This window comes from Larus michahellis, chromosome 23, assembly GCF_964199755.1.
Source record: "Larus michahellis chromosome 23, bLarMic1.1, whole genome shotgun sequence".
NCBI classification, from domain to species: domain Eukaryota; kingdom Metazoa; phylum Chordata; class Aves; order Charadriiformes; family Laridae; genus Larus; species Larus michahellis.
The window spans coordinates 3,575,458-3,679,324 of NC_133918.1; the positions used below are offsets into that span (position 1 = coordinate 3,575,458).

The 103,867-nt window shown below is 61.2% G+C and overlaps 8 protein-coding genes across 9 annotated transcripts; 6 read left to right on the plus strand and 2 right to left on the minus strand.

Annotated features, from left to right (window-relative positions):
* Positions 1–8,039: 8,039 nt before the first annotated feature.
* MADCAM1 (mucosal vascular addressin cell adhesion molecule 1) lies at positions 8,040–10,747 on the plus strand. The gene is made up of 5 exons (XM_074566020.1): positions 8,040–8,091; positions 8,758–9,024; positions 9,153–9,467; positions 9,799–10,464; positions 10,623–10,747. Exons 1-5 carry the CDS (start codon positions 8,040–8,042, stop codon positions 10,745–10,747), a joined length of 1,425 nt encoding a protein of 474 aa, XP_074422121.1.
* Positions 10,748–11,980: 1,233 nt separating this feature from the next.
* On the plus strand, positions 11,981–13,991 carry TPGS1 (tubulin polyglutamylase complex subunit 1). The gene is made up of 2 exons (XM_074565971.1): positions 11,981–12,318; positions 12,480–13,991. The coding sequence occupies exons 1-2, from the start codon at positions 11,987–11,989 to the stop codon at positions 13,009–13,011; spliced, it is 864 nt and encodes a 287-aa protein (XP_074422072.1). The 5' UTR covers positions 11,981–11,986; the 3' UTR covers positions 13,012–13,991.
* Positions 13,992–15,114: 1,123 nt separating this feature from the next.
* On the plus strand, positions 15,115–22,159 carry CDC34 (cell division cycle 34, ubiquitin conjugating enzyme). The gene is made up of 5 exons (XM_074565850.1): positions 15,115–15,426; positions 18,967–19,053; positions 19,639–19,736; positions 20,477–20,611; positions 21,183–22,159. Exons 1-5 carry the CDS (start codon positions 15,250–15,252, stop codon positions 21,391–21,393), a joined length of 708 nt encoding a protein of 235 aa, XP_074421951.1. The 5' UTR covers positions 15,115–15,249; the 3' UTR covers positions 21,394–22,159.
* Positions 22,160–24,780: 2,621 nt separating this feature from the next.
* Positions 24,781–38,000, plus strand: BSG (basigin (Ok blood group)). The gene is made up of 9 exons (XM_074566021.1): positions 24,781–24,874; positions 29,531–29,878; positions 31,483–31,639; positions 33,438–33,526; positions 34,033–34,160; positions 34,374–34,647; positions 37,080–37,104; positions 37,424–37,494; positions 37,824–38,000. The coding sequence occupies exons 1-8, from the start codon at positions 24,796–24,798 to the stop codon at positions 37,479–37,481; spliced, it is 1,158 nt and encodes a 385-aa protein (XP_074422122.1). The 5' UTR covers positions 24,781–24,795; the 3' UTR covers positions 37,482–37,494; positions 37,824–38,000.
* A 3,312-nt stretch (positions 38,001–41,312) lies between these two features.
* Positions 41,313–57,406, plus strand: HCN2 (hyperpolarization activated cyclic nucleotide gated potassium and sodium channel 2). The gene is made up of 8 exons (XM_074565724.1): positions 41,313–41,829; positions 47,979–48,402; positions 51,943–52,104; positions 53,746–53,964; positions 54,219–54,365; positions 54,715–54,955; positions 55,154–55,318; positions 55,477–57,406. Exons 1-8 carry the CDS (start codon positions 41,375–41,377, stop codon positions 56,430–56,432), a joined length of 2,769 nt encoding a protein of 922 aa, XP_074421825.1. The 5' UTR covers positions 41,313–41,374; the 3' UTR covers positions 56,433–57,406.
* A 666-nt stretch (positions 57,407–58,072) lies between these two features.
* Positions 58,073–77,727, minus strand: POLRMT (RNA polymerase mitochondrial). Its single transcript, XM_074565571.1, has 21 exons — positions 77,625–77,727; positions 76,697–76,792; positions 75,370–76,040; positions 74,397–74,527; positions 71,359–71,545; positions 70,726–70,875; positions 70,393–70,560; positions 69,874–70,044; positions 68,906–69,145; positions 67,897–68,676; positions 67,254–67,376; positions 65,212–65,334; positions 64,064–64,243; positions 63,241–63,327; positions 62,819–62,932; positions 62,087–62,136; positions 61,704–61,802; positions 61,293–61,365; positions 60,738–60,820; positions 60,203–60,273; positions 58,073–58,835 (listed from the first exon to the last, which is right to left on the minus strand). The coding sequence occupies exons 1-21, from the start codon at positions 77,680–77,682 to the stop codon at positions 58,786–58,788; spliced, it is 3,705 nt and encodes a 1,234-aa protein (XP_074421672.1). The 5' UTR covers positions 77,683–77,727; the 3' UTR covers positions 58,073–58,785.
* Positions 77,728–78,354: 627 nt separating this feature from the next.
* FGF22 (fibroblast growth factor 22) lies at positions 78,355–82,690 on the plus strand. Its single transcript, XM_074565421.1, is given in 4 exon segments — positions 78,355–78,616; positions 82,046–82,167; positions 82,169–82,329; positions 82,365–82,690. Coding segments are annotated over 4 exon segments (789 nt in total). The 3' UTR covers positions 82,609–82,690.
* Positions 82,691–85,639: 2,949 nt separating this feature from the next.
* RNF126 (ring finger protein 126) lies at positions 85,640–94,716 on the minus strand. 2 transcript variants are annotated; one of them, XM_074565418.1, is made up of 9 exons: positions 94,599–94,716; positions 91,458–91,516; positions 89,913–89,976; positions 89,130–89,371; positions 87,824–87,892; positions 87,669–87,738; positions 87,329–87,422; positions 86,757–86,872; positions 85,640–86,514 (listed from the first exon to the last, which is right to left on the minus strand). In XM_074565418.1, exons 1-9 carry the CDS (start codon positions 94,671–94,673, stop codon positions 86,365–86,367), a joined length of 939 nt encoding a protein of 312 aa, XP_074421519.1. In that variant the 5' UTR covers positions 94,674–94,716; the 3' UTR covers positions 85,640–86,364. The 2 variants fall into 2 exon arrangements, with proteins under 2 accessions (XP_074421519.1, XP_074421520.1); XM_074565419.1 differs by lacking the exon at positions 94,599–94,716 and adding an exon at positions 92,335–92,540.
* Between the last annotated feature and the right edge of the window lie 9,151 nt (positions 94,717–103,867).

A 103,867-nucleotide genomic window follows, 5' to 3' on the forward strand; every position in this document is an offset into this window, starting at 1 on the left:
GAAGATAAGAAAAATTAAGAAGTAAAGTTGCAACTGACACAAGGGAGAATGGGCAGAGGAGAGAAGGGCAACTACAGGAATTACAAATGTTGACCATCTAAGCATTTGTATTTCTGTTTGTTTTTTCTTCTTGTGGTACGCTGATGTAACATTTGTCTGTCGCTACCTCCATAGGTAGTAGGTAGAAGGATTTTTCAGAATTCTTTTTCTGGAACTGTAAGGGTTGTTTAGAAAATACAGTTCCCTGAGAGGCTGCAGAAACAACTGAACTCTGCTAAGCACTTTGGTAAAGAGCGGTTTCCTGAGAGAAAGGTCAAAGAAATAGCTGTTTGTCTTGAGCACTTTTTATAAAGCATGCTGATTTTTTTCCCCGGGCTCTTGCCGTCTGATATTAAAACCAGATAATGACTGTAGCTTGTTTTTTCTCAGTCCAGTAGATCCTGATGGCGATGATTGCAATTGATTTGAACTTACAGGTTTGGGTTCCGTGTAGCGTTTCTGAGCTTGCTGTGAAGGCTTTCGTTTTGTTGAAAAATGGAATTGCAGGCTGTGCCGCAGGGTTCGGCTCTGGTTAGAAAGAGCAGCAGATACTTGAAGTTGAGTGTTGTGAAAGAGGCAAAGACGAAACGTATAGGGAACGCTTGGTTGTTTATAGATACGTAGAGATGTGGCAGAGGGCAGGAAACAATTGTTCTCATTTTGAGTAAGATCAAAATGAAGGCATTGAGCAATCACTGGGGAAGTAAAGACCAAACTGGGAACACTTAAGAAATTAGTTGTCCGGGGAATCGAGGGTTCAATGGCCAAAACTAGTCCTGTCTCAGAGCGGGGTTTCTGCGGCAGCTGTTGTTCTCTGGCTGGGATCCCGTCGCTGTGGGTTTGGGACGGTAACTTAGAGCAGAAGGGCCAAAGGGAGGGAGCGCTGTCACTTGGTGTCTCGGATCTTTGCAAACGGGTGATCGTGGCGGATGCCGTGCCTGCGCTGCAGGGGCTGCAAATGCCGTTTGCCTCTGGGTTTGATGGAAAACACCAACTGGATGATGCTGGAGAGCTTGGTCCCTGACCTGCTACCGGTCCCTGGCTCTGCCCTGGCAGCGCAGCTCGTCTCGCTCCGGGGACATGGGGGGACCTGAGCTCCGGGGTGTGCTCAGCGTCCGACCTCTGCGGTGCGCTCTCAGCGCGAGGGCTGGTTCCTGCTCACTTTGGGCAGATGGAGAGCTGCGGTTTCGTGTAGGTCTCCCTAACGCCCGTCAGGTATTAACAGCTTGGAACCACTGCCTGCCTGGACTGGTCTGAACTAATAACGCAATGTCTGTTTACCAGTTTTCTGGACCAGTTAGTTATTGGAGGTGGACATTTAAGTGAAATAATTCCTAGTTTGTTTTGTGTTAATCTGGCCTGGTGCCCAGATCCTGTAATCAGAACTGTAAGAGTAGATTAATTGGCCGTGCAGAGGGCGGCCGCCTCGGACTCTGAGGGTTTGCTGATGCGGATCTAATGCAGGACTGGAGCACAAAGTCTGTGACCTGCGGTGACTCCAGTTTTCCCCAGCTCATTGTGGTGATGCTCCAAATTCCCAAACGTTACCGGGATGGTCTGCACCGTGCGTGCACAGCAGACTTCTTTCCTGAAGGAAATCCAGTCACTTAAACTTCCAGGCAGCAGCCCCAACTCTGTATTGCTCACAAAAATGCCTTTTTTAGACTGGAACTTTACCAAGTACATCTGTGATTAATTTATTTTCACTGTATTGAAATTACCTGAAGTAGGTTTGTCCCTCACACACAAACGAAACGAAACTCCGAATCGTTACCTCCTTCACACTGAGGCACTTGGAGCTTCACGGGTAGAATATAGTGGAAGGTTACAAAAAAAGACGAGCATAATTTATATGATATAAAGTATATAGAGATATATTTTTTAAAGTCCTTTCCTTTATTGAATAGTTTATTGAAACCGACGTGTTTCTAGTCCCGTTGCCTCTCGCCGCCGCTGCTGCCTGCGGCGTCTCGCCCTCTCCTGCCCTTCAGACGGCGGAATTACCCAGGTCAGCTTTCCTCTTCGGTTCCCGTCCGTCACGATGCGACACCCGAAATTCCAGCGACGCAGACATCCCCCAGCTCATGCTGGCACAGGGAGCCGGCCCTGGGACCCGCTCTGGGAACGGGGCTCCCCGTGTCACTCGTCCCCGGCGCCGGGAGCAGGCAGGGCTCCTTTCCAAGGGTTTGGAATTGCTCTCACCCGGGTCATGGGGGGCTTCAGCCTCCGGTAACTCCCCTCCCCATTGGCGTAGGGATGCGACCCACCCACCGTTCTGCCTTTACGTGACAGGAGGGCTTGGGCCAAGCGGTGACGGAGGTGAAATTACCGGACCTGAATGACGAATGTCTCATTCTGAAGGGCCGGTAATTCTGCAGCATCCCACGTGGAGACTGGAAAATCTGTACGGAGCGTTCAGCTAGTTTTGCCAATTTTTGTTACTTTCTATGAAAACGGAACTTTTTTTTAAAAGAGCCTTTTCTTAAAATCCCCCTTGATCGGCTGTGGGTGTAGTGCCTGAACCTGGCGGTTTAACATCACTATTCCTAGAATTCGTCTGCGGGTCGGTAACAGCAACACCCCGAACATAAGGCAAAAATTGGCTTAATTGCCCTTCGGCAGCTCCAGTACAATGGCAGCAGCTCCAGCGAGTTTAAACTGATCTTGTCGCGTTAATAAAAACCCTGCGTTAAACCATTGCTTTCTCTTTTGCCATTACTTTTGCAAACTAGTAACTTTGGACTTCGCTGTTTTGGGTTTTTTTTTTTTTTATTCTTTTCTCTGCACTTGAACGGCTGCTCACATCTCGGGTTATCGTTAGGAAGGGGGGGCGGGTGGCAAGCCCATGTTCTCTGCAGAATGGCGGTACTTCTGCTCTCTCAAAGTTTACTATTGCGTGCATTTCTGTATCTCTTTTTGTTTTTATTTTTATTTTTTAAGCTAACGATGAAATGTATTTATTTCAGTTCCAGTTGTGTTCAGAACTGGCTAATCTCTCCCTCTGATAGATTATTTATTAAACTGCTGCTTTCCTGTTGTGTTGAAGTTCTCTGTCCTCGTCCTTCCCCCACCTGCGTTACGGCTTCCCCGTCGTGCCCCGAATCCACCCTTGGAAATGGTGCCGAAGAGGTTGTTACAAGAGACCACGCTGCAGGCCTTGTAAATCGGCCTCCTGTCTCGAACGGGCACAAGTTGGCGAGTTATTTCTACCAATTCCTTAAAACGAGAGTATTGTAGAGCACAAAGTGCTTGGCGCTTTCCCCCTCGATCCTGAAATAGCTATCCAGGTTTCCACCGGAGTACTAAAATAGCAGGACCTCAACAGCTTGAACTTCTTTAAGGGCTGCCAAGATGCTGAGGGCACTGGAACACCTCTCTGATGAGGAAAGGCTGAGGGATTTGGGGCTCTTCAGGCTGGAAAAAAGACGCCTGAGGGGGATCTTATCAACGCTGATAAATACTGAAAGGGGGGGTGTCAGGAGGATGGGGCCAGGCTCTTCTCAGTGGTGCCCGGGGACAGGACAAGGGGTAACGGGCACAAACTTGCCCATGGGAAGTTCCATCTCAAGACGAGGAGGAACTTCTTTGCTGGGAGGGTGGCAGAGCCCTGGCACAGGCTGCCCAGAGAGGTGGGGGAGTCTCCGTCTCTGGAGACATCCCAACCCCGCCTGGACGCGTTCCTGTGACCCTGCTGTGGCCGGGGGTTGGAGGAGATGGTCTCCAGAGGTCCCTGCCAACCCCGACATTCTGTGATTCTGTGATGAACTGGTGCTGGGGCATAAAAGGTTTTGAGCCCTGACCCCGCGGCTCCTGGCAGGGCCTAGTGCTTGGGGGTGAAGAGGCTGTTTTGGGGCAGTTTGTGCAGGGCAACAATTAACAGTATCAACGGCCAAGTAGGGAGCAGCGAAACGCTGTGGAGGAGCGAGTGGTCCCTCGCTGCTGCGTGTGGCGGGGCAGCGCACCGGGTTAGTGTGAACTGGGAGGGGGCTGTCACCCCCCAGCCCGGTCCCCACCTCCTGCCTGCCCCACGGCAGCCTCCTCCCGGGGCTGGTTTCAGCATCGCAGACTCTATTGTCTTCATTTCCAGCCAGGCTTAATTTAGATCTTATCTTACTCATTTAAGCACTTCGCTGGGTGTTTGAAGACGGTACTGAGTGAACAATATAATCACAAGACGTATAAACACATCCAAGTCAGCTCTTGGATGGGATCTGGTGTTTGATGGCCGATATCCTGTAAGGAGCTGGAAACACAACCCGTCTATTACACAGTATTTATTTCCCCTGGACTTGAGCTTAGGGGTGTTGGTTTTTGTGAGTTTTTTTCATTTTTTGAGAAAGAACCCTCAGCTCGTCTCACTTTGCCTCACTGGAGAAACAAGGGAGGGTATTTTGATGCAGTGTGGTGGTGTCCGTCCCCTCCGCGATGGGGTTGGTCTCTCGGGCACATGGGGACGCTGTGACCGCACTGGGACAGAGCCGGTCTGCGGGATGAGCCTCCCAGGAGTGGGATTCCCGTGTTTTGCACCGTGCAGGCGGCCTTCATCTTGTTCCAGCCATCCTCATTAACCTCTACTCCGGCCCTGTCATTTCAGATGTTGGGCGGTTGCAAGCGCAGGCGATGACAGCTGGGGGCTACACCCCGGCCCGAGGGGCTCCGGCGTCGCTGCCGGCGTGTGGGGGCATCCTGTGCTGGGGCCAGCGCTCGTCGCCCCACCGCGTGTCTCTGCTTTGTTTCCTGCCAGCATTGCCCGGCGAGAGCCCCCTGCTCCTGCCCCTCAGGAGGAAGCACGACCGGCTTCCAGGAAAGGTCTTCAGGCTTCTGTTTCTTGAAAACCATCGTTCCCCTCCCTCTGACCCGAAAGCTTTCCTGTCGGGTGGAAAACTGTCCCAGTGCCTAAGCTCGCCCTTTCCGCCCTGTGTCTGCGATCTGCTGATCTCTCTGCCGTGTTGGGGACAGAGGGAGCTGCCTGGGTGCAACTCTGGGATCACAGAATCACAGAATGGTCGGGGTTGGAAGGGACCTCTGGAGATCATCTCCTCCAACCCCCGGCCACAGCAGGGTCACCCACAGCAGGGTCACAGGAACGCGTCCAGGCGGGGTTGGAATGTCTCCAGAGACGGAGACTCCCCCACCTCTCTGGGCAGCCTGTGCCAGGGCTCTGCCACCCTCACAGCAAAGAAGTTCTTCCTCGTCTTGAGATGGAACTTCCCATGGGCAAGTTTGTGCCCGTTACCCCTTGTCCTGTCCCCGGGCACCACTGAGAAGAGCCTGGCCCCATCCTCCTGACACCCCCCCTTTCAGTATTTATCAGCGTTGATAAGGTCTAAAGATCTAAGACTAAAAAGCCCCAAATCCCTCAGCCTTTCCTCCTCAGAGAGGTGTTCCAGTGCCCTCAGCATCTTGGCAGCCCTTTGCTGTCCCCTCTCCAGCAGTTCCCTGTCCTTCTGGAACCGGGGAGCCCAGAACTGGACCCAGCGCTCCAGAGGGGGCCTCCCCAGGGCAGAGCAGAGGGGGAGGATGACCTCCCTCCACCTGCTGGCCACCCCCTTCTTGATGCCCCCCAGGATGCCATTGGCCTTCTTGGCCACAAGGGATGGGAGGGAAGATCCTCGAGTCTGTTAAAGGAGAGGCTTCGAGCAGGCTCTGGAGCTGCAGTGGGTCACTCCGGGGGGGCAGCTCAGGGACAAAGCTGCGGGAGGCTCAGACGGGTCCCCTGACCCCTCCCTGCCTCCGTAACCTCGCCGTTAGAGCTGACCCTCCTGGAGCGGGAGGTGTATCAGGATGTATCAGGTGTATCAGAAGGTGTATCAGAAAACTCCGATTTCCTCTGTGATCCGTGTTGCCCATCCGCCCGTGCAGCGGAGGCCGCGGCAGCTCCTGGGTGCTCGTGGCCTCAAGTGCGGTGCAAGCCCCGAACCGGAGAAAGTGCATCACAAGGCTCTGGACTTTCTGGTAGCTATTACTCTCCCGATGATGGGTCCGGGAAAGCTTCTTTTTAAAAGGACGGACTGCTTCGTAAGTGCTTAACTCTGGTTTGGATGCTAATTTATGGAGTTTTTCTTTTCTCATTTTGAGAAATTTCATCATTTTGAGGGGCAGCCGGGGGCTCGGGGTGCGATGCTGAGAGCTGGTGGGGAGATGCCTCTCGCAGGAACGCCAGAGTCTGGTCCCCGGTGGCCACGGCCACTTTGTCCCTGGCTCGTGGATAGAGACTGTGCGACTCCACAGCCCCCGGCACGGGGCACGGACCTGGCACCGAAAGGCCAGGGCTGATCCCCCCAGGACCTGCTGGTGTTTGTCCATCGTTGCAGGAGCCCCAGCTGAAAGCTGCACCAGGCCCCGGGCAAGGCTGGCTTCCAGGGCTTGGATAACCTATTTTTTTACTGTCTGTTTTGCCCCTCCTGCCCCAAAATCCTGTAGCAGCGAGAGTGGCCTGTGAGGACGTTATTTCCCTTCTTTAAACTCTCACTTGGTGACATTAGGAAGCAATCCTTCCCCCAGTGAAGTAACTCATTGCTTGGTGCTTTATCCGAGTGCTCTCTGCTGTGGGTCTGCAGCCCCCACCGGTCCCTCCCGGGCATTCGCTCGCCCGTCACCCACGGAGAGACCGGCGAGGCCTCGTGCGATGACCTACCACCGCAGATCTGGGCTGTGGGAGCAAGAGGTGAAACGCTGACACCGCGCATGTCCTCGGGTGTCCCGGGCTTGCTACTGGGAAGAGCCACGGCTTGTCCCCCGCCAGGGCTGGGCTGGGGGCTCCGGCGGCTGCTGGGAACTCCGGGAAGTGGCTCTGTTAACACAGGATGGAAGGAACAAAAACCCCAGAGCCATTAATCACCCGGCTTTGAGCGAATGTGCATATTCGATGGCGGCTGTTTACAGAGCACTTCCCTTGCGCGGAGGCCTCTTGGACCATCAGAGGATTAATCACTCGGTCTCCCGAAAGGATGCGCGACGCGCCCAGTCCTCGGAGCTGCATCTCCGGAGAGTTCCCGGATGGGAAACAGCCAGGTCCTGTGCCGTCTTTCCACCTTCTGCGACAGGAGGTGCAGGGGCTGGGCACATCCCATCCCTCGGCCCTTCGGTGCCTTCCCTGGCCTCGGCTGCAGCCCGGCGGGATGGGATGGGGCAGAACCAGGTCCATCTCCTCACAGAGAGCTGGGTAGGAGAGAGGAAGAGATGCCAGACATGCCATGAGACAGAGGACAGGCGCTGAGGCTGTGCCAGGGCCTTGGGGCTAGAAAACGTGGTGTAATCAACGTCTTCCACGTGGCAATGCTTTCTCCAGCTATACTATAAACCCAACCTTTACACCCCAAAAACTCCCTGTCCTGGGAATAAATGCTGTTTGCGGCCCTGCTGAGCAGCACCCAAGCCTGGCAGGGACACCTCCAGCCTGGGGGATGCACCTTTCCAAACCCCCCGTTTCGGGGCAGACAGGGCTCGGGGACAGGTTCCTCCCATGTGCCCTCATGCCGAGACCGTCCCTCCCAGAGAAACACGTCCCCAGCCAGCCCCACGGCGGTTCATTCCAGCGGTGGGTGCTTGAGGTATGAAAAGGGCTGGTTTTCCAGGGGGAACAGCAGAGCCCAGGGAGAACCGGGATCTCGGCCATGTCTCGGGGAGCAGGAGCCGGCGCAGGGCTGCCCGGTGGGGGTGACGGGGGACCCTGCAGCCACGCAAGGACCCTTGAGGCCAAGGGCCCTCCTGGGGCTCCCAGCACAGCCCTCAGGTGCGGAGATGGCTGTTGTGCAAAAGCTGAACTTGGAAGAAAATCAGAAACCTCCCTCTGGAAATACCCCTCGGGCTGGAAATTTGCAGAGGCCCCGGGGCCGGTGCTCACGGGGGCGGTTCCTGCAGAGCTTAAGAAGGGCTGAGGACGGGGCTGGCGGACAGAAGGAGACAGCCCCGGCCGGCGGCGTTCGCTCCCTGGAAGGAGGAAAGGAAGGAAAACCAGCCCTTGCTGCTGCCCTGCCCCGCTGCTGGCTCTGCGGGCGATGGAGCCGGCTCCTCTCATCCTCCTCCTCGGCTTGCTGTGGGGCTGCAGCGGTGAGTGCTGCGGCGGCCAAGAGCCGTCCCGATCCCTTACCCCAGCGCTGCCCGCTGCTCTCTCTGCTTCTCCGTATGGCACCACGGGCCAACGCAGCCCCAGGATCTCCCCGGCGGCTGTCACGTCCCACGTGTGCCACATTTACAGCGTTCCTCGTCCTGGTGCCGCAGCCCAGTGCTCAGAGCCGCGGAGCGCGTGCCTCTCCGGGATCGGCTCTCCCGCTGCCAGAAGAGCAGCGGTGCTGGTGAAGGATGAGAACTGGGGGGAAGGGGCATTTGGGCTCATTTCCCCATGAAATGGCTGGAAAATCTCAGTGATAAATGGAGATGGATCAAGCAGCAAAGCCTGCGATGGGGCAGACGCGGGCTGGCAGTCGCCACAGGCGCGTTGGCTCCGTGGTGCTCCCAACGCCTGGTTTCGACGAGCGGCTGTCCCAGTATAAGGGCATGGCGGGGGCCTTCCTCGGCCATCCCTAACGAGCAGTCGCTAACGAGCAGTGCCCCCCCTGCCATAGTGATGGGGATGGAGCTTCTGCGGTGCCTGAGCGTGACTGTGCGCTTCTCAGCAAAGCGGGGAACCAGCACCCTGTTTGCCTTGTAAACAACTGGGTTCTGGTGATTGTCCCCGTTCCTAAACCCCACGTTTTTCCTCCTTCCTCCACCCAGGGCGACCCACTAACAAGCTGGTGGTGATGCCGCAGCAGCCGGTGGTGCGGTACGGGGGCTCGACGCAGCTGAACTGCTCCCTGGACTGCGTGGGGGGCACAGTGCAGTGGAAGGGGCTGGACACCAACCTGGGGAGCATCACCTCCTTCCCCACCCACAGCATCCTGCACGTCAGCAGCGCCGTGGTCGCCATGGAGGGCACCAAGGTCTGCCAGGGAACCTGCCACGGGAAGCACTACCAGCAAACTGCCTACTTGAATGTCTACGGTAAGCATCCCCCAGCCCGTGCCTCACCACCTCCCCGGCAAAGTCCTGCCTCCCCTGGGGGCAGCCCACTCCCTCCTGGGCAGAGATGCCAAAAATCAGTGTTTGATGCTGCAATTCCCCCCCCTCAGCCCTCCCGGATACGCTGCAGCTGGACGCAGACCCCCCCGCCCTGGAGCCAGGGCAGCCCACCAGCCTGCGCTGCTCGGCCCAGCAGGTCTACCCGTGCAGAGGGCTGGTGCTCACCTGGTACCGGGGGGACCAGGCACTGGATGGGGTGGATTTCAACATCGTGGAGACCGACGAGGAGCTGTCTGACATCGTGTCCACGCTGCCAGTGGCTGGGAAGGATGTGGTAGAAGGGGTGGAGTTCAGGTGCGAGGTGACGCTGAGCATCGGGCAGGAGACCTTCACCCGGGTGGCATCTGTGGCGGCAAGCGCTAGGGGTGAGTGCCAGGGTGGGAGCTGGGGTCCCGGGACCACACACTGCCCCATCCGCCAGAACCGGCCCCCACTGCCCTGTGCTGCTTGAAATAGCTTTGCTGGAACAGGAGCAACCCCCATTTCTGCGCCGCTCTGCCAATCTCCCGTCCCCATCCCTGTCCCCGTCCCTGCCGCTGTGCTGCTCCTGCTCCCTGCCCGGGGCCGGCATGTTTCTGGGGTGGAGGAGGAGGAGGCCATTGGGGGCTGTCACCCCATGGGGATAACGCATGCCAGAGAGGCCCCATCCTGGATCCTAGCCGTGACGAGACCACCTGTGACCTGCTGTGTTTGCAGCTCTGACGGAGCAGCCGGTGGCCACGGCCACCTCCACAGGGAGCCCCTGGACAGCGGTGGCTACAACAGAGAGCCCCAGGACAGCCAGGCCTGTGACCACCACAGCACTGCCCCCAGAGCCAAGTGTTCCCACACATGACCCCAGCACAGCCCTGACCACCACGGCGCAGGAGCCCAGTGCTGAGACCATCCTAGAGCTGGCTGCTGCCACCGAACGCCCCTCCACAGAGCGCCCTGCTCCCCGGGACCTCGTCACAGGCAGTCCCACGGCACATCTGGCCACCACCATGCTCCCCAGCTCCGGCACTGTGAGCCCCACAACTGAGGCTCAGGGGACAGCTGCAGACAGCTCTGCCCCGGCGGAGAAGGGGACAGGGCTGTCCGTGGGGACAGTGCCCGTCTGCAGCCTGCAGATTTGGTCGCTGCCTCCCAACGGGACGCGGGGCAGGGCCCTGCGCATCGAGTGCCATGCCCGGTGCACAGGGAACGCCACCGTCCGCTGGCTGCAGACCCCCGTGGCCCTCTCGCAGTACCGGGAGGAGGTGGCGGGCAGCAGCTCCACGCTGCGGCTGGACCATGCCGAGGCGCAGCACCAGGGCCACTATCAGTGCATCCTCCTCGGCCACCGCTCCCAGGTGGTCAGTCTGCAGCTGACGGTCTCAGACGGTGAGTGGTGGTCTGCAGCCCCCTCTCCTGTACCCCCCATCGCTTGGGCTTGGGCTGCAGCGATTTATGTCAATGCCGCGTTTGGTGCTCACCCCTCGGTATTTGCTGGCGTGGGCAGAGTCTGTTTGCGATTACACATCCTTCTGGTGTCTCTGCAGATACGGTCAGCACGGGCCCTGCCATCGCTGCGGGGACGACGTTCTCACTGTTGGGGCTGATCCTGACCGGCGTCATGTCTCATCGCCTGTGGAAACGATTCAGATCTCAGTACGAGCTGTCCTAGGAGCAGGAGCTGCCAACAGATGCCCACAGCCCTCTGGACCCCGCTGCTGTCGCCCTTTCTGCTGCCGGCCTCGCCTGGCCCCAGGACGACGAGCAGCCGCTGAAGCCCGGCTGCCCTGATGGCAGCAGGGGCCGGTGGAGCTGGTGGGGTGTGGGACGCTGCTGTGACACCTGAGAGAAGAGCAGCCCCCGTCCCAGGACAAGCACTCCAGGACCCAGAGACCTGCAAGCTGACACTGCTTTTGAAAGCTTCATCCATGCCTGAGGCTGCTGCTGCCCGGGATGCCGGGGGGCTTGTGAGGGGCCGTGCTGCCCTGGGGACCTCCAAGCACCGGGAACTGCTTGGCTCCTGGGTGCGAGTGCCGCGGGAGAGGGGAGCCTGGGGCTGCCCTCGGGACACCCTGAGAAGGGGAGGCTGGAAGGGAGACGAGCAGAGATGTCCGCGGTGGCAGGGGGACAGGGACAGTCGCGGGGCCGGATCATGTTGGGCCGCTACTGAGGGGGGGACGGCTGTAGGGGCTTCTGGCACCGACGGGGGTGGGTGGGAGAGCGATGGCCGATTGTCTGTCACGACAGAGGAGGGTGTGCACATCCCCCGGGCATGGGCGGAGGGGAGCGGGGCCTCGGCCCGTGGCGTGGGGTGCTCCAATAAAGTGTTTTTGTTGGAACCATGTGTCAGTGGCTTTTTGCCAGGCTGGGGTGGCCCCATGGCTACTCACCAGGCCTTCAACCCTCATCGACACCGGCCCTGCAGCCCCTCACTGTCACCAGGCCTTCACAAGCACCGGGCCCTCACCGGCCCTGCAGCCCCTCACTGTCACCAGGCCCTCACAAGCACCGGGCCCTCACCGGCCCTGCAGCCCCTCACCGGGCCCTCAACCCACACCGGCACCGGGCTTTGCGGCCCCTCACCCCTCACCGGCTTCGGCCCCGGCCCCGCGGGAGGCCCCGGGCGCGGGGCGGGTCCCCGGGCAGCGTCCGAAGCGACGGCCGGTCGCCAAGGGCGGGGCACCTGCCCGGAGTAGGCATGGCGGCCGCCGCGTTCCAGCCGCCAGGGCGGCTCCCTTGCCCACACGCAAGATGGCGGCCCGCGGCCTCGCCCAATGGCGACGCCCCAGGGGGCGGTGCGCTACCCCGCCGATTGGCTGCCAGTCTGCAAGATGGCGGCTCGGGAAGTTCCGTCCCCGGCCGAAGGGCGGTACAAGATGGCCGGAAGCGGCCTTCGCCGCCCGCAGCCAAGATGGCGGCGTACGAGAAGCGGCGGGCGGCCCCCGCTCCGGCCCCGGCGGCGGGCAGCGGGCCGGCGGAGCCGGGCCAGGCGGCGGCCGGCGAGCTGGGGAGCGAGGCGGAGTTCCTGCTGCGGGCCGGCGTCACCGCCATGGTGCGGGAAGCGTTGCTGAAGGTGCTGGAGGCGCGGCCCGAGGAGCCCGTCTCCTTCCTGGCCGACTACTTCGAGCGGCTGGTGCCGGGCAGCCCCGGCGCGGCGGGGGAGGCCGCCGCCGAGCTACCGGGGCCGCCGCAGCGCCTGGCTCGGGCGCTGTGGTACGTGCGCCTGGCTCACCACTCTTACAGGTGCGGGCGGCGGCGGACTACAGCTCCCGGCGTGCCCCGCGGCGGCGGCGGCCTTCCCGGGGCGCGGGCAGCGCCCGGGGCACGCCGGGAGCTGTAGTGCGGGGCGGGGGGGGGCTGGCGGTGGGAGGCCGCGCCTCTGTCTGTGTGCCGTGTCGCGACAGGACGGCCTTCGACAGCAACGCCGGCGCGGCCTACGAGGTGCTGGGGGCCGGCGGGCGGCGGCGGAAGGCGGGCGTGGACGGGCGGCTGTACAGTGAGCTGCTGCGGCGCATCTGCCAGCACGGGGGAGCGCCGGCGGAGGCGGCGGCCGCGCTGCTGGGCCGCGTGCGCTGCCGCGACCACGAAGCCGTGCCCTTCGACGTCTTCCGCTACGGCGTCCTCACCTGCTTCGTGCTGCTGGAGTTTGCCGCCAAGGCGGACGCGCTCTTCGGCGTCCTAGATGGCGGCTCGGGCACCGCTGACGGGCGGGTGTGCCAGGCCGTGCTGCGGGCGCTGGAGGATGCCCTGGGCATCGGCCACGTTGCTCTGCCCGGCCGCTACCTGGAGGCCGGCTCCAGGCTGGGGCCGGACGGCCTGGCCCTGGCCATGGACCGGGCGCTGCAGGAGAGGAAGCTCGGCAGCTCCATGAGCCGGGAGGAGTTCCTGAAGAAAGCCACCGCCTTGTTCGTCGCAAAAGTGAAGCCCGTGGAGTAAGGCCTGGGCGGGAGCAACGCGGACTGCGCCTGCTCTGGCCTCCGCGGCAGCTCCGCACGGAGCCGCTCCCGTGAAGCGGCGCCGGGCCCAGCGCTGAGCTGGATGGCGGGCGCGGGGGCGGCCGGGCACTGCCTGATGAGATTCCCCATTGCCACGCTCCCGCCCTGGATCGAGCCGATGGGTGCCCGGCCCCTCCAGTGCTGGATCCCTCCCTCCCTGCTGTGCTGCTCCCAGCTGCGGCTCCTGCGATCCGGCTGCTGTTCGTTAGTAAATCTTTTTTAGGCATTAATGTGGGACTTGCAAGGAGGCCGGTAAGCTGTAGGGCAGCATTAGTCATTACAAATGAGCCAGAATGAAGTAAATGTGGGGCTGGACCTCCAGATATCCTGCAGTTGCGTCCTAGCCCCGGGGCAATGTCATGTCATGCAGTTTCAGCGGGGCACTTTGTTTCTGTTTTTGGGTTTGTTTCACACCTACCTGTGAAGTGGGGGGCGATGCTTACCTACCCCCGGCTGTCAGGATTCAGTAAAGCATCATTTTATTCAGCAAAATGTTTTAAACGCACAGCAGATGAGAAACGGCTGGCTGGAAAGGAAACCTCCCCGGGAAGGGCTGGGAGCCAGAGGGGTTCTGCCTCTGCCGGCAGCCGAGCTGTGGGGCGATGAGCTGTCCCTGCTGCCCCCTCGCTCGGCGCTTACCCAACCGCCTCTGCCCGCTGCCGGCCGGGCTCTGAACATCAAAGCTCGTTCCTGAGCGATGACTTCTCAGGCGAAGCTGCAGGGCACTACGGATTCGAGAGCGATTTGGGACGCGGAGCACTGGATCAAGACGAGACAAGCCCCCTTCCCTGAGGTCATCCTTGGCTTTTGAACAGAGCTGCATGTTGAACCGTGTGTTATTTATTTGAACTTGTCGGTTTTAATTATTTATACTGCGCAATTATTGGTTTACTGTGAGACATTAAAGCTTTTTATTATTTTTTAGTGTCCAATTTCTTTACTGCCTGGCAGCACTTTGTGCCGGGATGAACCGCAGCCGCACTTGGATCCTTGGGGCAGTTTCTCTCTCCGGGGGCCGACGTGGGCAGCCCACAGCAGCCTGTAGGAGCCTGCCCGGCCGGAGGCAGGGGAATGCGGAGCCCTTGGGAGTTACTAACAAACAAACAAAAAATAATAAGAGGAGCCGGGAGATGCCATTCGTGCTTGGGGATGTTTGTTGTGTTTTGCTGAGCGGATGTTTTGGTGCCTGGGGGTGGGAGGGCGAGGCCGCAGGCGGTGGCTGCTAAACAAAGTGCAGGTGACGGGATGTGACAGGTGGGGAGGTGGGAACCCGCGACGCCGGAGACCTGCCCCGCCGGGCCCTGCCCCGGCTTCCCCTTCAGGCCTGCGAACCCCCGTGCGGCCTTATACGGGCGCAGCGGCTGCTGGGCGCTCCCTCCCGGCTGACCTGGGCAGGCGTAAAACGCTTCACAGATGCCAAACGCTGCTTCGAAGCGGCGCGGCCGCATCCGAGCCCCGGAGCGGGATTCGGCGTCGGTCGCGGTGCTGAGGGTGTCCCGGGGCCTGGCAGGAGCCCGGGGGGCAGCGGCGGTCTCTGAGGCGGCCCCAGCCGGGCAGGAGAACCGGCCGCGAGGGGGCGGCAGCAGCGAGACGCGGCCGGACTGGGCCACCACCATTGCGGCCTGAGGCACCGGGCACCCGCCGCACCGCGGGGGCTGCCGGGAAGGAGCCCCGCCCCCCCGGTCCGGTGCTGCGCTCTGATAGGCTGACAGCGCCTGGGGGGAGGATCCCTCCCTTTGCACCGCCCCTCCGCGAGCCGCCGGTGCGCTCTGATAGGTCAACAGCGCCCGAGGAGGGGAGCCCTCATCTTGCCCCGCCCACTCACACCGGGATTGCGCTCTGATAGGCCGTTAGCACCCAGGGGGAGGAGCACTCTCCCTGCCCCCGCCCCCTCACGCCGTAAGTACGCTCTGATAGGCCGATCGCGCCCGGGAGGAGGAGCCCTCTCCCTGCCCCACCCCCCCGCAGGCCGGCGGTGCGCTCTGATAGGCCGACATCGACTGAGGGGAGGAGCCTGAGATGGCCCCGCCCCTCGCGGGCGGACTACACCTCCCGGCGTGCCGCGCGCGGCTGCGCTCGCAGCAGCTTCGTAGCAGCAGCGCCGGCTCCGCCGCCCCCGCCCCGCCGCTGCGACTACGCCAGTCCCCGGCTCCGCTCGCGGCCTACCCCGCTCCTCGGCATGGCGCGGCCCCTCGTGCCCAGCTCGCAGAAGGCACTGCTGCTGGAGCTGAAAGGGCTGCAGGAGGAGCCCGTGGAAGGGTTCCGGGTCAACCTGGTGGACGAGGGGGACCTCTACAACTGGGAGGTGGCCATCTTTGGCCCCCCGAACACCTACTATGAGGGCGGGTACTTCAAGGTGAGGGGTTGGGGGCGGCAGGGGGGCGTGCGGGGTCGAGAGGACCGAGGTCTGGAGGAGGCGGAGCTCTGGTGGCGGGGGGGGGGGAGGGGGGGGCAGTGGGTCGGGGGGTCTGGGTGGTGAGGTGTGGGGTGGGAGACGGGGCTTAACGGGGGTGAAGGCCTCGTGTGGGGTGTTGGGGGATGCGCTGGGGGGAGGGTGGCTTGGGAAGGGGTTTTGGAAGGGAGGGAGAGTAGGGGGACGCTGGGAGGGGGCTGTGGGGCGAGAGGGAGGGGGTCGCGAGTGTCCGGTTGAGGTGGGCGCCGGGGCAGCGTGACAGGGTGCTCCCGGGCTTGAGAGGTGCTGAGAGGCGGGTCTGTGGCTGGGCACCATGGGGCGTTGGGGTTCGGGAGTTGGGGGGCCCTGGGCTGCTGCCAGGGTGAGGGGGCGAGCCCGCCTGCTGCCAAACTGGGTAAGGATTCCCTGTGCTGGAAGGGGGATTTGGCCCCCCCAAGGGGCTCTGCCTCCTTCTCCCGGTCTGTGGGTGCCAGAGCTCGGGGCTGCTTCTCTTCCCCCTCTCCTGGATTGGGTCGGAGGCATCGCCACAGAACCAGAGGGAAGAGACAAAGGACTCTCCCGGCTCAGGCCGAGCTGGGTGGGGAGCGGGTGTCGCGGGTTTGTTTGGGGTTTGAGCTGGGGAGAAGACGTGCGCGGCCGGCCTGTGCAGTCCCTATCCGGAGGATGTGTATGCGCTCTTCCCAGGTGTTGTGCAACCTGCCTAGCTGTTTTCTTCCTCTTTTCTCTTCCTCCCTCCTCCACTGTGAGCTCTCTGGCTTCATCCTGTCGCTGGCAGGGTGGGGATGCGCCCCGGGGTGAGTCACCCCGAGGGTCAGCTGTGCCCGACAACCTGGGAGGCTTGTTTTTCCCGTGGTGGGGCGGCGGCAGCAAGCCTGATGCTTCCGAGGCAGGTTTTATCTCTTCACTGGAATTGCGTCTTTTTCTGTAGCCTCTTTCGGCCCTCGGCAGGAGGCTCTTTGAACTCTCACCCTCTCACCAGCTCATGCCACTGTTTTGTGCCTGAGAGCTCCCGGTGTCAGCGATGTTTGGTGGCAGTAGGTGAGACTTTCTGTGTAAGAGGAGAGCGAAGGGGCCGAGTCCTCTTCCAGCTCATGGTAACATCCCCCTGTTCCTGTGCGGCAAAGCAGGACTGCTTTCCGAGCCCCCTTTGGCATCGTTTCGCCTCTGGCTGGTTTTGTTCTGATTCCCTCGGGTACAACAAAGGGGATTATTCTGTGGAGTTCAGCTGTTTGGCCGGAGCCCAGCGCAGGGCTGCGTGTTGCTGTGTGCGTGTGCTCTACCCTGGGCTGCCCCGAAGCTCCACGCAGACACAAAACGCGTCCATCCCCAGCCGCCGCCATGCTTTTCCTTCTTTCCACCCCTTGTCCCGTGCCGCAGAGCGGTCAGACAAAGGGACAGCCTGGAAGGCAAGACGGTAACGTGTGTAGGGATGGCCCTGCTGCGATCGGGGGCTCCTTGGGCTCACCGTAAGATCAGCGTGTGCCGGGCACGGATCCTGGCGGGGTTCGGGGAGCAGAACCCAGGATGGAGCCGGGGTTGGGCGCTGGGGAGGAGGACAGATGTCTCTCTGCCTTCTACGCTAATCTTTTAACGGCTGTTCGCTGACGGCTGGGTTTGGCAGCGTTGCCTATTGTCGGGGCTGTAATTCCAGAAGCATCCGAAGCCACGCTTGCAGTTGCCCTCCTGAACGGGGCCCGTGCCGGGCTCGTTCCATGGGTGAAGAGTGATCCTGGGTCGAAGTCGGGGTCGTCGGTTGGGTCATTGGCTTCATGGATCCAATGCCTAAATTCTCGTGTACGTGAACTGAGGGAGCAAAAGTGTTCAGGGATTTGTTGTGTGTTTTAAATCCTCAGCGTTTTGTTCGTTTATTGCCTTCTGGCCCTTTGCTTTTTTTGGGAGCTGAATCTCCATCTGGAAGTTTCCTTCCAGAGCCTGGAAACACCCAAAAACTGGAACAGTCACCGTGGGTTGTGTGGAGGGGGGGGAGAATCTGCCCCCGTCCTCCTGGGGTGCCTGGCGCCGGTGGGCTGGGACAGCCGCTCTCTGGGAGGATGAGGGTGTTGCTGTGCGTCTCTGTGCCGCCCCAGCCTTCGCCCTCGGGGGCCGACAGCGGGCCCGGCTCTTTGGCCTGCCTCAATCCCTTGTTTTTTTGCGGCCCGTGCCCGCAGGAACGCCAGCGGTGGGACAGTCGTCTCCGCTGGCGCTGGAGACTGCGGCGTGATCTTCATGTGCTTTTATTTTTAGCCCCTGAGCTACGCGCTGCGGCCAGTTTTGACTTGGTCTCTTTTTTTTTTTTTTTTCCCCCCCTCAGTGTTGACGGGCTATTTTTAGAGATTCGGTGTGTTAATCGGAGCACCGAGCACCCGATGCTTCCTTCCCCCTGAGCTCTGAAGGGTAAACAGCCTTTCCTCTGGTGGCGCGGCCACGGCGTGTCCCCGGCAGCTGGACCAGGGATGATGCCAGACTCACAGTCTGGCTCCAAGTGCCCAAGTGCTGCTCGGTTTATTCGGGCGAGTGGCCCCCAGCCCTGCATGCCACCCTGCAGCCCCCAGGCCCCCATCCCAGAGCAGCCAGTCCTCGGTGTCACACAATCACAGAATGTTGGGGTTGGAAGGGACCTCTGGAGACCATCTCCTCCAGCCCCCGGCCACAGCAGGGTCACCCACAGCAGGTGGCACAGGAACGCGTCCAGGCGGGGTTGGGATGTCTCCAGAGACGGAGACTCCCCCACCTCTCTGGGCAGCCTGTGCCAGGGCTCTGCCACCCTCACAGCAAAGAAGTTCCTCCTCGTCTTGAGATGGAACTTCCCATGGGCAAGTTTGTGCCCGTTACCCCTTGTCCTGTCCCCGGGCACCACTGAGAAGAGCCTGGCCCCATCCTCCTGACACCCCCCCTTTCAGTATTTATCAGCGTTGATAAGATCTAAAGATCTAAGACTAAAAAGCCCCAAATCCCTCAGCCTTTCCTCCTCAGAGAGGTGTTCCAGTGCCCTCAGCATCTTGGCAGCCCTTTGCTGTCCCCTCTCCAGCAGTTCCCTGTCCTTCTGGAACCGGGGAGCCCAGATCTGGACCCAGCGCTCCAGCTGGGGCCTCCCCAGGGCAGAGCAGAGGGGGAGGATGACCTCCCTCCACCTGCTGGCCACGCTCTTCTTGATGTCATCACCCTGTGCCATGGGAGTGGGCAATGAGCGTGTGAGGCACGTGCTGGACCGACACCGCCAGCTCCTGCTGCCTCCCTCCGTGTCGGAGAGCACCGAGATGGCACGGGTGGGCCCCAGTTATGGGGCAGGATGGTGGTGAAGGAGCTGCCGCAGTGGCAGGGTGGCTGTGCTGCCAGCGTCCTGCTGGTGGGGGCTCTGCCTCGGCGGGAGCACAGCTGGACTTGGCAGAGGTTCCTTTTCCCTGCTGGTGTCGGGAGACCGGTGGTTTCCTTCCCTTCCTTCTCACGAGCTGATGCTGACTTCTCCTTATTGTTTCCTTGCAGGCTCGTCTCCGGTTTCCCATCGACTACCCCTATTCTCCTCCTGCCTTTAGGTTCTTAACCAAAATGTGGCACCCCAACATCTACGAGGTAGGTCGCCTGGGGCAGCGTGGGGTGTCTTGGTGAGGCAGGCGAGCACGTGTCCGTCTGTCGCGACGACACGGGATGAAAATGCCAGCCTTTGTCACAAGCATGGCATTGGCAACCGTGTGCCTTTGGTCTTTAGTGCCTGGCACTGGAAATGCAGCTAACGAGCTTACGGCAGCCTGTCTCCAGCCCTGGAGCTGGTTCCAGGTCAGCCAGGCTTGAAGGTTCCCACGCTGGGCGAGCGGGGACATCGTGCTGAAGCCAAGGGTGGACGCGGAGCGAGCGCCGCGTGTGGCCCCAGCGAGGGGGTGGGTGGGTGGCTGCCTGGGGGTGCGCGGGGTCGGGCTGTGTCGGGCGGGCAGCGGGAGGGCTGCGGTAGGTGGTTGGGGAGCCCCGTCTGTACCGTGCCGGCCATCGCAGGGTATTTATCCAAGGCTGCAGGCAGCGCAGCAGGGACCTTCCCAGGGGCTGATGGAACAGGCTGGGGTTGAGAAGTGAAGAGCAAACGCTGGGACACAGGACTGAGCTGCTTCTGGAGTGTGCACGGGGCAGCAACTCCTAAGGATCCCGTTTCGCTTGTGCTTTCAGACCGGCGACGTCTGCATCTCCATCCTCCACCCGCCGGTGGACGACCCGCAGAGCGGGGAGCTGCCGTCCGAGCGGTGGAACCCCACGCAGAATGTGCGGTAAGGGCTGTGCGGGAGCGAGCTGTGGGCAGGGATGGGAAAGCGGGGAGGTGGGGATTGCCTTCCGCTCCGGAAGCCTGCGGGAGATGTGGGGATGAACAACCTCAAGACTGAGAGAGCTGGGGTTGTTCAGCCTGGAGAAGAGAAGGCTCCGGGGAGACCTTATAGCAGCCTTCCAGTGCCTGAAGGGGGCCTACAAGAAAGCTGGGGAGGGGCTGTTTGCAAGGGCATGGAGCCACAGGATGAGGGACAATGGTTTAAACTAGAGCAGGGCAGGGTTAGATCAGCCATGAGGAAGAAGTTCTTTACACGGAGGGTGGTGAGACACTGGCCCAGGTTGCCCAGAGAGGGGGTGGAGGCCCCATCCCTGGAGACATTCAAGGCCAGGCTGGATGAGGCTCTGAGCGACCTGATCTAGTTCAAGCTGTCCCTGCTCAGTGCAGGGGGTTGGATGGGATGGCCTTGAGAGGTCCCTTCCGACCCAACACCTTCTATGATTCTATGCCTGGAGGCTGTTGAAAGCCACTCGGGCTGGGTGCTTTGCTGAGGAAGAGTTAGAGCTTGCGTGGGACGTGCGTGAGCCCGACAGCCCGTGCACTGCTGTCTCCTGCCCGGCCTGCTCAGCTTCGCCAAGATCCACCTCGCTGGTGGGGCAGCACCAGACTCTCCTGACCCACGGAACGTGGCAGCACTGCCAGACCCGCCTCGGCCCTTACCTGCTCGCTTTTATTGATTGCCAGGACCATTCTCCTGAGCGTGATCTCGCTGCTGAATGAACCCAACACGTTTTCTCCGGCCAACGTGGACGCCTCCGTGATGTACCGCAAGTGGAAGGAGAGCAAAGGGAAGGACCGGGAGTACACCGACATCATCAGGTGTGTGCCGAGCTGAGGCCGGGCCCGCAGCGCTGTGCGACTCTCGGGAGGACGTACTGGGAGATGCGACCCTGTAGGACACCGGGGATGGCAGGATCTCGAGGGCACATCCTGCCCTGCTGAGTCCCGTCTGCAGGCTGGTAGGAGGGAAGGATTCTGGCTCCCGGTGTGGCTTTTGGGAGAAGCTGGGCTGGGTTATGTGCCCAACTTTGCTCTCAGCCCTCGCCCTTTTTGGCTCCAGAGCTGAGGATCTGGGTTTGTAGCAGACACGGTGCCAGCACGGCCTTGCTGTCGGGGCTGTCTCAGGGGACCGGCACAGGAAGGTCCTGAGCTGCGGACTGGCCAGCCCCGGCGTGGCAAGGAGGCCCTTGGGGCGAGGGCACGTCAGGGTGCAGCCACATTTGCTCCGTGTTTGCTCCCTCCCCTGCCCTTTCACCGCTCTTGTGTGGGTGAGCGACCCGTGAGAGGGGAAGGGCCGTGTCACCGGGTGTCTCCCCGGGCTGAGCCGCATGCGGTGACGTTGGGGTGCTGTGCAAAGCTCCGTCCTCACCCCCCACTTCTCGCCCCCCAGGAAGCAAGTCTTGGGCACGAAGGTGGACGCTGAGCGGGATGGCGTGAAGGTCCCCACCACGCTGGCAGAGTACTGCGTGAAGACCAAGACTCCGGCCCCAGATGAGGGCTCGGACCTCTTCTATGATGACTATTACGAGGACGATGAGATGGAAGAGGAAGCAGAAAGCTGTTATGGTGATGAGGATGACTCCGGCAACGAGGAATCTTGATGGCCCTCTGGCATTGCAAAACTTCTACTTACTATAAACTATGGAATTTTACCTCAGCTAGGACAAACTGGTTTGAATTTAGGATCTGTCAGCCCCGAAATTAACTCTCTACCTCGCAGGGAGACTGTTCTGCTGTTGCGAAGGAAATCCCACCACTGTCTTTGTAGAAAAAGCAAAAAAAAAAACCAACCCTATTTTATAAACTCGCTGGGTGAGGGGCGGGTGGGGAGGGGGAAGTCACGTTGGGGCGTTCACGAATCCGCAGAAACCCGGGAGCTGGTGGCTCTGGCTGGGTGAGGAGTGGCGGCAAAACCTGGTGGGGGCTGCCCCACGTTGAGCCCCGTGTTGCCGGGGAGCGGCTGGGGGAGGCTGCGGAGCCGGTGAGTGGTGGCTTTCGGGGGGGTGGGGGGGTGGCGAAGTGTGTGAGCGTTGTGTAGCTTTCTACAGCCTTGGAGGTGTCGGAGCAGCGAGGGCTGCGGGGTGAGCGCTGCTGTCCCCGGTGGGACCCTCCTGCCATCCCTTCCCGTGATGCCGGCGCCGTGTTCATGGCCGGGATGTCGGGAAGAGCCGGGATGTCAGGCAGGAGGTGCCCGGAGCTGCCTGGCACTGTGGGGCCTGGGGATGGGCTGTTTGTAGTTTTTAACTTAGCTGTGAGGGACGGGGCAGTTCTGAGTCTTTCTGCTTCTGTTTTGTTTTTTTTGTTTTGTTTTGGGTTTTTTGTTTTTTTTTTTTTTTTGGAAACTATTTAATAAAGTACTTCAAGGGAGCGGCTGTGTGGTGCGTGGGTGAGGCTCTGCCCTGCGGAGCCCAGGCTGCAGGGGGGGGGTTCCCTGTCAGCCGTGGGCTGGCTGCTGTCCCGGGGCTGGGGGCTGCAGGGTGGCCTGGGGGCTCGCCGTGACCCTCTTCCCTCCCTCCCCGAACCGGCAGAGCTGCCTTTGGCATGGAAACCATCTCTGCCCTTCCCGGGGAGGGTGCAGCTCTCGCTGCCTCTGCCCGGAGCCGTGGCTGATGCGGTGGGTCTCTGTCTGGGCAGGGGGGTGGGCTCCGTCAAGCCCTCGCATCCCTCCGGCACTGGCGGGGAAGGTGTTTTTCCCCTCCTGCTCCGCCGGGACCAGCCGTGCGGCGCAGACCTGCCCGGGCAGGTGGCTGATGCGTGCCCGGGGCCCTCGTGGCTGCTCTGATCTGGGAGCGCCGCGAGCCCACGGGCCAGGACTAGCCGGGACACGCGAGCTGCCGGCCATCCCGCTCCAACCCAGCGGCATCACTGGCGCCTCGCCCCCCCGAGGCTGGGCAGCTCAGCTCCACCACCAGCCCCTGGGGGATGTGCCCCTGGAAAACCCTCTGCCTGGGGCTGTCTGCCACCCCCGGGGGGTTCCTGCCCCGGCTCCTGCCCCCCTGGGCAAAGCTTGGCAGGGGGTTAATGAGCAAACCTCCCCCTGCCTGGGGGTGTGCGAAGGGGATGGGGGTTTGAGCGGCACCTGCGATCGCACGTGGCAGAGGCGTAGAGCCATGTGCTTTGTTGCCTTAGGAAATGAGGCCAAAAGGTGAATAGGATTATTGTCACTTCGCTCAGGCCTGGAAAATGGCTTCCAAGGTCACCCAGCCGGAGCAGCGGTTGTCCAGGCTGATGGTTCTAAGCCAGCCCCTGCCCCCTTTCCTTTTTCCAGGGGGCTGCTCCATGTGCCCCCAGTGGCTTCCCCCACCCTGGCTGGTCCCAGGGCATGAATCTCCGTGTCTGTGTACCCCCTGCCTTCGCTGGCTCCTTGCAGCCGGTCGCCTCCCGCCGCACTCAGGATGCTGCTGTGGGTGATGGGGTCACACTCCCAGTGGCCCTGTGAGCTGTCCTGGGGTGCCCGGGAGCCCCCTAGCCTTGGCCCTGCAGATCTCAGGGGGGGTGGCTTCCCTGCTGCTCCCTGTCCCCTGTCAGGGGTGGCCCGGGCAGCCTCTCTGCCCCAGCCTGGGTGACCAAAAGCCCCCAGAAGTGCTGGCCACATGATGTGATATGCTGGCCCCGAGCAGGACCAGCTGTTTAGGCACAGGGTGCCGGGCTCTGCCCCATTTCTGCCCCGTGGGAGCAGCGTCAGCCAAACCCCTCCAGTGCAGAGGTGGGGTGCGGCGGATGGCAGGGGGTGCTCGGGCAGGATGTGCCGGGGGCAGAAACGCTCCAGGAGGATCCGGGAGCTCACAAGAGCCGGGGGATCCCCGCAGCGAGCACGCTGGGACCCCATTGTCTCGGTTCTTCCTGCTCCCCTGCCCCGCGTCCCCGCACCTCCGGTCCCTGGGTCAGCCGAGGGACGGCTCCGGTGATGGGGAAGAGCTGGGGACAGAACTGGTGCCTCATGGAGGCCCCTTCACCCAGTAACGGGGGCCGGAGCACCGGGTTATCGCCTGCCGCAGCCCTCGGCGTTATCAGGGGCCTCAGCTGGGCTGGCGCCCGGGGCTCGGTGTCCCCCCGGGAAGCTCCTCCCCGGTTGAGATCCCCTCCCCGTGCCTGGGGTACCCCACCGCGGCGCGGGGGCTGCGGCTGACGGTGGCTGCGGGAGCGGGCCCCGCGTAGCCGGCCGGGTCTCCGGTGTGCCTCGGCACGGACCCCGCCGCCGTCTGCAGGGGCCATTGTCCCTAGGGGCCGTTGTCCCCGCCGCGCTCCCCTGTTCCCTTCCCACGTGTCCCGCCGCGGGGAGGCGGCCCCGGCTCGCCCCGGGCACCTCCGGCACAGCCACGGTGGCGATGAGGGGGCTCATGCTCGTGGGGGGACGGACCCCGGTGTGCCGGTGAAACCCGACGTCCCCCGGCCCGGCCCAGCAGGGAAAGCGGGGGGTGTAGCCCCCCGGCCGGCCCCGCTGCCCCGCGCCTACCCCTCGTCCCGGCGCGGGGCTGGGACCTCTCGCCCGGGTGTTTTCACCCGCCGTCCCCGCTCCCGGCTTCCCGCGGCCGCCTCCCCGCAGGCCGGGGCCGTGCGGCGGCAGCGGAGCCGCCCTGGGACCGTGACCGAGATGGGGACCGGCATCTCCCGCCCGATGCCTCTTCGGTGCCATCGCGGCCGGGAACCCCCCGGTCGCCCCCCCGTTCCGTCGCGCGTGCAAGAACGGCCGCCCGCCGCTCCGGCCATTAGCCCCCGCCGCGCCCCGCCATTGGCTGCCCTGCCGCGTCGGTGGGCGTGGCCGCGGCGAGACCGGCCCGAACCGGCTCTTCCCCGCGGGGGGCAGGCGGGAGGAGGAGGAGGGGCGTTTCTGTCACCTCTTCCCTCTGATTGGTCGTGCGGGGCCAGATGGGCGGGACACCCCGGCGGAGCGCCGTGCGATTGGTCCAGAGGGGGAGCGTCCCTCCCCGGCCCCGCCCCCTGACCCTGCGCCGTGCTTTATAGAGGGAGTCGCAAGGCGCGGGCGCGGCGCGCGGGTGGCGATGGCGGCGGGTCAGCGCGGCCTCATGGTGCCGCTCCTCCTTCTTATCGGCGGGCTGGCCGCTGGCGTGGTGGCGACAAGTACGGGACGGCGGGCTTCGGGACGGGGGGGCAGGCCTCGGGGTGTTTGGGGGAGGCCTTGGGGCGGGCGGAGGCCTTGGGGCGGATTGGGGGTGGCTTTAGGCCCGGTGAGGCCTGAGGCCCCGTGAGGCCTGAGGGGGTGGGGGGGTCCTGAGGTGGGCCTCGTTGTGTGTGTGTGTGGGCTCTCGGTTAGGGGCTGTGGGCTCGGAGCGGGGGAGAGGGTGCCCTGCAGTGAGGCACGTCGCTCGGCGGGCGGGGCCGGGGTGGGGCGGGTGTTAACTGGGGGGAGAGAACCCCCAAACCCGCGGGGCTCAGGGCCGGGGGGGTGGGGGTAGCCGGGCTGGGCTCGGTATTGGCGCCGAGGGGCCGGCCAACCACCCGCTGGGACCGCTGGGTGGTCGGCTGGCCCCTCGGCGCGGCGAGCTCGTGTTAGGGGGAGTAACGGATCTCTAGGGCTTTAAAACCTTAAAGATATTCACATGATGCTTAAGTTGTTAATCCCCTAATGAGGAAACAGTGGCAGCTCTTGGGCTGCGGCCATTTGTGGTGTGGAAGCTGGATGTGGGGTTGGGAATCGCCGTAGCCTGTATTTAAAAGCACAAACCATCCGGGGTTTGCCGTGTGCTGTTGCTGTGACTGATAATTTTCTCACTTCTTGGCCTAGCGACAGAGGGGCCTGGCCCATTGGCGTGTTCTGAGCCGCAAGTGAGTGGGCTGCCCTGGCAAACACAGCGGGTTTTGGCCCAGAGGACTCTGCGGTCCCTGGTTCAGAGCTGGTGCAGGAGGTGCTGATAGTAAAGGCTTGGATTTATTGTGAGTAGTCGGCTGCTGTTTCTGGCTGTTCAGCATATCAGGCGCTGAAAAATTGGTAGCCTGTTTGTGGTGTCAGATTTACTTCAGTGTAGTAGAGGGAAACCCAAAGATTGAAGCAAAAGAGTAGAAGGATTCGGAAAAATCCAGAGCTGGTGACAGAAGCGCCTGCTCCAATGTTTCCTTGCACCAGAGCTGCATTTTTCTACTGGAGGGCAGGGGAGAGCCTTCTCCTAAACTTCACACTTAGGGCAGAAAGTCAGTTTTTAGCTAACGTGAAGCTGCCTGTGTCGGCTGCTGCCCGCTCCCTCTGCTGCGCTCTGCAGCCTCCTCTCGAAGGAGTTTCATTGACACGAATGAGATGTGGAGAAGGTTCTTTCTATCCTTGGTCTGAAAAGCCTTAAGAGGAGAAGCTGCTCCTCAGGCTCCTTGTTTGTGTACGTGTGTGTCCTGCCTGGCTGCAGGGCGCTTGGGCTCGGTGTGTAATGGTGCTGATTCCTCAAGCAGAGCGTGGGGGCTGGAGAGTGAGGGCTTTTACCTCTCAAAAGTATTTAAACTTGGCTTTATGGAGCAGGCTCCATAAAGAGAGATGGTCCTTTTAAACTGTGGTGTCCCTGCTTTAGTGGCTCACCAAACGGCTGAAGGGTAGGTAGGGGTGTTCTTGGGCTCTGTGCCCTCGCAAGGGAGGGTGTCCTGACCGAAAGCCTGTGAGCTGGTTGTGTAGAGACTGTATGTGAAACTTAAGGGGAGGGTAGGTTTTTATAGCTATTAGTGGAAATGGCAGAAAGTGTCAGAGCCTCATGTATCCCCTTCTGAGGCCAAGAAGCAAAGGTCGTGCCGGGGAGGAGAGTGTACCCTGCGGAACGGTGCAGGGTCCTGCCGGGCTTGGCTGCCCTGAACGCAGACACTGTTAACCCCCGGGGACTCCTCCTACCTCTGCTCGGGGGAGAGGTTGTTTTTAGTTTGAAGGTGACTCGGGAGAATGTTATCTGGTCTTGTCTGCCTTCACCACTGCCCAGCTTGATCAGATAGCACCCTGTGCTCAGTTCTGTGAAGAATTTGTTTTTGTGAGCTGGTTTCGACTTGCAGCCTGTCACCATTTGGAAAACGTTTGAGTAGCTCTGATCGATTCCAGTGGGTCGATGCTGGCTATGCTCATATCTCTGGACTCGCAGGCGCTTTCCCCAGCCCCAAGTGCCCAGGGTTTTGATTGCCTGAGTCTGCTTTATGTTGGGAGGAGAGGGGATATTAATCCCATGTGAATGCAAATGGTACTTGCTGTTGTTACTGCTTGCTGAAGCTTTTTAGCCTGTCTGAACTGCACGAAGTGCCCTCTAACTCACAGCAAATAACCTTGCAACAGCTTATTTTGTCAGCATACAATAATCACCTTGTATCTGTAAAAAAAAAAAAAAAAAACACAACAAAATAAAACAAAAAAAAAAAAACCCAAACCAAAACCAACCCTTGATCTTTACTAGCTCCCATTTTAAATTGGGCTGTAGTTAAATGGGACAGGCTTCTACAAGTGCTGTAGTCAGTTCCATGACTTCAAAATTAGGTGGTTGTGAGTGTTTAATCACAGGCCTGTGTTGTGAAAAAAAAACAATTTGGCACACAGGTCAGTAGTTCTAGAAGTGAAACTCAGGGTATGAGAAAGTTGCTTACAGTTGATAACCCCTGTAAGTCTTTTGGGACCCCCATAACCTCCCACTGGTTTAAAATCAGTTCAAGAAGAACATTCTGGTGTCTCTGATGCTATTTTGTCATCCACAGTCATTTGGAAACCTTGAAACCTTTGCAGAAGTGTTTTTGAATGGTGCATTTCTGAATGTATGCAGCAGTATGAAATGGCACAGAGGTGTTTTAGCCCACGAGTTACTCTCGGACCTCAGTTTCAAGGTGCCTCAGTTTTCAGTATCAGCCTTCTCCTAAAAGTGTCTTATCTCAGATGAGGGTCAGGTCTCTCCTTCCTTGTCTAGGCATGTTTATTCTTCCAGACTTTTAAAGCTTTAGTATCTAAACCTCATTTTTCCTTAGAGAAATGTGGGATTGATTTATTTAGGAGACTCAAACTTACCCTACAGCCTTACTTGTGTTTTTCTTGTGTTTGGGCAAATTTGGTTTTGTGAAACTGATTTGTTTCTACACTCACAAAGAATGGTCATAAGATTTTGTATTAAAACATCTTCAGGCATTCAAAAAAAAAAAACACCTGCTCTCCCAAGCCCACCTCCTTTGTGCCTCTGGTCATGGTACGTGTATGGAGGGTTGTATGTAATCGTGAACTTAAAGTGCTTAATAACCGAGTAAATGGCTTGCCTGGAAGCAGTGTTGGTGTGCGGGACGCCCTGCCAGCCCGCTGTTGGAACATGTGAAGTACAGTCAGTCTGCAGGAAGGATATGTTGCAAGCTCAACTAGTTCTTCTTAAATCTGACTGAGGTTGAGTCACGTAAGTAACCTTGAGCCACGGATGATGTCTTTTCCTGGAGCGCTGCTGCTCGAGCCTCCCTTCCTGTCCTTCCAGGAGCGGCTCCCCTGGGGCCTTGCGATGGCTTGGGCGGTTTGCTGGGGGACCACTGGTCGCAGTGGCTGTGCTGTGCCTGGCTGGTAGCCGAAAGATGTTTGGCAGCGCAGCTTTCCGCAGTCCGGTGGCTCATGGACCTACCTCTGGACTGTTTTGTAAAGCTGAACCCACTCACTACAAGAGCAGTTTGAAAAATATGGTAGTTTTAGCCTGCAGCTGCTTCTCATGCTTTCAATCTGTTTACTACTAATTTAGCTCTGCACAGTTATCTTGCCTGAGATGAAGAGTCTCATTTCACTGTTTGTGTGACAACAAATGTTACACATTTCCTCACCTGGGTTGTGACATCTTGCAGACTGCAAGACATTCCACCCCCCAAAAAGCTCTTATCTTAATATTGTGTTTAAAAGTATCTGACGGGCATCTGGGTGAGCAGAGTGATGAAACAAGTGTGTGAGCGTGGGGTGGAGAGCAGCCCTTGCAGCTCAGCGAGGGCTGGCAGATGAGGCCAGCGAGGGGCACGGTTTGTGTAGCAGCACACCATGGCCTCTGGTCCCTGCACAGTGACCGAGGGTGGCCGGGACCCAGCCAGCTCTGAATTGCAGTCAACTGACCGTGGGTGCGTGCAGCGAGGAGGAATGGACATGTTCCTCTCTTACCGAAGCTAAGCAGGGGCTCAGTCCATGCTCTGGGTGTTGCCAACCACAGCTGCTGGCAAAGGTGCTGCCCTCCTGGCAGAGGGATATGCCAACGGTGCCGTGCTGCCTTGCTGCTGCCATCGCAACCTGCCATGGGGCTTTGGCAGACCTGTGGAGCACCTCGCCAGAGCACAGGGGATGCTAAAATCTTGTGGGGACTGTGGAGGCTGCGTAAGCCCTTGCCACAAAAACCTGTCACTGTCTTTGTCCTGAACAGAATGTGCTTGGAGACCGGGCGAGGGTCAGGGGAAGCGTTGCAGGCTCTTGGTCTGCCCCAGTGAGCATTGCATTGTAATGCCATCCCTCGCAGAAGGCAGGCCGTGCTGTGACTGCTGTGGGGTTTCTTGTTTGGATAGTGGCAAATACTATGTGCTGGTTTGTATGTTCTGGTTTTGCGGTGGGGTCGCAGGAAGCTTTGTTGGCTGGAGAAGCAACAACTCAAAACAACAGCCCTGTCCGAGCTGGGCAGAGTTCAGAGAGCGAGGAGGGGAGGGAGGGAAGAGTACACTGATCAGACGATTGTGTGTGGCCTCTCCTCAGTGGCTGAATTTTTTTTCCTTGTAGAGGGTGAATTCTTGCTTTGCACTAACACTTTGCACTAATACCTCTTCAACTCATAGCTGGTTTTATAAAGTCACCGCTGTCTCAAAAGAGACTGACTCAGGACAGCGTCGAGTTGTACTGCGAGGCGATTGGCAATCCTATCCCTGAGATCCAGTGGTGGTTTGAGGGAAACGAGCCAAATGAGACCTATGCTCAGCTCTGGGATGGTGCACGGCAGGACCGTGTCAAAATCAACGCCACCTACAACCTGCACTCTACCAGTACCATCTACATCGCAAACCTCACAAGCGACGACTCAGGCATGTATGAGTGCCGGGCTAGCAACGACCCTGACCGCAACCACTTGTCGAAGAGCCCCAAAGTCAAGTGGATCCGTTCCCAGGCGAACGTTTTTGTCATCGAACGTGAGTGGCCACACTGAGGCCTTGGCACTTGCTCGGACACCAGTGTCTTGAGTCTCCTGCCATGCTCACCCCTGCACCCGTGTCCTGTGGCTCCCGAAAGCTCCCCTCACCCTCCCACCCCGGCTGTAGAACTGAGAGACTCCCACCCTCTGTCATCTCCCCCACCACCTGTGACTTGACCCAAAATGGCTCTGCTCAAAAAGGGTTGTGGCTTCCCAACCAAAACGCCCTTCGGCAATCCCGCGCCTTTTCCGGAGCCAAAGACCTGGAACGTGCCGCTTATTCCCGAGTGCCTCTGAGTCCCAGTGCTGGCTTGCAGAATTGAGTCTTGGTTCTGCGGTAGACTCTGCCCTAACCACCACTGACAAACCGGCCCTTCCCTACAGCTCGTACAGCTTCTCCTCCTGTGAACAGTCTTGCTTTAAGCTCGCTTTCTTGCTAGTGATACAAGCTGTGGGGAACAAAACCTGCTTTGAGTTTCCTGAGATGCAACCGTTTTTGAAATGGCCGTGTCTGTGTGCGACAGTGAATGTGATGTAGTTGCTTGTCCTGGGGAAGTGACCAGATTCCCTCTGCTTACAGAGCTGGCAGTCCAGTTCTGGAGCTAGCGGGTGGCTGCTTTGAGTAATAGAAACCTGGGCCAGTGTGAGGAAATTAACATCCTGCTAAGGTCTTTCCACGAATCCTGAAGTTAGCAGAGCAGCGTAGCAGTCTTTTCAGTATAAATGTGCTAGGGCATAGAGAACTCCAGCAGAACCTTCTTCCAGTGGAATTTTGGGTAGGAGGAAAAGCAAAATGCCTCTCAGCCCTGTGCAAAAAATTGTTCCTTCCAAGAGACTGAGATTGGGAGGAAGGGTAGGAACCATAGTGCCACCAGGGCTGTGTCATGGTGCTGCTGATGGCAGCTGTTTTCTTGGTCTGCCTCCTACAAGTAGAAATGCCTGAGTCATCTTCTGTTGCATAATTTACTGCTGCTTGGCACATGGAGGCCAGCACCTCTTGGTGTCGTGGTTCTGTGTGTTCTCCCTGGAGTAAATCTAACTATAATCTTTTGGGCCGCATCAGACGATGCACATATTGCTTGCATACGGTCTTGTTTGCTGCCCCTCACAACAGAGGGTCTTGGCTGCCATCAATTATGTTACCTGGCGGTGTCTAAATCTGTCTAAATCTGCTCAGATTCTGGAAGGTGTTGACGCAGCGAGTGCTGTAGTGGCTCATAAAAGCAGAGAGCCGTACTCTGCCCTTCACAGTATGACCTTTTCCATTGCTTATTGAGCACTTAGCTCTGCTGGAGCTGCACCCATTGTAGGAAGAGCAGGGACTCAAAGTTACCCAGAGCAGATGGCAGCAATCCTGCTGGTGGTGGGAGCAGCTGCAGGGTCAGTAGTGGTTATCGCTAGGTGCAGCCAGCCAGCCATAGTCGCCTGCTTTTTGAGTCTCTTATGCTCGTATCGTCAGTTCTGGTAGGAGACTGTTGGCAAAGGTAAGTGAAAGCTGTGATAGAGACAAGGAGCTGTGGGGTTTGCATTAAAGGTTCTTGGGCAGGCATGTGACCTCTGGAATACCACATGTTAACTTGAATCGAATTATTTACGATGCAGGTCCAGACATCACAACTCGTGTAATTAGTGAATCTGGCAAGCTGATCCTGTCCTGTAACATGACAACGACTTACCTTGCCATCAGCGGTCACGAATGGATGCATGGGGACAAGATACTTCACACCGACACAGATTCAAGTCCTTTGACCAGTTACGTGTGAGTGTCAGGGGCAAGGTCAGATAAGAATCTGAACATGGGGGATGGGCTTTTTCACCAGAGGCAGTTATTTCCTATCGTCTGAACCCAAAGCTAAGTGCTTGCAGTCTGGCTGAGAATGTGGGCTTTTAAACTTTAGAAGGTAAGATGAGCTAAACAAAGTTTTGGTAGGACCCAATGCTTTCTCTTTTATGGGGAAGAGGGGGCGAAAAGGAAGAGGGAATGGAAAGTTATATGCTACAAATATCCTTTTAGTACGAGAAGTTCTGCTGCCTTGTGTTTTTGTGCAGGCATTCTGCTAGGCTCTCTTGGTTTGTCAGGGGCTGTGTGGAACATGGCAGGGGCTGCTGCCCGGCCTGTGCCTGCGCTGACATGGGCGCACTAGAGCTGTTCTCCCAGAGCTCTGAGGGACCCTGCTCTGGGCAGGACATCAGCTCCCTGCTCCCCAGAGGCTGTGTCTGGAGTGAGAGCCTCCAGTGTCTGTTGCCTTTGGGTTTTAAGTACCTGTCCACAGTCCAACTGTTCTTACCGAATAAGCTGGGAAGCAGCCTGCAAGTTATGGGCCATGCTCAGGAACTGTTTGCAGGGTGTAGCTGAGCAGAAGCGGCAATACCAGCCCTATTGTAACAGTGCAGTGAGCTTTCCTTTTTGATTACAGTCAGGCCTGGCTGGCACTGACCCAGCAGCTGTAGAGGCATCATGTCCTCTTGTATGGCAGTGCCGACGTGCCTGTCTCCCCATAGCAACAGGGAGCTGAACAAGGATTAAAGTATTTATAACCCAGCCTCCCTCGCGTGACCTCAATTCCTTAGCTGAGTGGTTTTTGGAAGTGGGAAGCGCCATGCACAGCAGAACTAACAAACAGCCTGTTGTCCCAGTGCAACCACGGGACTGAAACTTTGCCTGCCCCTTCCCTCGAGTGGGTATTACGAAGCTGCAGAATGAGACGTTTGTTGCAGTTCAGCATAATCCACTAAATCTCATTGCAGCAGCTTTACAGAAAGGAAAATGGGAGAGTTCTCCCTACGATTGGATCAATCCAGAGTAACCCAACTTGGGTGTTTCTTTGCCACGTGTTTCAGTGGGCTTACCTGCACGGGAAGAATAGCCTTCCCCTGAGTCTGTTGTCCTCAGCTTCTTGCCTGTCTCCTTTAGAGGTGATTTGCGGGGCTGATGACTTATGTGAGGTGTGTGGCTGTGTCCTGGGTTGTTCTAACTAGAGGACTCTCTTGCTGCACCTCAGATTCTGTTGGCTTTGCTCAGTAGGGTGCGATTTATTTTTTTTTTATGACCCTGAAGTCTGTGGAAGAGGGGAGAACATGGAGTTGGCCACTTGTGAAGCGTACATATGGCACCGCACCTGGTGATGGTGTAATGTTGTCCTGGTGCTCCTGGTTTGCTTCATCTCTACTAGCTAACAGTCTGGGTCTTAAATTTTTTTCCCTTTGTAGAGGCCCTGATGGCAAGAGTGCTTCTGGTTAGGGAGTGAAAGCTGCTGGTTTTCGGGATTCAAGACACAAGACTGGGGGGGGGGGGGGTCTCAGTGATCACTGACTTGACAGAGCCATGTCAGACTTGGTGTATGTGCAGTCCTCTTCTGCCATCCTCAGTGTCGGGGGAGAAAAGGGTGGAGAGTTGGGTTGCTGTAGGTGTGTGGTGCAGTGTAAATACTGGCGCTGGGAGAAGTTGCTGGTGCTTGTAAATGTCTGTTTCTGTGGGTCTGGAGTTTGGTATCTGTTTGTGGATAAGTCAGCTGTGCTGAATGCTGACCTGACATCCTGGGGTGCTTTTTTTGTAGAATCGAGGGGAAGAAGGAAGAGCACTCTGGCATCTATGAGTGTGTCTACAAAACAAGCCCTGTGATAAAAGGACAAGTGAATATTTCAGGTAACTTCCTTTATTTGCTTCTGGGTCTGAGGAAGGGAGTGGGGAAGCAGCAGTCTTGTGAATGCTTTGCTTTGGTAACTTTTCAGCTTCTTGCAAAGCTGCTTCTAGCCCTTATTAATAAGGCTGCGGGACACTCCGTGCATACTGCCAGACTTGCGCGGTGAGGCAGCTCCATTGTATCAGGCAGCTGAAGTGTCTGTAGGGCCAGCTCTTGGACCTTGCATTAAGTCAGCCTTCTGCTGTGGATGTGTTCCCACAAGAGTAATGGGAGAGGGATAATACCTGGCGGAAAAATCTGTTTGAGCCTTTCTCGAAGCAGCTTGACATGCTTTTCTCTGGGAAAATGCCAAACAACAGGCAAGTGAGGGGAACAGACCCACTAACGTGTTTCTTAAACTGAAGTCAGGCTTTATGGGGAGTTTTGTCTGATTCTAGCTAGGTGGACTGCGGGGAGTACAAATGTTTTCTATAATGAGGTGTCTGATTTTCTTTTTCTCTTGCTGTAGTTGGGCCCCAGGTGTTGGCCTACAAGAAGTCCGAGCATGGGAATGAGGGGGACACAGGCGTGCTGATCTGCAAGAGTCCCTCTTTCCCCGCTGTTGACTCTTGGGTCTGGTACAAAAATGGTCAAGAGGTAAATGCCGTGGCTTGCTCTTTTCTCCCCTTCTGCCTACCCTACTTCCTGGCAAAGAGATGAAGGACCTCGTCCTGTCAGAATTAGCTGACAGGGTAGCCTCCGCAGTGGGACGGCAAGGAGGATTTCTGTAGTGGTAGGACCGTGATGGTAAGTGAGTAGCTCCCCTTGTGTCAGCACTGTCCTGAGAGTTGTTTCTCTTTCTCCCTCCAGCGCATCTTCAATGGTTCTGGTCGATACATTACCAAGTCCAGTGGCAACAAGACAGAGTTACGCATTCTTAAACTGAGTATTGAGGAGGATACAGGTGACTACCATTGCAATGCCACCAACTCTTACGGCTCTGGGAGTGCTATAGTAAACCTGCGTGTACGCAGCCGCCTGGCAGCACTCTGGCCTTTCCTGGGTATTGTGGCAGAAGTCCTCGTTCTTGTCACCATCATCTTCATCTATGAAAAGAGGAGGAAGCCAGATGAGGTTCCTGATGGTAAGAGGCACCTGGAGTTAAATCTTTCTGGGGAGACCAAGTAACTTGTAGGGCCCAGGGCAAATGTTCTCTTTGTCACATGGGCATTTGGTTGGGGGCTGTTTCTCAGGGCACTTCTTGTAAAACCATGGTAGTCTTTATCAGGCTACTTTAGCCATGAAGTTGCAAGTAATTGCACTGTTTTTGACAGTCCTTCAGCAAGTGGCGCTTTGAATCTTATCTCGCTCCAGATCCAGTTCAGTGCAGGTCAGCCTGACCCTTTGTCTCACCAGTTCCTCTGTGTTTAGCTCAAGTGCTTCAAGTGAGTGTCTGTAGGACTGGGTTTTCTTTGGCAGCCAACATTCTGGAGAAGCTGATTTTTGAATAAGTAGCACAGCTTTTCTGGTGCTGCAAAACTGGGGGGCTGTGTCAGCAGCTCCGTGAGACCAGGCTTAGCTTAGTTCAGGTTCAGTTCATGGATTTGTTTTGGGTCCTCAGATCCACACATCCTGATTCTCAGAGAATTCCTCAAAGCCTAGTGCTATCTTTAATCTGTTTTGGAAATATCAGCTCCTCCCTTTCCTTATCAGAAAGAATCTGCATTGTGTTAGCCCCACCGCCCCTTCGTTATCTGATCCAGTTAACAATGAAGTGTAAATGTTTGGTATCCTTCCTGCTTGCTGGGTCAGGCCCCTCAGCCCTCTGCGAGGAACAGCACATCAGGGAGCCCGAGTGGTGTGGGGTGCAGCAGGGGGACTAAAACTAAATATCCCCGACTGCAAGGCTTGGGGGAATTCTTCCCGAGGCAGCTTTACAAGCAAATGCTTTGCCCTCTGACACTCTTGGCTGGAAGGCAGATGCCTTCTTAAGGATGTTGTAGCTGCAGCTTCCAGGAAAAAAAAAACTAGAGCCTGTATGTGTGGAGTGATCTGGCTTCTGCTGACAGCAGCCTGGTCCAGACCATGTCAAGTGCTGACCTGCCAGAGCTGTAGCAGATGCTTTGACAGGCAAAGACAGGACGTGTGTACTGAAGTGTCCTGATGCTCCTTGGCCAGAGCTCTTAAGCTCAGGTTCCCAAGTGCTTGTGGGTGAGGATACAGCATCATACCTGTTTGATGGACATAGACAGCTTTACATTTTCCTGATGTAAAGTGGTTATCTCTCCCCAAAAGTCTTTGTAGCTTTCCCCCTCTTAAGAGGAGGTAACAGAAAGCCATTGCCGAGCCAGCTCAGACAAATGCTGTTCCTCATGGTATGTGGTTGTGAATTGGCCGCTCCCTGTTACCTGGGATGGGGAGAGCCTGGCTTGTGTATGGTGTGATATCCTTGCTGGTGTTATCTCTCCACTCTTCCCTTCTCTGCTGCTGGGTGCCACCTTAAATGGTAAGTAGAAGATAGTTCCACCCACGTTTCTGCATCTGTCCTCTCACCAGCTGTATTGCAGATCTTGGTGCCCAAGGCGGCCCCAGTGCGTAGGGCGAGGGCCTCGGTGCCGTTTGTGGGGAGCCTGGACTGTGGAAGAGATGATGGGGAGCCTTCTGTTGGAAGGCGGCAGATTGCAAGGAGCTGGTGAAAGGCCCCAGGGCTTGGCACGTGTTGGCAGAGATGTTTTCTTAGCTGTGCTTCTCGGTGTAGCAAGAATGTGGTGTGCAGCGTGTTTATTTTGATTCCACAAAATGTGTGGGGAGGAAGAAGGACATGCTGATGCTGAAAGGCTCATTCCTGAAATGTCCTGTTTGGATTCCCCTGTACTTGCTGTTGAAGTCTGTGCTCAGACCTGGGAGACATCCGAATTGGTGGGACTGTGGGGGTGAGAGCGGTGGGTGGATGGTGGCAGCTCTGCTGTCTCCTAGGGTGGATCTGTGGTGCTTTCTTCCAGTTTTCAGTGCTGGTGGTGGGAAGACTGGCTGGTGTGCGGAGGGTGCACGGGGTGCAAATGCTAAACAGACATTAGCAGTTGGCAGTGCTGCTTCAGAGGCTGCCGTGGTGGAATTCTACTTGTGTGGCCTCCCAGGGTAGTCTCAGGTGTGCCTGAGGGTTAACGAGGTGCCAGCCCTGCCCTCTGCTGATGGCGGGGGGGTGGTGGTGTGGTGACTTGGTTATCCTGTGAGCCAAACCCACCCTCTGCCAACAGAGGCGAATGCGTAACAGGAGTTTATGGCTAAGCTTGTGCCTTGTCTAAGCTTAGACATGAAGCAGCTTAAGACTTGCGCAGGGGGTGGTTGTGTTCTGGTCAGAAGTAGCCCCTGCTCTGCCAGGCCCTGGTGAAACTGGAGCCCTGTGGGTGAGATGACCTTTTGGGTTCAGTCCTGTGCAGATGGCAGTATCCACTATATCCAGTAACCTGTCTGGAATGCAGTCCCCAGAGTTTTAAGAGGTGGCAGAGATTACTTCTTACATGCTCTTCCCTGACACTGTTTGTTCTTTCTTTCCATGCTGTCCTGAATGTGAAGATGATGATGGAGGTTCTGCACCACTGTAAGTACCTTGCTTTTTCCTATTTAGACAGATTTGTACTGGCAGATCCCATGCATCCAGGGAATCCGCTCTGAATATAAAAGCTACCTGGTGTGGGAATGACACACTGGCTTGCTGGGTGGGAGACTTTTCCCCCCGTGGTTCATTTAATGTGGCCTGTGCATAAACCGCATAGAATCGGGGATGGCACCAGTGTCTCAGACCAACAGTGTTCTGGTAACATCTTGCCTTGAACATCCATTTGGACCCAAATTACATTAGTGGGTAGGGTGGGGCTTTGTGCTGCTTCTTTTCTCACTGCCCCTTTTTTTCTTTCCAGGAAAAGCAATGCCACAAACCACAAGGACAAGAATGTCCGCCAGAGGAATGCTAACTAAGAGCAGGGGCCAGGTGAGTGCCGTTCCTGAGCCCAGCTGCTGTGCCAGGCCCTTCACCTCCTCGCAGCGCCCTGAGGTGCCCGTCTCTAGCCGTAACCTGGCCGGAGCTGCTCAGAGGTCTGGCCCAGTGGCAGTATCTGCCTCTGCAGAAGGTCTCTTAGAAGAAGCAGAAGCTTCCACGCAGGCAGAGGCTCTTCTGGCCCAACACCATCTTGCAGGATCTGGGGAGGTGGGGGGAACGCGTGTTGGGTGATGTTCAGGCACAGACAAGCCCCTTTAGCACAGCACAGCCCTACTGGTACGACTGGGTCATCTAACTGGCTCTTCTTTCTCTCCTGACAGGTGATGTGTAGATGAAGATGAAGAACTCGTCTGGACAATTTTGTTTTCTTTTAATTTTTTTTTTTGGTAAAATAGCACCATGAAATACTCTAGTGTGTCCTTCCAATTCAGTTACTTCACTTTCTAAAGAAACTTAAGTTGTAGAATCTAAAATACATTTCTTTTTTTTTTTTTTAAGAGTTGTGGGAGGGTTTTTTTCTACCTGTAAATGTAAATCCCTTGTTTCTGGTAGTCTAGGTCACTGGCTGTCTCTGTCCTAGGTTTCTTCGTGCTGATACGGAGTGGGGGGTGTGAGTGCAGCTTATTTCTTCCTCGCCTCTGGGAAAAGCAGGGGGTGTGGGGTTAGGGCCGTTCTGAAATGCCATCGGTGTTTGAGGCCACTTGTGGACCTGTGGATAACGTGTGCAGTTTCTGGTGTGCTGCCCCACTGGACGCGGCTGCCGTGGTCTGGTGTCCAGCCCTGTCTGCGTGGGTCAGGGAGGAGACGCTGCTTTGGTGACCGTCTGGGGATGGCCTGGTCTGAGCGAAGGGTTTAGGAAGGTAGTCCCGTCTCTCCCAGTGCATCACCTGGAGCGAGGCTGCACCTTTCCTTAGTGTGGAAGTGGCGTGTGTCCTGTAAGCCACCCCAGGACCACCATGCACATCTGCTGGTGCGGCTCGTTCCTCGGCGTGTGCCACACCACCCGCACCCCGAGCCCTTCCATCAGGTCTTGGTTACTCTTAAACAGACAACCAGGAGCCAGCGTTAGAGCTGGACACCGGATAAATGACTGCTGTTAACTTATTTCCCAGGTTGTTGGCATCTTCTCAAGTCTACAGTGGGGATGGGGGCAGAGCGAGCAGGGGCTGCGGTGCTGGGGGGGGGCTGGTTTGACAGCGTGTGTTCTTGTGCTCGAGCCGTGGTGATGTTTGTGTGACATAGGAGCCTGAGAGCGGACGAGTGCTCAGTGGAGTCTAATACTTTTATTGCTGGGTAGCATTGAGTTCTGTTAACACAATTCACAAATAAAGATGATTCCTCTCTCTTTTTTTTTTTTTTTTTCCATCTTTGTTTGGACTCTGGTCTCTTCCCCACTGGCTGGACCCCTGGCTCTGCCTGACCTGCTGACTCACTTCTGGCTCCTCTGCCTGGAGAACACGATGCCGTGTCTCAGGGTTCGGTGCCAGCTCTGACTGTGCTCCAATCACCCAGCGTTTGCAGCTCGAGAGCTGTTCCAGCCTTTGCGAAGGGGGACGAGCGCTGCTCCCTGCTCTGCAGAGCCCGGAGGAGGGTGGTCACCGGGGCACGCTCGTCTGTTTGGCGACAGGCGTCACCTCGCCCTGCTGCACAGTTGTGCAGCGTCTTGTGGCTGTGGGGCCAAGGATCAGCCCCAGTTTTCAGGAGCCCTTGCAGGAGTTGCTGTTTGTGTGTCTCGTGCTTCTCTCTGTGGTTATTTTTCTTTCTCCCTGCTCTTCCCTGGGGCGGGGAACGAAGGTGGGAAGCCTTTGCTGCCTTTGTGTGCAGCGTGGTGTCTGGGGAGAGGATGGAGGATGTGTGTGGGGGGGTCCCTTTCCTGCTGCCAGCCCTGAGCTCAGTGCGGTTCTGTCCTTGGAGTGTGGCTGGGGGCTGGAGCGGAGCGGCCCAAGCTTGGCCAGCCCTAGCCCAGCCTGTGCGTGAGCCGTGGCCCTGCAGCCTCACCCTGTAGCCAAACACTTCTCCCTGCCTGGGAAGGGGTAATTAGGGCGTGTGGCTCTGATCGCAGGGCTGTGCCCAGTGTGCTGCTGGCTGCGCTGTGGTGGCCGGCAGGTGTGGCAGCGGGGCCTGCGGCTGTGGTGGCCATGTCCCTCTTGACGGCATTTCTGCTGCCTCGGCGTGTCACCGCCGGGGCCGGCCCTGGGGCTGGCGGGGCAGCGTGGCTCTGCAGCACGTAAGTGGGTTATGCAAGGCTTTCACAGCCGGCCTCGTGCTTGTGGGTGCCATCCTGGAGAAAAATCAATGCGTGGCTTAATTTCCTTGATGAGGATTATGGGTCCTGCCTGACCCGGCTCTCCCGGGTGCAGCACAAAGCACCGCTTGTGCCTTTTGTTTAGCAGGGGGGGAAAACAGGCCAGGGAGCTGGGGAGGGGATGGAGCGGCGGCTGCTGCTCTCTGCTGGGGCTGCTGGCTGTGGCAGAGCCCTGACGTGCTGCCCAGGTGCTGCTCTGTTGTTGTCTGCTCGGGGATGGCATGAAGAGGCCTCCGCCGCGGTGCCCTGCTCCCTCCGGGGAGAGTGGATGCTCTGGGCACCTCTGTCTGCGGGTACCACGCTTGGCCTCTGCCTCCCGACGCCTCGGGGACAGCCCCCGGCTGCCACCTCCCTCCAACCTCAATGTTGGCTCCAGCCTCCTGCCCAGGTTAAGCCGCGGTGTCGGCTTGGGGGGGCTCCTCCGTGGGCTGGGGGCTGTGCTGTGCTCTGCTCGGGGGCGGTTTGGACAAATGGGCTCGCAGGCAGCGATGGGGAGCCCAGGTTGGGATTTGTTGCGGAACGAGCCCCCGGTGCCCTGGAGCGCGGCTTTCGGGGCGTCCTCCCCCGCGGGGCTCGGTGAAGGGGCTGCTGCAGCTTCCCCTCCGCTGCCCCGCTCCGCCACGGGACAGGGCCGGCTCCGGCCGTGGGAGCTGGACACGGACTGTCCGGCAGATGGTGCCACCCGCCGCGGCCATATCGCCCGAGCGATGGCCCGGAGCCGTGTCCCGTCCGCCCCTTCCAGGCTGCTCGGGGCTCACCGGCCTCCCCCGCTCCGGTGTCCCCCCGACGCCCCGCAGCCCGGGGAAACCGCAGCGGGAAGAGCGCGATCCTGGGGCGGAGGAGAAGGCGCCGGTCCCCCGACCCTTTCCCGGCACCCAGAGCACCGGCCCCGGGCGCGGCTGGCGGGGGAGCCGGCGTCCCCCTCGGTGGTGCCCGGCTGCGGCTGCCGGACCCACCGGGCGATTTCTGTGACGGGCCCTGGTCGCCATCCCCGGTCGCCGTCCCAGCCACCCTCTCTGCGCCCGCCCGGCCCGGTGCGCGGGGAATCAGCGCTGGGGGCGAGGGGCCGGGCTGGGGCTGGCGAGGCGGGTCCCCGGGGCTGTGGGGGGGGGGGGCGAAGCCACGTCCCCCCGGTCCGCACGGAGCCCCTCTGCCCCCCGGCGGGGCTGCGGCGTCCGTCGCCGGCCCGGGGATGGGCTCGGGCCGCCCCGGCAGCGGGGCCCAGGGCAGGGACGCGATGGGGCTTTTCACGGGGCAGCGGCCGAAGCGCTCCCCCCGCAGCGGGGCGGACGGGCCGGCGGGCTCCGGAGCGCCGCGGGGGAAGCGCCCGTCCCGCCCCGCACCGGGGGCTGCGCGGAACCCCCTGAAGGACCGGGGCCGTCGGGCGCAGCGGGGCGGCCCCAGTCGTCGGTCCCGCCGGTGAGGGTTGTGCCGGCGGGGGGAGCTGCGGAGCCGCCCGGTCCCCGGCCCGGCCCCGCCGCCCGCCCCCGGCCCGCCCCGGCCCGCCCCCGCCGCGGCGGCGGGCGCCACTCGGCCGCCGGTGGCCTCGGCGGCGGCAGCGGCAGGATGCGGGCGGGCCGCGGCGCGGCGGGCGGGGAGGCGGCGGCCGAGGAGGAGGCGGCCGAGGCGGCCAAGCGCGGCGGGGGGGCGGCGGCCACGGCTGGGCGGGCGCGGGGCCGCGGCGGGAAGGGGTCCCCGAACGGCGAGTGCCGGCGTGGGGAGCCGCCGCGGAGCCCCGGCCCGGAGCCGCCCCGGGAGCCCAAGGTCTCCTTCTCCTGCGGCGGCGGCGGCGCGTCTCCCGGCGGGGCCAAGGCGGCCGAGGAGGGGGCGAGCGAGGATGCGGGCGAGGAGGCCCGCGGGAGCCAGGCCAGCTTCATGCAGCGGCAGTTCGGGGCGATGCTCCAGCCCGGCGTCAACAAGTTCTCGCTGCGGATGTTCGGCTCGCAGAAGGCGGTGGAGCGGGAGCAGGAGCGCGTCAAGTCGGCGGGGGCCTGGATCATCCACCCCTACAGCGACTTCAGGTGCGCGGGCGGGGACGGGGGGGGGGCGAGCGCTGCGGCCGGGACCCCGCACCCGGCTGCATCCCGCGGGGATGGAGCATCGGGAAAGGGCCGGAGCATCCCGCGGGGATGGAGCATCGGGCTGGGCTTGGAGCATCCCGCGGGGATGGAGCATCGGGAAAGGGCCGGAGCATCCCGCGGGGATGGAGCATTGGGAAAGGGCTGGAGCATCCAGCCCCGGTGACCGCGGGCGGGGACGGGGGAAGAAGGGGCGAACGGAGCCCGGGCCCGGCCCCGCCGGCCGGGGAGGGGGAGGCCGAGCCGAGCCGTGCCCTGGGAGAGGGCACCTTGAGCTGTGCCGGAGGTGGCAGCGCGGATGCCGCTCGCAGGGAGGGGCTGGCGGCCGGGCATCCCCCTCCCCAGCGGAGCCGCAGCCCATCCGGGGGTGCCCAGAGCTTCGACAGGGGGTGCCCGGCCAAGGGCATCCCTCGTCCTTCCCGGGGCCTTGGATGGCTCGGCCCAGCACGGACCCTCCGGAGTCCCACCGGGCTTTGGGTCTGTCCCCAAAGCACCCTGGGGAAGGTGTCACCTCCCCTGCCGGGGCCGGGGGTGTGGGCAGGAGGACGTGCTGCTCCCTCCGCTGACAAGCAGAGCTTTGAGAAGGCTCCCCCTCCCCCAAGGAGGCCTGATCCTGTCCCTGAGATTCAGGGAGTCTGAGGAGGGATTGATCTCGCTCCCAAGATCCAGCCTGCGCGGGTGGCAAACCCGGGGATGGAGATTCTGCAGCTCCATCTCCTTTCCACCCCCTGAGCCCTTGGGGAGCACAGAAGCGGCAAATGCTTCCCGTGTCCTGTGCAGGCTGCCGGGGGGATGTATGGCTCGTCTGGCTGGGGCGGGTGGCACATGCCTTGTGGGGATGGGTGGCCAAGACCCCTGCTGGCATTGCTGGTGACCCCAAAGGGTCTTGGGGGGAGCGAAGGGCTTGGCTCCGAGGTCTTCTGCTGCTGTTCTGGTGTGAGGTTTGGGGAGGCCCGAGGGCAGGTTCTCTGGGCACAGGCGAGCGGGGGCATGGTGTGGGGGACGCTGCTGGGCCAGACCCCGGGATCTGTTCACCGCTGGCACTGATGGGTCCCCGCTGGCTCAGGGGTCCCCAGGGCAGGTGGAGGTGGCCACGGGCAGCGGGGTTTGCCCTGGCCGGGTGGGCTCAGAACAGGGACCAGCGCCCGCACCTCCTGCTCCTGCCCTCGTGCGCTGCTCCTGGGCTGATCTGGCATCTTCCAGAGGAGCAGCCGGAGGCCCTCGGCCTCCTCTCAGGGCTGACCTCCTGCACAGGGGTCTTGCGCCCTTGTGGCGGATGTTCTCATTGGAAACCTGCTGCAGGTGTCCATCGGAGCCCCCTCCTTGGTGGGCTGGGGACCAGGTCTGCGGCAGAGCCAGTGCGAGGGGCGGCTGCACCCCGTGGCCATCGCCGTCCCGCGGCGGAGGGAGCTCTGCCATCCCTGCTGTGACTGGGCAGGTGTGGTGGTGCCGGGAGCATCCCTGGCACCCGGGGGGTTCCCAGGAGGACGGGGAACTCTGCTCCTTGTCCTCAGCAGCTGGGGGAGGCTGGGAGCGAGGTGACAGCCTGGACCCGCTGTCCCCCGCCATGACTGTACCAAGGCTGGAGCCTGCCCTGCTTCTGCGAGCCGGCAGAGCCGCGGTCCCGGCGGCAGAGCCCACGGCGCTGCCGAGAGCAGGGTCTCCCTGCAAGGGAGCGAGGCCTCGGAGGCTCCTCTGGGCGCAGCGGCGTCGCTCCCCGGGCTGGCGCTCGCGGCGGGCGCCGGTCCGTGCCGAGGTGACCTTGGGGAGTCACCCTGGCCGTCCTGCCCCGCGCTGGCTCCATCCCTCCCGGAGTCGCTATCAAGACTTGAAACCCATTGGGGAAGAGCCGCTGCCTTGTGTTTTGATGCTGGAAGTGGCGTAGGAGAGTTCCCTGCCCAGCGGGGAGGAGCCGCGGGCAGAGCCACCACGGCATCGCTGGCTCCACAAACCCGCGCACAAACAGCGTCGGCTCCACGCAGGGCTGAAAACCCGGCCGTGAGCAGCCCGCTCCGCTGGCGCGCGTTGAGGACACGCGTCCCTCTGTTCCACCGTGTCCTGCCTTAAAAAAAAAAGTATTATGTTTATCCAATAATGATAATGGAGAGTGAGCCCGGCCGTGTTTGCCCTGCAAAACCCATTTTCCCATCTTAAGATAAAATCATTGCCCATCTGCATATGTGACATCATTTCATAATCGGAGTCCTTTGGAGATCCTGGCTCCTCGTGGACACGGCGCTTGCTCCGGGAACGAAAGTTGCTATTTACATAAATATCAAATTATTAGGAAGCAGCCTGGGTGGCTGGTCGAGATCCTGAGCCGCAAATCTGATAAAAGAGACCTTGTAAATTGTGCGCTGAAGTAGATGGTGTCGCGCTGAGCCACCTCCTTTTGGGTGCTGCGCTCCGTTGTCTTTGTCGCTTCTGGTCTTTATGGGAGGGAGGAAAACCCCAAGCCTCGACTTTTTCATTATTTCTGTTGGTGTCTCTGCTCTTGGGGTGGGACTGGGAGGCGGGGGCCGCATCCAGCCCCTGTTTCGCAGGGACCTGGGGCACGTTGCTGGGCTGGCTCCCATCCTTACCGGGGAGTCGGGCAGGGGCGCGCGGGGACGGGGACGAGCAGGGGCACTGCGACGTCCCTGGGGGAGCGGGTGCTCCACGTCCATGGCTGATCCCTTCCCCTCCTAGTGAGAAACTTGCGTGAGGCCGGGAGGGGGATTCAGCCCAGTGCCTGTGACTCGGTGGCGGTGCCAGGCTCCCCGTGACCACAGCGGGGACGCCCGATACGGCTCCACCGGTGTCCCCTCCCGCCAGCCCAGCACCCGCAGCCTTCCACCAGGCGCGGGCTGAGCCCTGGGGTTTCGCTGCTGCTGGATTCCTCTTGCAAGAGCCGGTCCCGCACCTGAATCGGGGGCGAAGCCGCATCCAGAGCACAGCGTTCCTGGTGCTGCTTGGCCGGAGCCTTCTTCACCCAGGGCTAAAATGGTTTCTGGGGTTTTGCCACCCTCTGGATGGTGCCACCACCTTGTTCGTGTCACCATGGGGGCTCCCGAGCCGGGATGGGGGCTCACGGGCTGCTGTCGCTCCCCATGTGTGTCACCGAGTTACCGTTCCCTCTGGTGAGGGTGTCGGGGAGCTGCCATCCCCCACCGGGGCGTCAGTGTGGGGCTGTCGGACCTGGGGGGTGGCTGGAAGCCTCCGCCTTGGTCATCAGGGAGGAAAGGCTGTGACTGGGGGGACCGGGAAGGTTGGGGTCCTTGAGCAGTTCCCAAAGCCTTTTATCCCCCCTCCCCTTCCCTAGGGGCCCCCAGGCTTTTCCAGGGGAGAGCAGCACCAGTCGTTCATCCCAACTGGCTGTACTGGGACGGCGGGGGGGGGTACGGACGGCCCGTTGGGCGCGGTACCTCCCCGCTCGCTTGGCTCCGGCAAACTTCTGCCGTTGGCTTCTTAACCCACTTCTAAGAGTGACCTCGTTTTTCGAATATGAGTATTCAGCGCAAGTTTGCAAAGCGCCAATCCTGCACCCATCCCGCACGGATCCCGCCCGCCGGCCAGCCCCGGGACCCCGGTTTGGGCCGGGGGGGGCTGAGTGGGGTCTGGGGGAGCATCACGCGCCCGGGCAGCTGGAGCGGGGGTGTCTCGGTGCCCGTGGCTGCAGAGGGGAGCGATGTGCTGCACCGAGCTCACGGAGGCGGCTGGATGATCCCCGGCGCTCTGTGTGCCGGCGATGGGGCTGAGCGGGGACATCCACGGTGTCCTGCGGCTGTGACCCCCTGGGTGGCTTGGGGGGGTTCTCCTGGCCCCCTCCCAGGTGGTAAGAGCGGGCGGATTGGACGTTGGGGTTGCCCCATGCCTCAGGATTTCGGAGGTGCCGGGGAGGCGGCAGCTCCGTGGAGGGACGTGCTCCGGGGTTTCGGGAGCAGGAGCACCGTGGGGTCCCGGGGGTTTGGTGGGGGTGCTCAGCTCCGACCCTGCTCCCACCCAGGACCTGGGAGGGGGCGGCACCGCTGTGCCAGGCTTGGGGCAGGCGACGGAGCAGGAACGCAGCCCCCCGCTCGCGGAGGCTTTCGGCATCTTCTGTCACCGTCGCTGTCGTTCAATTGGGTCAGAAGCAAGGGAGCGGGTGCCCAGGATCCTAATTAATTTGTTTTCAGATATTTTTAGTAGCCTGGATGGGATCTTTTTTTTTTTTTTTCCTATGCACACACTGCCCTCCGAGGAAGAAAGTGTTAGTATCGCACCCAGGCCCCCGAAGAGATCGCCCGGAGTCAGCCGTGTGTGCTGGGGGGGGATCAGGAGCAGTTTATCTTTCTCAGCAGGCTGAATTCCGCCCTGGCTCAGCCGGATTGCAAAGGGATTTGAGCCAGAGGAGAGTTTTGCCCAGCTGGCGCCGTTATTTAATCTTTGCTCTTCACGGCTTTGCGGGACCGATGCCCCCGTGGGACTCGCTTTGTGCGGTGGGGTCTGTGCAACTGGGGGGGGTGTTGGTGTTTGTGGGGCAGATCCAGCCCGGAGCTGCCACCATGGGCTGCCCCAAAGCCGGTGTCGCCGTGGGGGGGTCGTGCCATGCAGATGGATCCTGGGGGTCCGGTGGTGCCCACCACGGCCGCAGCATCGCCGCCCACGGGGGGGCCGTGGGATGCTGGAGCCCTTCGGTGTCGGCGGCCGGCGCTCGCCCCGGGGGTCGCGGGGGAGCGCAGCCCGCTCCTCCCGGCTGGCAGCTGGCAAGGGTTCCCTGGAGACGGCCCGGGGTGTGAAGTCATCGTTGTGCAGCGGTGACATCACTCACGGTTGCCACGGCAACGGCTCACATGGGGAAGGTGTCATTGGAGAAAGGTCAGGAGCTGGGATGCTCGGCTCCTTCTGGTCCTGCGCTAATCTGCACGGCTGGAGGAGGGGCGGGGGGGATCCGGCCCATCGCCCCTTCCTGTCTGCGGGGGGTCCTGCCCCACTCGTCCCCCCGCCCCGTCCCTGCCAGCGTGGCCAGGGCACCCCCCGCCCGCCAGCCCCCACTCTCGGGGGCTCCTGCCTGGGGTGGGCAGGGTGGGCTGAGCAGCGACGCCGAGACGAGGGTCCTGCGTGTCTGTGTGCGTGGCGCCGAGGGATGTCCCCCCTCCTGCCCCCCCCCGGCGCAGTGGTGGGGCGCGGAGCAGGCGAGGAGCGAGGGGCCGGTGTCCCCTCCGCAGGGTCCTGCTGGGACAGGGCCGCTGTGACCTTGCAGGTGCTCGGAAAGGTCATCGGTGGCCCAGAGGACGGGGACAAGGAGAAAGGGGAGGAGGAGGAGGAGGGTGAGGCAGGAACGGGCGGCGGTGCGGAGGAGCCGTGCAGCCCCGGCAGGGATGTCCGTCCGCCGCCTCCGCCGTCTGACCGGCGCTGGGGCGATGCCGGCTCCAGCTGCAGCCGTACGTGACCGGGAGCTGCCGCGGCTCCTTCCACCGCGGCCGCGCTGCCGGGCTCTGTCCTGCAGCCCCTGCCCGGCGCATCCCAAAACCGGGACCGCAGCCTGGTCCGGGGAGGTGCCGTGGTGGGGTGACCCTGGCTGTCCCGGGGGATGCTGTCCCCCGTCCTGGGGTCTCCCCTATGGGCACAGGGAGGGGGTGGGGGAATGCTGTCCCATCCTGCTGCCACCCGCGACCTTGAGGTTGTGATGGCCCCGCCGTGGCCGGCGGTTTGGGGGTGAGGGGGTCCCCAGCCCAGGGGTGCCCTGGGGCGGCGCGAGGGTCTCCCCCACCGGCGCCTCATCGGTCTCCCCTCACCCGGGACCTGCCAGGGTTTGGGTGCTCGGGGCAGAGCTCCGGCCGTCCCCGCACCGCGGGAAGAGCCCCTGCAGCGAACGGCCCCCGGCCTCATCCTGCACCTCCACCAGGGACTCTGCTGGCCTGCAGGATCGGGCCCGCGGGCGGTTTGGGGAGGGGGAGGCAGGTTGTGGTCCCTAGGGAGGGGAGAGGGGTGCCTGTGGCTGAGGTGGCATCGGAGTGACAGCACCTCAGTAGCGTGGGTCCCTTAGGGCAGGGCACAAGGGCCGGGTCCCCTCGACGCGAGGGGCGACTGGGGATGCTGGTGACACCTTCCTCCGTCCTCTCGCTCCCCAGGTTTTACTGGGACTTCACAATGCTGCTCTTCATGGTGGGCAACCTGATCATTATCCCTGTGGGCATCACCTTCTTCAAGGAGGAGACCACGGCGCCCTGGATCGTCTTCAACGTGGTCTCCGACACCTTCTTCCTGATGGACCTGGTGCTGAACTTCCGGACGGGGATTGTCATTGAGGACAACACGGAAATCATCCTGGACCCCGAGAGGATCAAGAAGAAGTACCTCAAGACCTGGTTTGTGGTGGACTTTGTCTCCTCCATCCCTGTGGATTACGTCTTCCTCATTGTGGAGAAGGGCATAGACTCGGAAGTGTACAAGACGGCCCGCGCCCTCCGCATCGTCCGCTTCACCAAGATCCTCAGCCTCCTGCGGCTCCTCCGCCTCTCCCGGCTCATCCGCTACATCCACCAGTGGGAGGAGGTGAGGGTCTCTTGGGACGCAGCCCCCCGCGATGGGTCCCTCCTCCGGCAGCGACTGGACTGGCTGGAGAGGGCGGGAGCTGGGGGGGGGCCCTGCGAGGGCGGCGGGGCTGGGGGCTGCCCGAGGGGCCGGCGGGTTGGACGGGGGCTGCGGGGCGGCTGTGACCCTCCCTGGAGGGGGGAGACTCAGGGTGTCCCCTGCATCCCCCTCTGGGGGGCCGTGAGAGCGCTCCTGGTCTGCTTCAACGTGAAGTGAGTCCCACCGGCTCCTTGGGGCCAGCTGAGCTGTGCCGTGTGTGCGTGTGTGTGCACACGTGTGTGTGAGTGCACGCCTGTGTCGTCGTCCCGTCCCCCCGTCCCCCCCCCCCCGTGGGTGTTGGGGTTTGCCCAGCTGGTCCCGGTGCCGTGGTACCACCCACGGGCCGCAGCATGGCCACCACAAGCAGCCGTGCCGCCCCATGGTCCGCCAGCAGCTTGACCGTGTCCCTGCGCGCCGGGGCAGGTGACAATCCTTGCCTCCAGTCCCCTCCAGCTCCCTGCTCCGCCGGCACCTCAGGGAGCAGCGGGGGGGGGCTGCAGGAGCCCCAATCCCCTCGGAGGCAGCGGGACCCCCGTGTCCCCCGGGTAGGAAGCAGGGTGCTGCCCGCGCTTGCTGCAGCGGGGCTGCGTGGGCTGCGAGGCGACGTGCCTTTGTGTCGGGACGTGGCGTGCTCGGCTTTGCTGCGTGGCTCCGGCGCGTGGGCTGGCGGCTCCTCCGCCGGCTGGGGCTGCGCAGGTGCTCGCTGCGGCGCAGGGCGGCTGCGCACCCGCCGGCTGGAGGGACGCGGGAGCCTTCGCTCCCTCCTCATCCTCCTCCTAGGCCCAGAGGGGGCAAGTGTGGCTCTCAGCTGGGTGTCACCCCCCCCCGCCATGCAGGGTTCGCGGGCAAGAGCCGCCCAGCAGCGCTGCAGGGACCCGCAGTGCAGCCTGGGCACGGTGACACCGGCTCTGGTGGCTGCAGGATGGTGGCAGACCCTCCTTCCCGCGCCCCCCCCCCCGCCATGCAAAGGCGGGCGGCCGCTGGGTGGGCTGGGGTGGGCGCTGGGGGTTGGTGCCCGGCAGCCCCCGCCACGGCGCTGCCCGGCTCTGCCAGGGCTCTGGGTGTCCTGGCCTGACCCTGCGGCTCCGTGGGGGCTCGGCCTCCCCGCACGCACAGGGCTTGGCCCCGCTCTCCCGGCAGAGCCCCGAGCCTCGCAGCGCTGCCGGGGGGCTGCCGCCGGGGCCTGGGGCAGAGGGGTGTGGGGGGGTGGCTGCAGCTCCAGTCAGTCTGCCTGCATCTCCCCCGGCCCGCAGCCCCCCGCCCGCATGTCCCCCTACCCGCAGCCCCCTGCCCACTTCCCCCCTTTCCCGCATCCCCCTGCCCACATCCCCTGACCCACATCCCCCGCCAGCGGCATCCCCTCTGCCTGCATCCCCCCCCCCACCCACATCCTCCCACCCGCTTCCCCCTTTCCCGCTTCCCCCCTTTCCCACTTCCCCCCTGCCCGCATCCCTCTGCCCAGATCCCCCCTTTCCCGCATCCCCCCTTTCCCGCATCCCCTCTGCCCGCATCCCTCTGCCCAGATCCCCCCTTTCCCACATCCCCCCTTTCCCGCATCCCCTCTGCCCTCATCCCTCTGCCCAGATCCCCCCTTTCCTGTATCCCCTCTGCCTGCATCCCTCTGCCCAGATCCCCCCTTTCCTGTATCCCCTCTGCCTGCATCCCTCTGCCCAGATCCCCCCTTTCCTGTATCCCCTCTGCCTGCATCCCTCTGCCCAGATCCCCCCTTTCCCGCATCCCCTCTGCCCAGATCCCCCCTTTCCTGCATCCCCCCTTTCCCGCATCCCCTCTGCCCGCATCCCTCTGCCCAGATCCCCCCTTTCCCGCATCCCCTCTGCCCAGATCCCCCCTGCCCGCATCCCCCCCCTGCTCACATCCCCTTGCCCACATCCCCCTGCCCTTCTCCCGCTCCTTGCTCTGGGGCTGGGCTCTGCTGCGGGACCATCCCGCGTCTCCTGCGAACCCCCCCCCCGGCTCAAAGCGTGTCCGTCCCGTCCCCTCCACCCCCACGGAGGGCTCCCGCTCTGCATCCTTTTCACTTTCAGCTGGGACTTAGGGAGAGCCCCGGGGACGAGTTAAACCTGTGCGTGGCTCCGCAGATTATCCTGGTAATCGCATCTGCTTACAGGGTTCGGGAGGGGAACGCGGCCCCGATCGCCGCCGGGACCTCGCCTGCTCTCGGAGGCACCGCGGCCGGGGCTGGCGGATGCAGCGGGAGCATCTCCCCGGGTGGTGGGGGAGTGGGGGCAGCGAGGGGCTGATTTTGCCCCCGACAGCCTCAGTGGCAGCTGGGAGAGGGGCAGCGAGGGGCTGTCAGAGACGGGGCTGGGGCTTTTCTTGCCTGTCCCTCACCCCGGGCTGCCCCTTCCCCAGCCCCTCGCGCTCCCCCTCGTTCCCTCCCCGTCACTTCCACCGCCTCTGCCCCGTCCTGCCCACGCTGCGGGTGACCTGCGCAGGTCACACCCCGGGCAGGGCACAGAGGGGGACGGGGGACACCGTTGCCCGTGCCCTTGCCCTGCCTTGGCCGTGCCCTTGCCCTGCGGCTGCTGCCTGCGATGCTGTAGGGCTCCAGCCTCGGCTCTTCAGCGGTGGGGGCAGGGGTGGGGAGACGGCGAGTTTCACTGCCAGGGGGGTTAATTTCTTATTTTTCTTTCTTTTTTTCCCCCCTCCCCTTGAATTCACATTTTCTGCACTCTAAAAATATGAAAGGAAAAGGAATAAGTCCTCGGCTCAGTTTGCAACCAGGAGGACGCCTCCCCACCCCCCGGCTTTGCCTGGGTGGGTGCCGGGGGGGGGAGCCCCGCTCTCCCGGGAGCTGCGGCTGGTGCTGGGAGTCAGGGGGGTGCTTGAGGCACCCTCCTGCTGCCCCTCCATGGTGGGGCTCTGCTCCCAGGGCCACCGTGGTGGGTCCCCGTTGTCACTGGGGTCACCGGGGCTGAGGGTTCGCTGGGGGAGTCACTGGTGGGTCTCTGTTCGATGCTCTTGTGGCCACTGGCCTGGGGCGGGGGGGCCGCAGCCCTGTCCTGTTGGGGTGGGATCTCTGGACAGCCCACGTGGAGCCACCCTGGCCGCTCTCCCCACATCGGGGTCCCCCTTCAGCCCCACCCTGACGTGGGCACCTCGGACCCTCTTTACCGAAAGGTGTCCCATGGCTGAGCCCGGCCCCATCACGCTTCTGTCCGGGGGGCTGCCCCGCTCCCTCCCCGCTGCCCGGAGCATTCCGCTCTCCCTGAGCATCCGCCAGCGCTGGCTTATCTTCGTCAAAGCTCACAGCCATTAGTGCTTTCCGGGGTGGCAGCATGGCGGCATCCCGCCGGCTATAAATGGCCAAGGCGGGGGGAGCGCAGCCGCCTCGGGGAGGGCTGGGGCCGGGATGGCCGTGAGTGTCGGAGCCCGGAGCGGGGTCGGGCCGTGGCGGTGGACGGTCCCTGAGCCCTCCCGTCCTTGCCCCTCCACCTGCAGATTTTCCACATGACGTACGACCTGGCCAGCGCGGTGATGAGGATCATCAACCTCATCGGCATGATGCTGCTGCTCTGCCACTGGGACGGCTGCCTCCAGTTCCTCGTGCCCATGCTGCAGGATTTCCCCCAGAACTGCTGGGTCTCCATCAACGGGATGGTGGTGAGTGCCGCCCACCGACCCCCGCCGTGCTCCCCCGGCCGTCCCCGTGCCCTCCGGCCTCTCTCCACCCACCCCGGGAGATGCCGGCCCCATGCTGGGCACCCCGTGCCCGCTGCCGACGGTCTCCCTGGGCCGGGTCTCGCGGGACCCGGGGGCAGCGGATGGATGCGGGCGGGAGGAAGATGCTGACACAACTCTCTGCCCCGTCCCCTGTGCCTTCTCCCCCGCTCATTAGCGACAAAGCTGCTATTAATAAATAATGGCCCACGTTGCTAATTGCTCCCTCTCAGCCCCGCAGTCTGCTACAAATGGCTCTTCTCCCGCCGTCCCTCTCGGCCCCTTCTGCCGGTGTTTCCATCTCTGCTCCGTTCCTCCCCCTCGTCCTCGTCTCCCTCTTCTCCTTCCCCGGCTGCTTCGCTCTGGGTTCCCCCCCAGCGCTGAATTCAACCCTCCCCTTCCAGGACGCAAATACCCACTTACGGGGGGCAGAAATACCCCTCTATGGGGTGCAAATACCTACCTATGGGGTGCAAATACCCCCCCTTGGGGCAGAAATACCCCCCTATGGGCTGCAAATACCTACCTATGGGGTGCAAATACCCCCCCTTGGGGCAGAAATACCCCCCTATGGGCTGCAAATACCCACCTATGGGGTGGAAATACCCCCCCTATGGGGTGCAAATACCCACCTATGGGGCGGACATACTCCCCCTTCGGGCAGAAATACCCCCCTATAGGGTGCAAATACCCCCCTTTGGGCAGAAATACCCCCCTATGGGGTGCAAATACCCACCTATGGGGCAGAAATACCCCCCCTTTGGGCAGAAATACCCCCCTATGGGGTGCGAATACCCACCTATGGGGCAGAAATACACACCACACACACACACCCCGGGTGTAAATAACCACTTATCAGGTGTAAATACCCGCTTAAGGGGTGCAAGTGCCCCCCCTTGGGCAGAAATACACCCCCCTGGGTGTAAATATCCACTTATCAGGTGTAAATACCTGCTTAAGGGGTGCAAATGCCCCCCCTTGGGCAGAAATACACCCCCCTGGGTGTAAATATCCACTTATCAGGTGTAAATACCTGCTTAAGGGGTGCAAATGCCCCCCCTCGGGCAGAAATACCCCCGGGGGCTGCGCGTGAGGCTGGGGCGGGGGGTTCCTGCCGTCCCTGCCTACGGCTGCCCCCCCCCCCCCACCATCCCAGCCACCGCCGCAGGCCCCCGAGCCCCCCCGTGCTGCGGCAGCTCAGTGGCTTCCACAAACTCGGCGCGCGTCCCCGTCACAGCGTTTCACGGGGGCTCCCTGCGCTTTTGCAGCTCAACTCTTAAAAAAAAAAACCAAAAAAACCCAAAAAAACCCCAAAAAACTAGGATGACTGACTGCCTAAAGGGGGACGGCAGGCGGCGGCGGGGGGCAGAAACCCGCCGGGAAGGAGCAGAGCGGGGTCTGTTTGCATCTCACCTGAACGGAGAGAACGGCAAACACCCACAAAAAAAAGATCCCGGTGCTGTCGGGAGATGCAGGGAGAGAATCCGGAGCGTCTGCCAGGCCGGAGTCGGGGATGCTGTACCCACGCGTGACACCACCCCCCCCCTCAAACACATCCCCCCCCCAAACACCCTCTCGCTGCAGAACGACTCCTGGAGCGAGCTGTACTCCTTCGCCCTCTTCAAGTCGATGAGCCACATGCTCTGCATCGGCTACGGGAAGCAGGCGCCCGAGAGCATGACGGACATCTGGCTGACGATGCTGAGCATGATCGTGGGGGCCACCTGCTACGCCATGTTCATCGGCCACGCCACCGCCCTCATCCAGTCGCTGGACTCCTCCCGGCGCCAGTACCAGGAGAAGGTAGGGCTGGGCTGGACGGGGACCACGGCTCCAGTCCCGTACCCGGCCATCGCATCCCCTCCTGGAGCTGCAGTGGGGCGAGGGCTCCCTGTCGATACCGTCTGCGGGGCAGGGACGGGGCGATGGAGGGGGACCTGCCAGCGGGGCAGGGACCGGGACCAGCCCCATGGGGATGTGTGTGTGTGTCAGGGGAGGGGTCCTGGCCCCCCGCTAACCCCAGCGCTGCTGGGCGCTGACGCTGTCTCTCTCTGCAGTACAAGCAGGTGGAGCAGTACATGTCCTTCCACAAGCTGCCCGCCGACTTCCGCCAGAAGATCCACGACTACTACGAGCATCGCTACCAGGGCAAGATGTTCGACGAGGACAGCATCCTGGGGGAGCTCAACGAGCCCCTGCGCGAGGTCAGGGCCCCGGAGGCCGGAGAAGCGGGCGGAGGATGCCACAGCAAGGATGGGGACTGTCTCCCCCCCCCCCGGCCCCCCTTCTCCACCTCCTCAGCGAGGGACCCCCTGCCGCGGGGTGGGGGCTGTGGGTCCCACCAGTTCCTGCAGCGCTGGGGTCGAGCACCTCTTGCTCTGGTTTTGAGACTCCAAATACGAGGGCGTCCATGCACGACGACGGCTGCGTGCTGGGGTGCCTGCGCCCGCCGACACCTCCGTGTTCGGGAGCCTGCCCTGGGTGGGATGCGGGGTGGCGGGGGCGGGGGGGCCACGTCCCTGCCTCCTGGTCCCTCACCTCCTTCCCCTGCAGGAAATCGTGAACTTCAACTGCCGCAAGCTGGTGGCCTCCATGCCGCTGTTCGCCAACGCCGACCCCAACTTCGTCACGGCGATGCTCACCAAGCTGAAGTTCGAGGTGTTTCAGCCGGGCGACTACATCATCCGCGAGGGCACCATCGGCAAGAAGATGTACTTCATCCAGCACGGGGTGGTCAGCATCCTCACCAAGGGCAACAAGGAGATGAAACTCTCCGACGGCTCCTACTTCGGAGGTGAGCGCTGGCGGGGCCGAGCCCCGGTCCCCTCCCAGGGTCTGCGAGAGGCACTGGGACGCCCGCGCTGTCCCGGGGCACCCGCCACGTGGTGGTTCTTGCCCTTCCCTCCCGGTCTGCCTCCCCCTTTCCAGTCCTTGCTGGTGGTGGTTTGACCTCAGCACCGTTGTTTCTCCCTCCCCCCCCCACCGCCCCCAGAAATCTGCCTGCTGACCCGCGGCCGGCGCACGGCCAGCGTGCGGGCAGACACCTACTGCCGCCTCTACTCGCTCTCGGTGGACAACTTCAACGAGGTGCTGGAGGAGTACCCCATGATGAGACGGGCCTTCGAGACTGTGGCCATCGACCGCCTCGACCGCATCGGTAGGACGCAGGGGGCTCTGGGGGAGGTGGAGGGGGCTGTCCCAGCAGGGCGGGACAGCCGTGCCTGGGGTGTGTGGGGGGGGACACGACGACACACCAGTGTAGCCCCACGGCAGGGTCTCACGGTGCTTCCCATCCCGGCCCCCCGCTCCCTGCAGGGAAGAAGAACTCGATCCTGCTCCACAAAGTGCAGCACGACCTCAACTCGGGCGTCTTCAACAACCAGGAGAACGAAATCATCCAGGAGATCGTCAAGTACGACCGGGAGATGGTGCAGCAGGCGGAGCTGCAGCAGCACACCGCCATGTACAGCCCCGTCCAGCCCCAGGTCACCTCCGCCATCGCCACCCTCCAGCAAGCCGTCGCCATGAGCTTCTGCCCGCAGATGGCCAGCCCGCTGGTGGGCTCCATGGCCCTGGGCTCGCCCCGCATGATGCGCCGCTTGCAGTACGCCCAGGCCGTGCCCAGCCCCTTCGCCGTCTCCCCCGTCTTGCTGCAGCAGAGCCCCCCGCAGCAGCCGCAGCCCCCCGTGCCCCACGCCAACCCCTCGCCCTCGCAGGACCAGGCGCAGCCCGCGGCCCTGCCCGCCTCCACCAGCGCCTTCGCCGCCGCGGCCGCCGCCAGCCCGCCGTCCCAAAGCCCCCTGGCCAGCCGGACGTTCGCCTACGGAGGAGCCCCGGGGCAGCTGGGCTCCCAGCTCTCCCTCAGCCAGCAGCAGGCGCCCGGCTCGCCCCAGCGCCTGGCCGCCCACAAAAGCACACAGGCGCTGCCCACCAGCAGCCTCAGCCAGGATTCGCGGCCCCTCTCGGCCTCCCAGCCCTCCCTGCCCCACGGGCTGGCGGCCGGCAGCACCCAGAGCCCCCCGGCCTCGGCCCGCGAGTCCTGCTCCTCCATCGGCGGGGGTCCGGCCGCCGCCTCACCGGGTCCCGGCCCTTCGGCCGTGCTGCGGGGTCCGGCGCCCTCACGGGGGGCCGCGGCCCACCCGGCCTCCACGGGCTCGCTGCAGGGGGGCCCCCCCGCCCTGCCGCAGGACTCGGCGGCCGCCCGCAAGGATTCGGCGGCCAGCACGCCCGACACGGACCCGGCCAAGTCCAGGCTGTCTTCCAACTTGTGACCTCCGCGCCGCACCGGCGGCGGGGACGAGTCCGGCGGAAGAGGGAAGGGGGCTGCGGCGGCCGGTCACACCGGGTGAGGGCCGCGGCCGCCCCACCGGCCGCCTCCCCCCCGCCGCGGCGCCAGCCCCGCTGCCTCCCCCCGCACGGCTGCCGGGGGTGGGCACGGGGCGTCTGTGCCCCCCCAACCCGCCGCAGGGCACAGCGGGGTCCGGGCTGAGCCCCCGCCTGCATCACCTCCAACCAAAGTCTGGCCCCGTCGCCCGCTCCCCACGGCGAAGCCCCGCTGCCCTCAGTTTCCCCCACACCGGCTGCCCCATAGAAGCCACAGCTGCATCACCCCCCCCCCCCCATGATCAACTCTGTATATGATATTTATGACCTGAAATACATACCTGTATGTGTGCATCCGCAGGACACCTCCCCGGGGCTTTAGCCACGCTGGCCGGCCCCGGCGCCCGCGCGTGCCCCTGCCTCCCCTCCCACAGACCCATGGCGAGGGGGTGACGGTCCAGGACTGGAGGTAAGTGGCGGGGGTGGGGGGTTGTGGGTCTGAGGGACGGTCGCCCCGAGGCTTGCGAGCACCCTGCGCACACGCTGTCCCCGGTCAACGCAGCCCCGCTCCCCCGTAGGCAGCGTTAGGACGGGGACGGACGCTGGAGCCCTGGGGGTGCCCCACGGGCGGGAGCTGCCCCACAAGCGCTCCTGGTTTAAGGCTGGGGAGGGCCCACACTGCGTGTACCTGCGTGGGGGGGTCTGTGTGTGGGTGTGTGTGCAGGGGGGTGTGTGTGTGTGTGCGCGCACATTTGCCGCTCTGCCTAGCGCTCCGGAGCCTTCCATGTTGAATGTATGCGGCGAGCGAGGGGCCCCGCGCCAGCCCGGCGCCCTGTAGCCACGCAGCCGGCGGGACAGGGCCCCGCTCCAAGCGTCCACCTTTCCATCCAGCCCATCCTGTGCAATAAACGTCAGCAGCTGACAGAGCTACGCACGACTCCGTCTCTGCTTCTTCGCCACCGTCCCTCCCTGCCGCGGCTCCGGCTGCTCCCGTGCCCCTGGCACAGCCCTGCCACCGGGCACGGCCCCAGGCTGGGCTGCGGGAGCCAGCTTGTCCTTTGAAGAGCTGCTTCCCTGCCAGAAAAACCACGAGGTGAAAAGCCTCCCCCCGCCAGAACCTTTCCCCTCGCTGGCAGCGCCGCGTCCCTGCTCCAGCATCAGGGAGGGATGGAGCTGGGAGGAGGCCGGGAAATGGAACCTGTGGGTACGGGGGTCAGCCGAGAGCCGGGGCAAACGCCCAGCTCCAGCTGCAAGATCTCCCGGCACCAGTTGCCGCAGGAGCAGCACATACAGCCCTGGAAGCTCCTGGCTAGAAACTGAAGGTCGGGGGCAGACACAGTCACCCCCTGCCAGAGCCCTGCTCCCGCTGCACCAGCCCATCAGGGCCATGGGAAAATTTTGTCTCTGTTTCTGCGACAAAAGCGTTTCCAGAGTATTACACCCCTGTGAATAACTGAAGCCCAACCAGCCGGCGAAACAGCAGCCGTCTGGGGAAACAGCAGTCCCGTCTCCCCAGGAAGATGAGGCCAGAGCCCAGGCACCTCGCAGACTTTGGCTGAAAGAGGCCGAGAAGGACACGGTTCCCATCTAGTATTTCAAAAAAAACATTTTATTTACAGTATCGTACACCTCCACCCCCCTGTTAGTGGTTTTCCTTGCCTGAGAACCAGTGAACAGAACTGAAACCAAACCCTGGAAATGAAGAGTCAGGAGCCGCAGAGGCTGCGGTGACAGCGCCCGGGAGCTGGAGCAGGGCATGGAGAGCAGCACCTGCCCCACAGCCGAGAGCTGGGGCCATGGGGGGCTCCCTGCCCCTCCAGGCAGGGACCTAACGCTCGGGGAGGTCTGAGCCCCGCTGGTGGAGAGGGATGGAGAGGGCCGGCAGCCTAGGACAGGCCCTGGCCAGGCAAGCTCTGGAGCTGGCAGCGGTGGCAGGCACATCTCCTGTGCCGGGGCGAGGGTGGAGGGGAGCCAGCCCCATCTACCATCGCCCCTTCCACCCCACACCAGAGGAATGCAGCCCTCCCCAGAGCTCGATGCCCTCTGCCCTCACCTGGGACGCAGGCAGGAACAGCAAACAGCGCAGACACCCTGTCCCCCACCGGCCCCTCGTGGCTGCCCCTGAGCTCCTGGAGGAGCCCCAGTTTGGCCCAGCGGCTGGGTGTTGGGCAGGTATCTTCTGCTGTACCCGCTTTCCCCACGAGACGCAGGACAGAGGAGCCTCGTGGGTCAGTGCCTACCACGGCCCCCGAGGCGAGCGGCAGTCCAGAGGTAGTCCAGGGCCCCGCTGGCTGCTGGGGCTCAGCTGAAGAAATAGGTGGAATCCATCACCTCCTTCAGGTTGAATTCGCCTGGGGGAAGCAAGGGAGAGGAGAGGTCAGAGGAGAGCAGGGCCAGGGCAGGGTGGAGACGGGGCACCTGCGAGAATCACAGAACGGTTCGGGTTGGAAGGGAGCTTAAAGACCATCTAGTTCCAACCCCCTGCCCTGGGCAGGGACACCTCCCACCAGCCCAGGCTGCTCCAAGCCCCGTCCAACCTGGCCTTGAACCCCTCCAGGGATGGGGCAGCCACAGCTTCTCTGGGCAACCTGGGCCAGGGGCTCACCACCCTCACAGCAAACAATTTCTTCCCGATATCCAATCTAAATCCCCCCTCCTTCAGTTTGAAACCGTTCCCCCTCGTCCTGTCATTACACTCCCTGCTCCAGAGTCCCTCCCCATCCTCCTGTAGGCCCCCTTTAGGGACTGGAAGGGGCTGGAAGGTCTCCCCGGAGCCTTCTCTTCTCCAGGCTGAACCCCCCCAGCTCTCTCAGCCTGTCCCCACAGCAGAGGGGCTCCAGCCCTCCCAGCATCTCCGGGGCCTCCTCCGGCCCTGCTCCAACAGCTCCCTGTCCTTCTTGTGCTGAGGATTCCAGAGCCGGACGCAGTGCTCCAGGTGGGGTCTCCCCAGAGCAGAGTAGAAGTTGCCCCAAGCCCTGCTTCAGCTTCCTGCAGAAAACTACTTCAGCTCAGCCCCTGCCACAGGGTGGGAGAAGGCAGCAGGGATTTAGAGGTATTCCAGGAACTGACGTCCCTCCAGATTTCTCTGGGATAGTGGTAGGAAGAGCAAGACAGAAGAGCGTAACAGCAGCAAGGCAGGGAAGGAAGAGAGGAGGACGCGGCCCCGGGGTACGAACCATCCCTGCCCTGGTTTGTGCTGCCTCTGGGGCTGCCCACGGCGGCTGCTCAACAGCGAGGGAGCACTGGCCTCTTCCGTTTCGCAAAGGCAGAACAAAGGTTGGCCAGATGGTCTGGCAGAGGCAGGGCCGAGAGATTAGGAGGAGTTAAACTAATTGCCTAAATCCCATTGCATGTATATCATCTAGATCCTGGCAATTACCACGCCGAGTGCCTCGCTCCCATCTCCAGGCAAATGCTTTGTGGTTGGAAACAGATGGGAGAGGAAAAACAAGGCAGGGGACGGGATGAGCTGGGTCAACCTGGGGAAAATCCCAGGGGCTCAGCTCCAGGGGAATGTCTTAAGGCACTGCCCCAAGGCTCTGCGGTCCAGCACAGGCAGGAAAACCTGATCCCAGGGGACAGCGTGGCCGGCCAGACCCTCACGGTGTCCAACTCCAGCCACCACATGAGCCCAGCGATTTCGGGGGCCATTCTCCACCTCACTCCCCTTGTCTCCAAACCGCTCCCGAGCTTTGCAGTTCCCATCCCGTGCTCCTACCTGTCTTGGGGACACTTGACAGCTGCTCCATCAGTTTCTTCTGCCAGAGGGCTCTAGGCTCTCTGCCGGGGCTGGATGAACCAGAAGGAAAGCAAATCAGCTCTGGGAGAAGGCGCACCTTCCTCTGCTCCCCCGTGCAGCCCCCTGCCAACAGCCTTCAGCTCTTCCAAAACACACCACACGCCCCGCAGCAGGAGCCCAGCCCCCGCTGCAGCAGCCCTAGGTGGGTGCCAAGGCATCTCCAGACCCTGCCCAGGACTGGGTCGCTCTGTGCTGCCTGGTCACACACTGGGCTGACCCAACGCGTGTCTTCGCCGCTCCTTACTGCCTCATTCACAGCGGGGGAACCCACAACACCGACATTATGGCCCACCCCAGGCCCACCGAGGGATTCAAGCCCCAAACCCTACTTCAGTTCTGCACCAAAAGGATGCAAACACCTCGTTTTTCACACGAATCCCAACCAGCTCCGGGAGTGGGAGTGGGTGCGGGTAGGAAGGAGCGTGGCGGGGGTTGGCCAGCGGGTGAGGAATACCTGCAGTACTTCTCCAGCATGAACTCGGACAGATCCTGTAGGATCTTCTCGCTGTGCAGAGCCACAAATTGCTGCCGACAGATCTGATCCAGAGAGCGACGGTGAGTTGTAGGTTAACAGGCGTTTTCCCCTCCTTCCCCTCAGCGTTTCTCAGCCAAGACAGGTCAGAGGTGAGGGGCAGGGGGAGCAGCGGGCAGGAGTGGGAAGGGGGGGCTGCCAGACAAGGGTGAAGGGAATCAGCCTGGCGAGGTGGGAAGCAGAAGCCAACCCCCATGTATCAGTCTACCGACAGGCACTGACTCTGCTGGGCGCTGTGGTTAGCGCTGATTTACGGGCACAGATTCTCCCTCACGCCCTCCTTTGATGGGTGGGAGGAGATGGGTTTATGGCACCAGGAAATCAGCTGCAACCGCCAGCAAGGACCCCAGGTTCACCTCGCCCGGGTAAATAAATCAGCCTATGGAGCAAAGCCCAGGGGAGGCAAGGGCTGGCAAGCCCCCAGAGGACAGATCAGCAAGATCCCTGCTCACAAGGGACAGAGGAGGACACTTTTACCTGGTTCATGACGTCCACGGTGAGCGCGTGAGTCCAGTAGCAATCATGGACCGAGACGAAGGTCAGACCCTGCCTGGGAGGCAGCAGAAGGTGCCATGAAGCAGAGCTGGGCGTCCCATCTCCGCAGTTCCCTACCCCCTGCAGACCCTCTTGCTGGGAGAGAAGCAGGGACCACGCGAGGAGGGGGACTCCCGGCACCGCGCCTGCAGAGACGGCTCACCCCGCCATCTCCCGCTGCCTGCCCTGCTGCCTGCCCCGCTGCCTCCGCTCAACCCTTCTCTGCCAGAAACCCCCAACACCCACCCACCAGGGACACCTCCTTCCCACATCGCGCGCCTTGCCCTGGGGTCACTCTCCCAGCAGAGAGCAAGTCCCGGGGCCAGGGAAGAGCCCTGGCTGCCCGCTCCCTACCTGAGGCAGTGCAGCGCCGTGAGCATCATGTGCGTGGAGTCCAGTGAGTGGATGAAGTTGGGTGGGAAGGCGTTCTTCTGCTTCACTGTATCGGGTTTCCTGCAGCACAGAGTGGGAGACGGGAGGAGCTGGGACCCTTCCAGGGCCAAAGATGAGAGCGCCAGAACAGTGCCAGCGCCAGCCGAGACCCGGGGTTGACGGGGGCAGCCCTGGAGGGCCACAAGGTCCTGCTGAAACACAGGGCTCCGTTCCTCCAGCTGGCTTTCTGCAGCTCAGGGGGATACCAGGAGCTTTTGGCAGGTTCCACTGATGGGAAGGCTTTGACCCCAGAGCACAGGCTGGGGACCACAGGGGCTCAGTAAAGACCGTGGTTTCATACTTACTGGTTGCTGTTGGAGTTTTTCACGCTCAAGTTCTGCATGCTGCAATTCAGCTGCAGGGAGAGAGAAAGGGGATCAGCTGCTACACGGTGCTGCCCGGCCAGCACAAGGCGCTCAGCACCACCCCGTTCTTCTGGAGAGGGGATCACGAGCTGCTCTGCTCTGGAGGAAACATCCCTGGCTGCAACAAGGCGCCCGGGCAAGGACCCTTCCAGGGCATCACAGCCACCACGGCAGCTGTCACTCCTCAGTGACACCTTGCCTGCTTCCCCTCCTGAGGATGCTGGCAGACATCCTTCACCCCTTCCCAGTGATTCACCCCTGCGAGGGCTAAGAGAAGGGCTCCTGGAGGTGAGCGGCTGCAAGGACGAGACAGGCTGGGGAAATGTGAGTCAGTGCAGCAGCGCGTGGGAGGCGAGAGCAGCGAGACTGAATCACGCGAGCCCTGAGGAAGGCTCCTCGGCGCGGGGAACGGGCCCGTGCCCCAGCTGCCTGAGTGGGACGGGAGCGGCAGAGCTTCCTCACGAGCCCACCCACACACTCCAGTCTCTGCAGGGAGCGACAAGGCTGGAGGATGTGCCTGCACGCACAGATCCTACCTGCTCTGCAGGCTCAGCCGCAGGTGATGCCAACCTGCCGGGCTTTAGCTTGCTGCCTCGAAGCCCGGCTGCCCTCTCCCTCCTCCCCACCACGGCAGAGGGAGGGGGAGTTGAGTCCCACACACCAGATACTCACCACAGTGGACCTGGTCCGATAGTAGGGCTGCACGATGGGGAGACCCAGCGGCGTGACCCACTCCACCGTCCGTCCCGACTGGGCAATGAGCTTGGCACTCTCCGTCAGCCAGTTCTTTAGCAGAGGGAAGTGGGGAAGAAAGTGTCTGGAGTTAGTATGGGCAGCTGGGTGACCCCATCCACGCCCAGCACAGGCGAGCCCGACTCCTGCCACCAAGTGTGACAGTCCAGTGCTTACAGAGGAGTTTAGCCCTCCAGCAGGCACAGTCCCACACCTCTGGGCTGGGACAGGAGGATCCTCTCTGGGCCAGGACCCAGAATAACCATCTCTCCCCATGGAACATCTCACTTCCCTGGTCTACGTACAGGTGGGCCAGGGAACAAGAAGAGGCAGAGAGAGATAAGAGGCAACAGAAACCTCACCTGGATATCTCGAGTCGCTGAGAACATCTCCTTGATGCCATTGAACACCTGCTTTACGAGGTAGTGAGATGCTTCCCACAAGTATTCCTGCACAGACCAAAGGCAGAGCGAGGGGTCAGGCAAAGAGGCAGCAAAAGAGGCGACACAAAGTGATGGGACCTAGGGTAAGCTAAAAGAGCATGTCCCTGCTCCCTGGTGCCTCAAAATTGCCTCCGTCACAGACTGTACTAAGTCTTCAGCTGTCGCAGATGACTGTGGGTTCTGACGGAGGGAGACTGAGATCAGCATTTCAGATGGCTTCTTGTCCGGGGACAGGCTGATCTCTGCGTAACGTCCCTGGACGGAGGGGAAGCTCTCGCTGCCTCACCTGGCCCAGGAATGTAACACACAGCAGAAACACTCCCAGCACCAACCTGCCACAGCAAATCACCCACTCAGCAAGGACTGTCCCATGGAGGGGGAGGCCACAGAAGAAGAATCAGGCGTCGGGAGGAGCAAGCCTCCAAGAGGTCTGCCAGAGACAAGGGCCACTTCCAGAGGGAAGAGCACAGCCACAAACCTCACTTTGCATCTGAAACACCAGCTGAGGCTGTCATGCCACCATCCCAGAAGGATGAGGAGCAGCCCCACCTGAAGAATCCCTCCCTCCCGTGCTGGCAGGCAGCTCTCCTGCTCATCCCTCTGCTCGCTGAGATTCCGTGGGGTAAGGGGAGAGAGCAAGGCAGGAGGGAAGCCCACGGGAAAGGCAGCATGGGCACCTCTCCCAGTGGGGACTGAGAGCTGAGCAAAACACTGCCGGGGGAGGCCGGGGCAGGCACGCTACCTCAGGGAACTCATCGATCTCCTTGAGACGCTTCTCCATCTGCAGCCGCCCGCCGTAGCGCGTGACACCGTACACCACCGTCATCACCGTCTGCTTCACCACCTTGCGGCTGATGAAGCCTTGCAGCACCTGGGCGATCTTCACTCCCTGTTGAGCATCCTTCTTCCGAAACTCCTCCACCTGAGGAGGAGAGCGCCCTGGGAAGTCAGCCCCACCGCGAGCCACGCTGGTCCAAGCCACCTCCACAGCTTGGGGAAAGTCAGGGGGGCCACGTGAGACCCACCCAGCTGTGGGCTGCCTGGCCTGAACGCCCAACAGAGACCCTGCGGCCCATTTTCACCAGCCCCCGTCAACAGAGATCATCTGCTGAAGGAATCAGGAGGCATCTGCACCTCACAGATAACCGTGCCCGCAGAGCCTTCCATTGCTGCCTCAGCAGAGCAGTGTCACTTGGCAGTGGGGGGGTGCCGGACATCACAAGGACACGGCACCAGGACTGCGGCTCAGGACTCAGATTCTGCTGCCTCTGCCACCCCCAGTGATAATTCTGAGCAGACCAAGCACCCTCTGCCTGCTCCTCCCGCTCTGGTGCGGGGCTGCCTGGATAAAACATGCTGAGACCTAGAAGGGAGAGCCAGGGGTTCAATGCCAGTTGACTTGAGTTTGGTAGATCTAAGCACGCTTCCCAGCAGGCTCGTTTCACATCACGTCTTGCCAGGAAAATCGAAGACTTAGCAGCAGTGCCAAGGGCTGAATCCCTTCCCCTGCCTCCTAGCCAGCTCAAACGAAGAAAATCCCATAACCTGCGGGTCAGCCAGCTGTGACCACAAGATGAGGTCTGCTCTCTTCCACCTCCCTACTCTACTTCTCCCAGACTCCATTCAGGAGAAGTGAGGACAGCAGAAATCCCAGTGGATTTCTCACAGCTACCTCTGTCGGGACAGATCTCCAGCCGGATCCCCACTGCAGCTGCTGCAGTGGTTCCCGTTCAGGGAGGGAGAGTCTCTGCCTGTGAGCAGCTCATGCTTTCCCAGCCCTCTGTACGCTGGTCTTATCTCAACCTCCCTCCTTGGCAGCTGTGCAACACAGCGTCAAGAGGTAGAGGCAGGTCCAAGAGGACACCTCCCCGTGTCCCCGCTGTGCCTCACCTGCTGAGCCACCACGCTGTAGACATCCTGGGGGACATTGCAGGGCATCAGATTGACGGAGATGGCACCAATAAGGTCCCGGCCAAGAGCTGCGTAGTGCTGCAGACCATTGCAAGAGCCGTCCTGCACGTGGGAAGAGAGCAGGGTGGAAACAAGGTGTGAGCATATGGATGGAGCCGTGCTCACCAGCACAGATACACTTGGCTCAGAAGATTAGTGCCATTTTGCCTCGCATCTCTTCAGACAGGTTTGCAGCTGATCTCCCAGGGCCACACCAGTTTCGGCTTTCCTTCTAGCCAGTTTTCCTGTCTGGGTCTCCGCACTAATTACTGGTTTGAAAAAAAAGGAAAACCTCACATCACACTGGCCCCTCCATGAATTTTCACAGACACCAGCGCTCTGTGGAAACACTGAAAACCAGACAATTTGGAAAACAACAAATCTGCCTGGGATGATAAAAGAAGCCCCAAGAGCCGGCACTCAAAACAACCTCGGAAAACCCAGGAGCAGGATCAGAGCCAGGCCAAGCCAAAGAGCTCTCAGCAAGCCACAACCGACTGCAAGGCTCCAGCTAGCCGTGCTGCCTCTGCTCCGCGGCGAGGAAAACATCCTTCTGACAGAAACCAGCTCCGGCCCGGCCCTTCCCAGAGCTGCAGTTACAGAGACACGCCGACCGATCTGTCGCAGCAGCTGCCCTGACAGCCCTCCTGGGACCGAGATGGGCAGGACCTGAACGATGGCATGAGAAGGTCCTGCTGTTCTCCAAACAGCACCAGCAGAAACGCTTCTCACAGAAGACGTGCTGCTGCTTTGGACCGTCCCTGCTCCTCCTGCGCCTGGGCCCTGCCTGGCCAAAGGCAGCCTGCAGCTGCCGGCAGGATCAGCCCTCCTCTCCCCTCCCCTCCTCCCCACAGCCTGCAGTGCAGCAAGTTGAGAATTGACAGGGCTCCGGCAGCCCCGCCGCGGCAGAAGAGCTGCCTCTATTAACCAGGCGCTGATGACTCAGGTGGAAAGAGAACTCGGGTGCCCTCCAGAAGTCGTCCTTGCTCGAATTTCATTAACAGCACCCTCCACACACCCCCAGCTGCTCTCTTGATCTTCTGTTCTTATAACAATATCAATTTAGATGGCCTCATACATATTCCAGACCATCGCTACTAGCAGAATACATCCCTGTTCTTCCCCCCACCCTCCCCACTTCATTAGGGCCATCTGATCTTCTAATGAGATAAATGAGCAAACCCCTCTCACCAGGAAAACAATTAATCATTGTCTCCCGTGCAGCACGGGGATTTATCAGCGCAGACAGATAGCTGGCTGGGCACCGGCTGCAGAGAGCGCTGCAGATCTGCCGGGACACCGCAGGGAGAAGGGCTGGAACGGCTGCCTGGCTCCTCTCTCCGTCCAGGAAGGACAGATGCCATCAGAGAGCCAAGAAGCAGATCGAGCAGGGACAGGACACGTGGTGAATGACAGCCACGTCACTGAATGCAGGCTACAGATCAGCTCTGTCCCCCTGCGCTTCCTTAGAGGTCCAGACCTCTCATCTTTTGCCCCTGCAGAGCTGCTTGGCTCTGGCCTCAGAACAAGAGCGGAGCAAAGGCCCCCGAAGCCTCAGCACAACCCCGAGCACTTCAGATGAGCAGGTGCTGCCACGCACCCACGCCACGTCCCACCCAGCCGGAGTCGGGCTGATTTCAAGTCCTGATCCCGCAGCCGGAGAAGGTAAGACTGGCCCGGCTCTCACCCTGCCGGCAGCTGACGGCGATCTCCCAGACAGGCTCTGCTCCAGCCAAAGGAAGCAAAGCAGCACTTAACTGTTCTGGCTCATTAATGGCTGCACGCAGCAGCAAATTACTGGAGTTCTCAAGCCAAGATGCCTGTAGACTGCACTCCCATTCTTAAGAAAGCCTGGCCACGTGGTGTAGTAAAGATCCATGCAGCGTTGGAGACATGGATGCTTCTGCCCTGAGCTTTCTGCCCTGCGTCTCCTGCTCCCCCTGCTCAGCCGCACGGGCCACGCGGGTACGTTGGGCTCCTACCTGGTGAACCGGGAAGTGTGAGATGTAGGCTGCCGGATCCGGGGACCGCGAGGCTTTGGCGATTTCCATACAGCACGCCAAGGCTTGCCAGGGCTCATCGGTGTTCATCCACCACTTCCTGCCCTGGGAACAGGGAAGCACAGGCTGGCAGGAGCAGGCAGTGCTCTTGTGGCACCCCAAAGCAAAGGCAGGAGCCCCTGCGCTCCCGGGATATACTGGGCAAGGCACCTCCTCCCACCACACCTCCATTTCCCTAATTTTTCGTTGTGTTTTCACATAGAAGTGCGTTATTTAGGAAACCCTGCAATGCTTTTTTTCCCCTTTTTCCTCTCAAAGTGTTCTTTCAAAATGTTTTTGTTTCAAAATCAATCTGATATCCATTTGATTTTACTTTCTAGAAGCTACGCCAAGTGAGAGGAACGGTGAAGTCTCCTCTGAAATTCACGACAACTTTGATCCCTTTTTTTCCTTAGCATATTTGAGTCCCGTTTGGACTCAAACACAGAGGAACTTCCCTGCTTTTCAGTTCGGTCATTAAAGGGGAACCTCCCCTTGCTGCAGGCTCCCAGAGCCCCCTCGGTTCAGGGTCCCACCATTCCGCCCCAAGAGCCAGCAGAGCCCTGGCCAGCTGCCCCCCACCTACCGTCAGCGGGTGGTCGGCTGAGTCCAGGATCTCCTCCATGATTTCATTGGCATACTCCAGCCGCTCCTGCAAAGCGTTCTTCTTCTTCAGCCCCGTGAGGTTAATGAGGTGGATCTTCAGCCAGTCGAGGCCCTTGGGCCCCAGTGGCTTCCCCTCTGCGAAGAGCAGGATGGCCCGCGTGACATCGTTACCGAGGTGGTTGAAATAAGGCGGGCAAGGGTAAGTCCTGCCTCGGAAGTCCATGTTGTGAGGAAACCAGAACACTTTGTCCCTGACATAGTTGGCGATGGAGAGCTTATAGAGTGCATCCATGCGCAAGCTGTGCATTTCAGCTGCCTTCTTCTTGCACAACAACAACTCGTGCTTCTGGGACTTGTTGCAGGTAGAGGAATTGCCGGAAGGGGCAGGAGGCCTGGGGGCCTCCGAGATGGGCGGTGGGATGTCCAGCTTCTCATTGCCTTTATCATTGAAGATGGATATGATGATATCCAGCACTGGCTGGTTAATTTTCCAGGCGCAGTTGCCCAGCTGGTTCAGGGCATCCAGCACGGGGTGGAGGTTCACCGGAGGGCACTGCTCCAGGAGCAGCTGGTGTTGGATGGCCCCATCCACAAAGCGCATCAACTTGGTGTCATTCAGGACAAAGGCACCAAAATGGGGAGAGGTCCAGGGCACCGGGGGGCACAGCATAGGTATGGCGGAGGAGTTAAAGGTCAGCAAGGTCTCCGCAGCATCTGACACAATCTGGGAGAAAATGGGATGGGGCTTTATCAGCCCAACCTGGAGAGGAGAAGGTAGAGGATTAGGGCTGGTGTCTGGAAGAGCATGTGGTCAATCAGCCATTAACGCTGGGTCACGCTGGGTACTGACACTGTCCTCACAGAACCAGAGGCTCCTCTAAGTGTCCCTGAGCAGGAAAGGCAGCAGGGAGGGAAAACGGCCTTGCAAAGGCCCAGTTCCGATGCAGAGGTGACCTGCACAGTCCCAGAGTACCCGGGACACGGCTCACCTGCCAGCTGCTGCGGAAGGAGTAGATGTGGTAGAGGACGGGGATAAGCTTGGGCTCCAGGCGGGGATTGAGGATGTTCCTGGGCACCTTGACAGCCTGCACCAGGAGTTCCAGCATGTGCATGCCCAGGCGCATGATGAGCATGTATGGCCAGCTGCAGTCCTTCAAGTTCAGGGAAGGCCCAAAGCCAGCTTCTGCCACCAGTTTCTCCCAATATTCCCGTGGCAAGTACTTGTCAGGCTGGGAGGTGGAAGGAGAAAATCGGGTCAGCTGGAGGGGCCAGCCGTGCTGTTCCCAGGAGGTTTGCTGGATGGGATCTATGTCCCTGGAACAGGGCACTGAGAAGGAACCTCCTGTCTCTGTGTCCCTGTGAGGTCCTCCCCGACAAGGCTATTTGGGGAAGGACACGGCAGGGACAAGCCCACCAGCGATAACCTGCGTCTGCTGCATGTCAGGACAGTGGTGCTGCGAAGCCCTTCCTCTCGCCGCCTCCCTGAGCTGACACCTTGTCCCCACACCATCCTGACCCTCCCTCCCAAACTGCAGATCTGCCTCCCCGGCCGCGCCACACAGCTCTGAACGACCTGTGCATCCAGCCCTCGAGCTGCCCAAACTGGTGGCCTTGGCCCCTTTCTCTCCCGGCCTGCAGAGTGCACCCTCCTCAAGCCCCAGAGCTCCCCTGCGTGGGGTGCCTGGCTCCAAGGGATCAACTCTGCCGATTTAAAACCTTCAGGTTCAAAAATACCCACTGCTATGCCAGAACCCACCTGCCTGCCGCCATGGGGCAAGGGGCCTGCCCAGTGCTAGATGGGGCCTTACTGGAGCTTCTGGTGGCCTCTGCAGCAGCAGGTTCCCAGAACCTGGACCTTGTGCTTGCGAGGAGTTGGGCAAACTGCCTCGCCCTGTCTCCGCTCTGCTGCTCCGTGACCCGCAGGCCCCAGGACCCCCCTCTCCCAGGCGTTACCTACCTGGCTGTCCTTTGCCAGCAGGTGGATGTAGTTCTTATAGACCTCCTGCACCTTCTCCAGCTGGCCGCTGCGCAGCTTCCTCTGGGTGATGTATCTGTTGTAGACTTTGGAGCCCAGCTCCCTGGCCAAGACAGCCAGGGATTCTCCTTGTGGAGAGAGGGTGTTGAGGATCTGAGAAAGGGGAAGGCAAAGAGGGTCTTAAGGAGGGAGGAACAGAAAGACGGAGCAGAGAGACAAAGCTGGAGTTAAAGCCCCTGCGTAGGGAGCACAGAAAGGTGCTGATTCCCGTGACGCTGAGCAGATGATGAGGAAGGAAACATGGCCAGGACAGAGCAGGGGCTTCCCTGGCTGCTCAGCACAGGGAGCAGACAAAGCTTGCACCTGACAACCTGGGCAAACTTGGGAGGCTCATGTTCCGATTCTGTGGGGCCCAGTGGGACACGAATGCTTTGTGGCAGCTCTGCGGCCATAAGGGCAGCCCCGTTTGCGCGGCTCTGAGAGGGCAGGGCAGGGTCCTACCTGCAGCATGATGCCCACGTACTCCTCATCCGGCATCAGGCACAGGTAAGGATAAAGAATGTTGTACCCCGATGCCGTCTTGAGCTCGGACATGCTGTGCTTCGACTTCTGCAGGGCCTGGAGGATGGAATCGTGCCAGCGGGAACGAAGGGTGTCCAGTAGTTTGCGCTGTGCAGAAATGGAAGCAAGACAGTAACGCTGTGGTGAGTGTGTCACCAAAGAGCTGTCCCCCTCTTTAGGCCACCGACCCCCTGCATCTCTCCCACAGGTCCTTAGAGCTGAACTGCCCTCCTCCCCTCCAGACACGCAGCCCGCAGACGCCCTGAGCTTTACCGCTTTAAGGGCTTGTGGGGTCAGAGGTTTGGTGGCCTCCACTGACTCGATGGTTACGGTGTTATCCAGCTCCATCTCCAGCTGCTGCTGAAAGCGCTCCTGCAACTCCTGCATGGAGAAATCCAGCTTGGGGTACGACATCATCTTCTCCTGCAACAGAAGTGAGGCAGTAAATGCCAAAAGCCAGCAGAAGACAAGACACACTCATTTTCCCAACTTCCCTGCAAGAGGCATAAGGTATGAGTCCTGGCTGAAGGCACCTTTCTGGGACCTCCAAGTCCAGAGGCCTGATGTCTTCTGGCTAGCAAACCCCAGGGAGTCTGGAGTAAGAGGCCTCTCTAGAGGCTGCTCCGTTCCTGTGTCACGGTCAAGCATCCCGCCTGAGCACCCCCTCCAGCGTACGAAGGTCACCTCCAGCTGCCCCTGCCAGCCCTTGGTTTCCCTGTTCCTCTGTAAGGCTGTTGGTAAGGCTATCCACTCGATGATTGGTGTGGGCTATTGAGCAGAGATCGGGCTAAAATGTTCTTCCCCTATTACAGTCCTGGGCTGGACGTGAGGACACCTGTGAAGACCATTTGGCCAGTTCCAACACCTCCCCGAGCTGCAGAGACATCCCTGAGCTCTGCGGCTTACTTTGGAGTAGAAGTCCGGGAGCAGAGAAGACTTGCAGGTCTGGGGGTTGGGTGGAGGGGGCAGCTGGTAGTTGGGCTCGATAGTCCTGATGGCCCTCAGCACCTCCTCCTTCTCATCTTCCTCAAACAGGCACTTTTGGAAAAGCTCATCCACGTGGAAGCCATCGTTCTTCATCTGCTGCACACATCTGAGGAGGGACAGATAAGACAGGCTTAATCTTTCCCAGGGGACTGTGCGTCTTGTACAGAAATCAGCACATAACGAGGCACGGAACAAAGTTTTTAAACAGAAGCATGGAGAAGAGGAGACAGATTGGGGGTGACCCTTTTGAGGATCCAAGAGCCTTGACTGTATCAGGCTTTTCCTTCCTCACTTGTGCCCTCAGCAGCATCACCCCGGACCCACGTGAGACACGGCACAGGACAAAGAGCCACTCCTGACAAATCCCTGGCAGCCACAAAAGCAAAACCCTCTCCCGAAGCAGGGCCTGGGGGCTGGCACCCACCAAGAATCAGCTCTGAGCGCAGAGCAGGAGATGGATACACAGCTCCAGGCTGTTCCAGCGGTGCCACCCACCACGCCAGTGGCTCCCAGCACCCTTCCTCTGTGCCACCCTTCATGCAAGGACAGCTGTAGGAGGGTGCAACCTCTCACGCTCGTTGGAAAGGCTCTGATAGCCCTGCGGAGCAGGATTTACCCCACGCACTTGCCCTGGATGCTTCTTCCCTTCTGCATGGTCCTCAGAGCATGCTTCATGCAGCGACCGCTGCAAGCCTTGCGGCAACTTGTGCCTGACCGAGCCGATGTCTGCCCAGCCCCGGACAGGGGAAGAATGGTGCAGAAATGGGTATAACTGGGAAACCCACAGAAGGCAGATGCCTCAGTCTTCCAAAAGCACGACTGCCGGGCAGCCTGGCAGCAGGACGCTGTCATACGGGAGCGCACGGGCTCTCCCTGCCCTCCGCAAGCAGCCAGGAACCAGCTCTTGGGGCTGCAGGAGCTGCTGGGGTGGGAGCTGCCTCCAGAGCACAGCTTGTCCCCACAAGGTCACCCGCCTCAGGTTACAGTGATCAATTCTCCACCCCTCCAACCCGCACCTCTGCTGAGCAGGCGGCTTTCACCGTCACTCGGGTGGGGAGGCTGAGCCCCGCTGCTGCCGCTGTGAGACAGCAGAAGGATGCGGGTTCCTTCACCCTCAGGTAACCCTGCTCTCCCCTCCAGCCTGAGCCAGCAGAAGGGAACCCGCAGCGCTGGCCACAGCTTGGGCGAAGGGGCAGGGGGCTGTGGTTCCTGCACCGAGCCCAGGAGCCAGGGCACGGGAGCACAGCTCGCATGGCTGCAGCAGGAACAGCCTGAGCGCCAGGAGCGGCCGCAGCCCCTGCGAGGAAGCTCTCTTCCCTGCAGCCCCCATTGCTGCTGGGGAGCAGAACCCCCTGCATGCACCAACACCTCCCGCTCCCCAGCCCCACAGAGGATGCCGTGGGACCGTGTCCTCCTGGCTCTGCCACGCTGGAGCCGGGATCGGAGCACAGCAGAGCCCAGAGCCCCACCTGCCGACTGGCCGAGCCTGTGCTGGGTGACACTGGAGGGGGGACAGGCAGAGCCGGGTGACAGCGGCCCCAGCCCAGGCCCCCACCAGCCACAGAAAGCTACACGGGCAGGAGGGAGCCCCGGCAGCCTTGGGAAAGCATTAAGAGCCCAAGAGGTAACAAACAGCACCCTGAGCCACAACTGCAAAGGGCGGGATCCACGAATCCAGCTGCTGCGTGTGCCCCAGCCGCATTTTGGCAGGTTTGGGAGCAGGCAGGAGCTTTGGCGATGAACAGCTCTATGTCTCTGCAGAGCCACTCTTCCCCAAAACTACCTCACAGCAGCCCAGCTAAAACAAGCAACTCCCTCCTTACGCCCTCAAAGGGACCCTGTAAGTCTGGGAGCAGAGCAAGAAACAGCCCTGATTTCAGGTGTTCTCAGCATTCCAGGCCATGCCGCTGCCACGTCCGAGCCGAGAGAGCACATTTAGAAGAGGAAGGGAAACAAGAGCTCGTACCCCACACACCACACCAGCAGAGACGGTTGTGGGGAAACACACACACGCCCTGGCGAGGCTTGGGGCTGGCAAATCCGTGCAGGTGTGCTATAAACATCTGCCCATAGCCAGCCCTATGGGTGCGCTGCTGTACTGACGCAACACCCACACACCCTGGCAGGAAAGCCAGCGCCAGTCACTTGGAAATCACCTGACTGGAAGACATTCACTCAGAGGCATCTAGAACTCGTTAGCCAGCCAAGGGACGCACAGTGATAAATCCCTGAACCACCCAAGGGTGTTTGTGCAGCATTAGGAGATCACCAGAAAGCGTTCTCCATGCTCTGCCAAGGCAGCTGGCTGTGCCCAAGCGCTGCCCCTAGATTCACCCTGCCGGGATTTCGGAGCCCTCCTTCAGCTCCTCGCTTTGGGCCCGACATTTATTTTGCCCATTACGCTCCACAAAATCCATCTGAATCTCCTGATCACCCTCCTCCAGAGAGCTAGCACCCTGCAAAAAACCAGCTGTTTGGCAACTCCTGGAGGTGCTGTACAAACGAATGGAGAAGCCATGCCTACTGGGCAGCGACGGAGGGGCCAGTGGGGGAGGGATGCCCGGGATGGGCGCAGAACCAAGGAGTACCTGCCTGAAGAGAGGCTGCTCCCAACCCAGGGAGCTGCTCTGCAAACCCTGGGGGGAGCAGACATAGCTCTGGCCAGAAGCAAGGTTGTTCTCGCCTCCTACACCTTCTTTCCCTGCAAGATCTCACACAAAACTCCCTAGCAGCTGGGGGTGGCACATAGGGCCCGCTGTGGGAGCTCTGCCCGCCCCTAAATCTGGCCACGAGAAGTGGGTCAGAGCATCTAGACATGCACGCAGCGGGGGCAGGTCTTCCCGACCCCGGGCCAGTGCATCTCCTCCCCAGAGCGAGCTCCCAGCTCTCCCAGTGCAGTGGAACGGCAGGCTGTGGAGATGCTGCCCAGGGTCCCTGTGGCATGTGAAGTGCGTTACCTCCAGATGCTTTTGGTGGACGACTGGATCCGGCCCATGCACTCCAGTGCTGCTGCGTAAGAGTCCAGGCTGGGCCGGAGGCCGACAGACTCCAGCATGGAAAAGAGCCGGTTGATACGTTGCAAGCGGCCCTGTGGATGAGAAGGGAAGGGGCTGTGGGCACAGACAACAGCACAGAATCACAGAATGGTCGGGGTTGGAAGGGACCTCTGGAGACCATCTCCTCCAACCCCCGGCCACAGCAGGGTCACCCACAGCAGGTGGCACAGGAACGCGTCCAGGCGGGGTTGGAATGTCTCCAGAGACGGAGACTCCCCCACCTCTCTGGGCAGCCTGTGCCAGGGCTCTGCCACCCTCACAGCAAAGAAGTTCCTCCTCGTCTTGAGATGGAACTTCCCATGGGCAAGTTTGTGCCCGTTACCCCTTGTCCTGTCCCCGGGCACCACTGAGAAGAGCCTGGCCCCATCCTCCTGACACCCCCCCTTTCAGTATTTATCAGCGTTGATAAGATCCCCCTCAGGCGTCTTTTTTCCAGACTGAAGAGCCCCAAATCCCTCAGCCTTTCCTCATCAGAGAGGTGTTCCAGTGCCCTCAGCATCTTGGCAGCCCTTTGCAGTCCCCTCTCCAGCAGTTCCCTGTCCTTCTTCAACCAGCCCCAAATCACAGCTTCACACCCCTCTGCTCCTGTTCAACTTTAGCCATGTCTATCCTGCCTCATCCCCTTCTTCCCCTCAAAGCCACCTCAGAGGGATCAGTGGCCTGATTCAGTGGCCTTCTACCAGCTCTGTCCCTCTCAGCAGAAGCCAAGCCCTCAACGAACACCTGCTGAAGGCAGATGTGGCAAACACAGATAAAATCGTGACCGCTGCTTCTACGACCACGGGGCTTCTCCTCCTGAGACAGCCCTGCTCTGCCCCTCAGCCACCCAGAAAACCTGTCAAGCAGACCAAGGCAGCAGCCCACAGCTCGGTACCTTTCTTGCCCAGCTACGCATCACGATGTTGTACGCATTGACGTTCAAAAGCCTTCTCTTCACAGGGGAGCCGTGGTACAAGAGAAGGAACCTCTCAGCCTCCTCTGGCTGCTGCAAGAAGAGGAAGCATTCGAGGTTGGACTGGATGGTCTGCTGCAGGATCTTGTGCTGGCTGCTGTCCTTGTCCTCCAGCACCGTCCGAGGCCTCTGTGCCTTCGCACCCTCCTTCACTGCCACCACCCTGGGCTTGCCGTGGGCAGAGACATGGTGGGAGCCATCGTGGCTCTTGCTCCAGGGAGCGGCCACTTTAGCCTTTGGCTTCTTCAGGCTTTTCTTGGCTTTGGCTTTAGCTTTTGCCTTCACCTTGCCCTTTGGCTTGGCCTTGATCTGTCCCTCCAGAGCCAGCTGGGAGGCAGCGATGGATAATTTCCGCTCCACCTTCAGCTGCCGGATGTACATCTCCTTCTTCAACTTCTCGACCCAGCTGCTGGGCCGGGCCGGGCTCTCTCCCCTTGCCCTGGGAGCAGGCTGCTCCTCCACGGGGCCAGGAGCCACCACTTTCTGCAGCGGGTGCTGGTACTTGTCATTCCCCAGCGGGGCCAGCTCCACTTTGTTGACTGTCACCTCCGGGACATTACTGGCTTGGAGCTGCTTCACTCGAGCTTTCAGCACTGCCGGGAAACACACAGACAGGGAGAGGTGAAGGGATGCAAAGCACAGCAGAAGGTTGTGTCCCACCCCAGGGCCTCGCATCAGGGAGCGCCCAGTAACAGGCTCAGGAAAAGAGGAAACACTTCTTCCCTCCTCGGCCAGCTCTCCTCCCAGCAACCAGCTGCTTTGACCATTGCCTTTCTGGGATCCACCCGTACACTGTGCCCCACTCCCCAAATCCCAACAATGGCACCACAAGGGAAAAAGCACCAGCTCACGCTTGTCTAACCTGCTGCCCGGTCACTTCATTGGGCCTCTCTCCAAGGACCTCGTGCCCTCAGCTCACCTGGGCAGAGAGCCCAAAGCCAGAGCATGTTCCAGGTCAGTCTGCAGAGCCCTGGAGGGACTCTTCTACCCTCCCTTAGGACCACTCTTGTGTTTTAGGGCAACTCAGCACTCCCTGTAGGGCGGGCCTTCAGTTCCTTAAGACAGAACAGAACTTGTTCGGGGAGGACAGCAAGTCCATGGGAAGCCCCACATCCTTGCCCAGGCTACAACTATTTACAGTCCCAAATATCTTCTTTATGGCTACACAGAATGGGGAGACTCCGAGAAAACATCCCAGGAGACTGATCAAGGGAAAGCCTTGCAGCCCTCCCAGTTCTGCCCGACTCACCTTCCAGCAGCTCCGTCCTCTCGCAGACACCATTTCTCCTCGCCTTCTCCTTGGCGCTGGCAGAGGAGTAGCTCCTGAGAACACTCCATGGGATCCCTGCAGCGGAAAGACACAAAGACTGGGAGATCAGAGGCTGCTTCACCCCTTACACCCGCTCACTGCCCCACAGCCCTGCCCCGTGCGATGGCTGGGCCCCAGAGGTGAGAAGGTGAGCGGCGGTTCTCAGCTCAGCTTGCAGGTCCCAGCAACCTCAGAGAAGGGACACTGAAGGCGAGTGGGCAGCTCTATGCCAGCAAGTGACAGGGACAGGGACACCCCCTTTGCTCCCTGGCTCTAATCTCTGAGGGGGAACATGACTGCAGGGACACCACAAACCCCAGCGCTGTTGCTCGGGGTGACAGGACCCCCAGAACAAGCAAACTCGATCCCACAGCGTGGAGACAGGACCCCAGAGACCCCCAGTTCCACCTTTAGAGAAGGACAATGCCCCAGGACACCCACAGCCCCATCTCTGCCCCTGAGGGGTGGGTTGGACCCTCACAGTCCCCAGCTCTGCCCCAGGGGAGGGCTCGGGACGCCGGGGATCCCCGGCTCTGTCCTGGGGGGATGCTCTGTCCCACAGGGAACCCTCAGCTCCAGCCCCGTCCCCACGGTCGGGGTCAGGCCTCCAGGACCCCACAGCCCCGGCTCCGTCCCGGGGGGTGAGGAGCAGGACCGCAGGGACCCCCTGCTCCACTGCCCGGCCCACCCGCGGGCCGCCCTCCCCGGCCCCAGCCCACCCCGGGGCCGCCCACCCCCAGGCCGCCCGCCCCGTTCCCCCGTACCCGGCCCATCTCCGCGCCGCCCGCCCCGTCCCCGCTGCCCGGGCAGCCCTCCCCGTCCCCCCGGTACTCGGCCCAACCCCGGGCCGCTCGCTCCGTCCCCTCACCGGCGCCCCGCAGCCGGGCCGGGCCCAGCAGCGCCGCCCGCAGCCGCAGCACCGACATGCCCCCGCTCTAGGCCGCCATGCCGCGCCGCGCCGCGCCCTCTGCGCAGGCGCCGCGCGGTGCAGGCCGGGAGCGGGAGTCCCCCACCGCGCCGCGCCGGACTACAACTCCCATCATGCACCTCGGCCGCGCCACGCGCCCCCTGGCGGACACAGCCGCCCCGACGGGACGGGAAGGGAACGGAGGGACGCGGCCGCGGGGGGACGACGACACCGACACGGCGCGGGGCACACGGACGGCACCGCGGCGGGTAGGGAGGGACACGGGACTGCCCCACGTTCCTCCCGGCCCCGGTGCGCCCCGGGCCGGGCCGCAGACGGACACCAAGCCCCGGGCCCATGGCAGCCCCGCGTGGCCCCCGAGGGTCCCGTCCCCTGCCCGCCCCCCCGCGGGAGCCGGTGAGGCCCGGACCGGGCGTTACCCCCCGACCAGGCGCCCGGCGAGGCCAGACAAGCAGCCGGGGCCGGGGATGTGGGGCAGCCGTCGGGGCGCGGATTTATGAATGGGAAGCCCCGGCCCTCGGCCCCGCCCCGCCCCGCCCATTGGCCGCCGCGGGCCCCGCCCCGCCCCCCCGCCGGCTCGCCCCGCGCTCGGGCCGCCCGCGCCGTCGGGGCCGGTCGGCGCCGCCGCGGCCATGGCCCGTCGCCCGCCGCCCCGCCGCGCCCCGCCGCCATGAGGCGCGGGGGCCCCGCCGCCCTCGCCGCCTGCCTCGCCGGGGCGCTCGCCGTGCTGGCGGGGCCGGGGCCGGGGCCGGGGCCGAGGCCGGGGCCGGGGGCGGGCGGTGCCGCCTGGGGCGGCCGGCGGCCCCCCCGCAGCTACGACCACCTGGAAGGCGACGTGCGCTGGCGGCGGCTCTTCTCCGCCACCCGCTTCTTCCTGCGCATCGACGGCGGCGGCAGCGTGGAGGGGACGCGCTGGAGGGAGCGGCCGGGCAGTGAGTGGGGCCGGGACCGGGGAGAGCCGGGGCCCGGGGCGGAGGGGCCGCGGCAGAGGCCGGGCACGGGGCGGGGCGGGGGGGGGCGAAGGCTGGACGGAGGCGCCCCGGGACGGCGGCGGGACCCCGCTGTGCCCGGCCCCGGGGAGCTCCCGCAGCTCCTCCCGCCCAGCGACCAGCTCCTGGCGGGCGGCAGCCGCGGGTCCCCGCTGTCCCGTGGTCCCCGCTGTCCCCTCTGTCCCCTCTCTCCCCGCTGTCCCCTCTGTCCCCGCTGTCCCCTCTGTCCCTGCTGTCGTCTCTGTCCCCGCTGTCCCGTGGTCCCCGCTGTCCCCTCTGTCCCCTCTCTCCCCGCTGTCCCCTCTGTCCCCTCTGTCCCCTCTGTCCCCGCTGTCCCCTCTGTCCCTGCTGTCGTCTCTGTCCCCGCTGTCCCGTGGTCCCCGCTGTCACCTCTGTCCCTGCTGCCCCACGGACGGTGGCCGGGGCACGCAGCTCACTCGAGCACAGATGGCTCCGGCTGCCCTCACCCCCGGGAGCCCCTTTCCCGGGGCTCAGGAGCCATAAGAGGTGCGCGGGCACCGGCGCGCTCTGGCCGGGGACCTGGTGTCACTCTGCCAGTGCCTGGGGGTCCGACCCGAGGGGTCCCTCGCCCCATGTCATCTTGACAGTACAGACACAGGGGTGGCCTTTCGGGTTATCTTCATCCGGCACTGACTTCATCCCCCCAGATGCCATCGTTCCCCTTAAACGCACTGGGGAGGATGAAGGCTGAGGAGGAGGAGGGTCGGAGGAAGCTTCGGGGCGATGAGGGTCTCAGAACCGAGCATCCGTGGGGCTGGCACAGGAGAGCAGGGCAGCCCCGTCGAGGGGACGGCAGAGCACCCGCTGCCTGCAGAGCGGCTCGGGGCTCGGCACAGTCCGAGGGCAGGCGTGGACCGCAGGGACCCCTGTCGCGCAGGGACCCGGGAGGGCGCAGCCGGCAGCCCCCGCCGCAGCGCAGAGAGCGGGGCACTGGCTGCAGCCTCCCCCCGGGGCCGGGCAGCGCGTCTCAGGGGGGACGGAGAGGGCGAACGCTGCGGGACGGCGTTGCTGCCCAAGCTGTGCCGCAATCTGGGACTCGGGAAGAAGCCGGCAGGATTAGGCCTTCCCCTGGGGCTGGGGCTGGGGCTGGGGCTGCTCCACCCCGCAGCCCTCGGGAGCGGCCGGTGCGGCAGTGGGAAGGGGCGGCTGCGGGGGCCACGCCAGGGTCCCCGCACCAGCGGGGGTGCAGGAACCACCCGGCTGCTCCCGGCACCGGGGTCCTGCCTCGGCACCACGGCCACCTGCTCCTACCTGGGACCCTCCAAGTGACAACGCCGGGGGTCCTGAGGGGACATGGCACCCACGGTACGGCTGCAGCAAGGGCCAGGGCTGCGAGCCCAGCTCGGCACCCGTGGTATCAGCCCATTTTGTGCACTGGGTCCTGGCCCCCTGTGACAGGGAGGGTGACACCGGGCTGGCAGGGCAATGGCTGGATGGGGCGGGGGGGGGGATGCTGGGGGTGGGGGGATGCCCGAGCATCCCCGGGGGAGCCTGGCAGGGTGTTGGGGCTTGGGAAGGATGCCGTGGAGGGGAGCAGCATCCCCCAGCCCATGCCCCGTTGGCGGCAGGGGCTGCCCTGTCACCCCTCCGGCCGCAGGACGAGTGCTCCCAGCCCAGCCCAGGGAACCCTCTCGCGGTGTCAGAGGCTGTCGGGAGCCCCGACCGGGCGCGCTGCCAGCGCGGAACGCCCCAACATGTTCCCTGGGCCGTGTGGCGATGGTGCCTGGCAGGTGGAGCGGCTCCGGGCTGTCGCACGGGGCTCGCGCTGGTTATGGGCGCGGAGATAGAACCCGCGCTCGGGCTGGGCTCGGGCTACGCTCCGCGGCCCCCGCGGCAGCTGCCGGACCAGCCCCACTGGTGGCTGCAGACCCCCCCCTGCCCCAGCCTCCCCGGGACCCCGCTGGGGCTAGGGGTGTGAGAGTGGGAGCACTGGGAGGTGCCCCCAGGCTGCTCCCCCGCGCCTGCAGGGACCCGTTCCCCCCCCAGCAAGCCAGGTGGTGGCTGGGCACGGGCAAGCAGAGCACGGCAGTGCCGGCCGGAGCGCCGGGAACAGCGGCAGGGGGTTATTTTTAGACAAGGAGGAGTCCTTTGTTATAAATAGCAGCAGCTCCAGAGGGTGATCAAGTGGGATGGATTCGCGGGCGTTTGCTCGGCCCTTACCCACGGCTGCCGCGTGTCGGCACCTTCGCTGGGCCGGGCCCCGCGGGTCCCGGTGGGTGCCAGGGTGGGTGGGCTGGGCTGAAAACCCCCCTCCTACCCACTGCCCCACAGGAGCCGAACGCTGCGGAACCCTCACGCCGCCCCGGTGCCTTCTACACCCCGTCCGCTCCCAGCGAGGGCACGAGTGCCCCCAGGGAGGTGATGCCGGTGATGCCGGGGGGGGGTGCCCACTGTGGCTCCCGCTGCGCGGCCTGCGCCTCTGCCCACCGGAGATTCCTTCTTCCCCCCCAAGCAGCACCGTGGCCCCAGGGGCCAGCAGGGCTGGCGGCAGCGCTCCGGGCTGGCCAGGTTCGAGGCGGTGCAGGAATCCCGAGGCCCTGACGATGCTCTGGGTGTTTCCCCCATCGGAGCCGCTGGTCCGACCGCATGCCTTTGCCATTAGCGGCTGTGCCGGAGCTCAGCGTCCGGGCACACGCACGCCAGCCCCGCTGCGGCTTCACAGCCTGGCTGCAGCCACCTCCCCGGGCTTGTCCCCATGTCCTGCATCCCTCCTGCCCGTGGTGTGTGTCTGTCCGTGCTCGTGCCAGCTGGGCACGGCCCCGGCAGCCGCGGACAGCACCGTCCCGGCCCCATTCCTGCCCCCGCAACCCTCTGCCCAGGTGCCTCCGTCCACCGTAACGCGGCTGCGCGCCATCGCTCCCACCCCCGCGCACACTTTGCCCCTCGAGGGACATGCCAGCCTGGGTGCCAGGCGCCACGAGAGGCGGGTCGGGTCCCCAGGGCACCGCAGGCGCGTTCAGGACGGATACGCGGGCAGAACTGCCAAGGAGGGGAGGAGGATAAATGCCGGGTCGGCACCGGGCAGAGGCTGACGGCTCGTTCCAGGCGAGCGGAGGTTGTGCTTGGCATCGCTCCCGTGCAGCCCTGGCTCCTGGGAAGCGGCTGGGCCCTGGGGAGGAGAGGAGTAAAGATCAAATCCTCCCCGGATCAGAGGTTCCCACTCCGGCTCAGGCTGCAGCCCTTGCTCCCGTGTCCCTCTGGCTGCTCCGGCGCCGGGCGAGGGTCAGTGACCCCGTCTCTCCGGGGGGGCGGGGGGCACATTGCGGCCACAGACCCGGCATCGGGGCAGGGTCCTTCGGGGAGGTCGCCCTTCCCTCCCCTGGCTCACGGTGGCGCTTCCCTGTCCCGCAGGCATCGTCGAGATCCGGTCGGTGCGTGTGGGCGTCGTGGCCATCCGGGCGGTGCACACCGGCTTCTACCTGGCCATGAACAAGCAGGGGAGGCTCTATGGGTCGGTAGGTCGGACGCTGCCTCCCGGGAGGGACCGGACCGGGGTCAAAAGCGCAGGGCAGAGCTGGAACGGGGGGTCCCAAACCTGCTGGGACCCACGCCCAGGAGCAGGCTCCTGGTTTCCCACACCCTGACGTGCACCCACAGAGCCCCCTCTGCCCCCCGGGAACCGGGGAGGAGCCGGGGTCCTGCCCTATCCCGCTCTGGGGGTCCGGAGCAGGGCGACGACGGGTCCCGGCCGCCCCTCACCCCCTTCCCTCTCCTGCCAGAAGGAGTTCAGCCCCAACTGCAAGTTCACGGAGCGCATCGAGGAGAACGGCTACAACACCTACGCGTCGCTGCGCTGGCGGCACCGGGGCCGCCCCATGTTCCTCTCGCTCAATAGCAAGGGCAGGCCGCAGCGAGGGGGCAAGACGCGCCGGCAGCACCTCTCCACCCACTTCCTCCCCATGCTCGTCAGCTGAGCCCCGCCGGCGGCTCCGGACCGTGCTGTAGGAGAGAAAAAAAGAACAAAAAGAAAAAAAAATGGAAAAAAGGGTTATTTTATTTATGTATATATATTTTTTTTTTGGGGGGGCTATTTATTGTTTTGTTTTTAAATGCACGGCGGAGGATGGATGTGGAAGGCAGACGAGCCAGACGCGGCTCTCCCCACCGTCCCGGAGGCGTGGTGGAGCGCGGCCGCAGCGTGGCCACCGCGTGCCGGGGCCACCGCCATTGCACCCTGGCTCACACAGCCAGGCCCAGGTGGCCGGCACCGCGCTAACGGCATCTCTGCAGGGGCTGGGATGCGACGGCGGGTTGTATTTGTCTTGTGTCCAAGCACCTGTGGCAATTAAAGCTGTGTTCGTGGTACGGAACGGGGAGCTTTGGAGCTTCCATGGTGGGCTTGGCGCGGGCTGGGGGGTTGGATCCCCTGGGGTCCCTGCTGCTGCCGCTGCGGGGCCTGGCCGGTCCCCACCACGTCCAGCTCCTCCTCGATTCCCACCATCACCCCAACCCAAAACCTCACCTCCATGAAAACGCAGCGATGACCCTTCAGGGGCACCAAGGAGGGAGCAGGAAAAGGCAGGAAAAGCCCGGACCCTGCACTAGCGCTGCAGGAAAATGGCTCGCAGCAGAACTGCTCCGAGGGGGAGCATCCCCCGGGAGGAACCAGGCTCTGTGCAAGGAGATGTGGCTCTGGAGACCCAAAGGGACAAGGCGAAGGGGACAAGGGGTTGAGAGGGTCCCTGGTGCCAGAGCGAGAGCCCGGTTGCAGCTGAGCATCCCGCTGTGGAGGGCTCTGCGGGCCCCGGCCGGCGCCGGGCAGCACGGCAGGAGCCAGGGCAGACCCTGGGGCAGACGCAGCCCCGGGGCTACCCCTGGCTGGGGGGGGGGAGGTGGGATGCTGCTCCCCACCCATACGCAGACCCCGACTTAGGACATCACAAGCAGAAAGAGCCAGACCCGCTCTGGGGAACCCGTCCCCGGTGTGTTCCCCTGCGCCACAGACGCCCACTCAAGCTCTTGGTGCCCGATCCATGCCCTGGACCGAGACACGGAGCGGGGTGTCCAGCCTCCAACCCCCCCAGGCTGCAGCCAGCCCCCCCCCAGGCTGGTCCTGCCCCTCCAGCCCAGTCCTGCTCCATCCTCCCTGGCAGCGATGGAGCCGGGAAGGCGGCCGGCGGTGGGGACCAGCCCCTCGCCCCGAGGGAGCACAGCCAGAAATAGCACCCGTGCCTCGGCCCCCCCCGGCCAGGGCACGTTCCTGCGCCGCTCTCGGCGAGGCACCGCAACCTGGTCACTTTGTCACGTCAGAGCTGAGCCATGGCCCCAGCGAAAAAAAAAACAACCACCAAACTCGTTCCATTTCTTACCCAACCAGCTCCAAAGGAGGCTGCGAGAGGGAACAGCCACCGCGTTAACTGTGTGGTGACCGCAGCGGGCACCGGCCCCAGCCAGGCGGCAGCAGCCACGCACCCACTGCGGGCTCTGCTTCGTCCACTTGACACCCACCCCGGGCACTGCCCACACCTGAGGAATCGCCTCCCAAGCTCCAGCGGAGCCGGGAACCCCATGTGGCGGGAGAAGGATGGTTTTTCCAGGTCTCCTGGGCTGCATTTCGGTGACTGAACAGCAAAGCCTTCCCTTGGTGCCAGCCCAGCCCACGGGCACACGCAGCCAGGGACCTTCCTGCTGCCACCCACCTCCTGAACCCAGGATCCCCGTGGCAGAAGCTTCTGGCTCAACCTGGCTATTAACCCTGATATACCAGTCCTGAGATAAACCCTCGTCCCGCAGGCATCCGCCCGCCCAGATGAAAGGCGCCGCTGGGCTGCCCTGGCAAAGCCGAGGAGGAAAAACATTCCAGGAGAGTTGCTCAGTGCCGGCCCCATGGCCCCGGCAGGTTTGGCAAAGGCTGTTGCCATCCTCGCTGGGGACGTTTTCTCCCAACAAACCACCTCTTCTCGTATTCCGAAATGGCTTGAGAAATGCCAAACAAGCCGCCTGCTTTTCCCCTCCTACAGGAGGAACATCCCTTCCTCAAGAGCTCTTGGGAAGAGGGGCCAGGCCCTGGGGAAAGGCCGCTTTGAAGGGACACCGAGAGCCAGGGAGGGAGCCCAGCACCTTCCCCAGCCACTCCCAGCCCCTCAGTTGCCCCAAAACGCCGGAGAAGAGGCAGGGAGGCTCCCAAGCCCTCGAACCCTCCAGCCATCCCACCCAGCAGGGTCCCAATCTCCTGTTCTGGTGTCTGTCACAGCAAGGTCCCCACAGGCGGCGTGGAACACACAGCGCTGGCACAAAAAACAGGCTTACGGGGTCAGGGAGACGCGACTGCCCCAAGTCCCTGCAGGAGAAAGGGACAGCAGTTGACATCCGTCCCACACCAGCCGGGCCAGCACCGCGGAGCCACGTCACTGAGGCAGCAGGTAGGTCACTGCCCGCTCCGGTCACATTCTTCTCATTCTCCAGCCTCCAGCTCTGTGACAGAAACTGAGTCACAAACACACCTGGATATTTGTCTCTCTGTCCTTTTTTTTTTAATCATCTGTATTTTAAGTAGTTTTGAAATACACTTTTTCTCCAAAATGTTGTTTTTCCTGTTATGTTATTCGATCACAATGATATTTGCCTGGTCCTTGCTCCGGTGCACGCCCCGTCCTGATGGCGACACGGTGGAAAAGTCGGCTCAGGCTGCGAGAAGTGCGGGACTGCAACAGGGAGAGGGCGTAAAAAAAAATAAAATACAAAAGACCAGGCAAGGATGCTTTCAGTCGCCATCCTGCAGCCACCGCTCAAGGACCCGCAGGTTGGAGACACGCAAACGGGTGCTGGTTGTGTCAGAGCCGGGTGCCCGGAGCTCGCAACCCCCCCTCGGCGGGGCCGAGGGCTCGCACAAGCCCGAGGGCTCGCACAAGGCCAGCCTGCCCGGGGGCGAAAGGGCCCAGCTCAGCACAGCAGCCTCCAGAGAGCTTACCCTGTAGTTTTCCTCAAATCATGCATAACGTCTCGTTGAGCTGAAACGTCCATTTATTTTTTTTTTTTTTAACAGCAGTAATAATTTAAAATTATAAAAACCCTTTCAGTGTCGAGTATCGGAAGGGTGAGGTTACAAAGGAAAAAAAAATAAATGGGACTGGAGATGGGGAAGGGAAGGATGACGGGGTCTATTTTCAAGAGTTCATGTTTTCAGTGACAACTATTGGCCCTCCCCAGCTGGAGACCCTGGGGAGGGAGGCAGTATCATTTTAAAGACTTCAATCTCCAAAGCAGAAGAGATAGAATCCAAGGGGAGGAAGAGGAGGAGGAGGAGCAAAAAGAAAGAAAGAAAGGAAGGAATCTCAAATTCCAAAACCATACAAACAACCTTTCCATTCAGAATCGCAACCGCCAGCCCAGCGCCTCGGCCTTCCCCTCTGCGGAGCGCAGCAGCCTTTCACTGCAACGGTTCAAAGTCCACGCGGCAAATGGATGATTTTATTAATAGACAGAGCTCTTCCCCCCCCCCCCCCGCCACCACCACCCCACCCCCGTCACAGAACTCGAGGCTTCTCATCTCCGAAGGACCCAGAGTCTCCATGTCTTCAGAACTCAAAAGGGAATTCTGGGGGCGCTGCTTCCCCCCGCTACCCCCCCACCTCGCTCTGCTCTGGAAGCCCCTTTTCGTTGCTTACTTTGGCTGGGGAGGGAGGAGGGACAATGGAGAGGGCCCCGGGGACAGAGGGTTAGATTAAGATTCATGAGTTGTTCGATGAGTTCTCGTTACTAGGCGAGCTGGAGGAAGAGGAGGAGGAGGATGACGAGAAGTTCATCCCCGTGAGTCCTGGGGGGTTTGTGGCAGTGTTTTGTCCACTTAAGCTTTTCCGGCACACGGGACACGTGTCATGCTTCGGAGAGCAGACAAAAACAAAACAAGAAACATGGGAAACAGGATTAGAAACACGATACAGGAACGGCACTCAAGGAAAAGGCTAGGATGACACTCCTTCCTCTGATCAAAGGCTGCTCATGCTTAGGCCTCATCACGGAGGTAGGAAAATATTCACAGAGCAGAACAGAACCACCAAGAAACAACCCCCCCCCTGCAAAGTGATACAAAGCCCAGGTCACCCCCTCGGGCGGCACCAACCTGCTCCAGCCAAGGGACTATACAGCTGTTGTGGAATAGGTGATTGCAGGGTAACTGCCGGACGTTTTCACCGACTGTATAGTCTTCTTTACACACAGGACACTCTAACCCAGAATCTGTGTCATAAAAGGAAACCAAAGCACAGCTGAGCTGCAAAGGAGGGAATGACACTCCAAGCACCTGACTCGGGGGTCCCACCTCCGTTTCCCCTTCTCCCACTGCTGCCCCCACCACTGCCTCCCCCCCGCAGAGGGAAGCGCGTTGTTTTCCAGTTCCTACCCCCACCTCTCCCCGCCCTGGGTTTGCTTCTTTGTTCCCTTCCCCTGCTGCTCTGCATCTCTGTCCACCCCAAACTCCTCACAACAGTTTGCCTCCCCAGGGCAAAGCCACCCCGTCCCACACTGCTCTTTTTTGTGCGCACGTATAACCCAGCAACACTTCACCTGTCTGCCTCTTTGAAATGTTGTAGGCCTTGAAGGTACTGGCAGACCAAATTAAAATCCCAAGAAAACGTTAAACGGAACTTTTCAGAGAGCTCTTTGTGAAGGATTCCCTGGAGGAGATATACATACCTACGTGTTCCTGTGCGATCTGTATGGTGGGGAGGGCCTGGATCTTTTCTTTGTCTGCTGGCGGCGGTCCAGTGTTTTCAAACTGATTTAGTAACTGAAAAAAAAAAAAAAAAAAAACAAGAGGCCGCAGAAGGCAGAAAGAAGATGTGAGCTCAGCCGCACACAGAACCTGTTCGTTTCTTGAGCCAGCGCGCTTGAACCCCACACGGCCTGCACTGCGGACCCGCTCTCCCATTTCTCCCCCTTCAGTGGATGCCCCCCCCCCGCATCATAACACGCGCTGACGGTGTTGCAGCACCACACGAGAGGCCAGGAGACAACATTCTAACACCAGTTTTACCTGTGTAATAATTGCATCCAAGCCGTTGGCACCCCACGCGTAGTCCATTGGATTTGAATGCAAGACTCCCCTTTAAGAATAAGGACAACAATTAAATCCGACTGGGAGCAGGGACAAGAACACTGGCAGAAAGAGCAGTACATCGTCCAACTCACCAAGGACCTAGTCCTAGGTTAGGTATCGTTGTAGGTGCAATAATTCCATTGACCAGCTGCTGGATAATTCTGAAAGACAAGAAAACCGGGATTATGTACGAATTAGTGTCCACCAGCCCAGAAACCCGACACGGAAGGAGTGGGTAAATACGCTAAATACTGTCACACCATCAGGGGCGAAAGGAAAAATATCCTGCAGCAATTGCACCTTATGAACTGATTATTCCTTGATAAAGAGAAATTCCAATATTGTATTTAAGGGGATAATTTCTGACAAAGCTGTCCAGTGGCTCTCCAAGATGCAGCTAAAGAAACATTAGTCGTCTTCTCCGGTGTTTTCTCTCATTTCCCCTCACACCAAATACATACTTCCTTATTGCAGGCTTAACGGCCAAAGCCCCCAGGCAGACTGTAGCCCCCCCGCCACTGTGCTCAGGTGAAATGGCCACTATAGACCGTATCCTGGTTTGAGGTAAAACAGAACCAACCTTCCATTCAGGAATTTTACTTCTTAGCTAGGCCTCTTCTAACTCTCTGAAATTAAGGTCAGCTAATTTCGTTACTTGCCCCATTGGAGGGTGGGACATGGAAAAGCATAGAGGGGTCCCACCTGCAGGGAGGAGCGGACAGGAGAGGTGACCCAAAAATGACCAACAGGGGTATTCCATCCCATCTGCCCCATGCTCAGCATAAAAGCTGAGGGATCAAAGGGTCAATGCTCTTCCTTCAGTGGCTGATGTCTGAGGAGGACCCTGTCTGTTCGTCTGCCTTTGATCCCAATTTGTGAGTTCCTGACTCCATCTGTGGAATCCAGTTCCCACCCGTCGCTGAGTCCAGCCTGGGACTTCCCCAGTGCCTGCCGGTGACATCATCCTGGGAGCTTAGTACGGTTTTGTATATACTGTATCTATTGCATCATTTTCCTTTTTTATTTCATTATTAATATTTCATTAAAGTAGTTTAGTTTCTTCTAAACTCATAAATCTCTCTCTCTCCCCCTCCTCCCCGTGTACAAGAGGTCGTGGGGGAGCATCTGTCGCCGGCCATTGGCCAATACCACGACAGACTGAAGGCAAGAGTTTGCCAGCAGCTGCAGGCCCAGCTGGACCATCCAGCGGCGTGAGTTCACGCGACAAAGCTGGGCACCTACAGAGGAGTCGCACTGGACAGGCGTGCTCAGGAGCACGGCTCTCCAAGAGATTGCCTCTCAAAGTGATGAGAAAATTAGATGGGCTCATTTTCAGACAAGTCTTATCAGTGAAAAATAGCGGGGCTTCCTCCCCAAGAACCTGGCAGTTGCTCTCACCCTTCCAGCGTGGGAACTCCCTCGTGCCTGCCAGCGGCACGGCGTGTGGCGAGACGGGCTCGGGGCTGCCTGGCACCGTATCGGTGCCGAGACTGATGTTCTCGCTCCCTCCGGTTTTCGGAGTCCCTGTTGTCTTCCGACTGCACATTGGACCCGAAAGGAAACTCAAAGCTGTCATCAAAGATCCCGAAGGCAAATTGGCCGTAGCCCTGCGGCAAGGTGAATAAGTGCTGATCCACGTTCTGGGAGGGAGAGAATTCAGGGAACAGATTGTAACAAGGAAAGAAAGAGCCCTGAGCTTCCACAGCTGGTATTTCACCAGCCTTCCAACAAAGACTCCTCTCTGCAGATCCATAGCGGCTCACAAGCCTCGCTGGACACAGGTGGATCAGGGCACGCTCAGAAGCGGCTTAGTGAGGAACAGACACAGACTGAAACTACATACGAAGGTAAGAAATGACTACAGCTTCCCTGGTTTCTCTTTCGCTGCTGCGTGTAACTGCTGCCTTTTAAGCTGAGGCTACTGCATAGCAACACACCCAGCCAGCCCACTACACCCCGGCTTAGCCCCCTCACAACAAGAATAAGCTACAAGTGACAGTCCTATTAAAAACACACAGTAAAAATACGACATGCAGAGATTTCAGGAGCAGCATGTGGACGACGTTAATCCTTTCCTAAGTTTTGTCATAATCCAGGGAACATTTAACCAATGCACTAACGGAAAAATACTTCAACCCAATGGCAAAGCAGAAAGCGTTGGAAGAGATGGAGAGGACTCACCTCAAAGGGATGCCTGCTCTGATCGCTGGTTGATGTGGAGGAGCTGGTCTCATTGTCAGCGTTCCTGTGAAGAATGAAGAGCATTGCTAAGAGAGCGCTCAGAAGGGTGCTACGAAAAGATTTTCCTGGCAGAGGGGAGCGAGGGACATGAGTTTGACAGGAAAAGCAGACAATACAGCTGCTCGGTAACAGCACTCAGAACGCGAGTGATTCATTCTTGGGCCGAGCCAGAGCTCAAAGGGACCTCGGAGGTCTGCTCACCCCCTCTTCCGCCCAGGGCGGGGCCAGCTCCATATGGAAACCAGTCCACCTTCAGCTGCTGATCTGCTAATTGTCCAGATCAAGTGTCATTTTTCCCTCCCCGCAACTCCCATTTTCCCACATCTTCATCCATCTCTCCCCACCCTTTTGTATTCTGATTTTATGAAGCTGCGGCGAAGTGACCGAACCCCGATGTCAAGCAAGGATTCCCTACACAATCCACCTCAAACAAGCCAGCTAATCCTCTGGAGCACCAGGAAGAGAAGACTTAAGGTACAAACCCTGATCACTATGACCCAAACGTGCTTAAGTCTAATCTTGAATCAAAGGAACTTCTCTATTGCAGGGGCATGTGACCAAACGGGACAGATTATCAGGAAAACTCCTAATGCTGTTAGACTTCTGCTTTCGGAGAGCTGCAGGAACACTTACTGCTCAGTACCCAGGCCTACCCTTTGACGTTCGTGGTAAGAAAACCCAAAGGTTCAGTGATTACGCGACTCTCCCAAGGTCACAGCAAGTCACCAATACAGGGAGGATTAGACAGGATTCATTTTCAGCCTCTAAGGTTGGCGTAGTCAGACCAAACGTCACCTCGGCAGTTCAGAAACCTCAAGCTGTAAAGAACACCTCTCTCGGCAGCTCAGTCTGCCCCGGCACTCAACGTCCGCCTGCGCGCTGCCTGTCCCAAAGCCAGTCACAGCCAAGGTCCAGCAAATGCGTCCCAAACATTTGAAGACATTTCTTGTACTCCTGCCCGTTCTGACACCGCCAGAGAGCAGTCCCACGGCTGAGTCAGCAGTAAAGCACGTGAACGCAGATCTCCGCTCCAGCGCGGAGTCCAAAGTCTCAGTCAAAATGTTCCGCCGTTTGTAATCCAAACTAAGTTATTAAATTATACACTGAAGCATACGTACACTCGCCATTCCGCAGATTCCTCTCTCAGAGGGTTATCTCTACCCTGATGACTCAAACCAGTCCAGAGCTACCACATGCCACGGGGAAAGCCTCTCCAGCGCTTTTTTTTTGTTTGTTTTAAATCAACCCACTCCTCCCCCACCCTTTACATGCAACGAATGACACTCAGCATTCCCGTGGCCGATTTACCTGTTGATGCAAACTATGCAAATTAAGCTCTATATACCCATAGTGAAGAAAGACGAGCCAAATATTGGGCAGAAGTAAAAAAAAAAATGGTGTATTCAGCATCTAATGTTGCCCTTTACCCAGAAAAAGGAAAAGACTGAGTTTATTCCAGCAATAGCCTTTGGGGCAGCACATTACCTCGGCTCTTCGGGAAGTTCTTCGATAAAACCAGATTCACACCGTGGGCAAATATAGTCCTGCGGGAGAAGAAATACTGAATGAGAAGAGAAAGTGGTAAGTAAAAGCTGCAAAGAGTGCCTTCAGTGTGATGGGGTGGAAGAATCCAGCAGCCCGTCGTCCCAAACGCATGCCACGATTACAGAGCCAGAAAGAGCCCAAACCACTGATATTTGCCTTCACTAGCCTGGTGAGGCAAATTGTTAGGCTTGAGCCTGTTTGGAACTTGGCCTTAGAAAAGCTTTGGATAACACTAGTTAATCCCCAGTAGCGACAAAGCATTAGATAACATCTGATGCAGCTCTGGGTGAAGTGAAAGCAAAACCACCAGCCTTCCCAGAAGAGCAGCACTCAGACACCAGTTTTGAAATAGCTGTGTGTTCTGGGGGCCTTTCCCCCCCCTCAAGGGGCCAAACCGTCCTAATGAAAGAACCAAGGAGGGAATTGCAGCACAGGCTAATCACAGCGTCACTGGCGCTTGGGAAGGGCTGAATGGAAAGCTGTTCCTAACTCAGCCTCGGGTTCACAACACACAGAGGTCACGGAGACACAAGAGGGTCATTCTGCAACGCACAATACCAGAATTTTACACTCCCACGCTCAACGCTCATTACAGAAAGCTACTGCCACCCTTGTGGCCTTTAACACCGGAGAGTGAATATCTGGGAATAAACAGCCCCTGTGTGCAGAAGCAGGATTCCTTGGGAGTTTGTGACAGTCCCTTTTCCTCACAATTCTGGGGCTAGCGAATAATTTCTACGCCACAACCACACTGTCGTAGCGAGCAGCAGCCCCGAACGCTTAAGATCCTGAGAGGAAATTGCTTCACTTTTCAGACCTCAAGAAGAAGCAGCATCACGCAGCACCGCCAAGTCAGAAGAGGAAGCGCCAGACCCCGTACCTAACCCCAGCCGCAGCGGAACAGCCACGGTGGGCAAACACAACCGCCCAAAACCCTGTGCTGGGCTCAGCGTGGAAGAAATTGAAGAGCTTCTAAAAATAATGCTACTTCCCTTTACTACTGCTCCATTTGAATTGGCACAGGCCCTTACACAAAGTCAGTGGATTCCCCCAAAGAGGAGGGGATGCCAGCCGCATGGGGTTGCGCCGATAAGACATCTGGGATCGCTCCTCCAGCCACCACAGAAACAAACGCCCGATAAGGCCCCAGCACAAGGCGTCAACGCCAGCGGAGCCGCTCACGCGCTGCCCCTGCCCAGCGAGATAAGGAAGCTCCAAACACCAGGACCCAGAAAACAGACTCGGAGACGCTGCTGCTCCCTCTTCCGCGCAGGGCTCTTTAGATCGGCGATTGTGAAATAACTGGGTCTACGCAATTTACACAACGTTTGATGTCAAGAACGTTTCTACACCATCCAAATTCTTCTCAGAGTTGGTTACCGGCACACGGGAACTCCTGTGTCAGGCACAGACAGTCAGACCAATTGCCTCTGCCTTTGAAACACCCCCTTGCTGGTTTACTTTCCACCAGTTTGCCACTGGGGTAAATGATGACGGTAGCCACCCTCGAGCGGTGAGCAACTTACTCCTCTCAACTCTCCTATTTAAGGGAAGCTTTTTTGTGTGTTTGCGCTTACAGACCACTCTGAACACAGGGATCAGCAAATTCCTCTGCAGCTGGAACCGCACAAATGTCAAAGTTTGCTGTTTCTCAGGCTGTTTGAGCCACTCCTTTTGCAGCACACGCTGCGGTATCTCCAGTAGCTCGGTCCGCAAACAGTAAGTGAAACCAAGTGAACTTGGACCCCCAAAACAAGTTCATTAACTAGCAATTAACTAGACCTGAATCAACAAAAGCAGTTGTCCGCTCCCTTACCACCGTTCCGTGCGTTCGCTACCAGATGTTCTCTGCTGCCACGAGCCCAACACTGGGTGTTTAAACAGAAATAAACGACCGATATTTCTAAGTTACAGCCTTCAGCTCCCAAGCCGCTTTCCCCGGCCCGTCTACGTATTCAGCAGGAGCATTATCAAGAGTTTTGTCCTCACACTCCAACACAAGCTATGAGATTTACCAGCAAGGCCTGCCCTCGCCCAACCAGTAAGACCAACCGAGAGGGCGAAAGGACAAACAGCACGTCACCAAACCAAACCGACGGCCAAGTCTAATCAACCACGGCAGAGAGACACCTATGCTCACAAGTGCGTGGCTTTTAAAATTCAATAAACGTTAACAAAAAGCAATGCCTTATTCTGACAAGACGTTGTGAAAAGTTCCGGGACAAATAAGAGACTGGCAGGATCCGCCAAATCGAATTTAACACCCCACAACATTTAGCAGGAGACCGGCAGAAGACCTCGCCGTAGCCCACCACGGTGCTCCAGCCAGTGCCTTTCCAATGCTCCGTTTCTACCGGGAAAACAGGACCCCGAACAAGTGGGGGTTTCCCCTGCGATCAAAGCCCCGCTGCCCGAGCGCTGGAGGTGGAACAGGGCGGGGGGGGGGGGGGGGGGGTACGGTCATTTCTGCCCTGGCCTACGGTACGATCACCTGCGATGCGTCCCTCACGCTCCTACACATCCCACAGAGAGACACAAGCGACCTTCCCGCCCCCGCCACCCCGCGGGGTTCGCCCCGAACAGGGAACGGGGGTGCGGGTACCCGAGCCCGGGGGTGTCACACGCACCCCCACACCGGCAGGGCCGGAGGCGGCCCGGGCCCGCCACCCCCCACCCGCCCCGGGGCAGGGCTGCTCAGGGGGTCCCCCCCGCACCGGGCCGAGAGGGGCAGGGGACCCCCTCCCCACTGGGCTCTGGCCCCACCGGCCGCTTCCCCTCAGCTGACGGCCCCCCTTCGCCCCCAGCGCCGCCATTTCCCCGCTCCGTCCCCCCCCAGCCCCTCCTAACGTCCCCCGCGAACCCCAACCGCCACACGCCCCCCCCGGAGCCTTCACCCCCGCCTCTCCTAAGGCCCCCCCCCGCACCCCAGGCCCCCCGGTCGTCCCCACCCGCCCGGAGGGCCCAGCCCGGCCCCCCCAGGCCTCACCCCACGTGCCCGGACAGCCAGGGACCCCCACCCGCGCCCCAGTCCCTCCCCCTCACGCCGCCCCGGACCGCGGCCAGGCCCCCACCCCCTCTCACGGGCAGGCGCGGGGCGATTTCGGCGGAGCAACAGTGGCAGAAGAACCGTCCCGGCTGCGGTGAAGCCTCCGCCATCTTAAACCCCCCCCCCCCCCCTTCCCCGCCACCGCCTCACCCCGCCCCGCCCAGCGACGCGCGGCGCAGGGACGACGGCGGCCGAGCGGGGACAAGGGGCGGCCGAAACGCGGAAAGGGGCGGGGCGAAAAGCCACGGGGGAGGTGTTGATTGGGCGGTGCTTGGGAAGGGGGCGGAGCTCAGGGTATATAAGGGGGCGGGCGTGGGGCGCGGCGGCCATTACTGTGTTGCCGGGAACTGGGGTTCAGTGGTGTCTCTGTTACCCGTAGGCCCACTGTACCCTGGCTTTAAAATTTCAGCTCAAAAATTGAATTTTATTGTATTTTTTAAAAGAGAGGAAAAAGGAGATGGGTAGAGATTCCCTCCCCCTCCCCCAAATGAAGGGAAAGTGGCTTTTCCTGTGAAAATCCTAATATTGGCTTAAAGTTGCAATAGCCGCGAAGGAGCAGGGGCGTTAAATTTCACCAAAAGCTTCCCAAGCGGGGTGTTTTCCCTTCAGATCTCCCCGTGGATGTCGGTTTTGGGAGGGGTGGGAGATGAAATCTTTCTATTTTTTTGGGTTCCTTCCCCGGTTGAGCTCCTTGGGGTGACTCAGAAATGGGCTGGGGGTACGGCCATGGCGCCGCCTGCCCGGGGTGTGCTGGAAATCCCATGGAGGGCTCGGTTCAAGCCCGGCCCGTTCCTGATGGTGCGGCTTTTGGGTGTACACGGGGTCCGCGTGGTCCTCACCAAAGTCCCTGGCACTGGGGGGCCAGCGCTGCGGCACCGTCAGGCTGGGCTGTGGGGTTTGAGGGTTTTGGGGCTGTGGGGTTTTAGGGGTTTCTGCACAGTGAAGTTATGGGGTTTCAGGGTCTTGGGGTGGTGGGAGTTCGGGGCTGTGGGGTTTTGGGGTTTCAGGGTGGTGGGGGTTCGGGGCTGTGGGGTTTGAGGGTTTCTGGGTGGTGACACCGGTGGTCCCTGACCCTGGGGGGCCAGCGCTGCGGCACCACCAGGTTGGGCAGTGGGGTTTGCGGTGGCGTTGGAGGATTGCAGGGCTGTGGGGTTTCGGGGGTTCTGCATGGTGAAGTTTTGGGGTTTCTGGGTGGCGGGGAGGCTGCGGGATGGGGTTTGGGGGCTTGAGGGTGGCAGGGCTGCAGGGTTTTGGGGTTCGAGGGTGGTGGGGCCGCAGGGTTTTGGGGTTTCTGTGTGGTGGGGCTGTGGGGTTTGGGGGCTGGAGGGCGGCAGAGCTGTGGGGTTTGGGGATTTCTGCGTGGTGGGGCTGCAGGGTGTGGGGGGTGCTGGGTGGTGGGGTTTCAGGACTGCAGGGTTTTGGGTTTCAAGGGTGGTGGGGCTGTGGGGTTTTGGGGTGGTGGGGGTTCAGACTGTGGGGTTTTGGGCTTTCTGTATGGTTGGGGCTGTGAGTTTTGGGGTCTCGGGGTGGTGGGGGTTCAGGGCTGTGGGGTTTTACGGTTTGAGGGTTGTGGGGCTGTGGGGTTTTGTGGGGTTCTGCATGGTGAAGTTGTGGGGTTTTGGAGGTTCTGCGTGGTGGGGAGGCTGCGGGATGGTGGGGTTTGGGGGCGGGAGGGTGGCAGGGCTGCAGGGTTTTGGGGTTCAAGGGTGGTGGGACTGTGGGGTTTTTGGGGTTTCTGTATGGTGGAGATTCAGACTGTGGAGTTTTGGGGTTTCTGAATGGTTGGGGCTGTGAGGTTGTAGGGTGCTGGGGTGGTGGGCATTCAGGGCTGTGGGGTTTTGGGGGTTGAGGGTTGTGGGGTTGCAGGGTTTTGGGGTTTCTGTATGGTGGAGCTGTGAGGTTTTGGGGTGGTGGGGTTTTGGGGTTGTGGGGTTTTGGGGTTTCTGGTGGTGACACTGGTGGTCCCTGACACTGCGGGGCCAGCGCTGTGGCACTGCCAGGCTGGGCAGTGGGGTTTGTGGTGGGGCTGTGGGGTTTTGGGGTTGGAGGGTTGTGGGGCTGCAGGGTTTTGGGCGTTCCTGCACGGTGAAGTTGTGGGGTTTCAGGGTTTTGGGGTGGTGGGCGTTCGGGGCTGTGGGGTCTTGGGGTTTCTGTATGGTGGGGCTGTGAGGTTTCGGGGTGGTGGGGGTTCGGGGCTGTGGGGTTTTGGGGTTCGAAGGTGGCGGGGCTGTGAGGTGCCCCCCAGCCCATGGCACCAGCCCCGCTTCCAGCAGGTGGCATCTTCCACCCAGGTTTTGCTGCTCCGGTGTTTTTCGGGTGATGGAGCAGCCGGAGAGGATTCGTGGAGCAGCTCCGGAGCCCCTGGGAAAAGCTCCCCAAGAAGGTCTCCCCTCCCCATGGCGGTGGATGGGGGGGGACAGGGATGCGACGCTGTGACCTGGGTGCTGGTGGGAAACGGCCGCGTAACGGCTCTGGGGAACCGGTCGGCGACTTCTGGAAGGGTTTGTCCAATTGTGTGGAAATTGCAACCGTGGGACAAATTTGCAGTCGTTTAGTCGCTGATTGATGATCCCAGCTGTTGATAAGGCATGTTAGCAATTATTTACAAGCCATGAGGAAACTGCCAGCGAGTCCTGCAACGCCTTTAAACTGGGGAGGTGGGTCTAGACAGCATGGCGTGGCCCAGCCTGGAGCCAGACGGAGCCCAGCCGCCCGCAGAGCGGAGCCCGCGGCCCCGACCGGGCATTTCACCCCCGGGAGGCAAGTTCCCTTCCAGGCTGAGGCCGCGGACGCGTTTCTCCTTGCCCCGTTTCACGGTGGGAGGACAAGTTGCCACTTGATCAAATGGGTGCCGGGGTGCCTGTGGGATGGGGAGGGAAGGATCCGGCTCCCCTGACTTTGTCCCTCTGGAATTCCCTGACGCAGGAGCTGCGGAAGCTGAAACGTTGGCAACGCTCGGCGGGATGCAAATGGCAACGGATATTAATGCAGGTGGAGATAAGGGCGGGCGGAGCGGTCGCCCCAACACCTCAGCACGCAGCCGTCGAGAAGAGCCCCCCTGGCCCTGAGCCCCTGGGGACCCTCCATCGTAGGACCACTTCGTCCCTGTGCTCGGGGACCCTGGTAGGGCAGAAAGCTCCTTCTTAGAGCTGCGGCTCCTCCAGCGCTCGCCCCGAGCCCCCCAACCTGCAGCCTCGGGGCTCGCACGGTGTCCCCTTCCCAGCCCTCGACCCTCCGCATCCCCCCGATGCTGAGCGTGGGGAGGGGACCCCACGCCAGCACCTTTCTTCGAGGCTTGTGGTTCCCCTGGGCAGCCCCGTGCCCTGCTGTCCCTTCCCGCAGGGGACACGGAGGGGCCTGGGCAGACGCACCCCGTCCCTGCCGCCGCTCCGGCAGCCCGGGAATTGGGGTTCTGGGCTTGGCTGTCCCCTGCCAGCCCTCCAAGGGAGCCGGGTCCGGTCGGGAGTACCTTTGAGTCACCCCAGGGAGCAGCGGCCCGGAGGATTTTCCCACGGTGGTGCAGAAAGAAGCAAACTGCACCCTTTTGTGAGAGGACTGACGAAGAGGTGACACCTCCCGAATTAGGTGGCGATTCATCGTTAGACAGAGCCCGCTCCCCAAAGCGGCCGGGCGGGCAAAGCGGCCGTCGCCGCTCTGGGAGAGTGGAGCGGGAAAAGGGCGGGTTTTGGCCAAGGGCAGCGGAAAATATCCTGGGCCTGGTGTTGTCTGAGAGGATGGGATGGGCTGGGAGGCTCCGCCGGCAGCTCGGAGTCGGGATCGCACCTGGGCTATGCCTTGGAGGCGGCCACAAGTCCCTCTGCAATCCCACTTTGGCTATGCCATGGAGGGGGACACAAGCCCCTCTGGGATTCCACTTTGGCTACGTTGTGGAGGGGGACACCAGCCCCTCTGTGATCCCGGACCAGGGCTCACGGGACCCATGGGTTCACCAGGTTCGGGCACAGAGTCTGCGGGTATTTGGGAGCAGCGGTGGTGTGGGGCTGGTGGTCCCCGATGCCAGCCGGGGCTTTGCAGGAAAGGTGAAACCCCGGAGCTGCTGCGGACCATGCAGGTGTCAGGAGGAGGAGGAGGAGGAGAGCGGCGGGTGCCACGTGGGAGCCGCCCCGGGTGTTGGCGATGAGCTCACGTCCCGAGACGTTACTTAATTCAGACAGTGCCACCGTGCCAGGTGCTGGTGGGGAACGGCCGCGGGCCGTGGCGGTGCAGCCGCCGGCGGGCTGCGGCGTGTGCGCGTTCTCAGCGGCAGCCGCCGTGCCGTGCGGCCAGACGCCCCCGTGGCACCAGCCAGCGGCACGGGTGCAGGGTCCGCTTCCCCTCGCACCCCCCTGGTCCCGCGGAGAGCCCCGAGGGCGCCGGGTGAATCCCAAGGGTTTGGTGCCGCGGGATCTGCAGCGTGCAGAGAAACCCGGACGCGCAGCCGTGGCATCGCATGGGCGCGTTGCCGATGGTGAAGCCTGGGGTCTCTGGCTCCTCGTCTTTCCTATGGCCGAGTGTGGAGGGATGGACGGCAGCAGTCAGAAAAGGGCCTGGCTCCCCCCCCAGCCCCAGCCCCACACGTTCCTGCCCTGTGGGGCTGGGAGCAGCCGGTGCTTTCGGCAGATCCCGGCGGCTTTGGGTGCCGTTTCCAGCTCCGCCGCCAACTCCCTGCTGCCTCGGGCAAGTCATTCTCTAAAAGGTCTTGGTCTCTGGGCCCTGCGCTCTTAAATGACGCGGTGGCTGTAGCTGAAGCCCCCTCAGCGCCCGGCCATGGCGCAGGGGGGACCCGTGGGCGGCTTCGAGCACGGGCTCCGTCCCAGGCTCTGCCTCCAGCCCTTGAAAGCACAAGCACCTCCCGGAGCCGGAGCAGCTTTTCCAGCAGGGTTCCTGCCAAGGGAGAATAACTGGTGCAGCTGGTCTCCCCGCTCCCCTCCACCCCACATTATATATAATTGCCTATTTTAATTAATAAATTGGAGGCCACTCAAAGGAAAGCGGCAAGATTTGTTACAAACACTGCGGGGATTGTCTGCCAGCCCCGAGCCAGTCATGTCACGGCGGATTTGAATCGGTCTCCCTTTGAATTCCCTCACAGACAGATGAGGAGATTTACATCCCCCACCTCGTCTCCCCGAGCTTTGCACCTCGGGGGCTGCAGCTCGGGATCCCGTCCCGGCAGCTCCGATAACCCCCGAGCAGCGGGTACGGGCTAAGCCCCATCCTCGCCGCCGCCGTGCCGGCCGGCTCTCAGCTCCGAGGGATGCTGCCAGCGTGCAGCCCCCGGCCGGCTCCCATGTCCTGGATGTGGGATTTCACTGGCAGGCAGGGGCTGGTGGCCACCAAGGCCGGGCAGCGGCGCATCGGCGTGGTGCCCGTATCCCGCGCTGTCCCGCTGCGCCATCCCGGCGGGAGCCCACCTGCCTCCGGAGCGGCGACGGCAGCGGCTCGGGGGAAGTTCCGAGTCTCAAGGGACTGCTTTCGGGCTCCACCAAAAATTTCCCTTTTCTTTTTCTTTTTAGAGTCTTTGCTTTTCTTACGCTTGGTTTAAACCATTGTTTTTTCAAGGGAAATTTTAATGTGAAAAACATGTTTTGTTTTTCTACTAAACGGCAAGCCTGGGCTATGTAAGCAATCCGGCTTCTCCCCTGACGAGGGCTGGGGGGCGGACGGGGGCTCCGTAGGGAGACGTGCCCTGCGGCAGCTCTGCCCTTCGCTGGCCAAACCTCGGCTGCCGAGAGCCGGGGCCGGGGGTCCTGTGGGGCTGCCGGGGCTGGGATGCTCCAGGCTGGCGCGGCCGGGATGTCACAGCCCGGCTCGGCTCATCCTCGGCCACAGTGGCCATCGTCACTGCAGCTCGTAGCACAAACCGCCTTCCCCTGGTGAGGTCCGGCTGCAGGAGGGGCACTGGCCCGCCGGCATCCATGGACCTGCGCAGGATCCAGTGGCTCCATTGGATTCTTTCCCCCGGTGCTGAGGAGGGTGATGGTCAGCCCTCGCTCGCCACACGGCCTGTGCCCCGCTGTGCGGGGTGGCCACTTGCCTTTGCTTGCCCAGATATGCTGCCTGACCCTGAGCCCGCCAGCCCCCGTGCCCTCGTCCGCCCGACCGGCAGCGGGATGTGGCTGCAGGGGATGTGTTGGAGATGGGGTCAACGGCTGGCGTCTCCCAACCCTTCCCGAGCGAGTCCTGTCCATGATGAGCGCCGGGTTATGCTGGCGTGGGACCCCAGGAGTGCTCTGGAGAAGACCCCCTGGGGCTGAAGGTGGGAGAAACGTGCTCAGGCGCCGGCTGAGTTCGCACCCTCTGTCTGGCCGCTATGGCAAGCGGGTGACCAGCAGCCCGGCTGTCCCGTCGGCGTAACTGGCACGTTGCTCCCGGACCGAATATGAGCGGAGCAGACGCTGCCCTTCCCGGTGCTGCTCTGCCTCCTCCCGCAGCACCTCCCCGCAGCCTCTCCGAGGAGCCAGAGAGGCTTTAATGACCCGGGAGGTTTTACCCACTCCCAGCTCCTCTGGACCCAGTTCAGCCCCACGCGATTTCATTATGTTTTACGGCGCTGCCAGCTCTTCCCTGGAGGCTCGGTTTGGTCCTTCCTTCCACCGCGGCAGAGGAAGCGTTTAGGCTGGGGAAACCGCACGGCCGGCCCGGCCGCTGACTCACGGCTTGTTTACACGCCGTGCCCGTGAAAGTTACTCAGAGAAGCGTGTCACACATGGGGGAGCCCGGCCACGCGAGCCCCGACACCCGGCAGCCGCCGCAGCTCCTGTGGGAACGGTTACGGAAAGCGCGGCGGAGCGGGGACGGCCGGGTGCTGCCAAGGAGGTGCCGGGCACAGAGGTGATTCCTGCTGCAGCATCCCCAGGGATGCTCGGAGCATCCTCCTCCTCTGCCCCATGGGATGAAGGACCCGATTCGCTCGTGGCTTTGTCCCTGCGGCTGCTGTGGGTGGCTTCCTGCGGGATGGAGGTGCCGTGGCCGCTCTTCCCTCTGCGTGTGGATACGGGGGCGGTTTTCCTGCATCATCTTCCTCGTGAAGGCATCTCCTGCTTGGAGCCAAGGCGGAAGCACTCGGTGCGGTGGGGAGCGACCCTGGCAGCAGCGCGGGGCTGGGCGGCAGCGGGGAGCCCCCTCTTCTCCCTCCCCAGCCAGCGCCGCGTCCTGGGAGCAACCAGTGCCTTCCCACCCGGCTCGCGGTGCTCCCGGCTGGGGCTGGGCCCGGCAGGTGACCGGTGGCTTGTGCAAGCGCTCGGGGTTGCCAACACAAGCCTGGCCGGCCGCAGCGGAGCCCTCCCGACCCCTCGGCCTGGCTCCCCCGCAGCCGCCCCCCACGAGGCTCAGCCAGCCGCGTGGGCAACAAGGTCGTTTTGTGAGGAACTCATTAAGGCAGCTATAAATCCGTGTGCGCAGAGAGGAGAGATGGAAACCAGAGCCAACCGCGGGCCGGGGACAAGAGACATCTGTTCTTTCACTGAGAGGGGAAACGCGCGTCGGCAGATCCAGCTCCTAACCCTGGGCCGGGATGCACAGATGGGAAGGGATGGGATAGGATGGGACGGGATGGGATGGGATGAGGTGGGATGGGATGGGAAGGGATGGGATGGGATGGGACAGGATGGGATGGGATGGGATGAGGTGGGATGGGATGGGATGGGATGGGACAGGATGGGATGGGATGGGGTGAGGTGAGATGGGGTGGGGTGGGATGGGACAGGATGGGATGGGATGGGACAGGATGGGGTGGGATGGCACGGGATGGGATGGGATGAGGTGGGATGGGATGGGGCGGGACGGGATAGGATGGGATGGGATAAGGTGGGATGGGACGGGATAGGATGGGGTGGGATGGGGTGGGATGGCATGGGATGTCCCTGCTGCCTCCCAGCTCTGCTCACTGCTTTCCCACATCCCAGCCTTCCCGGTCTCTGCTCCACGCTGCTTGCACCTCCTGGCTCCACGAACCGGCATTTCCCAGGGGGCTGGGGAAGCCGGGGACACCAGCTGGGGACACCAGCACCGACGATGCCTGGAAGAGGAGAGGCGCTGGGCGGGCGCAGCTCTCGCTGGGGGCAGCCAGAGCCCTGGAGGACGGCGCTGGGGAGGGGAGAGGGAGCAAACCCCCCCTGGGATGATGCTTCCCGCAGCGCACGGGGCCATGCCGGGTGCCAGCAGCAGGAAGGGGCCCTGGGGCACCCCCCCAGGCACCCCCCGAGGCCCATCCAGGACCCACCACCCCACAGGAGGGGTGCGGAGGGGGAGAGGGCCCCGGGCAGCGGCGGCGGGAGAACAAATCTGGGCTTTAAGTAAGCCTTGGACACAGCGCCTGGTGAAATCTTACCCGAATGATGAAATCCAGTTGCCTGAGATATGGGCACTTTTACAATACACTGAAAACTGGCACGGAGATCACCAGCAAACGGCGGGGGGTGGTGGGGGGGTGAGGCTGGGGGGGCGGCGGGTGCTGCGTCATGTCACCTCTTTCCTGCCGGCAGCCCGGACGCCGAGGTGAAGGGCGCGTTAATTAACTGCCCGGTTGATGCCGCGTTAGGAATCAGCGCCGCCAGCCCCGCGGGGAGGGGGAAGAAGCCACCTCGCGCGTCCGGGTGTTCGCAGGGCGCAGCCGGGGTGGCAGAAAAGGCGTTAAGCGGGAGGGATGGGAGGCCGATCAGGAGTCAAACAGGCCGGGTGATCAGATTTGGAGGGGCAGGTCTTGGGAAGATCTGCAAGCCCGCCCCGCACGCCAGCTCTCCCGCCCTGCCCGCCTTCATCTGCACAAGTGGAAGTATCCCAGGAACATGAAACGATTACTCGGCGAGGAGAATCCAGCTCAGCACTTCTTGGCATTTGTTCACGGCTTTTCATCTTCAAAGCTCCTCGCAAACATTAGCTAACTAATCCCTGCAACCTTCCTGTGAGATAGTGCAGGATCAAGCGGAGGAGCATTATCTCGCCGCAGCAGATGGGGAAACTGAGGCACGGAGCGGTGACGCTGCTGCCCCGGGGCGCGGGGCGAAGCTGCGTGTCAGCGCTGGGGGTGGAGTGGGGGGGGGGGGGCCCATCGAGGTGCGGATCAGGCCGCTCCACCACTCTCTCCCCAACGCCGGTGATGCAGCCGTGAGCCATGAGCATCTCCCCGACCGACCCGGCTGGAGTCGTGTGGACACGGCGGAGAAAATCCAGCCCCGGGGTCAGAGCCGCCGGCAGCAGCTCCGCACCTCGAGGGGCAGCTCCCGACGGGGGCTGCGGGGACACGTGCCGCGGGGACGGTGACGATGCCGCCCGCAGCGCCGCGGCCGTGCCTGCGCACCGG

Bases quoted from the DNA above. Each gene is read 5' to 3' on its own strand.
- BSG (XM_074566021.1), top strand. From the start codon at position 24,796: ATGGCGGCGGGTCAGCGCGGCCTCATGGTGCCGCTCCTCCTTCTTATC. The intron at 24,875-29,530 runs GTACGGGACGGC...TTCAACTCATAG, and splicing joins CGCTGGCGTGGTGGCGACAA to CTGGTTTTATAAAGTCACCG. The intron at 29,879-31,482 runs GTGAGTGGCCAC...TTTACGATGCAG, and splicing joins GAACGTTTTTGTCATCGAAC to GTCCAGACATCACAACTCGT.
- CDC34 (XM_074565850.1), top strand. From the start codon at position 15,250: ATGGCGCGGCCCCTCGTGCCCAGCTCGCAGAAGGCACTGCTGCTGGAG. The intron at 19,054-19,638 runs GTAGGTCGCCTG...TTGTGCTTTCAG, and splicing joins GGCACCCCAACATCTACGAG to ACCGGCGACGTCTGCATCTC. The intron at 20,612-21,182 runs GTGTGTGCCGAG...CTCGCCCCCCAG, and splicing joins GAGTACACCGACATCATCAG to GAAGCAAGTCTTGGGCACGA.
- TPGS1 (XM_074565971.1), top strand. From the start codon at position 11,987: ATGGCGGCGTACGAGAAGCGGCGGGCGGCCCCCGCTCCGGCCCCGGCG. The intron at 12,319-12,479 runs GTGCGGGCGGCG...GTGTCGCGACAG, and splicing joins CTGGCTCACCACTCTTACAG to GACGGCCTTCGACAGCAACG.
- MADCAM1 (XM_074566020.1), top strand. From the start codon at position 8,040: ATGGAGCCGGCTCCTCTCATCCTCCTCCTCGGCTTGCTGTGGGGCTGC. The intron at 8,092-8,757 runs GTGAGTGCTGCG...TCCTCCACCCAG, and splicing joins CTTGCTGTGGGGCTGCAGCG to GGCGACCCACTAACAAGCTG. The intron at 9,025-9,152 runs GTAAGCATCCCC...CCCCCCCCTCAG, and splicing joins TGCCTACTTGAATGTCTACG to CCCTCCCGGATACGCTGCAG.
- POLRMT (XM_074565571.1), bottom strand. From the start codon at position 77,682: ATGTCGGTGCTGCGGCTGCGGGCGGCGCTGCTGGGCCCGGCCCGGCTG. The intron at 68,677-68,905 runs GTGAGCCGTGTC...TCTCCTCTCCAG, and splicing joins CCTTCCGCAGCAGCTGGCAG to GTTGGGCTGATAAAGCCCCA. The intron at 61,803-62,086 runs GTAAGTATGAAA...TCTGTGCTGCAG, and splicing joins AAAAACTCCAACAGCAACCA to GAAACCCGATACAGTGAAGC.
- RNF126 (XM_074565418.1), bottom strand. From the start codon at position 94,673: ATGGCGGAGGCTTCACCGCAGCCGGGACGGTTCTTCTGCCACTGTTGC. The intron at 89,372-89,912 runs GTGAGTCCTCTC...TCTCCCTCCCAG, and splicing joins AGAGCAGGCATCCCTTTGAG to AACGTGGATCAGCACTTATT. The intron at 86,873-87,328 runs GTATGTATATCT...TTTATGACACAG, and splicing joins GATCGCACAGGAACACGTAG to ATTCTGGGTTAGAGTGTCCT.
- HCN2 (XM_074565724.1), top strand. From the start codon at position 41,375: ATGCGGGCGGGCCGCGGCGCGGCGGGCGGGGAGGCGGCGGCCGAGGAG. The intron at 41,830-47,978 runs GTGCGCGGGCGG...CTCGCTCCCCAG, and splicing joins CACCCCTACAGCGACTTCAG to GTTTTACTGGGACTTCACAA. The intron at 53,965-54,218 runs GTAGGGCTGGGC...CTCTCTCTGCAG, and splicing joins GGCGCCAGTACCAGGAGAAG to TACAAGCAGGTGGAGCAGTA.